At 67.1% G+C, this 133,074-nt stretch overlaps 6 protein-coding genes across 6 annotated transcripts; 5 read left to right on the top strand and 1 right to left on the bottom strand.

Moving 5' to 3' along the window:
* The first annotated feature begins 16,772 nt into the window (after positions 1-16,772).
* ZBTB7B (zinc finger and BTB domain containing 7B) lies at positions 16,773-19,245 on the top strand. The gene is made up of 2 exons (XM_065420540.1): positions 16,773-17,779; positions 18,810-19,245. Exons 1-2 carry the CDS (start codon positions 16,773-16,775, stop codon positions 19,243-19,245), a joined length of 1,443 nt encoding a protein of 480 aa, XP_065276612.1.
* A 2,765-nt stretch (positions 19,246-22,010) lies between these two features.
* Positions 22,011-33,501, bottom strand: DCST2 (DC-STAMP domain containing 2). Its single transcript, XM_065420383.1, has 17 exons — positions 33,474-33,501; positions 32,961-33,390; positions 32,053-32,345; positions 31,562-31,732; positions 31,279-31,380; positions 29,700-29,894; positions 29,218-29,283; positions 28,456-28,669; positions 27,007-27,164; positions 26,726-26,890; positions 26,130-26,297; positions 25,682-25,782; positions 25,116-25,246; positions 24,061-24,188; positions 23,792-23,885; positions 22,679-22,939; positions 22,011-22,140 (listed from the first exon to the last, which is right to left on the bottom strand). Exons 1-17 carry the CDS (start codon positions 33,499-33,501, stop codon positions 22,011-22,013), a joined length of 2,835 nt encoding a protein of 944 aa, XP_065276455.1.
* DCST1 (DC-STAMP domain containing 1) lies at positions 33,500-42,529 on the top strand. The gene is made up of 16 exons (XM_065420382.1): positions 33,500-33,536; positions 33,665-33,790; positions 34,183-34,257; positions 34,599-34,727; positions 36,187-36,326; positions 36,798-36,975; positions 37,146-37,289; positions 37,693-37,814; positions 38,224-38,381; positions 38,783-38,882; positions 39,096-39,191; positions 39,387-39,513; positions 40,610-40,726; positions 41,062-41,204; positions 41,585-41,698; positions 42,281-42,529. Exons 1-16 carry the CDS (start codon positions 33,500-33,502, stop codon positions 42,527-42,529), a joined length of 2,055 nt encoding a protein of 684 aa, XP_065276454.1.
* Positions 42,530-44,962: 2,433 nt separating this feature from the next.
* ADAM15 (ADAM metallopeptidase domain 15) lies at positions 44,963-63,568 on the top strand. The gene is made up of 25 exons (XM_065420040.1): positions 44,963-45,080; positions 47,385-47,488; positions 48,869-48,945; positions 49,590-49,668; positions 51,749-51,825; positions 52,101-52,272; positions 52,481-52,546; positions 53,105-53,173; positions 53,584-53,753; positions 53,859-53,943; positions 54,011-54,159; positions 54,248-54,425; positions 55,603-55,695; positions 56,391-56,586; positions 56,706-56,814; positions 57,962-58,121; positions 58,256-58,333; positions 58,427-58,538; positions 58,832-58,967; positions 59,117-59,176; positions 60,193-60,286; positions 62,118-62,195; positions 62,946-63,017; positions 63,277-63,407; positions 63,526-63,568. Exons 1-25 carry the CDS (start codon positions 44,963-44,965, stop codon positions 63,566-63,568), a joined length of 2,706 nt encoding a protein of 901 aa, XP_065276112.1.
* A 4,455-nt stretch (positions 63,569-68,023) lies between these two features.
* EFNA4 (ephrin A4) lies at positions 68,024-76,558 on the top strand. Its single transcript, XM_065420459.1, has 5 exons — positions 68,024-68,154; positions 72,813-73,105; positions 74,103-74,171; positions 74,682-74,741; positions 76,464-76,558. The coding sequence occupies exons 1-5, from the start codon at positions 68,024-68,026 to the stop codon at positions 76,556-76,558; spliced, it is 648 nt and encodes a 215-aa protein (XP_065276531.1).
* Positions 76,559-112,474: 35,916 nt separating this feature from the next.
* On the top strand, positions 112,475-131,682 carry EFNA3 (ephrin A3). Its single transcript, XM_065420440.1, has 5 exons — positions 112,475-112,590; positions 129,988-130,277; positions 130,800-130,865; positions 131,068-131,145; positions 131,561-131,682. Exons 1-5 carry the CDS (start codon positions 112,475-112,477, stop codon positions 131,680-131,682), a joined length of 672 nt encoding a protein of 223 aa, XP_065276512.1.
* The last annotated feature ends 1,392 nt before the right edge of the window (positions 131,683-133,074 follow it).

Here is a 133,074-nt window from a genome sequence, read left to right as displayed (position 1 = left end):
CATCCCATGGCTCAGCCCCGGTGCAACTCATGGAGCCTACGAGTCCCAGCATGCAATGGTGCCTGGAGCATCTGGCAGCTTTCTGGGGCCTGCAGTCCCTTGGAGGTGGGGTGGGTCAGGGCTGCTTATCTGGGTGGGAGTAGAGGGTCCTGCAGGGGAGCTGTTCTCCTGGGTGGGGAGGGGGGGTCAGGCTGGGGAGCTGTCCTGGGCGGGGGGGAGTAGGTTTGAGGATCCGTGCTGCCTTGCTTGTCTGCCTCTGGCAGGGACGATGGGGGGTGCCCAGCCCTAGCTGGCATCCTGGGCCCAATCCCTTGGTGAATAACAGGGATGGACCTGCCGTGACACCTCCTCCCTAGAGTTGGCTGGGCGAGCTCCCCCCAGCACCTGGGCTGGCCCTTGCCCCCTGGCCCCCTTCCTTGGGCTCTCGTAGGACCCTGGAGCTGGGCATGGAAGGACTGTCTAAGTGGAGGGGGGGACAAACCTGTCCTCCTAGGGCTTGCTCCTCAGGGTACTGGGAGCTGTGGGTGCCCAGGCCTGCTAGGCTGGCTGGGTCGGGGGCTCTGCTGACGTTGGCCTTGGGCATCCGTCCGCCATAGAGGAGCGGTCACCTGCCTTGGGTGGGGGATTCGGGGCAGATGGGGAGCTCGCACCCTGAGGCTGCCAGGCATGCTGGGCGCAGAGCCGTGGCGGGCGCTGAGGGTGCATGAGGGGCAGCTCTGGAGCGAGAATCCATCTGAGCCCCTTGCAGTCAGGGTCCGGGCTGAGGCTGGCACGGGGAGAAGGGGGATTTGGGGGTCTGGGCTGAGGCTGGCACGGGAAGAAGGGGGGGTTGGGGGTCCGGGCTGAGGCTGGCACGGGGAGAAGGGGGGGTTGGGGGTCCGGGCTGAGGCTGGCACGGGGAGAAGGGGGATTTGGGGGTCTGGGCTGAGGCTGGCACGGGGAGAAGGGGGGGTTGGGGGTCTGGGCTGAGGCTGGCACGGGAAGAAGGGGGGGTTGGGGGTCCGGGCTGAGGCTGGCACGGGGAGAAGGGGGGGTTGGGGGTCCGGGCTGAGGCTGGCACGGGGAGAAGGGGGATTTGGGGGTCTGGGCTGAGGCTGGCACGGGAAGAAGGGGGGGTTGGGGGTCTGGGCTGAGGCTGGCACGGGAAGAAGGGGGGGTTGGGGGTCCGGGCTGAGGCTGGCACGGGGAGAAGGGGGGGTTGGGGGTCCGGGCTGAGGCTGGCACGGGGAGAAGGGGGGGTTGGGGGTCCGGGCTGAGGCTGAAACGGGGAGAAGGGGGATTTGGGGGTCTGGGCTGAGGCTGGCACGGGAAGAAGGGGGGGTTGGGGGTCCGGGCTGAGGCTGGCACGGGGAGAAGGGGGGGTTGGGGGTCCGGGCTGAGGCTGGCATGGGGAGAAGGGGGATTTGGGGGTCTGGGCTGAGGCTGGCACGGGAAGAAGGGGGGGTTGGGGGTCTGGGCTGAGGCTGGCACGGGAAGAAGGGGGGGTTGGGGGTCCGGGCTGAGGCTGGCACGGGGAGAAGGGGGGGTTGGGGGTCCGGGCTGAGGCTGGCACGGGAAGAAGGGGGGGTTGGGGGTCCGGGCTGAGGCTGGCACGGGGAGAAGGGGGGGTTGGGGGTCCGGGCTGAGGCTGGCACGGGGAGAAGGGGGATTTGGGGGTCTGCGCTGAGGCTGGCACGGGAAGAAGGGGGGGTTGGGGGTCTGGGCTGAGGCTGGCACGGGAAGAAGGGGGGGTTGGGGGTCCGGGCTGAGGCTGGCACGGGGAGAAGGGGGGGTTGGGGGTCCGGGCTGAGGCTGGCACGGGGAGAAGGGGGATTTGGGGGTCTGGGCTGAGGCTGGCACGGGAAGAAGGGGGGGTTGGGGGTCTGGGCTGAGGCTGGCACGGGAAGAAGGGGGGGTTGGGGGTCCGGGCTGAGGCTGGCACGGGGAGAAGGGGGGGGTTGGGGGTCCGGGCTGAGGCTGGCACGGGGAGAAGGGGGATTTGGGGGTCTGGGCTGAGGCTGGCACGGGAAGAAGGGGGGGTTGGGGGTCTGGGCTGAGGCTGGCACGGGAAGAAGGGGGGGTTGGGGGTCCGGGCTGAGGCTGGCACGGGGAGAAGGGGGATTTGGGGGTCCGGGCTGAGGCTGGCACGGGGAGAAGGGGGATTTGGGGGTCTGGGCTGAGGCTGGCACGGGAAGAAGGGGGGGTTGGGGGTCCGGGCTGAGGCTGGCACGGGGAGAAGGGGGATTTGGGGGTCTGGGCTGAGACTGGCATGGGGTGAAGGGGGGTTCCGGCCTGAGGCTGGCATGGTGGGGGTAGGGGGACGGCAGCTCTCCCAGCAGCATCGCCTCCAAGGAGGCCCTTGGCCAGGCTCTGAGCTTGCAGCGGGGGCGCATGGTAGTTGGTTTGCTGGAGGCTTTGGCCGGGCTGGTGGGTGCCCCTGGCTCCCGGTGCCCCCCGCGAAGACCCGTCCCTGCCAGGGACAGGGAGCAGTTTGTGGTTTGCTCTGGTGACTGAAAGCAGGAGGTTGCAACACCCCTGGGGGGCGGGGGTGGGACGACCCGGTGACTCACTTGCCACCAGCAGGATCCTTCTGACTCAGGGCTGCGTGCGACTCCTGTGCCCGTGCCCCTCCCTGCCCGCCTCGCCCACCTTATCTCCTGCCCTTAGCACCTGGCGCACCTGGGCTGGGGGGGCTGGCTCCGCTGCAGCCGTTCCCCTCCTTTATGGGGGCAAAGGGCAGGCGGGGAGGGCTGGCAGGCAGGTGCCTCGCGCCCTTCCTCTCGGAGCTGTGCCCACCGGGGGCAGCCTCTGCTGGCCCAGACTGGCTGCTCTGCTCCGCTCCTGGCTGGCAGCTGGGGCCTGGCGCTCCCTGCAGTAGGGGCCTGGCCCCGCGGCTGCTCTGATGGAGCCTGCGGGGCCCCGGGTGGGGCCAGGGGTAGGGGGCTGCACTCTGCCCCAAGGTTGAGGGCTTGGTGCCAGGCTGGGCAAGGCTCCTGCCCTCTTGCCTGTGGGTGGCACCGGTGATGCTCTGGCTCCCACTGATCGGTTCTGCTCGGTGAGATGGCTGCAGCCGAAAGCCGGAACCCTGTGGTCTGGTGTGTGTGTGGGGGGTTCAGTCCTGGCACCCCCCAAATGCCTTAAGGGGGCCTGACACTCATTGACTCCAGCAGGGGCACAGCACCTCTGGGACCCTTCACAGAAGGAGACCCCAAATATTTCCTGGCTGCGTCCCACCGGGCTCGGCTTCAGCACCTGCCTGCTGGGGTGTGCCGGGGGGTCATGCGGTGGGGGGTTTGGTGCAGCATGGGAGGGGTCGGTGTGGCATGGGGGGCAGTGGGAGGGGTCGGTGCGGCATGGGGGGCACTGCCCTGGCCCCGGCTGCCTGCTCTGTTGCCGGGCAGAGCAGCTGTGCGATTGTTCTCTGGATTTGTGCTCAGCATGTTCCTGGCACTGCGTTTGTGAAGCGCTGGTGGGTAACGACTCACCGCCATGGAGGGGGTCTTGGTTGCGTCTCCGCCCCCTCCCTGGGGGGCTGGGTGCCATTGGGTGCCCTACGTTGCTGCTCCCTTCCCCCTTTTCTGGCTGCCAGGGGCCCCCACTGCTGCTGGGCAGGGGACCGAGCGTTCCTGGGGACTGGTGTGGTGTGAGCATGGACTCGGCGGGCAGGGTGGGAGACTCTGGGGGGCTGTGGGGTTGGGAAACCGGCACTGGCCCATGGCCCCGCTCACCACCCGTCCCCTCTGGCGTGGCCTGTCTCTCTGAGAGCCCCCGGTGCTGGAGCCGCTCGCTGACCGGGCTGGGGACTGCGGGTGCTGGGGCAGGAGGTCCCTGCTGCTGCTGCTCTCCTGGGTTCCCAGCACCAGTTGCATCGAGTGCCCAACCCTGCTCCTGCGACCTGCCATGGCCCCTAGGGGCACTGTGGCTGCCCCTGGGCCTGGCAGGGCAGTGGGCTGCAGGGCGAGGCCCAGCGAGCGCTGTGGGTGGGCTGCAGGCCGTGGCAGGTGTGTTGCGAGAAGCCGCAGCTCTGCCAGGGTCGCCAACCCTGCAGGATTGTCCTGGAGTCTCTGGGAACTAAAGATTGTGTCATGTGATGAAACCTCCAGGAATCTGTCCAAGCAAAGCTGGCACCGTAGGCTCTGCCCAGGGGCTTGGAGCACCCAGCGCACTGGCAGGGGCAGTGCCAACAGTGGGTGGGTACAGATCAGTGGGAGGGGGCTGGCCCCCACCGGCTCGGGGCGACACCCCTGGTGCGTAGGAGGAGGGAGGGGTGAAGCTGAGTAAAGGGGGGTCTGGCTCTGATGACTGGCTCCGACTCTGGCCCAGCTGCTCAGGGCAGGAACCGCGTGTGAGATACGACATGCGCACGGCACCTGCCCCATGCCCTGCCTGGGATCTCGTCCACTTGCTGGCTGCGCGGCTTGCCCAGCGCCGCCAGGAGCCTCTCTCGCTCCCCGCCCTACACGGCGGTGCTCTGCCCAGGTGCTGGCGGGAGCTCGCTGAGCACCCGGGGGTGCTGGTCATCCTGAATGCAGCCTCAAGGGGGGCATGCTGGAGCCCCCCATGGCCTAAACGCTCTCCAGCACCTTCCTGCCGTGCACACGGGAGCTGGTGGCCTGCAGGCAGACACAGGTTGTCTGCTCCCCCCTGCCCCCCGGGGCACTGGGGGCAGCCAAGCTGCCAGCCCATCTTTCTCCGGCATGCGGGGCCAGGCGTGTCGGGCCAGGTCTCTCTGGGGTGGCTCCTGGGGCCGGCTGGCCGGGCATGTCACGGCACGCAGCGCAGCGCAGCGCCTGGCTCTGGTGGTGATGCAGCCCTGCTCCCCGGGACGAGCCCAGGGTGGGAGCCGACAGAGCACAGCCAACAGCTGATGAGGCTCCCTGGGGGGCGGGCAGCGCACCCCACCCCCAGGGCTCCCAGGGGGCTGCGCTGGGCAGGGTGCCGGGGGTGCAGCTAAGCCAGCAAGCGGAGCCTTATCCCACAGGCAGCAGGGCCCCCACTAGGATGGCTGGGGCAGGGGACCTGGGGGGAACCCCACCCCCATGTCTGGGCTGGGGGCAGCCCTGAGCCCCCTTCCCCCATGCGATTGGCCTCTGCATCCCCTGTTCCCCTCCCCATAGGGGCTGGCGTGTGGGGAGGGGGTTCCCCCGGCTGTGCCTCACCCCGGGCGCTCTGACGCGTCGGCCTGGCGTGCTGGGAATTTCCTCTCTTTCGGGACGGGGGGGCCCCCGGCGCCGCGGCCAGCTACCAAAGGGTTAATGCTGTGTGTGTTCTGGGGAGCGGGGCTGGGAGGTGCGTGACCCGGGGTGTGGGCGTCGACTCCTTTTGAGGTGGGATGGGAGGTGAAGTGTAAGCGGGGAGCGGGGCCAGGTTCACACGGAGCCTAGCCGCCCTGCCGAGAGCCAGCCGCGCGGGCACGCAGCCGAAGGTGAGGGGCCGTGGGCCCGGGGCACGCGCTGGCACCTTTGGCGGGGAGTGGGCCTGTGTCACGGACTCGCAGATGGTGCCCACTCTTGGCCCTGTCACAGCCTGGCAGCCCTGGCAGGGGCGAGCGGAGCTGGGCGTCTGGCTGTGCCCACTCTGCAGGCACCAGGCGGTGCTGGGATTGTCTGGGGGGCGCTCTCCCCTGGGAACTCTGTGCCCCGGTGGCTGTGGGGCAGGGAGGCTCTGGGGGGCTGCATGTTCTGGGAAGAGGATGCAGACATCTTGGCCCCTTGCTGGCATGGCAGGTGCCCCTTGCCGGGGGGGACTGTGCCCTGGCTTCCTCCCGGCGGGTCTGAACCTCGCGATCCCGAACAGCCTCGGTCTGCGCCCACCTGACCGGAGGGAAGGGCCAGGGGGAGTCAAGGCCCCAAGAGAGGCAGGACTGGCTTGGGGTCCCAGCGAGAGGCCGTGGCGGGGCTGCGAACGGGAGCCAGGTGCCCCCAGGTCTCAGCCTGGTGGCCTAGTGTCAGGCTGTCCCTGCCCCCTCCGGCTGTCGTGCATGCTTTGCGGGGTGCTGGGTTCAGGTGGGCGACGATCTCCACCGGGGGCTGGGTGTGCTAGTGGCAATTGCCCCCGGCCGCCCAGCTGTCCCGGGGCTGCCAGCCCTAAGGGGTCCCCAAGGGCCGGAGTGGGACCGAGCCAGTGAGCTGGACCCATCTGCACAAGGTGGGGAGACCCTTAGTGCTTGGGACCCAGCTAAACTAGGCCTGCCCTGTGGGGGGAGAGGCCTGGGGGAGATGGGGTTGGGACAGCCCGGCCTGGGTGGGGGGAACGCAGGCCCAGGGGGTTGGGGATGCAGGCCCTGGGGGAGCTGGGGAGGGGGGCAGGCCGGCTCTGGATGTGTGTGTGGTTTGGGGGCTCTGGGGGAGCTGGAGACAGGTTGGCCCTGTGGGGGGATGTGTGCAGGCCCTGGGGGAGTCGGGGTTGGGCTGGGACGGGGGGGAGTTTGCAGGCCCTAGGGGAGCCGGGAGCAGGGCCACCTAGTCTCTCAGTTGGGCACCGTGGAGCAGAGCTGAGACCCCGGGTATTATGGTGGGGTTGGTGCTGGATCTGAGGGGGGTGGATGCCCCCCACTTGTGGAGCTGCCCCACATCTAGGGGCCTTCTCCTGACGCCCCGGCTCTGCCCGGGTGACGGGTGGCTGGAGGCACCGGGAGGGTGAGCGTCAGCCTGGTCTGCTCGCTGGCCCTGGCGCCCTTGGGTGCCTCTCGCCCCAGGCACTGCCTGAGCCCTGCATTTGGGGGTGGGCTGGGGTTTAAGATGCACTGGGGGCCTGGCTCCAGGGGGCCTTGCCACCCGGCCTCCCCTGCAGCCTGCTACACAGCAGGCATGGCCGTGGGGGGGACGGGGCTCCCCCTTCCTTGGTGCTGGGCCTGGGATGGGATTGCTCTGGCATCTGGCCCGGCCTGTGAGCAGTGGGGGTGGGGGTTGCCCTGGCTCCTTGGGGCAATGGCTGGGTGTCTGCAGGGAGCGTGCGTCCCACGCACCGCCCCGACCCACTAGAGGAGCAGGGAAAGGCGTGAGTTCTCCCCAGTAACACCGCTGCCCATGAGGGCTGGGGCTGGCCCCGTCGCTGTGTGTGTGTGTGGGGGGGTCCGTGGTCCCGTCGCTGTGCCCTGTGGGGTCCGTGGTCCCGTCGCTGTGCCCTGTGAGGGGGCAGGGTCCCGTCGCTGTGCCCTGTGGGGGGGGTCCGTGGTCCCGTCGCTGTGCCCTGTGTGTGTGTGTGGGGGGGTCCGTGGTCCCGTCGCTGTGCACTGTGTGTGTGTGTGTGGGGGGGTCCGTGGTCCCGTTGCTGTGCCCTGTGGGGTCCGTGGTCCCGTTGCTGTGCCCTGTGTGTGTGTGTGTTTGGGGGGGGGTTCGTGGTCCCATCGCTGTGCCCTGTGTGTGTGTGTGTGTGGGGGGGGTGTTCGTGGTCCCGTCGCTGTGCCCTGTGTGTGTGTGTGTGTGGGGGGGGTGTCCGTGGTCCCGTCGCTGTGCCCTGTGTGTGTGTGTGTGGGGGGGGGGTGTCCGTGGTCCCGTCGCTGTGCCCTGTGGGGTCCGTGGTCCCGTCGCTGTGCCCTGTGTGTGTGGGGGGGTCCGTGGTCCCGTCGCTGTGCCCTGTGGGGTCCGTGGTCCCGTCGCTGTGCCCTGTGTGTGTGTGTGTGTGTGGGGGGTGTCCGTGGTCCCGTCGCTGTGCCCTGTGTGTGTGTGTGTGTGGGGGGGGGTCCGTGGTCCCGTCGCTGTACCCTGTGTGTGTGTGAGGGGGGGGGGTCCGTGGTCCCGTCGCTGTGCCCTGTGTGTGTGTGTGTGGGGGGGGGTCCGTGGTCCCGTCGCTGTGCCCTGTGTGTGTGTGTGTGTGTGGGGGGGTCCATGGTCCCGTCGCTGTGCCCTGTGTGTGTGTGTGGGGGGGTGTCCGTGGTCCCGTCGCTGTGCCCTGTGGGGTCCGTGGTCCCGTCGCCGTGCCCTGTGTGTGTGTGTGTGGGGGGGGGGGGTCCGTGGTCCCGTCGCTGTGCCCTGTGTGTGTGTGTGGGGGGGGGTCCGTGGTCCCGTCACTGTGCCCTGTGGGGGGGGGTCCGTGGTCCCGTCGCTGTGCCCTGTGTGTGTGTGTGGGGGGGGTCCGTGGTCCCGTCGCTGTGCCCTGTGTGTGTTGGGGGGGGGGATCCGTGGTCCCGTCGCTGTGCCCTGTGGGGTCCGTGGTCCCGTCGCCGTGCCCTGTGTGTGTGTGTGGGGGGGGTCCGTGGTCCCGTCGCTGTGCCCTGTGTGTGTGTGTGTGGGGGGGTCCGTGGTCCCGTCGCTGTGCCCTGTGGGGTCCGTGGTCCCGTCGCTGTGCCCTGTGTGTGTGTGTGTGTGGGGGGGTCCGTGGTCCCGTCGCTGTGCCCTGTGGGGTCCGTGGTCCCGTCGCCGTGCCGTGTGTGTGTGTGTGGGGGGGTCCGTGGTCCCGTCGCCGTGCCGTGTGTGTGTGTGTGGGGGGGGTCCGTGGTCCCGTCGCTGAGTCCAGCTGCCGCCTGGCAGGGTGATGCTGTGATGGATGCAGTTGAGCTTGGAGGTTGACGCACAATTGGCTCCTGCCGGCAGCTTGACAGAGCGCTGCACAGAATGGGGGAGGGGGGGTCACACAACTCCCCTCCCCCCCACCATGGGGCTGCTCGCCCCCACCCCCTGCCATGGGGCGGGTGGGTTTTGTTTTCCTCCTTGTTTAAAACCATTTCCTTTCTTGTGTGTTGATTGTTTTTCATAGAGCGGCACCCGCTCAGCCCCCATCCCCCTGCCTGCGTGCACAACAGGGCCCCACTGCTGCCAGACACGGGCCTGGCAGCACCCCGGTCATGGGCAGGCTCGGGGGGCGGGGGGCTCTCTAATCTCAGCAGCGAGAAGCTGGCTCTTTCCCCCTTCTCTTGGCTGGAGCTCACCTGGGGGGGCTCTGTGTTAACTGGCTTTCCCCCTTAGATGCTCCCCTTCCCCCGGTGGGGCAGCCCCATGGGGCCGTGCTCAGGGGCCAGGTAGGGGTAGCAGAGCCCAGCAGTTGGGGCGATTGCCTGCTCTGTGCCTGGCTGTTCGTGGGTTCGGTTCCTGCTGTGTATTCGGACTTGCTCTGGGCCGTGAGGAGGGCAGCAGGGGGTGTGAGCCGCTCCAACTGGGCTCAAGGAAATGCTGCGGAGTGGCCTATTTTGTGGCTCTTCGAAGGCATCTCTGAGCCTTGGCGGGGGGGAGGCTGTTGGGGGTCCAGGGTGGGGCCACAAATCAACACCGCAGCTTCCTAGCCCACAGCAGGGTGTGCGAGAGACCCCCCCCTTCCCCCCACCCCAAATATGCTGGGATGGACCCTGCACTAAAGAGGAAATTGTCCTGCTAAGGAGAGAGTGGTGTCTCGGGGCTAGAGCAGGGGGGCTGGGAGCCAGGATTCCTGGGTTCTCTGCCCGGCTCTGGGAGGGGAGTGGGCTCTGGTGGGTTAGAGCAGTAGGGGCTGGGAGCCAGGACTCCTGGGTTCTCTCCCCACTCTGGGAGGGCAGTGGGGGCTGGTGGGTTAGGGCAGGGGGGGTTGGGATCCAGGACTCCTGGGTTCTCCCCCGGCTCTGGGAGGGCAGTGGGCTCTGGTGGTTTAGAGCAGCAGGGGCTGGGAGCCAGGAGTGGTGGGTTCTCTCCCTGGCTCTGGGGATGGGTGGGAGGGAAATACGTCCCAGTGGTTAGAGCTGCTCTCACCTCCCCTGTGACTCACATTTCCCAGTGCAGCTGTGAAGTCCCTCGACAGCGTCCCTCTCCTGGGGGCCTGGCTCTGGTGTAACTCAAACAGTTACGACTGCTGAGGCTGGGGGGCTGGGCCCCAGACGGGGTGCTCTCCAGTCCCTGCATGTTCCACTAGCAGCAGGGCATTTGGTTTCCCCCCGCCCAGGGGGTTCAATCACCATTGCCATGGGGCCCAGGGCAGCAGCCCAAACCCAGGCCTGCCCCCAGGGAGGAGGGAGTGGGGCTGGAAGGAAGGGCTCTGCGGGAAGCTGGTGCTGGGGTGGACGATAGTGAGGGGCAGCGCGTTCCTGGTGGGAGAGGCTCAGCGTTGTTCTCTGGATTGCCCCAGTGGCTGGAGCAGGGCCCCACCCAGCTGGGGGCTGGCCAGGGCTAGCCAGTACCTCAGGGGTTTGCCCCCCATGTGTCCCCGCGGGGGCAGCTGGCTGCTGGATGGGGTGGCTGCTGTTGCATCGGATGCGGGCTCTGAGGTGTGAATGTGCGGATGGCTGCTGCTGGTTCTGTGACGTGCCCAGCGATCCCTCGCCTGGTGCTGAGAGGCAGCTGCCTCTGGGGTGGGGTAGCTGTTTAGTAACGCACAGCAATGCTGCCTAGTTCTGGGCTGAATGAAGCGTCTCCAGCTGGAAGTGCAGCGGCTTGAGGCTGCCCCGCAGGGAGGGTGTCCCAGGCCCCTGGGTCCCGCCACAAAGGGCTGTGAGAGCAAGGAGGAGCCGAGCGGTTGGGCTGTGCCCTTGCCAGGTGGCACCCAGGCCCGCGCGATGCCAGGGGCAGGGCTCTGACCTGGGCTGCGGCTCGTTCCCTGGGAACCGGCTGGTTGCCAGGCGAAGCAGGGCAGGTAACTAATAAAGTTGCGCAAGGGCTGCTCCTGCGTTGCTGACACACGGGGCGGGGCGGGGCTGGCCTGTGCGCTGGGCCCAGCCTGCCGGGTGCACGGTGTCAGGCTGACCCGCTGGGGATCGCATTGTTCCCCAGCAGGGGCTGTGGCCCGGTTACCGGGGAGACGGCTGGGGCCTGTTGGGACCTGGGGAGCCGGGCCGCCCCCGCTTGGTGGGACGGCTGGGCCCTGGCGAGGCGCTGCTGCCCGCAGAGAGGAGCCGTGGGCGTGGGGAGCGGTGCTGCCTCGCCGCAGTGATTGGGAACAGGCCCCCTTACCGGCACTGGCTCTGCCTTCCGGTGCCAGAGCTGTGCTGGAAAGAGTGAAATCACCCTGGGCCCAGGCCTGGCCACGGGAGCTGACGCAGCTTCCAGACGCCCTGCCCTGCCCCGCTGCCGCTGTGCTGGGAGCAGGGGGACCCCCCGCCCCTGCTCCGTGGCTCGCCGGGGGGAGCGAGGGTGCTGCCTTGGCTTGCTTCGGGGCATCGTCGGCTCCTGCAGGCCCTGCGCGGTGCTGGGCGCTGCAGGCCTGAGTCATGGGTGGGCCCTGTCCCAAAGCGCCCAGCCCGGGCTGTGGATGATTCACGGCAGGGGAAGGGCCTGGGTGCTGTGGATGGGTCTGAGCTGGGGGCTGGGGGAGGGGGCACTGGGTATTGCAACACAAGTGGCTGGGAAAGCAGGGGGGTGGGACGTAGGCCCCCTGCTCCTCCCCATCTCTGGGATCCTAAGGAGCATCGCTGGGCTGAGCTGGTTTGCAGGATCCCTGCCCGTGCATGACCCGCCGTGCCCCCTTGCAAGCCAGGCTGCGCTCTGCCGCAAGGCGAGGGGGGGGGCGGGGTGCTGGAGTCCCACCTGCTCACAGCTCGGCCCAGCGGGGCTGGGGAGGTGCTGAGGCTCCTGGCCCAGAAGAATGGGGGTGGAGGAGTTGCTTGCTGTTTTCTCTCAGCCTCGCAGCTGCAGGGGGTGGCTCCCTGGGCTGAGCCCTGGTCCCATCCCGTCCCCCCCCCGGTCGAGCCCCCTGTGGGAGGGGTTGGGGAACCGTCTCCGAAGGGGCTGGCCGGGGGGTAGTGGGGTCAGAGCCCTGGGGCCTGGGTGCTCCACGGGGCGGGGGCTGCGCCGTGTGGCCGCTCTCCATTTCCGGGCTGCGCTCTGCACCCACACACCTGCACCCCGCGTCGCTTATCGCTCTCATCTGCCTCGATGGTAACTCCGGCTCTGCATGCAGTGCTGCTCCCGCGGGGAGGATGCATGGGGGGGGGGGGGCCGTAACAGGCAGTGGGTGTGACGGAAAGTCCCCCCCCCCTTCCCGCCTGCTAGCCGCTGGGACGGGCCTGCCCCTTGGCAGTGCCATCCGGCCTGTGTGCCGACCGCTGACCATCTGCCAGGCCGGGGGTAATGAGGCAGCTGACCCCCACTGCCCACTCAGCTGGGCCACGGCCCCCTGTTGCTGTCAGGTGCAGTGACCCCAGGGTAGGCCCCACACTGAGCTGTGGCATGGGGCACGCGGCTCCTCACCCCCTCCCCTCTGGGCCCAAGAGGTTGCAGGTTAATGGCTGGGGCAGGGGTTCTCACCGGTGATGTAGGGCCCCCCAACCGGCTGAGCTGGGGCATGCGGGGCAGTGGGAGCGCCCCTGAGGGCCGGTGCCCCCTGAGGAATTGCCCAAAGGGCTCTAGCGGGTCCCCCTGCCCCCCAGGGCTGGAGGAAGGGAGCACCGAGGTGCTGGCTGTGGGGCCTGGCAGGCCTGGCTGGGCGCAACAGCAGGGTGGGAAGCGCTGTTGGCGCGGGGGCCTCTCTCTCACACCCGCAGGGAGAACCACACCCGGGGGGGGGCAGGAGCTGTGAAACTGCGAGAGACACGGGGGGGCAGGGGTGGATCTGACTCCGGCAGGGGAATCGAGAGCGAAACGCTGGGGTTCTCAGTTAGCTCTCGCTGCACCAAGCCATCGGCCCTGTGGGGAGCGGGTCCGGGTTGGGGGCTCCAGGGGGCCATTGGTGTAAGGGGCCCAGAATGGGGAGCCCCAGGGGGCCAACCCACGTGGGTGCAAGGGGCCCCTATCCCCCTGCATGCGGCCTGGGCTGCTGTGGAATTTCCCAGCGGGGACCTGGGCCATTTGGGTGTTTTGGAGGGGGGGGAATGTGTGTCCCCCCCCCCCCCATTAGCTGCCAGGCAGTCTGGTACGGCATTGGAAACAGGAAGAGCTGTGCGAGCGTGAAGGGCCCAGCCGGGCGCCCCTCTCCCGTGCGTGGGTTTGGGCGGCTCCGGCTGGCCCCAGCTCCCTGGTGCTGCGGGACACTGGGAGCAAAACAATATGGGGGGGGTTTCCTGTGCTCCCTCCCCGCTCTGCCCAGAGCCCTCTGCTATCCCAGGCCTCCCCTCCCCCCCCCCCCCCGCCGGTGCCCCCCACTGCCAGCCCGGAGCCACCTCCTCTCCTGGGCATGCCCCCCCCCCAGTTCTGCCAGTGCCCCTCCCTCCTGCCAGTCTTTCTGCTTCCCCCCTCTGCCCTTGGGGATGCTCTGGTATCCCCAACTCAGCGCCGGCTGGGTCCCTGTCCATGCCCCCCTCTGTGCCAGTGCAGTGTGTCATGGCAGCCTGTTGTCCTGGGTGCTGGGGACACCGAGTCCTGCCTTGAGAGCCCCCCGGCCCTGGGACAGCCTGTGCCTCTGGCTGTGGGTGAGAGGCTCCCTGAGGATCTCCTAGCAATGTGGGGGGGTCCCCCAACTCCTCCAGTGCCCCCCACTCACTCGGGGCTGATCTGCTGTGTGTGAAATCTCCTGCCCGCTAATTCCCCCCAGCTAATCTCCCCTGCTAATCTGATTGGGGTTTTGTCACGGCTTGTCTGCGCCGAGGGGTGTGATGGGTTAATCCGTGCTAATCTGCTCCCTCTAATCCAGCCCCGCTTGCGCCCTCTGAGAAACGCCAGCCAGAGAGGCTGCTGGGAGAAGGCACGGCCAAGTGCTCAGTGCCCAGTGCTGGGAGCCAGGACTCCTGGGTTCTGTCCCCAGCTCTGGGAGGGGAGTGGGGTTTGGTGAGTTAGAGTGAGGGGGGCCCTGGCTTGCTGTGTGACCACGGACCAGTCCCTGTCCCCCTCCTCCCTCCCCAGATGCTGAACGGGGGTGAGCACCAGCTAGCAGGAGCCCTTACCTGGGGGCTCCTTGCTGTGGCCGGGGGGAGGGGGGGGGAGGACGGGACACTTAAGCCAAAGCGGAGCATCCCCAGAAATGGGAGAGGCGAAGTGCCCCGTGGCAGGCGGGCTGGGTGCTGCGGGGCAGCAGGGTCTGTGTAGCTGGCACGTCCCTTCTGTGGGCATCTGGGCAGGGGCTTGGACCAAACCCTGGAGATGGGGTTTCAGCCCTGCCATGCCCCGCTGGCCTCCTGACGCTGCCTGCGCCAGGTGGGTGGCAGAGGCCGGGGGCCGGCTTGACTTGGCTTCCGCTTGCCGGGGAGGCTGCTGCCTGCCCTGCCGGTGGATCCTGCTTGGCAGAGAGGGGAGGGGCAGCTTCGCTCAGCGCTGTTCCCACCTCCCTGCACCGGCAGGCAGCCCCAGCTGGCTGGTACCCAAGCACAGGGAGCGGCCGTGGGGGGCTGGGCCTGCTTGCCATGGGGCCGCCGTCCACACCTCCCCCAGCTGGGCAAGAGGGGGCATGTCCCCCGCCTTCCCGCACAGCTGGGGACAGGGAGGGGCCCCTCACTCACCCTCATTCCTTGCTACGCTCTGCCCCCAGCCCAGCCGCCCGCGGCCATGGCTCCTGCCCCACCCCAGCGCCGGGTGCTGATCCCGCTCCGCTTGGCCCCTCTCACCAGCTCGGAGTGGGGAGCGCTGGGGCAGGCTCCCCCGGCAGCAGCAGTCTCTGGTGGTGAGAGGCGGATGGTGGGTGCCAGGACTCCTGGGTTCTATCCCTGGCTCTGGCTGACCTTGGCTAAGTCCCAGCTGCCCCTGCACCATTTGGCTCCCTGGCGGGTCTGGGGCTCTCGGAGCTCGTGTCGGCGCTGGGCCCTGGAGCTCTTAGGGGCCACAACGTGGCTGGGGAAGGGGGTGCTGTGGGGTGAGGCTGGGCCTTGTGGGGGGGCTGGGGGGCTGGCAGTGCCCCTGGACAAAGCCCAGCCCTGTGTCCCAGCCAGGGAGGGGGTGCTGGGCCCAGGGAGCGGTCCCCATGGTACGTCTTGGGCCCATGTGGGAGGGGGGTTGTTCTCCATGGCCCTGCTGCCCTCAGCTTTGGGGGGGGAGGGGCCCGGTTGGTGCTGCTTATCTCAGGCTCCGTGGCTCCCTTCACACCTGTGCCCCCTGGAGCCCCCCCCCCCAGCATGCCTGGGGCACCAAGCTGGGGTACGGTGCCCCGGCTCTGCCCCTCGCCTGGCCCCAGGGAAGTGCTGGGGTGGCCGGAGCTGCCTGCGCTATCCTGCCCCCTCCCCTGCCCGGGCAAGAGGTCTGGGAATGACCTAGTCCTGTGTCCGGGGCCACTCCCTGTCCGGCTGGGGGAGGGGTGCTCCACCCAGAGCCTGTCCCAGGAGCCAGGCCCCCCAGCTGTGCAGCCCCCAGGCGTGGCGTGGTGGGGGAGGCTGGCCCTGGGGGACTGCATGGGGGGGAAGAGGAGGAAATCTCCCCCTGCCCAGACTCTGGCGGGCCAGGGCTGGGCCCAGCCTGTCCCCCCCTGGCCGGGCCGCCGTCAGTTTTGCAGTATAAATCCTGCCGGCCCTAGCTGGGGAAGGCCCTGCCCTTCCCCGCCGCACCCATGCTGGGCTGTGTGTGCTGGTGCCCCCCACCGCAGGGGCAGGACCCCGGGTTCGCGCGGATCCTCCTCTGCCAAGGGCAGGAAAGGCGGCCCGGTCCCTGGTCTGGTTCCCAGCCTGGCTGGGCTCCGTGGGGCTCCTGGCCTTGGCCGGGCCTCGTTCCCCAGCACGGGGGGCACAGGAAGAGCAGCGGTGACAGCCTGGGGAACCCTCGCTCGGCGCCAGCGCAGCCCGGGTAGCAGCTGGACACGCTCCCCTGCCCACCCCTGGTCCCCTCACTGTCTGGGGCAGAGAGAGGCCAGTCCGCTTGGCCTCTGCTGGGGCTGCCGGCACGGGTCCCATGTGTGCCCACGGGGATGGGGGCATCTGCCCCATTAGGGGCTAGGTGGCGAGGTTGGGGCCCTGGGCCCATGTCTCGTGCCCACGTGGGGAGCTGGTGCGTGCCAGGGGAGGTCTCGGGGTTGGGCGCTGGGGGGCTGTGAGTGGCGGCTCAGGAAGCTGCCTGCGCCGGTTGCCAATTCAAATGCGGCGTGCTGAGATTTCCCCCTTTGGTGTGGTCGTACCGAGGGGGGCGGCGAGCGGGTGCTGCGGCTGTGTCTGGGCTGCGGGGGAAGGCGAAGCCCCGGTTCCTGGCAGGGGGCCCTTGCCCAAGAGTGAATCGAAGCCCTGGGCGTAGGTGCGTCCCCTGCCCTGCTCCCTGGGACCATAGGCATCATGCCCCCCTCCCCAGCTCTGGCCTCCGTCTGCACAGACTTATCTCCCCCTCCCCGGCTCTGGTACCTGCTGGGGACAGGGAGCCCCTGGCAGCATCTGGCTTTAGTGCAGCTCAGTGGGTCCCCCAGAGAACCCTGGGGGGGGGGGGGTAGGGCTGCTGACACCCCTGAGATGGGGGGCAAGGAGCCGCTGAATTTCAGCACCTTCCCACCACCAGACGTTGCCCTCTGCTCGGGGGTCCTGCACATACTGCTCCCCCCACCCCCCCGGCCTGGCTGGCGTCAGTCAGCTCCTCGGGGCAGATTTTATCGGTGCCGTGGGAGCGTGGAGCCGGTGTTATCTCTTCTAGGAATCTGCTGTGCTGGGGGGCTGCACGCCCACTCCCCCTCTGCGCACCGGCATTGGCACCGCTCCGGGGCAGGGGGGGGGGTTTCCTCAATCGATGGCGGAGCTGGCGCACTTAACGCTTTCACCACAGAAGTTTCCTTTGAGTAGCTGCTCCCTCCCCCTTCCATCGCCACGCGGCCCCGTGGGCTGCTCCCCTCCCCCCAGGCCCTGTGGGGCTGAGGGCACTGGCTGCCCCCCGGAGCAGTGGAGGGGGTTATCCCTGGGGCTTGGGTGTTGAAGCTCTGGGGAGGGCCCCAGCCCCCTGCAGGGCCTGGCTAGTCCCAGTGTGGGAGCTGCCAAGACTGGCAGGAGCTGAGGCTGGCGCTGCAGGGAGCGTGGGGGGCGGAAGGCTCTGACCAGGCCGTGTCTCTGCCCACAGGTGAGGAGGATGGGGAGCCCCGAGGATGACCTGATCGGCATCCCCTTCCCGGAGCACAGCAGCGAGCTCTTGAGCAGCCTGAACGAGCAGCGGCAGCTCGGGGTGCTGTGCGACGTGACCATCCGGACGCAGGGGCTGGAGTACCGCACCCACCGGGCCGTGCTGGCCGGCTGCAGCCGCTACTTCAAGAAGCTGTTTGCGGGGCCGGGGCCGGGCACGGGGCAGGAGGTCTGCGAGCTGGACTTCGTGGGGCCCGAGGCGCTGGGCGCGCTGCTGGAGTTCGCCTACACGGCCACGCTCACCATCAGCAGCGCCAACATGGGCGAGGTGCTGCAGGCCGCCCAGCTGCTGGAGATCCCCTGTGTCATCGCCGCCTGCGTGGAGATCCTGCAGGGCAGCGGGCGGGAGGCGCCCGGGCCCGATGACGGGGACTGCGAGCGGGCGCGCCGCTATCTCGAGGCCTTCGCCACCCTGCCGGACGGGGCCGGGGCCCCCCTGCTCCCTGCCCGCCCGGCCCCCCGCCGCAGCAAGAAGACCCGCAAGTTCCTGCAGGCCCGATCCTCCCGGCTCAATCACCACGCCGAAGAGCCGGGCCCCGGCAGCCCCTTGCCCGAGCCTCGGGAGCCATCTCCCCTGCTGCCCCCGGCGCCCGAGGGTCTGGCCCAGCCCTACGAGGGCTACGAGGCGGCTGAGGAGGAGGAGCTGCCCCCACACCCCTACCCCTACCCGTATCCCTACCCCTACCAGCCAGCCCTGTCCCCCGAGGACGCTGGCTCCGATGAGGACCCCATTGACCCTGACCTCATGGCCTACCTGAGCTCCCTGCAGCAGGAGCCCCTGGCCCCCGGCCTGGACAGCCCCGACAAGCTGGTGCGCAAGCGTCGCTCCCAGATGCCCCAGGAGTGCCCCGTCTGCCACAAGATCATCCATGGCGCGGGCAAGCTGCCCCGGCACATGCGCACCCACACCGGCGAGAAGCCGTTCGCCTGTGAGGTGTGCGGCGTCCGCTTCACCCGGTGAGTGCCCCCTGCATCCCCCACTGAGTCCCCGTGTGCCCCCGCTTCACCTGGTGAGTCTCCCCCCGTGTGCCCCTGTGCCCCCCATGTGCCCCCGCTTCACCCGGTGAGTGCCCCCTGCATCCACGCTTCGTCCACTGAGTCGTGTCTGTCCCCCCCCACCCCCCCGCACTCCTGCTTCACCCGGTGAGTCCCCCTCCCGTGTGCCCCCGCTTCATCTGCTGAGTGCCTCATGCATGCCCCCTGCACCCCCTACTTCACCCAGTCAGTTCCCCTCCTGCCCCCTCCCCCCGCTTTGCCTGCTGATTTCCCCACGCGCACCCCTGCTTCTCGACTAAGGGCGGATATGCTAGAGGTCTATAAAATTATGACTGGTGAGGAGAAAGTAAACATGGAAGTGTTATTTACTCCTTTTCCTAACACACAAACTAGGGGTCACCAAATGAAATTACTAGGCAGCAGGTTTAAAACAAATAAAAGGAAGTAGTTCTTCACACAACGCACAGTCAACCTGTGGAACTCCTTGCCAGAGGATGTTGTGAAGGCCAAGACTATAACAGGGTTCCAAAAAGAACCAGATCAGTTCATGGAGGACAGGTCCATCAGAGCCCATTAGCCGGGATGGACAGAGATGGTGTCCCTAGCCTCTGTTTGCCAGAAGCTGGGCATGGGCGACAGGGGGTGGATCACTTGGTGATTCCCTGTTCTGTCCATTCCCTCTGAAGCACCTGGCATTGGCCACTGTCGGCAGACAGGACCCTGGGCTAGATGGACCTTTGGTCTGACCCCGTCTGGCCGTTCCTATGTTCCCATGCCAGGGGATGGATGATGGCGCCCAGCTGGGACAGTGGGTGTGGGCGGTGGGGGGGCATGGAGCAGCTCTCTGCCGGGGGCGTTGGGGCAGTTCTCGTGTGATCCTGGCCCTTGCTTAGGCTGAGCTTGGGCATCTCCTGGCCTCGCGCCCTCTGCCACTGACCGGCACCTCCCGCCCTCGCCCCCGCTCACGGTTCTCTTCCCCACCCCCCCACAGGAACGACAAGCTGAAGATCCACATGAGGAAGCACACGGGCGAGCGGCCCTACTCCTGCCAGCACTGCAGCGCCCGCTTCCTGCACAGCTACGACCTGAAGAACCACATGCACCTTCACACGGGCGCCCGGCCCTACGAGTGCTACCTCTGCCACAAGGCCTTCGCCAAGGACGACCACCTGCAGCGCCACCTCAAGGGCCAGAACTGCCTGGAGGTGCGGACGCGCCGGCGCCGCCGCGAAGAGCCGCCCCCGCCCCCCGCCGGCCCCCAGGGCCTCGACCTGTCCAACGGGCGCCTGGAGAGCCTGCGCCTCTCGCTGGCCCGCTTCTGGGACCCGGCCCGCGTCCCCCCGCCCAATGAGGACGAGGAAGAGGAGGAGGGGGAGGCAGAGGAGGGCCCGCAGCTGGACGGGGCCGTCCCCGTGGAGACCGCGTAGGGCCCTGCCCCAGGCGGGTGGCCAGAGGCACTATCCCCAGGACGGGCGCTGCCCTGGGGGGGGCTGCTGCGGGCACAGCCCCAGCAGCTCCCGCTCCGGGGTTGGGAGTGGGGTGAGCATGCGCTGGGCGGGGCGGAGGCCCAGCGCCCCCTGGAGATAGTGCATCACGGCACCCCCAGCTGGAGCACACAGACCCTGCCCCTGGCGGGAGCGGGCACAAGAAGCAATAAGGACTGTCTGGGGCTTTCGGGCATGTGGGTCTTGTGGGGGGGAGGCAGGCGGGGCTGCCTGAGGAGTATGTCCCAGCTCCCCTGGAGCAGGGGCTGTGGGCTGGGCCTCTTCCCCTTCTTGTGTCTCACGGCTCTTCCAAGAGCTGGCAGAGGACTGGGAAACAAGACTCCTGGGCTCTGGGAGGGGAGGGGGACTGGTGGGTTAGAATGGGGGGGGGCTGGGAGCCAGGACTCCTGGGTTCTCTCTCTGGCTCTAGGAGGGGAGTGGGGTCTAGTGGTTAGAGCGTGTGTGTATGTGGGGGGAGGGGTGGCTGGGAGCCAGGACTCCTGGGTTCTCTGTCCGGCTCTGGGAGGGGAGTGGGGGCTGGTGGTTAGAGCAGGGGGTGCTGGGAGCCAGGACTCCTGGGTTCTGTCCCCCAGGTCTGGGAGGGGAGTGGGGTCTAGTGGTTAGAGTGTGTGTGTGTGTGGAGGGTGGCTGGGAGCCGGGACTCCTGGTTCTATCCCTGGCTCTAGGAGGGGAGTGGGGGCTGGTGGGTTAGAATGGGGGCGCTGGGAGCCACGACTCCTGGGTTCTGTCCCCAGGTCTGGGGGGGGAGTAGGGTGGAGGCTGGGTGGGGTTAGAGATCGGGGGGGGGGGGGGGGCTGGGAGCCAGGACTCCTGGGTTCTCTCCCTGGCTCTGGGAGGGTGGTGGGTTAGAGCAGGGGGCCAGGACTCCTGGGTTCTGTTCCCAGGTTGGGGTTGGGGTGGGGCTGCAGCCTGACCCTGCTCCCTGGGCGGGAAGCCATTCCCCACACAAACTGTCTCTCACTTGACGACGCAAGTTTCTGTTCCTGTTTTTCCCGTCGCTGTTTGTTCTGAATTATGCAAAGGGGGAAACTCCCCCTGGCGGATTTGCACAATGAAATGCTGGGGGGGCCTCGCCCTGCCCCTCCCCATAGCCTGGGGGGCAGTGCCAGGTGCTGGCTGCTGTGCTGTGCTCACTGCCCAAGGGGGGGTGAGACGGGATCTCGCGGTTCTGCCAGCTCACAGCCCCTCCCTGCTGGCTGGTGCTCAGAGCTGGGGGGGGGGGGCAGCCTGTCCACACTGACCCAGCTGGCAGGGAGCCACCCGCCCTGCGGGTGGGACAGGCTGTACCTGGAGCCAGCTTGTACCAGGTGCCCCTTCCCTGTATGAATCAGGTGTGTTTAACCCTCCGTGTGCCAGGCCTGGCTGCGCCCCCAGCGCTGGGGTGTCGTGCCCTGACAGCTGGCCATGGGGCGCCACCTGGTGGCCTCCCTGGGGCATGTGGCCGGCCCTGCACCCCAGGGAGCTGGCTCTGCAGGGTGGGGACTTCACGCCCCCCCCCCCCCCCCTGTGGGTTTGGCTGGCAGGGCCCTGGGGGGTCACTTAGCGATGAGCTGGGAGGAGCTGTGCTGCCCCCCTCCCCCCTGCACATTTGCCAGCCCCTGGTTTTTAAAGCTGTATGTTTTTATTTCCCGGCTGGGCGCTGGGGGAGGAAAAGCGCTTAGTGCCCTGGGGCAGAGCTGGTGTCACCGAGCGCCCCCCTTCTTAGCCCCCCCCATTGTAAATAGCTTGTGGGCTAGAGCCCCCAGCTGTCCACTGCAGGGAAATGCAAATCTAGGGTGCCCTCTGCACCTCCATGCCTTAACTGAGGAGCCGCCCCCCCACCCCGACGGGCCTCACTTGCCCCTGCACTCCTTGCTGCTTTCTCCGGTTGCACTATGTGGGCAAGTTGGCCCAGGAAGGGGAGGGGGCCCAGACCCTCCTGCGGAGGCAGATGAGCCCCAGGGGCCACCCCAGAGCTGCGGCTTTCCTCCCCCGAGGGGCGTCTCTGCTGTTTGCACATTCCCGTCTGCCCTGGCAGCAGCGCCCCCCAGCCCCTGGAGCACCCGGGGAGTATTAGCCCCAAATCAGAGTTTATCTATATTTAAAGAGATGATGTAATATATTTCTCCCCCCTCCTAGCCCCCAGTACTGTCTGCTGTCATTGTCAGTCCTTTGCGGGGCAGGGGGCCTGGCCTGGCCTGGCTTTAAAGTGCCTTATGGTGAACTTGAAATCTCAGCTACTTGAACTTCTCTAGTGTAAAGAAACCAAACTACAACTAGAATCAGCGGGAGCTGGCCCAGGGTCGGGCCCCGCACGCGCTTTTCGGTTGCTGTTGTTATTTTTATTTTTTAAATGAAGGCTGCTTGATAATAAACGGAGAAGCAGGGACCCTGGGCGCTCCTGTCTGTGTGTGGCTGGCTGCCTGGGGGAGCAGGGCCTGGCCCCAGACCCCTGGCCCCTGCCTGTGCTGGGGATCCAGGGCTCCTGGCCTGCTCCTGGCCCTGGGGGTGGCCTGGGCTCTGCAGGGTCAAGAGCGCCCCCTGGTGGGGCAGGAGGTAAATGGGGGTTTCTAGGGTAACAGTAGCCCCTGGCCCCAGAGAGATGGGGGGATGCAGCCAGGCATTGGGGGGCAGGACCATCTGCCTGGTGCCCCCACCCGCACGGTGCATCTGTCTCCTTGGCACGGGCCCGGCTCCTGCTGCTTCCCTCACTGGCTGGGATCTGGGATCGTCTTCACTTCCTCCAGCTCCCCCGGCTCTGGGGGGCTGGGCCCCAGCAGGGCCCCTCCCTCCCCGTCACTGCCCTCGGGCTGGTCCTGGTAGCTGAAGTCCAGGTCGCTGCAGGGCAGAGAGAGGAGGCCCGTGAGATCAGTGCTGGCAGATGGGAGCCAGGTGCTGAAGGCCCTGCGCTCCCCTCCCATGCAATCCTGCTGGGCCCCGTGCACCTGCTCTCCCTCCTCCCCTCTCTGCTTCTTCCGGGGCTGGGAGCCCCCGCCCCACAGCCCTTCAGCCCCGCCCAGCGGCTGCCAACATTGTCTTTCGGAAATCCGGGCCGGGCCATGTGTGGGTGCCCGCAAGACCCCCTGCGTGAGGTCACAGGCCTCCCCAGCTCTGGCCCAGCTGCCCCCTAGGCGAAATCCCTCCTGACTTTCAGGCCGGGCTGTAGTGGCGGCGGGCGGGCGGGCAGGGGCCAGATTGCAGCGCCAGCCCCAGCGAGGCTGGAAACACGGGGGGAAAGGCAGCCTGGGCTGACGCAGTGTGGGGCAGGCAAGAGCCCTCCCCTAGAGCATAGGCCTCTTGGCTATCCCCTATGGGCCCTGGCACCTGGACCTGCCCCCCTTGGGCCTATGCCCCTGCCCCGTTCCCAGCCGCTCACCTGGAACTGTCGTCAGCCACTGCCATGGGGCTGGGCGTGCTGGCCCCAGTGCTGTCTCCACTCTCATCCTCCTCCAGCTGGGCCCAGACCCACGCAGCCAACTCCTGGGGCAGGCGCCGGCCGGAGCCCTGGCCCTGCACCGCCTGGCGGAGGCGCTGCCTCAGCAGCTGGCGCAGCCGGCGCCTCTGCTCCTGCTCCTGCCCCCGCAGCGCCCGCGTGGCATCCAGCCACAGCCCCACTGTCTCCTCGTCACTGGAGTCGCTGTGGGGACGAGGGCCAGGCTGAGGCAGGGGAGCCATCTCCTCCCGCTGGGCCCCTCGGCTCTCACCCGCCCACAGCCTGGACCCCCGCCCTGGGGGGAGCCAGCGATGCCAGCCTCCCTTTCCCATTCCCCAGCTGGCATGTTCCAAGCTGGAGCTCTAAACGACTGGCAGCAAACGGCCAGTGCCAGCCGTGGGGGGGGAGGGGGGCAGAAATAATGCACCAACCCCCCAATGCTACACGATTGGCCCCCACGCGCCGGAGAGCTGTAAATATAGAGGAGGTGGTGGGTTTTGGGGTGTTTTGATTTTTATTCCCTGCCCCGCCCCCGCGCTGTGTGGGACAATTAGTGTTTCCAGGGCTCTCGGATTCATTAAAGTGATTTTCCGCTTCCCCCCCATCAGTTCTGTACCCAGCCCCACCTCTGCTCCTCCTGTAGCTCCAGGGGCTCTTTACCCCCTTTCCCAGGCCTGGGGGGCTACACTGGGGTCCCCTCTCCCCATCCTAGGCTGGGCGTTGGGGAGGCAGAGGAGCCGGGGGGCTGGAGCAGAGCCAGCCTGAGATCCGATTTCTTCTGTCCCCCACCCCATGAGAAGGGAGGGGGCAAGAACACTGCCTGCCTCCTTCAGCAGCTGATTGGCTGCCCTGCCCAGGGAGGTGGGACGGTGGGGCAGGCAGCCAATGGGAGGGGAGATGTCATCCCTCCCCCGGGGCTTCTCGTGGCATTGCCACGCGAGCCGTGCCCATGATGCCCCTGCCCCCAGCTGATGCCAGCCCCCCTGCCGTGGGCTCTGTGCCCCATGGTGGGCACTGGGTGCTGGTGCCCCCAGGGCCCCTCCCACCCTCACTCACATCTCTTCATCCATGTCGCCCTGGTAGGCCAGGGGGGCCATGCAGATGGAGCAGACGTTGCTGAGCAGCTGGTAACATTCCCTGCAGTAGATCCCTGGGGAGGGGAGCAGGGCAGCGGGGGGGAGGGAGGAGCATCAGACTCAGCTCTGGCTGCCTGGGGGGGGGAGGTGTCACCCACCCACCCCTGTTCCCCCTCCAGCCCTGCCCTCTGCTGCCCCCTCAGTCCCAGGCTCCCCTCCCCTCGCTGTCACCTGCGCCCCGCTTCCTACCTCTGCAGCCGGGGGTGATGCAGGTGATGAAGTCCTGGCTGGCGGCCCCCCCGCTGATGCGCCCACAGCCCATGCAGTACTGCTGGTGGACGCCCATCCTCCGCGCCAACCAGGCGCACAGGGGCAACCTATGGGCACAGAGCCGGGGGGTCACTCACAGGAGGTGGGTCACTGGACATGCACAGTGGGGGGTTGCAGGGTGGGGTATAGGGGTTACCCGGGGGGGTCACTCACAGGAGGTGGGTCACTGGACATGCACAATAGGGAGTTGCACAGTGGGGGGTTGCAGGGTGGGGTATAGGGGTTACCCAGGGGGGTCACTCACAGGAGGTGGGTCACTGGACATGCACAATGGGGAGTTGCACAGTGGGGGGTTGCAGGGTGGGGTATAGGGGTTACCCGGGGGGGTCACTCACAGGAGGTGGGTCACTGGACATGCACAATGGGGAGTTGCACAGTGGGGGGTTGCAGGGTGGGGTATAGGGGTTACCCGGGGGGGGTCACTCACAGGAGGGGGGTTTACTGGGCATGCACAATGGGGAGTTGCACAGTGGGGGTTGCAGGGTGGGGTATGGGGGTGACCTGGGGGGTCACTCACAGGAGGGGGGTCACTGGGCTTGCACAGTGGGGGGTTGCAGGGTGGGGTATGGGGGTGACTCAACCTGCACCGGAGGGGAAATTGCACGGCAGGGCGATGGTGAGGGGGTCACGCAGTGTGCACAGAGGGGGTTACTCAGGGTGGGGGTCACATGACATGCACAGCGGCGGGGACAAGCCCTGGGATCTCAGAGGGGGTAACGCCACCCCTCGCACGAGTGGCTCAGGGGCGTGAGCTGCCCCATGGGCCCCCCCTCAGGTCTCCATATCTGCCAGTCAGGGGCCCTGGTGCTGCCCAGCCTCCTGGCTCCTTCCCCAGGGGTGAATGGGGCGAGCTGGCCGCCAGGGCCTGGGATGGGTCCCGTGAGCCCCACACATGGAAAGACCCAGGGGACGGTTCCACCCTGCCCAGGCACCTGGCTTGAGACCGGGGGGCTGGCCCGGGGGGGCTCCCTTACTTGGAGGCGAGGATGAGGAGCAGGTTGGTGTGGCCTTCGTCGGCCGCCCGCTGCCTCGTGGCCCGGAGCAGGGAGCTCGCCAGGCCCGTCCGCCGCGTCAGGATGGTGTTATAGAGGAAGCACGTCCGCTCCTAGGGCACAAAGGGGTGGACGCCGGGGGGGGTGGGGGGCTGGGGGTGAGCATTGGGGGGGCTGGGCCTGGGATAATCATAAGGGGGAGGGGCTGGGTGTGGGGCGGGGTGCTGGGTGTGGGGGGCATGTCAGCGGCACGGGGTGGGGCGGGGGTCTGGGTGTGGGGGCGTGTCAGCGGCATGGGGCGAGGGGCTGGGTGTGGGAGGGCATCAGCGGCACGGGGCTGGGTGTGGGGGGGCGTCAGAGGCACGGGGCAGGGGGCTGGGTGGGTGGGGCATGTCAGTGGCATGGGGCGGGGGGCTCAGTGGGGAGGGGGCAGGTCCATAGCAAGGGTCCATGTCCTGGCTGGGGGGGGAGGGATGGAGAGATTCCCATGCTGAGGGCCCAGGGAAGGGCCCGGGCCTACAGTCCCTCTGGTTAACGGGGGGTCTCACCTGCTCACGGGAGGGGTAATACGCGGCACAGATGACCCTGCGCAAGCGCCCCACGTAGCTGCCGAAGATAGCGATGAAGAAGCACACGCCGTACATGAGTCCTGTGAGCAGGAGGGGGCGCCAGTCACACGTAGGGGGCTGGGCACAGCGGGGGGGTGAGGGGCTGCTGGGGCACAGCAGGGGGGCACAATGTGGGGGCAAGGGGCTGCTGGGCGCAGTGGGGGGCATCTGCCAGCCACGCTGATGGAGGGGGGCTGAGGCTGACCCTGTGGGTGCAGCTCTCCCGTGCGGGCTGGTGAGCCGTAGGGCCGGGCACGCGGGGCCTTGCACACGCACTGACATGGGCACCCCCGGTACACACACGTGCACCTGGCTGTGCACCAGCCTGCTCAGACAGCGCGGGCAGTGACGGCTAGTGCCCGGGTGCCCCCCCGCCCCGGCAGGTCACCGATGAGCAGGTAGGTGCGGTAGTCCGGCTCAGCAGGGCGCAGGCGGCACCGGCGGGACAGGACGCTGACGTTGCCGCGCTGCAGGGAGTCGAACGCCGAGACCAGGTCACGGTAGATCTCGCCCGTGTAGCCCGTCCCATTCACACTGACGCTCATCACTACGGGGGCTGCGGGCAGATGGGCCAGGTTAGTGCAGGGCCGGGTGTGGGCAGGGAGTGGCTGCGGGCCCAGCGGCTGGTGGGGCCGGGTGTAGGTGGGGAGCGGCTGGGGGCCCGGTTTTTGGCAGGGCCGGGTGTGGGCGGGGAGCGGCTGGAGGCCCAGCGGCTGGCGGGGCCGGGTGTGGGCGGGGAGCGGCTGGGGGCCCGGTTTCTGGCAGGGCTGCGTGTGGGCGGGGAGCGGCTGGGGGCCCAGCGGCTGGCGGGGCCAGGTGTAGGTGGGTAGTGGCTGGGGGTCCGGTTTCTGGCAGGGCTGGGTTAGTGGCTGCGTGCCGCTCCCCAATGTGCCATCCCTGGGGCCAGCAGGGGCAGGTGGGCCTTGCTAAGGGGGCAGCCCCAAAGGGTAGCCGGGGGGGGCGGGGCTGGGCCGGGGGACTCACCCCTGGCGACGATCTCGCCATGCAGCTGGTAGCGGACCAGGTCGAGCAGCCAGAAGACCCCGTAGTCGAGGAGGATGAGGGCGAGGCCGAGGAGCACGTGGCGTAGGACGCCGGCCAGGGCCAGGCTGTAACCGAAGCGCTCCCGGCGCGACAGGAACGGGGAGCCTGGGCCAGGCAGGAGGGAGCCCCATTGAGAGCGGGTGGGAGCCGGGCGGGAGCAGCCCCCTCTGCCCAAGGCCCTGCCCCTCTGCTCCCCGCTCGGCCCTGCCGCAGCCCCTTACCTGGGCAGATGTACTTGGTGCTCTCCCGCGTGGAGAGGGGCAGCACCGTGGGCCTGCCCTGCCGCGCCCGCAGCACGTCCATGGCCAGGAAGCGCCCCGTGATGTAGATGTTGTCGAAGTCGTCGTCGTGCAGGTACCGTCTGCGATACAGCAGGGCCCTGCGGGGACACCAGGCTGAGGGGGGCACGGCACAGGGAGCGGTGGGGAACCAGGACTCGCTGGACGGGGAGTGGGGGCTGGTGGTTGGAGCAGGGGGCTGGGAGCCAGGACTCCTGGGTTCTCCCCCCAGCTCTGGGGGGCAGTGGGGTCTGGCGGTTGGAGCAGGGGGCTGGGAGCCAGGACTCCTGTGTTCTCCCCCCTGCTCTGGGGGGCAGTGGGGTCTGGCGGTTGGAGCAGGGGGCTGGGAGCCAGGACTCCTGTGTTCTCCCCCCTGCTCTGGGGGGCAGTGGGGTCTGGCGGTTGGAGCAGGGGGCTGGGAGCCAGGACTTCTGGGTTCTCCCCCCAGCTCTGGGGGGCAGTGGGGTCTGGCCGTTGGAGCAGGGGGCTGGGAGCCAGGACTCCTGTGTTCTCCCCCCTGCTCTGGGGGGCAGTGGGGTCTGGCGGTTGGAGCAGGGGGCTGGGAGCCAGGACTCCTGGGTTCTCCCCCCAACTCTGGGAGGGCAGTGGCGGCTGGTGGTTGGAGCAGGGGGCTGGGAGCCAGGACTCCTGGGTTCTACCCCCAGCTCTGGGAGGGCAGTGGCGGCTGGTGGTTGGAGCAGGGGGCTGGGAGCCAGGACTCCTGGGTTCTCCCCCCAGCTCTGGGGGGCAGTGGGGTCTGGCGGTTGGAGCAGGGGGCTGGGAGCCAGGACTCCTGGGTTCTCCCCCCAGCTCTGGGGGGCAGTGGGGTCTGGCGGTTGGAGCAGGGGGCTGGGAGCCAGGACTCCTGGGTTCTCCCCCCTGCTCTGGGGGGCAGTGGGGTCTGGCGGCTGGAGCAGGGGGCTGGGAGCCAGGACTCCTGGGTTCTCCCCCCAGCTCCGGGGGGCAGTGGGGTCTGGCGGTTGGAGCAGGGGGCTGGGAGCCAGGACTCCTGGGTTCTCCCCCCAGCTCTGGGAGGGCAGTGGCGGCTGGTGGTTGGAGCAGGGGGCTGGGAGCCAGGACTCCTGGGTTCTCCCCCCAGCTCTGGGAGGGCAGTGGCGGCTGGTGGTTGGAGCAGGGGGCTGGGAGCCAGGACTCCTGGGTTCTCCCCCCAGCTCTGGGAGGGCAGTGGCGGCTGGTGGTTGGAGCAGGGGGCTGGGAGCCAGGACTCCTGGGTTCTCCCCCCAGCTCTGGGGGGCAGTGGGGTCTGGCGGTTGGAGCAGGGGGCTGGGAGCCAGGACTCCTGGGTTCTCCCCCCTGCTCTGGGGGGCAGTGGGGTCTGGCGGTTGGAGCAGGGGGCTGGGAGCCCGGAGTCGGGCTCAGGGATGCACTCACTGCAGGTACAGGTAGAGGAGGATGCAGGTGGAGACGTGTGCGAAGAGGCCCAGCACCTCGCGGGCTGGCTGCAGCCGCAGGCCAACGGCCTCCATGATGTCCAGGGCCACTTGGGCCAGGCTCTTGGTGGAGTTGAGGCTGACGTCAAACTGGTGCACCGCCGAGATGTTGAACTCAAACTCCCTGCGCACGCGGCTCAGCACCTTCAGGACAGCTGGGGGGTCAGAGCCACGGGGGGGGGGTGAGAACTGGCGGTGGGCAGAGCCACGGGGGGGGGGTGAGAACTGGCAGTGGGCAGAGCCACGAGGGGGGGTGAAAACTGGGGGGTCAGAGCCACGGGGGGGGGGTGAAAACTGGGGGGGATCAGAGCCACGGGGGGGTGAAAACTGGGGGGGATCAGAGCCATGTGGGGTGAGTACTGGGGGGATCAGAGACAAGGGGGGTGAAAACTGGGGGGGCAGAGACACGGGGGGGGTGAGAGGTGGGGGGGGGTAAAGCCACAGGAGGGGTGAGGCCTGCGGGGCAGAGTGACTGCAGGTGGGGGAGACCCCAGTGGGCTGGAGGAGGGGGGAGACCTGGGGGAAGAGCAGGGGGGCTGAGGCCCGGGGCAAAAGGATGCTGGGCACTGCAGTGCTGCTGAGCACATGGCGGGGGGGGGGGGTTGCCCCTTCCCAGGGCTACACGGCAGTGCCTCCCCCAGCACATGGAGGGCTGCGTCCTGGGGACATGCCCCCCCACCCCGCTGCGGCCCCCGGCACTCACGGGCCACGACTCTCCTGCGCAGGAAGGGCTGCACGTACTGGGGGATGACGCAGAAGACCAGGAGCGCTGTGGGGAAAGTGGGAGGCTGCATGGGGGGAGCTGTGCCCAGGTGAGCTGGGGGGCTCCGTAGCCAGCCCCACACTCTGCGGTCTAGGGTCACCGGGTCCTGCCTCGGTGCCCGGGGCTGCACCCTCACGGTCCCTTCTAGCCCCACGTTGCTGGGATTCTATGATTGAGCATGGCCCCGCCCCCTGGAGATGTTGGTCCCGCCCCCTGGAGGGTACTCACTGTTGGCTCCGCCCCCTGGAGACACTCATACACCATTGTCCCCACCACAGTGTACTTACACACCATTGTCCCCGCCCAGGGAACTCACGCTTGGCCCCGCCCAAGGAACTCACGCTTGGCCCTGCCCCCAGGGAACTCTCCATTGGCCCTGCCCCCAGGGAACTCACCCTTGGCCCTGCCCCCAGGGAACTCACCATTGGCCAGGCCGCAGAGCGGCTTGAAGAGGAGGAGGATGTAGCAGAGGAAGAAGAGGGCGGGGATGACGCGCTCACACTCATCCTTGGCCGTGTCGAAGAGCCGCAGGCACTTGGTGTAGGGGGCGCCCAGGTCCTGGTTGCACACCTCGCCCACGTGCACCAGCCAGTACCACACGTTCCGCAGGGCCCGGGCTGTGGGGACGGCATGGCAGGGCACCCTGGGGCGGCAGGGCACCCTGGGGCAGCAGGGCAGGAGCCCGAGGGTGGGCGAGGTGGCCTAGGGACGATGGCCGTGAGTAAGGGGTCGCAAGACAGGGTACGAAGGCGGAATCCTGGGGCACAGGGGAGGGGGCATGACGACAGGGCTGTGGGGGGGATTGGGGCGTGAGGGCAGCGCCGTGGGGCACCATGTGGAGCACAGGAGATGGGCTTTGCTCCAAGCCACGGCTGGTGCCTACGTCCCCCGGCCCTAGGGAGCACACAGAACGGAAGCAGGGTGGGGCTGGCTGAAGGGTTGGCTGGAGGGGTGCGGGGACAGGTCAGGGGACTGGGGTTGGGGGCTGGCTGGGGGTAGTGAATGGGGTCCCAGACTGGAGGCTGGCATGGAGGAACAAGTTGAGGGTCACAGTTTGGGGGCTCGCTAGGGTGAGGGGTCAGATAGGCCGGAGGCTGGCAGAGGGGGTGGATCGGGGTTTTCGGTGGTGTGACGAAGTGGGACTGTTCTTAATGTTTCCTCTGAATACTGTGTGGGTGCCTCAGTTTCCCCTATGCATTTCTTAAGTCTCCAGTGTGCATAAATGGCTGACACTCTGTCTCCTAGCAACAAATGGCCAGGGCCTTTCCCCGCTTTGTTTTACTGCTCCCCAGTCACTTACTGCAAGAAGCGCCATTCACGGGGTGCAGTACATCCCACCTCTCCCACCAGTTGTCACGGAATCCCCGGGAACAGGGTCTAAAACAGAGCTTGTAGATCCCTCCGCCGGGTCCATTCTGGGGCCCAGCGAGCCAGACACCCCCGTCTGCCCTCACTCCCCGTCCCCAGGCACCTCCAAACTGAAACCCCCTCCAGCCCCTCCTTCTCTGGGCTTTGTCTCTTTCCCGGGCCAGGAAGTCACCTGATCTCTTTGTTCACCTTTAGCTATTTCCTTGCAAGGGGGAAGGACCCTGGCCATTTGTTGCCAGGATACAGAGTGTCGGCCATTTATGCGCACTGGAGACTTAAGCAATGCAGGGGGGAAACTGAGGCACCCACACAGTATTCAGAGGAAACATTAAGAACAGTCCCACTTCATCACAGGTGGCTGAGGGGGTGGGGTCAGATGGGGCAGGGTGGGACAGGTGGGGGGTTATGGCTGGGGGAAGGGGGCAGGACGCATGCTGAGTTGACCTGGGTGGGGCTGGCTGGGGGCAGGTGGAGCAGGTGGGGGGCTGGCCAGGGGGCAGGTGGAGCAGGTGGGGGGCTGGCCAGGGGGCGGGTGGAGCAGGCCGCAGGCTGAGCTGACCCAGGCTGTGGGGGGCCAGCAGGAGGCGGTCGCTGTCGGTGCCGTGTCCCGGCTGCCCCCCCCCCTCCACTCACCAACGTGCCGCACGGAGTCCATGACGGAGCGGAAGAACTTGCGGACGCGGTCGCCCACCACCTTGGCCTTCTGGGCGATGGCCTTGATCCTGGTCAGTGCGCCTGGGGGCGGGACACGGTGAGCACCCAGGAAACAGCCCCCCCACAAGGGCTCCCCCCGCTGCTCCCCACATGGGGCGCCCCCCAGCACCCTCCACGGGATACCCCAATACCCTGAAACACCTAGCCCTCCCCCCAGCTTCCACAATGGATCCCTCCCTGCCCCCCTTGCCCCCCCTCTCACTGAGCAGCGGCTCCCTGGCTCTCTGCAGCAGCTCGGCCGTCTGGTTGAGGGTGAGCTCGGCTCCACAGGACACGGACTGGGCCGCCCGGGCGAAGTTCCGCAGGATGTTGGTGCAGGGCCCCTGCATGGCCATGCCCAGCGCCACCAGCAGCAGCATGTGCTTCCCCTGCTCTGCAGGGGGCGGCAGTCACCCCACGGCGTCAGTAGGGCAGGCAGGGCAGGGTCTGGGGGGGATGCAGGGTGCCACGGGGGGCAGACTGGGAGCTGGGCGCTGGGGGAGGGTGTGGGGCGAGTGGCACCAGGACAGCTGTCCCCACTTCTGCCCACTCCCTGTGGCCGCTCGCGGTGTGCCAGGCAGGGGCACGGCTGGTATATTGGGCTGGGGCCAGGGGACCCCAGGGGGCATGAGGGTGACGCCGGGTGATCCCAGCACTGGGTTTCGGCCCAGTGGGATCGGGGGGGGGGGGGCGGGGCTGGCGGGGGGCACTTACTGGAGAAGACGTGGGGCAGCATGAGCAGGACGGTAACGCGCACCTTGCTGGAGAAGGCCATGCCCAGCCCCAGGCCGGCGCCCAGGCTGGCGGTGGACACCAGGCAGTACCAGACGTTGTAACTCTCCGCGAAGAGCACCAGGGCACCGTAGAGGCTGGCCAGGGTCATGCCCAGGGCGAAGCCGCCTGCGCTGCGCACCACGCCCCGCACGGGGCTCTCCCCCGCCAGCCTTGGCCCCCCACTGCCCTTCCTGCTCCTGGGCCGCGGGCCCTGCTTTGACGTGCCCAGGGCCCTGCGGAGAGCTGAGACAAGCCCCATGGAGCTGGCGCTGGTGGGGGGGGACCCCCCAATCCTCCACTTCGCCCCACGGAATGGGGCCCGGGGCTGCGGAGAGACGAGGCATCACTGGGACCCAGACACCTCCAGACCCGGCCCCTCTCCCCACCCCTCCTCAGCCTCCTCCCCGCCCCACCCCCAGCCTGCTTGGCTCTCTCCTGCTCCAGGTGCCCGCTACGTGCCCGGCTCTCAGCACGCCTGGGTGGGCATGGGTCTGGCTCCTGCCTGCTCAGCCTGTGGGGGGCGTTGAGCTCGGCTGGTCCGGGGGGGCTGTGTGATGCACAGATCAACTGGGCCCCGCTGCGGACGAGGCTGGGGCCGGCCCATGCGGATCTGGGGTGGTAGAACCCAGCTGGCCCTGGCCCCCACCAGCTAGTGGGGGACCTTGTTTCTCCTTCTTACCAGCCCAGTCTGTGGGGCTCTGCGTTCGAGTCTGGCCTGGGGCAGGTGGCACACGCCAAGGGGCCACGGCAGCGGGGTGTGTGGGGATGGGGGCAGCTGTGCAGTGGTGCGGGGACCCGGTGTCCCACTCCTGGAGAGTCACAGGCACCGGGGCCCGGTCAGGTCTCACTCGGGCAGGATTCCATGGCGGGCGTCGCTGCCCGTTGCCGGGATACGGGGCACTGGCGGGCGCAGGGAGCCCCAGGCGTCGCTGCCCGTTGCCGGGATACGGGGCACTGGCGGGCGCAGGGAGCCCCAGGCGTCGCTGCCCGTTGCCGGGATACGGGGCACTGGCGGGCGCAGGGAGCCCCAGGCGTCGCTGCCCGTTGCCGGGATACGGGGCACTGGCGGGCGCAGGGAGCCCCAGGCGTCGCTGCCCGTTGCCGGGATACGGGGCACTGGAGGGCGCAGGGAGCCCCAGGCGTCGCTGCCCGTTGCCGGGATACGGGGCACTGGCGGGCGCAGGGAGCCCCAGGCGTCGCTGCCCGTTGCCGGGATACGGGGCACTGGCGGGCGCAGGGAGCCCCAGGCGTCGCTGCCCGTTGCCGGGATACGGGGCACTGGCGGGCGCAGGGAGCCCCAGGCGTTGCTGCCCGTTGCCGGGATACGGGGCACTGGCGGGCGCAGGGAGCCCTGGAGCCACAGCGGAGGGAGGAGAGCACAGGTGGCATGGGGAGACCAAGGCGGCAGAAACCGCCGAATACGAGTGAGACCCACCCTCAGGGATCCTGGCCTGGGCCCCAGCCCCTTGAATCCCAGCGCCCTGTTACTGGCGGGGCAGCCCCCCATGGCGCCCTGGGGAAACCCGGCATTAACCCCTGTCTCTCCCCACAGCCCTGAAGCGAGCCGTGCTCGGCCTGCTGCCCGCCTGCTGTGCCCGCTTCCTCTGGAGCCAGCCCGACCAGTTCTGCCTCAGCAAGTTCTTCCTGGGCGCAGGCGTTGGAGGCTTCCTGGCCCTGGGTGAGTCCAGCCGGGACTTGTAGGCGGGTTGGGGAGGCCTTTGGGGTCCCTGCTGTGGGGGGGGGGGTAAAACGGAGGGGCTGCTTGGGAGCCTGTGATGGGGGCCAGTAATGCCAGGGCATTGGTGACAACAGGGATGTTGGGGTGTCTGGGGGCACTGGGGTATCGGGGGGATATTGGGGTGGGGGGTCACCCCAGTTTAGCTACATCAGCCTCCAACCCCATTTTGTTAAAGCGGTGCCATTGCCTTGCGCTGCCCAGGCTGCGGCCTTCCTGGGCATGGCACAGCTGGGGGGCGGGGCGTGTGTGGGGCCGGAGGGAGGGATGTGTGGGCAGGGAAGGGCCCGAGGGGCTCAGGGTGGCTCCCACATTCCAGCTTCTTGGCTGTCCAGGCCTCTCCCAGCTCCTCATCTTCCCCATGAGCCTCGACGAGGGTCACAAGATTGAGCTGATGTACGGGCTGGCAGGTGGGTGCCCAGGGGGTCGGTGCCCACTGGTGGGTAGGTGCCCATGGTGGGGGGGCAGTGCCCCATGGTGGGTGGGTGCCCAGGGGGTCAGTGCCCCATGGTGGGTCGGTGCCCAGGGGGTCAGTGCCCCATGGTGGGTGGTGCCCCATGGTAGGGGGGGCAGTGCCCCATGGTGGGGAGGTGCCCATGGTGGGTGGGTGCCCCATGGTGGGGAGGTGCCCAGGGCAGGGCTGTTTGTGTTTCCTGTGGTGGGGGGGTGCCTTGTGGGCCTGACTGGTGCCCAGCTGGGCCGCAGGCTGTGGGGAGAAGCCACCAGCTCTCTCAGCCCCTCTCCCCTGCAGGTGTCAGTGCCCTGGGCTGGGGCATCTCCCCGCACTTCCGCTGCGCCAGCCTCCTGGTCGCCCCCAAGTTCCTGGGCAAGGAGGGGCGGCTCTACCTGCTCACCTATGTCCTGGCTGCCGTCTATGACGGTAAGGAGACAGGCCAAGGCTGGAGATAGGTGGGCGCGGGGCCCCCTCACTGGGCACCTGGTGTGACCCCCCCCCCACTGGGTACCAGGTGTGACCCCTCCCTCCCCACTGCGCCCTCACTGGGCACCTGGGGGTGACCTCCCCCCCCGACTATAACGATGCTGCCTCTGGCAGGACACAACTGAGTGTATCAATTCAGGACAAATTGCTTAGAGCAGGGCAGTCACAGCCCAAAGCTGAGGTCCTTTACACACCAAACCAGCCAGACAAAGAGGACTTCGGTCTCACCCCACTGGCGAACCAGACGTCACACAAGCAAATCCCTCAGACACTCCAGTTTCCCAGTATCCCCACCAGCGCCACTCGTTACGGGGATGAATGATTATGAAAACCAACACCCCAGTAAAAGAAAAAAGGTTCCCCCGATCCCAAAGGACCAAGCCCCAGACCCAGGTCAATATACAAATCAGCTCTTACCCACAAATCACGCGGTTGCCAATCCTTTACAATCTCAAATCTAAAGGTTTATTCATAAAAAGAAAGAATTATAGATGAGAGCTAGAATTGGTTACATGGAATCAATTCCATACAGTAATGGCCAAGTTCTTGGTTCAGGCTTGTAGCCGGGATGGGATAAGCTGCAGGTTCAAATCAAGTCTCTGGAACATCCCCAGCTGGGATGGGTCCTTCAGTCCTTAGTTCAGAGCTTCAGTGTAGCAAAGTCCCTCCAGAGGCAAGAAGCAGGATTGAAGACAAGATGGAGGAGCTGCAGCAGCTTTTTATAGTCTCTTGCCATGTGACTTCTCTTACTTTGTTCAAAAGACAAGCTGCCCAGCACATGGCCTGGAAAACCTCCGAGTTCTGTCCATGGGCAGGTCCCTGCATGTCTTGCTGAGTCACCAGGTGTATCTGCTTCTCTCAGTGGGTCGGTTGTGTGTGTAGCTGACGGTCCGTAATGGGCCATCGAGCAGGCTAGGCAAAGCTGACACCAACTTGTCTGGGGTGTCACCCAGAAGCACAGCACGGAGTTGGAAATACAGACAGTCTAGAGCCGATACTTATAACTTTAAATACAAAAAGATCCATGCACCCAGATAGCATCATCATACCCAGCAAACCAGAACCTTGTCTTAGACACTTTACTTGATCTCCTTTGTACAAGATTTGGTGCCACTACAGGACCTTGGTTGCAACCATGATCTATATGGTCCCAGTTTGTGTCAATAATATCACCCCCCTCCTCACTGCGCCCTCACCAGGTACCTGGTGTGACACCCCCACCCCCAGCCACTGCACCCTCACTCGGGGTATGGCAAGGGGGGGGGTTGAGTTTTTCACCCCATTTCAGCAGGGGGCTGCCAGGTGGTTCTGGCGCAGGGTGGGGGCTGCCAGGTGGTTCTGGCCCCAGGCCTTCCCCTGGCGCCGGGGGCTGTGACCTGGCCGCATGGCCCATCCCCAGGCCCCATCGCCAACATGCGGCACAACCTGGACGAGGTGATCCGCTCCATGGGCTGCACCGTGGAGCTGCAGATCAACCACAGCCGGCAGATCTGGAGGGTGTCCACGGCCCCCCTGCGCGCCGTGCTGCGCGACATGGTGGTGAGGAGCAGGGAGCCTGGGCAGGAGACCGGCTGGGATGGGCAATGAGGAGCTCGGGCCAGGGCGGGCACAGTGTGTGTGGTGGAGGGAGCATGGGGGATTGAGGGGGGAGGCCTGGAGCACTGGGGAGCCTGGTTGGGAGGGGGGCAAAGACACCAGGATGGCGGGGAGCCCAGCTGGGGGGGCGCACGGACACCGAGGAGCCTGGCGGGGGGGCGCAGGGACACCGGGGAGCCTGGTGGGGGGCGCACGGACACCGGGGAGCCTGGCGGGGGGGGGGGGCGGCACAGGGATACCAGGGAGCCCGGCTGGGGCGGGCAGATGAGCTGGGCAGTTGAGGACAGGCACTGGGGTAAGGGCAGTGGGGCAGGAGCTGCACTGGGTGGTGGTTCCTGGGGGTCCCCCACTCAGCCCAGGGTGGGGTCCCCCCCATCGGCAGACCCCCCCCGTGAGCACCTTTTCCCCCAGCAGAAGGGCGGGCAGACCCTCAATGCGGAGACCCGGAACGTCTCGCAGGCGTTCGCGGGGCTGAACGAGCAGGTGGCCAGCGAGGCGGGGTACGGCGTGAGGCGCCCGCGCCAGGCACAGGGGCACCGCGCCCCCAGCACACAGCAGCTGTACGAGCAGAAAACCAAACTGCGCTGCAAATGTGAGTGTGCCCAGGCTGCGCGGGAGTGGGGGGCACAGTGCCAGGCGGGCTGTGGGGGGCCGGGGGCCGAGGCAGGGCTGCGGCTCCGCTCGCTCTGTGGGGCCGAGCCGGGGGCTGCGCTGGGCTGTGGCGAGAGGCTCCAGTGACCTGCTTTCCCCCCCCGCCCCCAGACGTGATTGATGAGGCGATCGGGCGTTGCCAGGCCTGGTTCGACGCCAAGCACAAGGCCTGTCTGCGGCGCGTTGCGGTGCCCCTCATCAGCCACCTGCTCTGCCTGCCCATGAAGTTCAAGTTCCTCTGCCACATGGTGCAGGGTGAGTCTTTGGGGAGACCCTGGGCTGGGGGCAGCGGTGGGGGAGGGGAAGGGGCCAGAGGGTGACCCCACGGTGGAGGAGCTGGGAGCCCCGGGCTGGGGGGAGCAGGGCTGCTGCGTGTCCAGGTCCAGGGACGTGGGCGGTGGGAAGGACTAGGCCTGCTGCAGAGGGTGAGAGACCCTCGTTCCATCGCCCCCCCCCCCTCACGCTGGGACCCTCTCCCATCTGGGGCCCCGGTGCTGCCAGACCCCGGCAGAGCATCCAGCTCTGAGCCCAGAAGAGCCAGGAAGCCCGCCCACACCTTTAGCGGCCCTGAGGGACAGGTGGGGCTGTGCCCACGACGGGGGACAGGTGGGGGGCTCCCCACTCCATGCAGCTCACTTCACCCCCCCCCCCCCCCCAGTGATGCACGCCTGGTGCAGGGACAAGATCCCCGTGGAGGGCAACTTCGGCCAAACCTACGACAAGGTGAACGGCTCCGTGGCCGGTATCAGCCAGGACTTCAGCGCCCAGCTGGTCGTCAAGGTGTGAACGCCCTGCCCCCGAAGTAACGTCCGCCCTTCCCCCTGCCCCTGATGTAACGCCCACCCTTCCCCCATCCCTAGGGTGTGACGCCCGCCCTTCCCCCTGCCCCCGATGTAACGCCTGCCCTTCCCCCTGCCCCTGATGTAACGCCCGCCCTTCCCCCATCCCTAGGGTGTGACACCCACCCCTCCCCCCAAGATGTGACACCCACCACCTCCCACATCACTCTAGGGCAGAACGAGTGCCCCCCCCGGGGTGTGAGCCTGACCTTTCCCCCCGGCCAGGCCCCAATGGTGCAGAAAGCCCCCCCTGTACAAAGTGCCCCCGGAGGTGAGATGCCCAGCGCCCACGCCTGCTGGGGCCCTGGGGAGGGCTGCACGCCCCCGCTGACTGGCTCTCTGCCCCCCAGCACGAGGCCCAGGACACGCTGGTGGGCGTGAACGTGTCCCGGGAGCGGCTCACCGAGGAGGTGACCTCGCACGTGCGTCAGCAGAGCGTGCGGCTGGGCCAGGCCATCTCCGTGCTGCGCCTGCTGCTCTCCTGCACCTTCCTCTTCGTCTTCATCTCGTGAGCTCGGCCGCCGGCCCGCGGGGGGCAGGGGACGGGCTCCATTCCCTTGCACGGGATGGCACCGAGCCCCCACTCCCACATGCCCTGGGGGGATGTTATGGGACGCAGCACGGCCTAGGGGGTAGAGCACAGCCTGGGGCTCTGGAGACTGGGTGGCCTGGGGCAAGTCCTGTTACAACTCCATGCCTCAGTTTCCCCATGTGTAAAACGGAGACCGGGATCCTGACTTTGTAAAGCCCGTTGCGACCTGTGGACGAGCTGTGTGCAGACTGGGATGAGGCCTCCCCTGGCAGCAAGGGGTGGGGCCCTGTGCCCCATGTGCCTGTCTGGCAGTGCCCAGCATGGGGGGGGTTGGCCCAGCGGGGCCCCAGGTCTCAGCTCCCTCACTCGTCTCCCAGCGCTTTCTCCTACACGAACCACTACAACCACGACATCCGCTTCGACAACCTCTACGTCACCACCTACTTCCGCCAGCTCGACGCCCGGCGCTGGAAGCAGGTGAGGGCACCTGGCCTGGCTCGGGGAGGGCATGGGGAGCCGCGGGCTGGGGATCGGAGGGCTCGGGGATGGGGTCTAAGGCAGACAGTCCACAAATTGCCCTGCCCCCTGTTGCCATTCCAGGCGAGTGCCCCGGCCGGGAGGTGGGGTGAGGGCCCTCGGGAGGGGCAGGCCCTGGGTGCCAGCCCGTGGTGCTCTGCTTTGTCTCTCCAGAAGAAGCGTACGTTGCTGCCCCTGCGCCGGGCCGAGGTCTCCGGCGTGATCTTCCCCTGCAGGCCAGCCGTGCAGCCGCCCGAGCTGAAGAGCCTGGTGAGTGGGGGCCGGGGGCCACCCTGGCACAGGCTGTTCCTGGCTGCCTGGCGGCGTCACCCCTGTGGGAGCCCTGGCGGCTGGCGCTGACCGAGCATCGCACAGTGTGCTTTGGGGGAGCACTGGGCTGGGAGCAGGGGATGTTTGCTTGGCCGAGGGGCCCGGGGGAGGCTGTAACGCTCTCCTCCCCCTCAGACGCTGGAGCTGCTGGAGTGCATCCCCCCGCTGCTCTTCCTGCTGCTGGCCTGGGGCCTCGACCATGTGCTCTACACCATGTTCAGCGTTATCCGGCACCACTCCTTTGTGCAGTACTCCTTCCGCAGTGAGTGCCTGGCACGGGCAGCCGCCCCCCCCCCCCCCCCCCATGGCACCGTCCCCAGGGACAGACACAGCTCCCCCGCCCCATGGAACCATCCCCAGAGGGGGCAGCCGCCCCCCCCCCATGGCACCGTCCCCAGGGACAGACACAGCTCCCCCGCCCCATGGGACCATCCCCAGAGGGGGCAGTGCCCCCAGCCCCATGGCACCGTCCCCAGGGACAGACACAGCTCCCCCGCCCCATGGAACCATCCCCAGAGGGGGCAGTGCCCCCAGCCCCATGGCACCGTCCCCAGGGACAGGCTGTCACCGAGTGTGGGGGAGTCCGGGCCCTGCACCCCCACTTCCTGCAATTCACCGTGACTCTCAGCCAGCCAGTAAAGCAGCAGGTTTATTTAGATGACAGGAACACAGTCCCAAGCAGAGCTTGTAGGTACAACCAGGACCCCTCAGCCAGGTCCCAGTCTGGGGGGCAGGGAGCTTAGATCCCATCCTTGGGGTTCCCTTCGTTTTCCCAGACCGCTCCAAACGAACCCCCCTCCAGCCGTCTCCCCCAGCCTTCCCTCGGCTCCTCCAGCCTTTGTCCAGTTTCCCAGGCAAAGGTGTCACCTGGTCCCATCCCCCTCCCAGCTCAGGTTACAGGCTCAGGTATCGTCCCTCAAGTGAAGTCACCCCTGCTCTCCCATCCCCCATGCAGACAGTCCCAGTAAAACTCCCCTGCGACATCCCCAGGTCAGTCCGCCCCGCTCCCTGCTCCGTCACACAGGCAAAGCTCCCCAGCCCCACGGCACCGTTCCAAGAGGGGGCAGTGCCCCCAGCCCCACGGCACCGTCCTCAGGGACAGGCACAGCTCCCCAGCTCCACGGCACCGTCCCCAGAGGGGGCAGTGCCCCCAGCCCCATGGCACCATCTCTGGATGATGGCCTCCCTCCAGCAGCAGCAAGTGCCTTTCACGTCTGGTAGGGGGCACCGGCACTCCAGCCCCACAGGCAGGGCTCGCCAACTCCCCTCCCTGCCTTCCCTAGGCCTCTACAACCCCCCACCTGTGCGTGTGTCCCAGGGTCCCCCTCCCCATGACCCTGACTCTCTGCCCACTGCAGGCAGCCACCACCTGGAGGTGCGGGTCGGGGGCCGCTCCCTGCTGGCCCGGCTGCTCCGAAGCACCATCGGCGCCTTGAACACGTCCTCCGAGATGGCGCTGGAATCGACTAACCTGGGTGAGGGTGGGGGAGATGGACACCCCTCCCCCACATGGAGGGTGCCCACCCCCCAGGCATAGGGATCCTGAGGGCGCAGGCTCCCGTGGCCTGGCCCATCTCTGCCCATCCGGGGGGCTGCTGCCCAGGCCAAGCCCAGCCGCTCTCCAGACCCTTGGGCCCTGCTCACTCCCTGTAGATATTCCCCCTTCCCTCTGGAAATTCACTGGGGTCAGCCCGAGCGAGACCCCAGGGCAGCGCCCTCTCCCCTTCTCGGAGCTCCGGCTGCTTGGGGCGGGTTGACGAGGGGAACACGGAGCCGAGGCCTCACCCTGTCTGTCTGTCCGGCCCCGCAGCCTGCCTGCCGCAGCCCCAAGCCATGACGCAGAGCGACTACCTGGCCAGCTGTCTGCCTCTGGGGGCCCTGGTGCTGCTGTGTCTGGGGCAGGTGTATGCCCACCGCCTGCGCCGCGTCATTGCTGCCTTCTATTTCCCCAAGGTGAGCCCCCCACCCCCCACTGACCCCTAATCCTGCCCCTGAGACCCCAGTGACCCCTCCCCCACCCCCGAGTCCCCCCCACTGACCTGAGACCCCCCCGTGACTCCTCCCTCCCCTCTATCCCCAACAACTCCCTGACCCTCCAACGCTTCCCCTCTTCCTCCATCTCCCCTCTGGTCCCTCCACACGCCCTCCCTCCTGTCTCTGTTAATGGGGCCCAGGTAGATTCCAGCCAGGGCCCCCTGCCTGGGCTGGGGGCTGACCCTGCTCTCCCCACACTCCTGGGGGTGGGGTCACCCCCAGATCCCAGGGGAGTGGAGCTGGGGGAGGGGCTCTGCCTCCTTGCCCCCACGGCCCCTCAGGCTCTCCCCTCCGGCCAGCGGGAGAAGAAGCGGGTTCTCTTCCTGTACAACGAGCTGCTACGCAAGCGCCAGGCCTTCGTCCGGCTGCAGAGGAGACGCATCGCCCGGCATGCCCGGCGGCACCAGGCCTTCGTGAGTGCAGGCGTCGGGCTGGGCTGGGCGGGGCACGGGGATGGCGAGGGGCAGGGGAGGGCCCTGCAGCCCCCACGTACGTACACACCTCTGCACGCCCAGGGCAACACGCGCCTCTGGGCACCTGTGGAGACAGCAGCCACACTCACGCCAGATGGTGCGAGCCATCGCACACCCCTTTGCACAATTGTGCACATGCTCACACATGCATGGGGGAGCCATTGTACACACCCTCTGCACACCTGTGCACACACTCGCCCATCTGTGGGAGATGTTCCACGCCCGTTGCCACAGGTGGACGGCCACCCCTCCCCGCACAGCCCTCCCCAGCTTGTGTTATTCTGCTCCTCCCCCACTCTGTCTGCTGTCCCAAATTCCAGGGCAGGGCTTCCCCTGCTCTGTCCAAGTCCCATCACGGGCTCTGGCTCCCACTCTGACCCCACAGCCAGGACAAGACCCCGGCCTGGGCTGCGGGGGAGGATGCCAAGCAAAAGCCCCAGGGAAACGGCCTTTCCCAGTCCCTGGGGAGAAGGACCCACTGCCCATGCCCGCCTAGAACCCCTGGTCTTGTCCCTGCTGCAGGAGAAGCCCCTGCTGGAGCGTTTCTACCTCTGGTGCCCACTTCTGCGCCGCTGCCTGCGCCGGTACTGCGTGCTGTGCGGCTCGCCCGAGAGCCGCACCTCCCAGCCGTGCCCGACGCCCACCTGCGGCACCATCTACTGCCGGCCCTGCTGGAGGGACATGGGGCAGGTCTGCTTCGCCTGCAGCCCCGGCCACGCGCCCCTGTCTGGAGACAGCAGCAGCGAGGAGCAGATGCCCTACGCGGACTGAGGCGTGGGGGGCCAGCGGGAGGTTCCTCCCCAGGATGGGGCTCCTGGCTCATTAAACAGACGCTGCTCTTGGCCTTGGTGGCTGTCTCCTGTCCCCCTCTAGCAGCTGGGGCACAGTCAGGATAACAGCCTGCTGCTCCTGCTGGCAGCCTGTGGTCGGGGCAGTCCCGGGGAGCTGGTGTTTGCAGAGCAGGGGCTGATCCTCAACTCTCCCCTCCCATCTTTGGTCCCCCCCATTTCCCCAGGCCCCCCCGCCAATGCCTGTGACCCAGCGAGAGCAGCTGGGAGCCAGCACCACTAAGGCCAGAAAAAAGAACAGGAGGACTTGTGGCACCTTAGAGACTAACAAATTTATTTGAGCATAAGCTTTCGTGGGCTACAGCCCACTTCATCGGCTGCATAGAATGGAACATATAGTGAGGAGATACTGTATATATACATACAGAGAAGATGTCATACCAGCTCTAAGAGGCTAATTAATTAAGATGACCTATATCAGCAGGAAAAAACCTTTTGTAGTGATGATCAAGATGGTCAGTTACAGACAGTTGACAAGAGGTGTAAGGATAGTCATAAGGAAATAGATTCAAGTATCAGGGGTAGCCGTGTTAGTCTGAATCTGTAAAAAGCAACAGAGGGTCCTGTGGCACCTTTAAGACTAACAGAAGTATTGGGAGCATAAGCTTTCGTGGGTAAGAACCTCACTTCTTCAGATGCAAGTAATGGAAATCTCCAGAGGCAGGTAGATTCAAGTAGTGTAATGACTCAGCCATTCCCAGTCTATTCAAGCCAGAGTTAATGGCCAGAGTTTTGTATGACTCAGCTCCAGCCCCAGATGTGTGGAGCCAACTCCCCATTCAAAGGTGGTCCCCCCGCCATCTCCAAGCGGCCCCCGGCCCATCTGGGTCGTCCTGAAGCCTTGCAGCAGTAGAAGCTTCTCCTGTTAGCCCCGTCCTCCTGCCCCATGATCAGCACTGCGGGGCTGGGGGGGGACAAAAGGGACAGAGAGTGGGGGCTTGGGGGAGATTTGGGGACACAGGGGGTGGGACTGGAGAGTGAGCAGGGCAGAGGGATCAGAGGGGGTGGGGGACAGAGCAGGGGGTGAGCAGGGCAGAGGGTGTTTGGGGGGAGGGGGTGGGGAGCGGGGCGGCGGGGACAGAGCCCATTCAGGGGGCGGGGGGGTGAACAGGGCAGTTGGGGGGCAGAGGAATCAGGGGGTGTTGGGGACAGGGGGAGGGGAACAGGGCAGTTGGGGGGCAGAGGGATCGGGGTGTTTGGGGGCAGGGGAACAGGGCAGTTGGGGGGCAGAGAGATCGGGGTCTTTGGGGCAGCATGGGGGAATGGGGCAGTTGGGGGGCAGAGGGATCAGGGGGAGTTTGGGGGAAGGGGGTGGGGAGCGAGGTAGTTGGGGGGCAGAGGGATATGGGGCTGTTTGGGGGCAGAGGGGGGCTGAGCAGGGCAGTTGAGGGGCAGGGGGCTCGGGGGCAGGCAGTGGGGAGCGGGGCAGTTGGGCAGAGGGGTCAGGGTCTGGGGGGCAGGCCGAGGGGATCGGGGGCTGTTTGGGGGCAGAGGGGGGCTGAGCAGAGCAGTTGGGGGGCAGAGGGATCGGGGTGTGGAGGGCAGGCGGAGGTGAGCGGGGCAGTTGGGGGCACAGGGGTCGGGGTGTGGGGGCAGTAGGGGGGCAGAAGGGTCGGGGTGTGGGGGGCAGGCAGAGGGGAGCGGGGCAGTTGGGGGGCAGGGGTCTGGGGGGCAGGCGGAGGGGAGCGGGGCAGTTGGGGGGCAGAGGGGTCAGGGTGTGGGGGGCAGGTAGAGGGGAGCGGGGCACTTGGGGGGCAGGGGTCTGGGGGGCAGGCAGAGGGGAGCGGGGCAGTTGGGGGGCAGGCAGAGGGGAGTGGGGCAGTTGGGGGGCAGGCAGAGGGGTAAGGCTGTGGGGGGCAGAGGGATCGGGGTGTGGGGGGCAGGCGGAGGGGAGCGGGGCAGATGGGGGGCAGGGGTCTGGGGGGCAGGCGGAGGGGAGCACGGCAGTTGGGGGGCAGAGGGCTCGGAGCCTGGGGGCAGGCGGGTCGGAGCCTGGGGGCAGGTGGAGGGGAGCAGGGCAGTTGGGGGGCAGGGGTCTGGGGGGCAGAGGGGCCGAGGGCAGGCAGACGGATCGGGCTGTGGGGGGCAGGCGGAGGGGAGCGGCCGGCGGACCATGCCGAGCTCCCCGGGGGCCGGCGGGCGGGTGGAGGCGGAGCTCGCTGGGCGGACCCGAGCCCTGGCAGGGCCGGCCGGGGAGGGGAACTTCCCGGCCGAGCGGGCGCTGCCAGGCCCGGCCCCGCTCCGTGGAGCCGGGAGGGCGGGGGCGGCCCGGCCGGACCGGGGCTGGGATAAACCCGCAGCCGCCGCGCCCCGCATGCCAGGAACCAGGAGCCAGGGCCGGCGGCTGAGCCCCGCCATGGGGCTGCGGCTGCTCGTCGGGCTGCTCTGGGCCCTGGGCGGCAGCGGCTCGGGGCTCCCCGGGCCCCGCCACGAGTCCGGGCCCCACGGAGCCGGCTGGGGCGCCCGGCGCGCAGGTGAGCGGCCGGCGGGGGAGACCCCGGGACTGCCGTGGGTTCGGGGGGCGCTGGGGCCGGGAGAGCGGGGGGGGGGCACGGAGACCGCGCGAGTCACTGGTGTCGGGGGGTTAGAGCGGGGGGGCTGGGAGCCAGGACTCCTGTGTCCTTTCCCCGGCTCGGGGGCGGGGAGCGGGGTCCAGTGGGTTGGGGGGGCGGGGAGTGGGCACCTGTCTGCGGCTGGGACGAGCCCCGCGCTGCCTTTCCCAGCACCTGGCGACCCTGCAGGGAGAGGCCGCGACAGGTGCGAACCGGTGCTGATGTGACTCCTGGAGACTTTGGGCCCAGCCCCCCCCCGGCTGCGCAGGTGCCCGTCGGGGCTGGCTGAGCTGTGGGGCCAGGTGCCATGAGGATGACGTGGGAGGCCGGGGGTTCCTGTCTGACACGGGTGGGGGAGCTGGGCCCACTTTGCTTTTCCTTGCCTGCCGTGCCCAGAGCACCCCTCTGGGTGAGGGTGGTGGGGGCACCAGAGCAGTGGGGCTTGGAGCTAATGCCCCAGTGAGAGGCAGAGAGCAGCTTCCCTCTTGGGGCAATTGGCTCAGGCTCTCTGCAGACTCAGGCAGGTTTCGCTGCGTCAGTTGTACTCAAGACAGCTCCCTCCCATCACGCAACTGACTCTGCCTGTGTTTGCAGAGAGCCTGAGACAATCAGTTGGGGGGCAGGCTGCATTGGCACAGGGCCTGGCATTGCTGGGGTGGGGGCGGGCTGCATCTACGAGCCGTAGGGAGAGCCGTATGGAGCCAGGGGGCTGCAGGTCATGGAGGCTGCCAGGGGGCTGGGAAGGCAGGGCCATGGTGTCTCTGCACCAGTGGGGGTGGAAGAGGTGGTCAGGGGATATGGGGGGGGGGCGGGTTGAGCCCCCTTCCCAGGGTAAGCTTTGCCATCACAGGCCCTGGGGGTGGGAGCGGATGCAGAGTGGCTGGGGAGGAGATGGGTGAGAGGGTTGAGCTCTTCACCTGACATCCCCCCAATCCTTGGCCGTGCCTGGGGGGCAGGTGTCTAGGCTGGCCCCGGGGCCCAGGGGATGAATGTCTCCCCCCCCCCTCCCCCCCCCCGGTGCTATCTGCTGCCCAGCCCCCGGCTGGTATCTCAGCAGAGCTGAATGGACTGTGAAGCCTGAACTCCTGTTGGGGGGGGGGGCGGACGGAGGGAGCTGGGGTTACCTACCCCCCCGGGGAGACCCAGCATTACAATGATTGGGGGGGGGTGTCTCCTAGCAGGGCGGGAAGGTCTGTGCTGGCATCTTACCCCGACCTGCTCCTCCAGCTCCACCCGGGGGCTTGGCATGTGGCCAGGGGCTGGGAGGAAGGACGGGGGCGGCTGATTGCCCCGCCCTGATCCCGCCGGGTCGCCTGGCTTCAGGTGCAGCTTTGGAGGGATGGGCCCTGCCGTAGGTGAAGGGCCTTCTCTGCGCGGCCCCAGCGGCTGGAGCCCTGTGGGGCTGGGGGCTGCCCGTGCCTGCTGGGCCTTGGCCGGGCCATCTCAGAGTGGGACCCTTGGCAGTTCTTCCCCAATGCACACGTGGGTCTCTCAGCGCCGCCTGCTCAGTTCAGGCAGGAGACAGCCCCATGCTGGGAGCCCCCCAAGTCACCCTGATTCCCCCCACTTACGCCCTCAGTTCCGTAGGCTTTGTCTACACCAGCACACCTCCCCTCCCGACAAACACGCCGGTGTGTTAGCGCTAAGTCAGCCCGGGAGACGCTCTCTTACCGCCGCTCGTTAGGGGTGGTTTGATTAGCCGTGGGAGAGCTGTCCCCTGGCATGGAGCGGGCCCTGGCAGTGGTACAGCTGTGCCGTAGTGTAGACATGGCCTACGTATCCCGAAAGCGCCGCCGTCTCTCCGCGGGGCAGGGGACACGCGCAAGTGAACGGCGGGAACAGGGTGTGGGCCCTGCTCTGAGCGCTTGCCGAGAGGGGGCGCGTGCCCCACCTGTGGTGTGGGGGTGGAGAGCCAGAGACACTCGCCAGGCCACACAGGGTGCCAGGCTTAGAGCTGGGAATGGGACCCAGGAGTCCTGGCTCCCAGCCTGCCCCTGATTCTTCCCGGGGCACCGAGTCAGATGTGGAATAGGGCAGGGGTCTGGATCCCAGGGCACGCTCTGTGCACCTGCCCGGCCTGGAGCCCCAGGGGGGTCTGGGGCCCCATGTGCCCGTCTAGGGGAGGGGTGCCGTGCTCTAGGAGCGCATGGATCCGTGCTGCGCGGGGTGAGGCCTGGGTGAACAGGGGCCCCCCGGAGTGATGGCTTTGTTCTCGGCCCCGTGCAGGCGGCAGCTCCAGACGGCAGCGTGAGGACCTGGGACATTATTGGCACGTGACGCCCCGGATCCTGCAGGGCAACCGGACACTCAGCATGGCTGAGACAGAGCTGGTAAGGACTCTGCCCTCCCCCACAGCAGCCACTGGCTGCATTCCCTGGCACCCCTGCTCCCCCCAACTGATGCGCCCCCCCGGCTCATCCCTCAGCGGGGGCCTCTCCCTGGGCTGGGCGGGACCCAATCCAGTTGGCAGGGAGGGGGCAGTGCCCACACAGCCTGGCCCCCTGCTTTGGGGGGGCACTCGGGGAGCCCTAGCGCTTCCCTCCCAGCCCCATGTGTGCTACTCTCACATCGCTCCCCCCACCCCCACTGGATTCCCCGGCTCCCTTTCCAGGCACAGGAAACCCAGCCCCTGTCCCGGCTCTGGCCTCCGGGTTCCCAGCGCCTGCCCGGTCCCCAGGGTCCCGGCAGGGAGCAAATACCTGCAGCCTCTGGGGGGACGGGAGCATGGGGAGACCCCCAGCCCTGCAAGGATGGGGGAGAAGGGACCTGCTGCATTCCAGCTCCCCCCATCCCTGTGTGGGAGTCCCCGGCCCCAGCAGGCCCCGTGGCCTTGAGTGGCTTCCTCAGGGGCATCTGGGACTTGGGGATGCCTGGAGAAGGTCCCCTCAGACCCACGCTGGGGGAGGGGCAGGGAAGGACACGCTGTCCCTGTGGACTCCCCCGTCCCCCCCAGCCAGGCCGGCTGTGTGAGCTCATTCCCGCCCGCCCCCCCGCCGGAAGGGCCTGGCCCGGCCACAGCCAGGGATCCTCTGTGGCATTTCCTCTTTGCTCCGTGCTGGGCAGGAAGCGCAGGGTGTGTGTGTGGGGGGGCGGGACACCTCCTGCGACACCCCACCCCCAGGACAATGAGCTAATGAGGGAGGGGCGCTTCCTGGTGAGCTCTGGGAGGGGACCTCCATCCTGACCTCTGCCTGACCCCCGGCACTCTAGGGCCTAACCGAGACCACATGAGTGGTGGGGGCTGCCCCGTACCCCGCTCCCTCCGTCCCCCCGTCACCTGCCGGCACAGCTTGGGCCCCGTCAGCGATGCTGGCTGGGGAGGGTCTGAGCTGGGCGGCCCCAGTCCCAGGCTGGGCTGAGCTGCGATGCCAGGTCGGGGTGAGCCGGGGCATGGTCTGCCAGGGGGCATTGGCGGGTGCCGCCCCCCACGCTTCCTCCTCCCAAACACCCTCCATGTGGCCATTTCCTAGCAGGATTCCCCCGCCCAGCCTACTGCACGGCGGGGGCTCAGCCCTGGGGCAGGGGCAGAGGGGCTGGCTTCACCCCTCTCCCAGTCCTGGAGACTCCATCCCACCCCCCCTGGGGCCGGATCGGGGCGCCCCCTGGTGGGGACCAGCCCTAAATTACATCCTGGGTGGGTGATGGGGGTGACTCCCGGGCTGGGGGTCGCTGGCTGCTGGGCCTGTAACCCGCTCCTTGGTCTCCCCCAGGACGGCTTCCCAGCCCGGCTGCAGGTGGCCCTGGACCTGGAGGGGGTGCAGCTTGTGCTGGAGTTAGAGCAAAACCGGTGAGTTGGGGGGGGGGGGGGGCTGGGCGTGTTCCCTGTACCCCCTTCCTCCCCTCCCCGCCAGCTGCCTGTGACCACGCGGGGGGGGGGGGGGAGGGAGCATCTGAGCTGCACAGGGCCTGCTCTGCTGGGCCCTGGGGGGGGGAGCTGGGGGGCTGCAGTGGGTGGCCGGGGCACCCGTGTGTTGTTCTAGGGAGCCCTGGGGGTCAGGGAGCTGCGGGGGGGCTGGGAGGCCCTGGGGGTCAGGGAGCTGCGGGGGGGGGGGCTGGGAGGCCCTGGGGGGCAGGGAGCTGGGGAGCTGCAGGGGGTGGCCGGGGTGCCCATGCGTTGTCCTGGCGGGACCCTGGGGGGTGGGAGCTGGGGGGTGGCCGGGGTGCCCATGTATTGCTCTAGGGGAGCCCAGGGGGCCCCCGGCCCCGCCTGCCCCTCCCCAGGCCCCGTGGAGGGGGAACACCCTCCGTCTCTGTTCTTGGGGAGCAAGGTCGTGTCCCTCTGGCCTATGGGGATGCTCCCATTGTAGCACTGGGGGCTGTGCTCCCATTGGGCAGTGCAGCCCCCGGCACCCCAGAGGCGTTGGCAGCCCGCGGCTGGGGGGGGGAAGCCCGTCCCTGGGCTCCCTCTCACTGTCTGTCTCTCTCCGGCAGGGAGGTGGCTCCGGGCGCCCGGGCGCTGCTCTATTACCTGCCCAACGGCACGCGGGTAACGCAGGCCACTGGCTCGCAGGTAGGTTTGTGGCTGGCCACGCAGGTGTCACGGATCCACGGGATCAGTCTCTGGCAGACCCCTGCAGCGTGGCAGACCCCCAGGGGTCCCACTCCTCCCCCAGGGCAGGCCATGTGGCTTCACCACCCCCTTAGACCAAACCGCTGGGGCACCTGCCCTCCTGCTTCACCCAGCAGGTGACTTTGATGGCAGTGCCCTGGCCGTGGCAGGCGGGACTCGGGGTGGTGGTGGTGCTGCGAGCTTCCCCAGGGCAGTGCCCTGTCATTGGCACTGTTGTATTTGTACTGGTACCAGTGTCCCCTCTCCTTGTTGCTCGCCAAGGTGTTATGCTCATACAAAGCACACGGGATCTTTTATAGAGGAAGGCAAATACGCAGCATTTATTGAAAATACAACAGTTAGCATATGCTTCTCTCTCTCTCTTCCACCCCCCCCCCCCCCCCCGGAGTGATGTTTATAGTTACCAGTCTGTTGTAGATCGAGTCAATCTAATGGCCAGTTAGACTGAGCACGAGTGTGGAGCTGGGCTCTTGTCAGAGTAGCAGCCGTGTTAGTCTGTATCCGCAAAAAGAACAGGAGGACTTGTGGCTCCTTAGAGACTAACAGATTTATTTGAGCATAAGCTTTCGTGGGCTACAGCCCGAAGAAGTGGGTTGTAGCCCACAAAAGCTTATGCTCAAATAAATTTGTTAGTCTCTAAGGTGCCACAAGTCCTCCTGTTCTTTGAGCTGGGCTCTGTCGGTCGCGATCCGATGCTCTGAGGCTCTGCGGGACTGAACCCAGAGTTCCACGGCAACACCCCAGCTTGATAGTTGTAAATTCCCATTGGAGTCCATGCATTTTGCAATGTCGTCCTGTCATCATTAGTCCTTAAGTGGTGTTAATCTTGGGGTTTTCTGCTGTTATCATTTGATGGTTATTGTCGGGCTTCCCATCGTTATCTCCTATTTGTTGTCTTGCCTTCGGGGGTCCCTGCCTCACCTCTGAGGCCCTCAATGCTGCTAACATGTTTAGCATCGCATACAATGGATGTTTTCTGATTGTCTCCTGGTCTTTCCAAGTCTCTCACTTTTTCTTGCCCATCTGGACATTTGTGATGGCTTTCACACCTCATCTTTTCCTGATGCAGGCATTCCTCATTCACACAAACAATCTCTGACAGAAACCTTCAAAGGTATCCAGACAGCAGTATTGCATATTCAGCAGAATACATTGTAAATCAAGCCTTGCTAAATCTTATAACTAAAACAATTCACATTGGGGCTTCAGGCCCTCAACATTCCTCTAATCTTCTTAACATAGATACAATACAAGATCCTATCTCTTACTTACTGTGACGAACTGGGACTGTTCTTAATGTGGTCTTTGAATGCTGAGTGGGGAGTGTTGGCTGGGAAGGCAGGGGAGTGTGGCTAGGATGGTCTGCCTGGGGGGATGGGAGACTGGCCGAGGGAAGATACCTGAGCATGTAACATGAGAACCCAGGAAGGGATTAGAAGCCAGGTGACACCTTTGCCCGGGAAACTGAACAAAGGGTGGGGGGAGAGTTTCAGAGCTGGCTGGTGATATGGCTGGGAGGCAGACGGGGCTCTGACCTCCCAAGGGGGCTGTGGTGCCCTGGGACTCCAAGATGGACCTAACTGAGGGGGTCCTGTTGTCTGTGCCTGCAATACGTGTCTTGGACTGTATTACTGTCGTCTAAATAAACCTTCTGCTTTACTGTCTGGCTGAGAGTCATGGTGAATCGCAGGAAGCCGGGGGTGCAGGGCCCTGAGTCCCCCCACACTCCATGACACTTACTAAAACCTTAAAACAAAGAAATGTATATTTAACTAGAGTGCCTAATTTGTAATACATATCGGAAACCATAGTAGACATTATAACTTCTCCTAAAACAAAAGGGTGACCATAATCAGTCATAAGGCTTGTTCTGGTCTCATTCCTTTCTGCTATTCAGAAAGGGGCTGACAGGATGAAATCAAATCCTATATTAATTCTCATGGGACATTAGAAAATCCTGCTCCTACAAGCGCTGCTCTGCAGGGGAGAGGTCCCTAAACTTGGCTTCTCTCTGCTGCAGGGAAACTGCTGCTACCGGGGCCATGTCCGGGAGTATCCAGGCTCCTGGGCCAGCGTCTGCGCCTGCTCCGGACTCAGGTGGGGGAGAGCTCTGCAGCTCCAGGCTGGGGGCTGAAATCGGGGATGATGGGGGGGAGGGGCAGCGGGTGGGGGGCGCCCTGGCCAATGGAGAGAGGCGGGGGGGGGGCATCTCTGTGGGTTTTAAAGAGGAGCCGTTCTGGGTGCCCCTCAGTCCCGACCTGCAGCCCCAGTGATCTGCGGTTTGGCTGAGCCCCTGACCCCTGCCTCTCTTGTGACCTGCCCTGCCCGTCCCTGCCGCCCAGCTAACGCCCCGTCTCCCCCTCCTCTCCTAGCGGCGTCCTCGTGGCCTCGGAGAACAGGAGCTACGGCCTGGAGCCGGACCCCCAGGGGCCCCGCGGGAGGCACCTGGCCTACAGGCCCCGGGATGTGCGGCTGGGACAGAGGGAGTGTGGGCTGGGCCCCCCCAACCACACGCAGCCGCTGCTGGACCCGGAGCCGCGCAGGGTAGGTGGGGGAGGGGAATTGGGGGTGTCTGGGGCCACAGCCCTTCCCCCCCCCCCCCAGTCTCATTCGTCTCTGGGATGGGGGCAGCTGTTGCCTGGGCCGCTGCTGCCTGCCCTCCCTGGCCCATGGGACCCCCGGTCCTGGCTCTCGTGTCCATGTGTTCGCTGAGTGCCCTGCTCCCCACTCACTGGCTTGCTCTTCTCCCCAGGGGAAGCGGGATGCAGCCCCAGAGCAGCCCTTCGTGGAGCTGGTGATGGTGGTGGACCATGCAGAGGTGAGTGACTCCTGGCCATGGGGGGGGGGGGGGGGGAGGAAATCTGCCTCACTCTCCTGGGCCCCATGGAGGCTCCTCCCCCCCCATGTGACATGACGTGATGTGATGTGGGCTGTGACAGAGCAGGGAGCGGGCGGATTTGACCTGGGAACGGTGCAGGGGAGTTACATTGGGGATGGGAAGGAAGCTACCTGAGCTGTAACCTGAGCCAGGAGGGGGTTGGGAGAAGTGACACCTTCTGCCCAGGGAGACCGAACAAAGGAGAGGAGGAGCAGAGGGGAGGGGGGAGAGAGCTGCTGGAGGGTTTTTTAGTTTCAGTTTGGGCTGGGTGGTGCAACGCAGGGAACCCCAAGCTGGGGTCTAAGCTCCCTAAACCCCCCAGAAGGATTTGATTGAGGGGTTCTGGTTGTACCTACGCATCCTGCTTGGGACTGTGTTCCTGTCATCTAATAAACCTTCTTGGTTACTGGCTGGCTGAGAGTCACGGTGAATCTCAGGAGAGGGGTGCAGGGCCCTGACTCCCCCACACTCCGTGACAACCTCCTCCCCCCCCTGCAGTTCCAGAATTACCCCAACATGGAACGGATCCAGACCCGGATGCTGGAGATCGCCAACCAGGTGGACACGGTGGGTCCCTAATGGCCCCTGGGATGCCCTCTCCCCCCCAGCTCTGCCAGTGCCCCTCACTCCCGCCCCACAGCCCCGGTTATCCCAGCCTGGGCCTCTCCCTCCCCCCAGCTCTGCCAGTGCCCCTCACTCCCGCCCCACAGCCCCGGTTATCCCAGCCTGGGCCTCTCCCTCCCCCCAGCTCTGCCAGTGCCCCTCGCTCCTGCCCCACAGCCCCAGTTATCCCAGGTCTGTGTCATTCCCTCCCCGCCCCCAGCTCCACTCCCCCCTCACTCCCATCCCGCAGCCCCTGCTGTCCCAGCCCTGACTCCCGGTGTGGACTGCCCTGGTGCGGGCAGTGGTGCCATCAGTGACTCTGGTCTGGCCCCCACTGCCCGGCCAGCATGTCTAACCCCAGCTTCCCCCCCCAGTTCTATCGGCCCCTGGGCGTCCGCGTGGCGCTGCTGGCGGTGGAAGTGTGGAACCAGGGGGACCCCATCACCGTGGGGCCCAGCGCCCGGGCCACACTGGAGCGCTTCCTGCAGTGGAGGCAGAAGGAGCTGCTGCCCCGGCTCCCGCATGACAACGCCCAGCTGCTCACGTGAGTGCGGGGGCTGGGGGGGGCCAGGCTGGAATCTGTCCGACGCCAGGCGCACGTGGCCAGGATCTGGGCTTCGGCCCCCCTAACGCTCGCTCTCTCTTGCAGGGGGGCCCCGCTGGAGGGGGTGGCGGTGGGGATGGCGTCCCAGGCCTCCATGTGCTCGGCCGCGCGATCAGGCGGGGTCAGCGTGGTGAGTACCTCCCCTCCCCCAGACCCACCCCCACCCCCGCCCGCTCTGATCCAGCCTCTCTGCGCAGGATCACTCGGTCAGCGTCCTGGTCGTGGCCTCCACCGTGGCTCACCAGCTGGGCCACAACCTGGGCATGACCCACGACGGTGCCGGGCGCCACTGTGACTGTCTCGGCCCCTACCAGGAGCGGAGCTGCATCATGGCACCGCCCACGGGGTGAGTCTGGGGGTGCCTCAGCATGGGGGAACAGGGGGGTCCCCTGGCCCTGGCCCTGCCCCCCCCACTCATGGGCTCCCCTCCACAGGCTGATGCCCGGTCTGAGCTTCAGCAGCTGCAGCCGGCAGGACGTGGAGCGGAGCCTGCGCCGGGGCCAGGGCTGGTGCCTCTTCAACGTGCCCGAGCCCAAGAGCTTGGTCGTGCGCCCGCACTGCGGGAACTGGCTGGTGGAGAAGGACGAGACGTGCGACTGCGGCCTCCGGGAGGTAAGAGAGGGGAGGGGCGCATGCATGAGGAGATGTCTGCTCCCCCCCCTCCGCCCCCAGGGCCCCGCTGTCACGGACTCACAGATTGTGCCCACTCTTGGCCCCGTGTGGTCCGTGGGGGGTGCCCCTTTCAGTGCGACAGCCCTTCTCGGGGGTCCACTCTCCCTCGGGGTCAGGCCCTTTCACCTCCTGGAGCCGCACCTCCCTGAGCCTTAGCACGTCTGTCTCTGCCGTGGGCCCCCTCAGGGAGTCCACTCGCTCTGGACCCCCGGGCCTCCACCCAGGGCCGGCTCCAGGGTTTTTGCCACCCCAAGCAGGGGGGGGGAAAAAAAAAGGAGGTGCGATCGCGATCAGCTCTACCGCTGCTGCTTCAGTCTTCGGCGGCAATTCGGCGGCTGGTCCTTCGCTCCGAGAGGGACCGAGGGACCCGCCGCCGAAGAGCCGGACGTGCCGCCCCTCTCCGTTGGCCGCCCCAAGCACCTGCTTGCTGGGCTGGTGCCCGGAGCCTGCCCTGCCTCCACCCCCCTGAAGGGGACGAAGCAACCCTGTTCTCTAGCCCGGAGCGACTCTCAGTCAGCGTAAAACAGGAGGGTTTATTGAGCGTTGAACACAGCACAGGAAACTCTCTGACCCTCAGGCCTGGCCTCCCTCAGCCCAGCACATCCCAGTCTCTCTGCATCCAGGTGGGCTCTGCCTGCTCCCCCTCTCCAGCCCCGAGCCCCACTGCTTCCCAGCTGGGCATCTGAGATCCCCGGCCCCGCCTCTGTCCATTATCTTCTCTCCAGGTAAACCGGGTCGCCTGGGCCTCCTCTCCCCTCTTCTGTCCTCTGGTCCCTCTGGCTGGAACCAGCTGGTTAGGTCACCAGGGTCCCCTCTCCTCGCAGCCCATTGTCCTCCCACTGGCCAGAACCGGCTGCGACTCCTGAGCTGGGTCTCCGGGTCGTCAGGTCACCAGTCACTGGGGTCTCCATCCTCCAGGCCATCGGCTGGGGTCCCAAGTTCCCTCTCCAGTCCTGTGTCCCAACAAACTCCCTCTCCCCTCACCTCGTTAAACCAGTAACACCCAGGGAAACTGAGTCACACCCCCATCTGCATGCAAACCACTGGAAAACCACGGAAAAAACAAGAAAATCCCCCACTTTGTCACAGGCCCTCACCCCGCCCCTCTGCCCCACAGGAGTGCACTGACCCCTGCTGCAACGCCAGCAGCTGCCAGCTGGCCCCTGGAGCTGAGTGCGCCAAGGGGGATACCTGCTGCCAGGACTGCAAGGTGAGTGGGAAGGGCCCTGCTAGTGCCCCTCACTCCCGACCTGCAGCCCCCTGCCGGCCCAGCCCTGGGCTCCCCCTCGTCACACGACCAAATGGCAGCACGATGAATATTAACAGAGGGGGAAGGAACGGGTTATACCTGGGCTACGGTCACTGGAGTCCAGTGGCGGGGCTGCTGCCGGAACTAGCTGAAGCAATCACAGACCCACTGGTGTTTCTCGTCGAGAGCCCCCGGAGGGCGGAGAGAGGCAAACGTAGGGCCCAGGGCGTTACCGACTCATCGGCCTGACCTCGCTGGCTGGCAAGAGCCTGGAGCAAACTGTTCAACACCTCGGAGCCCCTGGAGCAGGCGCTAAGGAGCGGCCGGCGTGGACTGGTCACGGACATGCCCAGCCAGCCTCTGGCGGGGGCAGCGGGGAGCGTGGGAGGTGTTGGGTTTAGTCAGGCTTTGGGCACCGTCCCACACGACAGCTGGTTTTACTGCAAGGGGGGGTCACGGCTCTGTGCCCCCAGCTTGGGCCCTTCGATGTGCCAGACCCCCCATGGGTCCCCCTCATCCCTCAGGGCAGGCCATGCAGCCTCCTGAACATGGGGGCTCTGGCCTCCTGCTTCACCCCGGGAGCACTACCCAGCAAGTCCCCCTGAGCCAGAGGCCAGGCCAGGGACCCCCCCGTTCTGACTCTCTCTGATCCCCAGCTGCGAGGGGCCGGCTCCACGTGCCGGGAGCCCCGTGGTGAATGCGACCTCCCCGAGTTCTGCGACGGGCTCTCCCCACGCTGCCCTCCCAACACGTACCTGCAGGACGGGCAACCCTGCGCCGGGGGCCGGGCCTCCTGCTACGGGGGGGCCTGCACCACCTACCAGGGCCAGTGCCAGGAGCTGTGGGGCCCAGGTAAGGGGCAGGGGGCTGGGGGGGGGAGGGCGGGATGCCGTGGAGCTGAGTGGGGGAGGTGCAGAGCTGGGGGGGTGCCGAGGCCCCTGGCGATGCTCACGGCTCTCTGTCCCATGCAGGTTCGGGCCCTGTCTCTGACGTCTGCATGGCCTCCCTGAATGCCAGGGGGGATGAGCATGGGCACTGCGGGCAGCGCCCCAACGGCACCTACATCCCCTGTGCCCAGTGGTGAGTGACCCCTGTACACACCACCCATCTGTCTCCCCCCCCCCCCCGTCCGGTTATACCAATAAAAACTAGCAGGATCTTATTAAAGGGGACAAGATAAAGATGCCACATTTATTATTATTACAATTTGATTTATGACCAATAACTAATATCTTAATCCTTATACACACACATAATACCTATACACACACACACACACACACCCATCCATCCATCCATCCATCAGATGTTCTGCAGCTGCTGCATAGTTACCAGTCCGGCTTGAGTCTGTGGCTTGAGTTTGCAGCTTGGGTTCGTAGCTTGTGGCGGCTAACTGGCCAGGAAAGCCGGGCACAAGGACGAGCTGGGTCTCTGTTGGGCATGCACCAATGCCCTTCCATGTTGGCAGCAGAATGTTACCCTCCTCCAAAGTTTTCCATCTCACCCATCCTTTTTGTAGGCTTTAGTTTGAATCCAGAGTCTATAGGTCTTGCTGTGTCACACTGCCTCCGGGTTTGGTGATTGATCACCCGTCAATTGCAGACATGACTTTCAGCCTTGGACCGGGCTTTGATCTTCCTTCTATTGTACCTTTTCTTTTTAGGGTGGATTCTTCTTACTTTGTTAGGGCTCTTGTCTGCATCTTCAGCCCTTGGTGTTTGAACTCTATTTAATCAGGACAGGCTGGGGCTGGAGGTTGATTCCATCATCCATACATACCTCCTTCACACATCTAAATTAAACTAATAAGATTACAGCAGGGTTTGCAAAAATGAAGGTTGCAGCAAGCCCTTACAAAATGGAGTAAGCGTTGTAAAATGGGGTTTGAATTACAATATGGCAAACAGTGAACAGAAGTTACACTGTAGGCAAGTGTAATAAATGGTGAACAGAAGTTACAATACTGAAACAGTGCAAGTCTCAGTGATTTAAGCAGGAATTGGATTGATAGTGAAACTCACAAAGGCAGCTGACTGAACAGCTATGGCTATTAACAAGCATCTTAATTGTTAATTAGCCAGTTATTGGGGTAACCGGTTTTATGAATGAATATTGTTTCATTCATAAAACTTTACTTATGAAGTTACATTAATAAAGTAAACAATTAAAAACAATTTCATTCATGAGTCCTATAGTCCATCCTCCTGACCCCTGTCTGCCTGTGTAGGGACGCTGGCTGTGGGAGGCTGCAGTGCCAGGGGGGCAGTGCCCAGGGCACCCTGGAGGATGGGGTGGCACCTGGCTGCCGTGGGACCCCCCTGCCCCTGGGCGAGGATGTGAGTGACCTGGCCATGGTGCTGCCGGGCACGGCCTGTGGCCCCGGGAAGGTGAGCTGGGGGGACACTCCGGGGCACAGGGGAGGAGCAGGTGCAGCAGCCAAGTGGGAAGGGGGTCGCTGGCCCCCCCCATGCTGGGCCAGGGCCCCCCCATCTCTCTCGTGACTCCCTCTCTCTCCGGGCAGGTGTGTATCAGAGGCCAGTGCCGGGACATCTCCGAGCTGGGAGTGCAGGAGTGTGGGAGCCAATGCCACGGGCACGGGGTGAGCGGGGCAGCAGGTCCGGGGGGCGGGGGGGGCTGTGCCGTCCCTTCGCAGAGAGCCCGTCCGTGAGGAGGCTCCGTCTGTCCCCCCCAGGTCTGCAACAACAACGGGCACTGCCACTGTGAGGCGGGCTGGGCCGCCCCCGCCTGCAACAACCCGGGGTCCGGGGGCAGCGTGGACAGCGGCCCCGGGGGCCTGGAGCAAGGTGAGGGGGCTGGGGGAGGGCAGGGCATGGGGGCGGGGCTTATCGCACTGTTTCTGACACTTGACGAGGCTGGGACCCAGGCGTCCGGCAGGGCGGGGCGGGGACTCAGACCCAGCTCCCCTTGGGGTGGGGCTGGTGGAACCTGAGGGCCAAGCTGGGCATGCGCGGCGCATGCAGGGCCCCCCCCAGCTGCGTGGGGCGTGAGAAGAATGGGGCTTTGTGTGCCGGTGCCAGGCGGGCACGGGGGGAGGGACTTTGCTGCCAGGGACACTAACGGGCTGTTCTCCTGCCAGGGGGCAGCGCGCTCCCCACCACCCTGATCCCGGCCACGGTGATCCTGGTCCTCGCTCTGGGGCTTTGCTACGCCAAGCGCGCCAGCCTGCACCAGCACCTCTGCCAGCTCGGCAAGGGCACCAGCTGCCAGTACAGGTAACGCCACGCGCCCCGCCCCCCCCCCCCCCCCATGTGTCCCCAGCACAGGAACCGCCTCTGCTCCCTGCCTCTGGGGAGAGCCTCCACCCTGGGTCCTGTGACACGTTCTGGGCCCGGGTGCGACCCTGACTCTGTTCTCCCTGCAGCGCCAAGCCAGGGCCCCAGGTGCAATTGCTCAGCGCAGGAGTCTCGGCCGAGCCGAACGGGTAACTCGCTGGGGGGGTTGGGGGGGGGGGGCTGCACAGTGGGCTCATTGTGAGCTTCCCCACGGCAGTGCCGTGTCCATGGGCCCCGGTGGATAGATGGGGGAGCGTCACGGGTTCCCCTGACCATATTCCCAAATTCCCCCCCCGAGTGGGGGGCTCAGAGTCACTTGCCCGGAGGGTTCCCCCCCCCCAAAGCAGGAAGCCCTGTCCTCCAGGCTCTGAACGGGGACTCTCTGCTGGTGACTGGTCGCTGAGCGCTGTCCAGTCCCTCACCCCCAGCTATGCGGGGCCTGGCAGTTTGGGGCGGGGAAGCTGGCCAGGGGCTGGGGATCGGCCTCCCCAGGAGGTTAGGGGGTGTGGCCGCAGCAGCAGCACAGGCGGTGGAGTGGCTGGTCGCCATGGGCCTGCCATGCTGGGGGCAGCTGGCCCCGGCAAGATGCCGCCCTGATCTCCTATGGGGGGGCTCCTGCCTGCCCCCCGGCTGGGGAATTAAAAAAAAAAAAATTAATGGAGATATCCTATCTCCTAGAACTGGAAGGGACCTTGAAAGGTCATCGAGTCCAGCCCCCTGCCTTCACTAGCAGGACCAAGTACCAATTTTGCCCCAGATGGCCCCCTCAAGGATTGAACTCACAACCCTGGGTTTAGCAGGCCAATGCTCAAACCACTGAGCTATCCCTCCCCCCTGGGGACACAATTGCCGGGCGCTCCTGGGGGCAGTGCCGGCCTGGGGCCTTGCAACCTGGTCCCCGCCGGCTCCCAGCCCCACCCCGCCCAGGGGGGGTCAGGACCACAGCTGGGAGCTGAACCCAGGAGTCCTGACCCCCACCCCCCCCTTGCCAATCCCCTGACCACCCCTGTGTGTGCAGCCTTGCCTCCCCCCCCCCCCCCATGGCTCCCTGGCCTGCAGTTTCCTGGCAGGGGATTGGCCGCAGAAGGGTTAACCCTGAGGGTTGGGGATGTGTGAAGTGGGGGGACCCTGCCCTGCGGGCGCCTGAGACATGTTTCCTCCCCAGGATCTCTCAGCTGGAGCCGCGAGGCTCCACCGAGCCCCACCCCAGGCGCCCGCGGCCCCTGCCTGCAGAGCTGCAGATGATGCCCATCAGTAAGGTGAGTCCAGCACTTCCCGCCCCACCCGGGGGCCCCTCCCGCCCTGCCTGGGGCCCCACAGGCTTTGGCTCGTTGCTGGGGTGACTGGGGCTAGGCTGGGGGGGCAGGGTCCTGTTCCCATGGGCCATATGTTCCGGAGATGGGCTCTGAGCTGCTGCAGCTGCCAAGACGGCCCCCGTGGCGGACGGCAAGTGCTCAACTCGGGGGCACAATCCCCAGTCAGTGCTGGCCCCAGGGGCACTGGGGGTTCTGCGCTCCAGGGCGGGGGGCTCCATAGGGGGCTCTCCCCCTGGCCGTGCTGGACCAGTGTCCTGGGGAACTAGGGGGCACTTGTGAGAGTCGGGCTCCCGACACGCCAGGGGGAGAACGGGAGGTTTAAACCCCCCCGGAATGAGTAGTTGAGTTACCGAGTGGTGGAGTCCTACGTTCGCTCGCCGCCCGAGTGTCTCAGGTGAGTGCTCTCCAGCCAGCGAGTCGCCCCCACGCGTGCCGGGCGTGAGGGCTGCGGCTGGGAACGGGTGTGCATGGGTGTGCACGTGGGTGTGTGCGCGGGTGTGGAACTGTGATTGGAACAGCGGTGCCACTTCAGCTTCCCCTCGCGCCAGCGCGGCGAGGCAAGTCACAACCCTGTGCCACGGGGGCAGCAGGGGGCGCTCTCCACCCTCCCCTGGCCCCAGGGCGGTGATGGGGGGCCGTGCCGCAGGGAGTGTTACGGGGGGCTGCAGGGGGTGCTCTCCCCTGGCAGTCGGGGCTGGCCCTGTGGGATGCTAGGGGGCGCTGGGGGTGCTCTCCCCTGGCAGTCGGGGCGGGGCGCTAGGGGGCGCTGTGGGGCAGGGAGCGTTACGGGGGCTCAGCAGGGGGCGCTCTCCCCCGGCAGGCAGGGCTGGTGCCGTAGGGGGCGCTGGGGGCGCTCTCCCCTGGCAGTCGGGGCTGGCCCCGTGGGGCGCTAGGGGGCGCTGTGGGGCAGGGAGCATTACGGGGGCTCAGCAGGGGGCGCTCTCCCCCGGCAGGCAGGGCTGGTGCCGTAGGGGGCGCTGGGGGCGCTCTCCACTGGCAGTCGGGGCTGGCCCCGTGGGGCGCTAGGGGGCGCTGTGGGGCAGGAGGTGCTCTCCCCCGGCAGGCAGGGCTGGCCCCAGGGTGGTGATGGGGGGTGGGGCTGTGCCGCAGGGAGCGTTATGGGGGGCAGCAGGGGGTGCTGGTCCCTGCCCCCACATAGGGCTGCTGTGCTGCTGGAGGTGCTGTCTGTGGCTTGGGGTACAGCCGAGGATTTCACTCGCTGACCATCCCTGGCCCGGCCACGAGGCTTGGGGTGCTGATCCCGGCACTATGCCCCCTCCCTCCCTGGCAGCGTCGGGGGTGGGCAGTGGATGCCGCTGGGCGAGGGGCTCTGGGGTGGGAGGGTCCAATTGCCCTGGGTCAGCCCCAGTGTGAGGGGAGGGGATCGGCCCCTAGGGAGCGAGGAGCCTCCCGCCCGGGGAGCAACCTGGCACGGGGCTGTGCCTCAACCCAGGGCCCCCTGACGCTGGCATGGGGGCTCCCATCCATGGGCTGCGACCTCTTGGGATCCTGGGGGGTCCTTGCGAGTGGAGCCTGCGCGGGGGCAGGGGGAGGCAATCTGCTCTGCCCTGGGGGGACGTGGGCAGGCGTCTCTGTCCTGCGAGTTGACTCCGCATGCTGCATGGCGACTGACTGACCGACTGACCGCTGCCTGCATGGTCCCCCGGCCCGTCTCTTAACCCCCCTCCTGGTCTCACTGACACCCCCCCGCCTGTCTCACTGACTTCCCCCCCCCCCCCCCCGCTGCCGCTTTCTCCTCCTCTTCTTTCTGCAGCCCATTCCCCACGGCTGGGCCCGGCCCGACCCGCCTTCCAAGCCGCTCCCGCCTGACCCGTTTCCTAAGGAATCCCAGGTAACGTCCTTGGGCCCTGCTGGGCGCGGATGGGGGCCCAGGGCAGCGGCTGCTCTAACCCCCCGCTGAGGCCCCTGCATGCCTGTCACTGCATGGACTCACCGGGGGCACTGAGCTCTGCCCGGCTGACACGGGCTCTGCCCCCACGGGGCTGGACTCCAGGGCTTGGTTCGGCCTCCCATCCCGTGTGCTGGGGGGTGATGGGGTCAGAGCAGCAGTGAGGGCAGGGCCTGAGTGTGAAACTGGCCCCCGCAGGGTCACCCGTAAGTCTCTCTTCCCCAGCCCCGATGTGGGGGCAGGGTGTAGCCCCATGGGCCATGCACCCCTGTGCTGGGCTGTGGGGTCCTGGGTGCAGCCATGGGATGGAGCAAGCGCCCAACATGTGGCTTTGGCCCCAAGCTCTCCCCCAAGCCTGACACGCACACCTCAGCCCAGGGGCCCAGCACGCCTTGCCCAGGGTCTCACGCCTGGCCACTGGAAGTGCACTGGGCCGGCAGCTCCTCACAGGCCCCCTGGCATTTGCACCCGGGCTGGGAGATTTTAGCCCCATCCCATTGGCATTGGGCTCCCCGCGGGGCAGCCCTGGCCCCGCTCTGTCCCTGGAGCCCCCAGCCCGGTGCTGGGCTCTCATCTCCCCCTGGCTGAGGCAGGCAGGACCTGCCTCTTCCCCAGGGGTCTGTGTGGACCCCCAGCAGCTGCCAGCGTGGGGCGCTGTGTCGCTGTTTCATTGTCCCTGCTCTCTCTGCCCAGGCCTTGCTGCGGGACAGGCCGCCCCCCCCCACGCGCCCACTGCCTGCAGACCCTGTGCTGAAAGGCGCTCAGGTAACCGCGCCACGCGGGGTGATGGTGACGGTGGCGCGGATCTGTGCGTGGGGAGGGATGTCTGGCTGTGGGGCCCAGCAGGGGCCAGGCCGCCTGTGTGGGGTCGGGGGATCGACCTCGTCTCCCCCCAAGGGATGTGCAGGGCACAGCTGGCGGGGGGGGGGGGGGGGGCAGTGGGTGCTGCGTGAGCTCCCTCGCCCTGTGCGAGACCCCGGGACATGAGCCCTCCTCAGTAACTCGCCCTGACGTTTCTCCGCAGCCGCCAGGCCCTGCCAAGCTGCCCCTGCCCAGGAGGCTGCTGCCCTCGGATCCCACCGGGCCCCTCGTCTCCGGGCCTGAGCTGTCCTCGGTGCACTCCTACGGCCCCCACGTCATGGTGCTGCCCTCCAGGTGAGCGCTGGCTGCAGACACGGCTCGGGGGGCGTCTCGCTGGCTGGCACTGGGGGGTGGGCTAAGGCAGACCCCTGTCCCCATTACTTACCTGTTTCACATTTCCTCTCTCCCCCAGGCCAGCTCCCCCGCCCCCCGCTGGGCATCTCCAGTACACCTAGCGTGAGATGGATACTGCTGCGGGCTCTGGAACCTCCCCTCCCTCGCTGCCTGTTGGACTCGGGGTTACTGGCCCCCCCGTTGCTGGCATGGCCCCCCCATGCCCCCTCTGTTGCTGACTCTGGAAGTTCCCCAGCGCTGGGATCTCTCTCTGGGCTCCTCCCCCATAGAGACGCCCGCCCGCCAGCTCAGGGACGCTGCGGAGCCGGATCGGAACTAGCCTTGGGCTGCAGGAGTCTTGCCTGTTACACTCTGCTGCGGACGCTGTTCCTGGGTATTTGCCCAAAGCCCCTCTCCTGCCCACACCCTGCCAGGGCGCCATCCCCTCGGCTGGACCTGCCAATCCCCTGCCCTGGGAACTGGGCCCTGAGAGGCCTTGGGTGCTGGGGGCTCCGAACACTGGGTGTGGCTGGGCGCACCTTAGGGGAGCGGCTGCGTCTGGGCAGGGAGCACGGGTGAGAGTGGGTGCGTGCCGGAGCTTGTCCTGGGAGATTCGGCACCACCAGAGCCATTCGCTGGGACGCTGCCTGGCTGGGGTGGGAGGGACTCCCTGGTGTGGGGCTCCCCCTTTCTCTGGGGCGCTGGCTGCTTCTGAACCCGCTTTAGATCATCTGCAAACTGTCTAATAAAGGGGCTGGGAGCTGCCTGAGTTAACTCCTTCCACTCCAACGTGAATTCTCTGTGCCCCTGGGAGTGGCATGTAGTGCTGGCCACACCCTGGGCAGTGCCCCGAACTCTGCCCATCCTGGGGCCGGCTCTCCCTCGGGGGGCATGCGGCGCTCTCGTGACGGCAGGAGCCCTCCAGGGGGCTCAGATCCCTTCTCCATGTGGCCTAATGGAGGCTTCAGGGGGGATCCCCTCAGCCTTGGGGCGCTGCAGGGCAGCAGCGTTGAAGGGCCAGGCCAGGACCCCAGTCCAGGGCCTCACGCTCCCATCCCCACCCTGGAGAACTGCCCCGCCGCCAGGGCCCAGCAGGGAGCAAAGCCCAGGTATGATCCGCTCCCAGGGCCAGAACCCAGGAGTCCTGACTCCCAGCCTCCCCCGTGCATGCTCTGCTGGGGGTCTCCAGGAGGGGGTTGGGTTGCCAGGGGGAGAGGAGGTTCTGTGCCCCCCCAGCATGGCACGGGAGGGGAGCCGGATGGGGCGTTGGGCGCAGCGGGAAGGGCCAGGCCTAGGACAAATTCTATTGCCTCCTCCTGTGGGGGGAGGGCAGCGGGGGGAGCCCTCTGAGCTGGTGCCATTGACCTGCCTGGGGGGCTGGGGGTGGGCCCTGCTGCTTGCTGGAGCCACGACCCTGAAATTCCCCCGGTGGTTACCCCGATGCTCCACTAGGTGGCGCGGCAGCTCAAACTCCAGCCGGGCACAGAGCCAGGCAGCCTGGGAGTGGCGAGTTCGGGGATCCCCGGGGGTGGGGTGGGGGTGTCTCTATTCCTAAGGGGGAACCCTTCCCCCTCGGTGGCAGGCATGGGGGGCCCCCTCTGCCTCTGGGTACCTTCCCCTTGGGGGTAGACTCTCCATCCCCCCATAAGCTCGCCCATCCCTGTTCCCCCAGCGCCCTGCAGGGGGGTGGTCCCCATAGGTAAGAGCTATGGATGCCCCCCAGGGGCGCTGCTGGGGTGTGCTGGCATCACTCCCCCCCCCCCCCGGCAGTTCCCATCCCCCCCAACGCTGTGCAGCCAGGACCAGCCCCGGAGCATGGCTCCGGGATCTCGCCCCCAGCTCAGCCCGGTGCGGTCGCTGCTGGTCCGTGCTGCCAGGCGGCGCTCGATGGGCAGGGCCGCGCCAAGGGGATGGGGGCCGGTGGTAGTATGTCCTGTGGCTCTGTGCCAGGCTCCGTCCCAGGGCGCTGGCCCTAGGGCCTGAGTCCCGGCTTCTCCCCCGCGCCAGCACAAAGGCTGCTCTCCCTTGCACTGTGCGCGCCAGAACCATTCAGCGCCGGCACCGCCCCCCCAAACACGGAACAAAGTTTCTCTTGTGCTGCCTGGCCGCATGGATCCACTTACCTTTTGTTGCCACAGGGGCTGTGGCATTGGCCTGGCTATGTGACTAGACCCAGCCGGGGGAGGCGCTGCTGGAAGTGCAGCGTAACCAGGCTGGGGCGGGCGCTGCTTAGAGCAGGGGGTACTCGCAGCGGCTCTGGCCCTTGCACCAGGACTCCAGGGGGCTCTGGGGAGTGGGAGGGAGGTGTGACGCCTGTCAGCATGGGGGCAGGGGGAGGCCTTGGGTCTGGGATGCAGCCCCAAGGAGAGGGGGGTGCCAGGGCCTGTGCCCCTGGGGCAGGGACCACGGCCTGACCCTGCCATGGGGAGCTGAGGCTGCATTGCTGGGGATGTTTCCTGCTCATCTGGCAGAATGCTGCTGGGGGGGCTGCATGGCCAGGAGCTGGGCAGACTGGGCCCGGCGGGGGGGGTCCCAGGGCTGTGAGGTGAGTGCACCTGGACAGCTCAGCGAGGAGATGGGGGGGGGGGGAGAGCTCAGGGAGGACAGGTCCATCTGGGGCCTCCCTGGCTGTGCTGCCGAGGGCGGGGGGCTACCGGGCCGTACGATGGGGACTGTGGACCGGGCTGGCTTTAGCAGACTGAGGCTCCTTGCCAAGCCCGGCTGGGGCTTTGGAAAAGTGCCCGAGCTGCCTCTGAAGGGACCCCGCCAAGCGCAGCGGTTAGGACCGGCTATGCCCTTCCCCTCCCCCCAGCAGCCCAACTGGGAGCCGACCCCACTGATCTTAGGGGAGGCCCCAAGACAGGTCCCCTTTGGTGAGATCTCGAAATGATTTGCTTCCTGAGATAAGGGGAAGGTTTGACTAGGTGGGGGCCACGAAGTCAGGCTGCCTGGGCTCTCGTTCCAGCATGGGGAGGGGAGAGAGGTCTAGTGGGGTCCTTGATGCAGGCCCAGGGTGGCTGGGGTCGGCGTAGGGAGGTGATTTTACCTCCCCACTGGGCACTGCTGGAAGCCAGGGGCCCACAATCTAAGGATGCTGATGAGCTGGCGAGGGGGCAGAGCGGAGCCCCCAGCCTGGTAAAGGGTTAGAATAGGGGTCCGATCCGGCCGGGCTCCAGGGGTCACCCTGGTTAGCTTATGAGAGGGAAGGCCCGGCCTGGGGGGACAAACGGGATCACCGAGAGCTCTGACGGCTGGAAGTAGAAACCAGCCAAATTCAGACTAGACCTAAGCTGCCAGACCATAACCACTGGGCCAGGCACCATACATCGGGCTGGGGGGATTTCCATCCCTGGCAGGTTGTTCCCAGGGCTCTGCTCTGGTTCACACAGGACTGGAGGCGGGGATGGGGAAAGCCCGGGGGTGGCTCTGGCCTAGGTGACCCCAGGGCTCTGCTCTGGTTCACACAGGACTGGAGGCGGGGATGGGGAAAGCCCGGGGGTGGCTCTGGCCTAGGTGACCCCAGGGCTCTGCTCTGGTTCACACAGGACTGGAGGCGGGGATGGGGAAAGCCCGGGGGTGGCTCTGGCCTAGGTGACCCCAGGGCTCCGCTCTGGCCTTGTCCTGAATGCAGCGTTTCTCAAACGGGGGGGCCTGAGCCAAAAGGGTGTCACAAGACTATTGTAGGGGCAGGGGCGGCTCCAGGCACCAGCGCAGCAAGTGTGTGCCTGGGGCGGCAAGTCGGGGGTGGGGGTCGCTGTGAGGGGGGCAGTCAGGCAGCCTGCGGCGGCATGCCTGCGGGAGGTCCGCCGGTCCCCCGGCTTTGGCGGCAATGCGGCGGTGGCTACGCCGAAGGCACGGGACTGGCAGCTCACCGGCAGAAACGCTACCGAATCCCCGGGACCAGCGGACCGCCCGCAGGCATGCCACTGAAGGCCGCCTGACTGCTGTGCTTGGGGCGGCAAAAAACATAGAGCCGCCCTGGTCGGGGGGGTTGCGAGAGCGGCGGCTGCTGGCCGGGCACCCAGCTCTGAAGGCAGCGCCACCGCCAGCAGCAGCGCAGAAGTGAGGGTGGCAGGAGAAAGGGAGGGGGGTCGTCACAGCCTGAAATATTTTCAAAGGGGGTCACAGCAAAAAAAGTTTGAGCCCAGCCCAGCAGCTGCCCTGCAGGCGTCCCTAGGGTTGCTCCACGCGGGGGGGGGGGGGCGGAAAGGGCCGTTCCCCCCCACCCCCCCCCCGCGGAAATGGGGACACTTCGTCCAGAACCGCGGCCGGGAAACCAAAACTTGGGCCGAAATATTTGGGGTTTTCCCCCCAGTGCCCGGCTCCGCTGAGCTGTTAACGGGGGGCGCTGGCGGGGGGGGGCAGGTGCGCTCGGCCCCCAAAGGGTTAAGCTGGGACTTGGGGAACTTTGCTCGGGGTGGCTGCGCTCCAGCCGCTGATTGGCCCGAAGTTGGAGCTGGGGGCGGGGCCTGCCCTGCCCTGCCCCCCGCCCGGCCCCTTCGCCGCCCGTCCGCCCGCCCGCCGGTCAGTCCCCCCGCCCGGCAGTCCCGCGCCCGCCGCCCGACCTGGCCGGAGCGATGCGCCCGGCGCTGCTGCTGCGGCTCCTGCTCTGGGGGCCGCTGCTGTGGGGGCGGCTCCGGCCGGAGCGCGGGCTCTGGCCGAAGCGCGTCCCTCGGTACATCATCTACTGGAACTCGAGCAACCCCAGGTATGGCCCGGCCCGGCCCGGTTCGGCCCGGAGCCGCCGCGCCCGGGGGCCGTAGGGAGCGGGGGTGCTCGGGGCGCCTGCCCGGCCCGGCGCGCTCGGGGGGCTCGGTGGCTGGGGGTCCTCGGCCGGCCCCGGCTGCGCGCCCGGCGGCTCCTTTGTCTGCACTGCCCGCGCCCCCTGCCCGGCCCCAGCCCGGCGCCGATGGGGGCCCGGCTGCGCCCTGCAGCTCGCCGCTCCGGGCTAGTCCCAGGCCGGGCTCCCCGGCCCCAGCAGCGACTGGCCGGTAAAATGCCCCGGGGGGCGCTGCGGGCGGTGCGAGGGCTGGACCAGCCCCTCACCAGCTGGGGCCGGGCGGCGCTGCTAGGCGGCGGGGCAGGGAGCGGGCGTTGCGCTGGGCAGGTCCTGCCAGCCTCACCTGTGCCAGGCCGGCGTTCCTGAGCGGCGCCGCCCGGCCAGGGGGCGAGTCGGGGCGAGTCTGGGGCGACTCGCTCCCCGGGAAACGTCCCGCCTCCTGCAGCGCCCGGCGTGGGAACGGCCCGGCAGCGCCTGGCGCCCTGCAAAGGGGCAGGAGGCTGTGGGCCTGCTGCTGCCTGAACCAGGTGGAAAGTGCTGGCCCCATAGGCCCTCCCCAGTGATCGCAGCTGGCCCTGCATCCAACGTGGGCGTGGCCGGGCCCAGCGCTGCTCCTGGCTGTGCCCAGGGGATGTGCCTGCCCCCCCGCCCCATCAGCCTCATCTGTAGCCTTGACCTGGGAACTCTCCTGTCTGCCGGGGCGTGAGCCGCTGGCACCGAGTCCCAGGGCTGAGCTGGCAGGTGGGTTCTGGGGCTGGAGCGTCAGGAAGCCGCTTTGGGGCCTGCCTCTGCTGTTTCTGTCCCCCCCGAGTGTGGCAGCCGCTCCTGCCCCCTCTGCAGGCAGCATGAGGGTGCCACCCCCCCTCTCCAATGGCGAGGGCACCTGGGCTGTGCCCGAAGGCTTCTCCGGCTGCTGGAGTCGGGCTCCCCCAGCGTGGGGCAGAACAGGCCGTGCCCCGTGACACGGGGGGAGGGGAGGGTGGCAATGGGGGAGCTGCAGGGCCCTCCCTCTACAAAGCTGAACTGTGTTTGAGACTTGACTAAACCAGACTGTGCCCGGGGCGGGGGGCTGAGGGGACTGGCAGTCTAGGGCATGTGGGTCCCTGACCTTTCCCTGCTATTCCAGGCAGGAGGGTCCTGGCTCGTCCCCGTGGTGCTGGGCACAGGCTGCGCCAGGCTGCCCTGGAGGGTCTTGCACAGCTGCACTTGGGGATGAGTCCATCTCCCCTCCCCCTGCCCCAGCCGCCTCATTTTCAGAGCTCTGTCGAGCAGATGCCAGCCCGCTCCCAGGGCTCCGGCCTGCTAGGGGGGCAGGGGGAGAGCTGGCTCCCAATGCGGCAGCATTGGGGGCGATTTGGAGCAAACCCCACCCTGAGCTCCTGACTTCTGCCGCAGGACGCGCTTGGAGCCGCAGCTCTTCTGGGGCGATAACGCTGAGAGTCCTGCCCCCCAAATCACTCCGTCCAAGTGCTGTTAGCCCCTTACCCCTCAGCTTCGGGGCACAGAGCACATGTAGGCCCCTTGCCTGTGCCGAGACCCACTCCACCCCCAGCTCCTGTGGGCTTGGCCCCCTGGCAGGGATTGAGGTTGCTGATGCTCTGAGTGGGGTGGGAGGGATGGGGCTCGGCCTATGCCTGACACACAGCGGTTCCTGTGCCGGCCCGTCACACCGGAGCCTGGGCCCTGCTGAAGGGAAGGGGCTTCCCCAGGACCTGAGCACAAGTTGGGGGAAAGGGGGCAGGCCTGGGAGCCGTAACCTGGGCAGGGCTCGGGTACAAGGAGGAAGTGGTGGTAGAGGAGTCCAGCATCTGGGGCAGGGGGGTGCCCAGGGCCAGGCCTGTGGGGGGCTCTGGGCCTCCAGGGAAGCCCCTGGGGAGGCTGTGAGGGGGTCCAAATTCCCCTCTTACTCGTGGGTGAGGCTCTGTGTCCAGGTGAGATAGGAGGGCTCCCTCCCCTGTGGTGCTGGCGTCTGGGCCAGCCAGGGGCGAATGGCTGAATGGGGGGGCACTCCATGACCTGCCCCCTTTTGCGTCTTTGTCCCATGGCTTGGGGCCGGGTTTGCTGGCGGGAGCTGGCAGAGCAGGGTGTAGGTGGGGCCGGCTGGCCGCCCGCTCCCCCCCACGGCAGCGTGGCTAATAGCTGCGGCCCAGCTGCCCGAGTCAGGACCGAGGTGCTGGCTGATCCAGCATCAGCCTTTGCCGAGGCCGGTGCAGGGACTAGCCGGGCTGTGCTCACTGCGCACTGCCGACCCTGCTACCCGGGGACCTGCCTTGGACAGCCCCGCTGTAGGGCCCCAGCTCCCTGGGGTCCTGCAGCAGACAGGCTGGAGTGTGGGCTGGGGGAGAGGCTCAGCAGGGCGTGCACCCCTAGTGCTGGGCATTCCCATCAGAGCTGGCCCCACGGGGCGTGGAGGTGGCACGTGGGCCAGGGGGCACCTGGACCTCGGTCTGTGGCTGGGAGGCCAGGTCAGAACTAGGTCGTAGTTTTCACTGTGCCCCCCTAGGCAGCCCGTCCCCAGCCCTGTGTGTGCCCGCGCCAAGGGAGCGACGCATCAGGGCCGTGAGTAGCAGGATGCCCCTGGTAGCCGGGCCCCGCTGTCCTCCTTGGCTATGCCAGGCAGGTTCCCAACTGCCTAGCCCAGGAGATGGCGTGGGGCAGAGGGGAGGGGGGCAGCGGGGCTTGGCCTGCAGCCCTGTTTACATCCCGGGCTGTTGCCCAGTGAACACAGACGCCGCCTGCCCTGCCCTGCCCGGGGGAGGCGGATCGGCCAGGTGTCTGCGTTTGACTGGTGGGTGGGGCAGGGCAGTGTGAGCTCTTACCTGCCCAGCCCTCGTTAAACGGGCACTGATGTCCCAGCCCACTGCCTGCCAGGGCAGGGCACTGCCTGGCGCTCCCTGCCTCCTGGGCACAGCCGCCAAGCTGCCCTGGCAGAGCAGGGGGTGCAGCTGGATTGGGGCTGCTCTCAGCTGCCCTTGGTGGGTCTGTCTCATGCTGAGGGTGGATTGACAGCGGGCACAGCCCAGTCCCCTGCATCTCCTGGTCCCATTCCTGCGCTGTAACCACTAGACCGTTCTCCCTCCCATTGCCAGCGCTGCCCAGTCCAGCCTCAATCCTCCACTGCAGCCACTGGGAATCTGGATCCTGTTGGAGCTGCCCCCGGCCTGGCCATGCGTGGGTCTGTGCACAGGCGTGTGAGCTCCCCTGGGCCTGGCCGTGCACTGTGTGTGTGTGCACAGGCGTGTGAGCTCCCCTGGGCCTGGCCGTGCCCTGTGTGTGTGCACAGGCGTGTGAGCTCCCCTGGGCCTGGCCGTGCACTGTGTGTGTGCGTGCACAGGCGTGTGAGCTCCCTGGACCGGGCCATGCACTGTGCACACCAGACTTTGCACAGGGGCCCGTGCTGGCCCCAGCAGCCCGGTGTGTGAGCAGCGTCCCTTCCCCCCAGTGGTATGTCACAGCCGATCAGCGCAGCGGGGCACTGAGGCCTGCGCCTGGGGCAGGGGGTTTGTGCGCGCTCAGCTCGCGGCCCGGCGTGGCTGGGCTCTGAGCCGCGGCCCCGGCTCCCCAGCCGCCCCGCCGAGCGCATTCAGTTCCAGCAGGCTGAGCCTAATCGGAGCTGATGCCTTTTTGTTCAGCGAGGCCGGCTGCCCGGAGCTGTTTCAACAACAGGCTGGAGCCGAGCGCTGCGTGGGAGCCAGCGGCTGACACGTCCACTCCAGGTGTTGGGGCCTGGGCCTGCCAGCACCTGGCCTGACCACCGGGGGAGAGGGCCTGGGGCTGTCCCCCTCGCACGGCCCCCAAAGCTGGCGTGTGCAGTGGGGTGAGTCGGGGGCCAAGCGCAGCTGTCAGTCCCTTGACCCCGTTGGCTCTGCCTGTCTGGCCTGTGCTCCCCTGGGAGCTGGCACCTGCTGGGTCCATCCCTCTGTCTGAAGTGCCCAGGAGGGGCGAGCAGGAATCTCGTCACCCTGTCCCAGCGCCCTCCCCCTGCAGGCAGTGCCAAGGTCTCCAGCACAGGAAATGGGCACAAAGGAGTCTGTAAAGCCAATGCAAGCCACCCCCGAGTTCCCAGTTCCTTCCCTGGCGTTAGCTGGTGCCCTGTAACCAGCCAACATGAACCGACCCTGGGGACACGCACGGACTCTGGGAGAAGCCAGGGGCAGGGGAGGAGGGTGCAGCTCTCAGCATGTGGGGCCTGGCTGGGACCGTTGGGTGTCATGGCCCGGGCAGCTCTGCCCCAGCTGCTGCTAAGTGTCCGGCTGCAGGAACCTCACCCCTCTGCCCAGGCAGCCGGCTCTGAGCCCACAGGCAGCACGGGCACTTGTCAGCCCCGGGCCAGACCTTCTCTGGCTGCTGGGTACAGTGGGCAGATGGTGGGTGTGGCTGAACTCTGGCTCCCCTTCCCCCACAGCCGCTCCGGCCAGGGTTTGGTGGGTGCGGAGGGGGTGCTGCTGTCCCCAACCTTCCCAGCTCCCTGCCCCTCCTGGCACCATGGCTGCTCCCCCACCAGCTCCCTGCCCCCTTGCTGGCCCCCCTTAGCCCTCCTGGCACCATGGCTCTGGGCCCACTCCCTGGCCCCTTCTCTCGCCCAGTTTCCTGCATGACGACTATGCTGTCCAGGTCTCCATCAATGACTACCTGGACATCTACTGCCCGCACTACGAGCACCCAGTGCCCGCGGGCCGGGCCGAGACCTTCAGCCTGCACATGGTGGACACCGAGGGCTACCGGGGCTGCTACGAGACACCCGGTGCCCTCAAGCTCTGGGAATGCAACCGGCCCCATGCGCCCTTCGGGCCCGTCCTCTTCTCCGAGAAGATCCGGCGCTTCACGCCCTTCGCGCTGGGCATCGAGTACCAGTCGGGGGAGACCTACTACATCATCTGTGAGTGTCCCCCGGGCCCGCTTGTGCCCCCAGGGACCCCCCCAGGCCCTGTCAAGCGGGGCTGGCTCCAGGCGGAGCTGTGGGCTGGGTGCATGTGGGAGCAGCTGGGAGGCAGTGCCCTGGCAGGGGTTCTGTCCCCGTTTCCCCAGCCCACTGCAGTGTGCCAGGTGGCCAGGAGGGGGCGCCCCTTGCCCAGATCTTGGCTGCTGCCTGAGTTGGGCCCTGGCTGGGTACCCCTGCTCCAGCCAGCCAATGCCAGCTGCCCCCAAGAGTTCGCTGGCCCGGGCTGCCAGGGCCTGGGCTCTGAGAGGGGTGGGGAGTGGCTCCCCGGGGTCTCTCCCCCCCACACCACAGGCCATCCAAACAACCTGCTGCTGTGCCTCCATGCTGGGTGGGGAGGTGGCGCTGGCGCAGCACCCCACAGTGGCCGGCCTGGGGGAGCGTTGGTCTACTCAGGGTGCGAGTGAGGAGTGGGCTGTTAGGGGCAGGGCTCCCCCGGGGTCGTAGCCTCACTGCTCTCCCCAGCAGCGCTGGCCGAGGGGTGCGCAGAGATCCCCAGTGCCCGGGGGCGTGGCGGGCACTGCCCTGTGAGTGGACGGGCCGGTGCCTGCAGGCGAGCCAGGGAGTAGCTGGGTCTGTTGGCGTCCCCCTGACAGTGACCCCGGCTGACCCTGCTTTTCCCCCGCCCCGAGGGAGGGGCTGGACTGATGTTTCCCAGCTGGGCGGGGGGCGACTCTCTTCTGCTGGGCACAGGTGCTTCCTGCTGCACTAAGACCCCCGCCACGGAGCCGCCCGCCAGGCGCTTGGGAGCTGCTCATAAATCCCCCTCAATGGCCCCTGGAGGGGAGGGGTCCGAGCGGGCTGGGGGCTCCTGCGGAGTGGGGACTGGAGGGGGAGGGCCCTGGCCTTGCTGCCCGGATGCCTGGGTTCGGGGCAGGCCTGGCTCCCGGCTGTGCCCGTGTGGGCAGTGCCCTGATGTCCCTGTCTCTGCCCCCAGCTGTCCCCACCCCAGAGAGTGCCGGGCGGTGCCTGAGGCTACGAGTGGCCGTCTGCTGCAAGGCAACAAGTGAGTCTGTCTGGCCGGGCGACGGGGCGGGGGGGTGGATGGGGGGGCTGAGCGGGGCCCCCCCCTACACGGCAGGAGCTTGCTAATGGGACCCAGACGTGGGGTGGGCATGAGCCCTGGGGAGGGGGAGCCCGTTCTCCATCTAGACTCTTCCCAGAATCCCTTGCGGCAGGAGGAGGGCGGCTCTGTCTGGGGGACTCCAGGTGTCTGGCTGGTTCCACCCTGGCGTGGGGGCTGTGCTGCTGGCACTGCGGGGAGGGGACCCCCGGTTCTCTCTGGCTCCCGTGGGGGGGAGGGAGCCTGCTGATTTCGGAAGGAAATGCCATGGACACCCCCACACCCTGTGAGTAGGGGGCAGACGCACATTGGTGCAAGGAGGCTGGCCAGGGCCAGTTCCCAGGATCGGCGGGGGGGGGGGGGGGGGGCAGCACAAGGGCAGTGCTGGGGATTGGGGGGGCTTCCTGTTGGAGACAGAGTCACTGACGGATTCTGGGTTTGATTTGTTTCCAGCAACAAAGCCTGTGACAGAAGTTCACAAATCTCAGCCCCGTGGGAGAGGGGGGTCGGAGGGTGAGTATGTGTGTGTGGGGTGCTACGTGCCCCAGGGAGATGGGGGGGGAAGGGCAGGAGGGGGGTCGGAGGGTGAGTATGTGTGTGTGGGTGCTACATGCCCCACGGAGGTGCGGGGCATGGGCAGGAGGGGGTCAGGGGGTAAGTATGTGTGTGTGGGGGGGGTGCTATGTGCCCCACGGAGGTGGGGGGGAAGGGCAGGAGGGGCCAGGAGGTGAGTGTATGTGTGTGTGTGTGTGCTACGTGCCCCACGGAGGTGGGGGGCATGGGCAGGAGGGGGTCAGGGGGTGAGTATGTGTGTGGGGGGTGCTATGTGTCCCAGGGAGGTGGGGGGAAGGGCAGGAGCGGGTCAGGAGGTGAGTATGTGTGTGTGCGGGAGGTGCTACGTGCCCCACGGAGGTGGGGGGCATGGGCAGGAGGGGGCCAGGGGGTGAGTATGTGTGTGGGGGTGCTACGTGCCCCACGGAGGTGGGGGGCATGGGCAGGAGGCGGTCAGGGGGTGAGTATGTGTGTGGGGGGGTGCTACGTGCCCCACGGGGGTGGGGGGCATGGGCAGGAGGGGGTCAGGGGGTGAGTATGTGTGTGTGGGGGGGTGCTACGTGCCCCACGGAGGTGGGGTGGAAGGGCAGGAGGGGGTCAGGGGGTGAGTATGTGTGTGTGGGGGTGCTACGTGCCCCACGGAGGTGGGGGGCATGGGCAGCAGGGGGGGTCGGGGGGTGAGTATGTGTGTGGGGGGGTGCTGTGGGGGGGAAGGGCAGGAGGGGGTCAGGAGGTGAGTATGTGGGGGGGTGCTACATGCCTTGGGCAGGGGGGCATGGGCAGCGGGGGGGGTCAGGGGGTGAGTATGTGTGTGGGGGGGCTACATGCCTTGGGCGGGGGGGCATGGGAGCAGGGGGGGTCGGGGTGAGTATGTGGGGGGGTGCTACGTGCCCCAGGGAGGTGGGGGGCATGGGCAGGAGGGAGGTTGGGGGTGAGTATGTGTGTGTGGGGGGGTGCTACGTGCCCCATGGAGGTGGGGGGAAGGGCAGGAGGGGGGTCAGGGGGTGAGTATGTGTGGGGGGGTGCTACATGCCTTGGGCGGGGGGGTATGGGCAGCGGGGGGGGTCGGGGGGTGAGTATGTGTGTGGGGGGGCTACATGCCTTGGGCGGGGGGGCATGGGAGCAGGGGGGGTCGGGGTGAGTATGTGGGGGGGTGCTACGTGCCCCACGGAGGTGTGGGGGAAGGGCAGGAGGGGCCAGGAGGTGAGTGTATGTGTGTGGGTGGGTGCTACGTGCCCCACGGAGGTGGGGGGCATGGGCAGGAGGGGGCCAGGGGTGAGTATGTGTGTGGGGGGGTGCTACGTGCCCCACGGGGGTGGGGGGCATGGGCAGGAGGGGGTCAGGGGGTGAGTATGTGTGTGGGGGGTGCTACGTGCCCCACGGGGGTGGGGGGCATGGGCAGGAGGGGGTCAGGGGGTGAGTATGTGTGTGGGGGGGCTACATGCCTTGGGTGGGGGGGCATGGGAGCAGGGGGAGTCGGGGTGAGTATGTGGGGGGGTGCTACGTGCCCCAGGGAGGTGGGGGGCATGGGCAGGAGGGAGGTTAGGGGTGAGTATGTGTGTGTGGGGGGGTGCTACGTGCCCCACGGAGGTGGGGGACATGGGCAGCGAGGGGTTCGGGGGAGCTCACCATGACCAGCTCCCCCCAGCTGCCTGGGCCCTTTCGCTCTTGTTCTCTCTTCAGACACCGAGTCGCCGGGTCACAGCACCGCGCTGGCCACGCTCCGGCCCCACGGCCCCTGCCTCAGCCTCGCCCTCATCCCCCTCCTGTGGCTCTGACCCCCCCCCCCCGCACTCTGGGGGGGGGTCTCCTTGCTGCAAAGTTGGGGATTTTTGGACTTTGTCCCCCCCAAACCCTCCAAGCAGCCGACCCCACGGCGTGGGTTGTGGGGCGGGCGCCTTCACCCCAGCTCAGTCCCCCGGCTCAGCTGCTCCACCTGCCGGTCCCCAGAGCGCCCAGGCCGAGGTGCCGGAGCCCAGGATGTGCCGGTCCCAGAGGCGCCCCGTGCTGGCGTTCAGCTGGAGGAAGAGAGGCTGGCTGGGCGGTAAGAAGGGGTGCCCTGGTGGAGGGCAGGTACCAGGGATGTTAGCAAGGCCAGGGTGCCTGGGACCGGCCGGCAGCTGGGGTGCAGTGTCTCCAGGGGGTGCAGGGAGGAGCTGGGGGGCTCACGGTGGGAGGTTGGGGGGGCCTGGTGCTGGTATGCTGTGGGGATGAAGGGAGCTCTGGATAGACCTGCCCCCCGTCTGCTCCATCTTCGGGAGAGGTGATTTGCCAGGGGGGGATCCCAGGCAGGCTCCCCCTTGGTGCTGATTTCTGGGCCCGGGTTCCTAGCTCAGCGCTCAGTCCCTGGGCACCGTGCCCACCCCTCCTGCTCCAGCCCGGAGTGCTCCCCTGATGGGCTCTCTCCCTCCCCAGGGCCCTTCTCCGTCGCCCCCGCTGCTGCCGGTCAGATGCCTGCCTCCATCCTGGCCTCATTGGCACCTCCTGGTGGTCAGGGCTCTGTGCACCCGTGAAATGGGCCTTTGCTTATGGACGACTCCCAGAGACTCCAGCAGGAGGGACCCTGCCGGGGGGGCTGTCGCTGGGGGGGGGGCTCCTCTCCGCCTGGCACGTTCCCAAAGGCCCCATGGGGAGTCGGAGGATCCTGTTGGCTCTGGCCTTGCAGGGTACGGCCCTGGACAGCACCCAGGAGTTGGCCCCCCCCTCCACTGGCAGGGCTGGACGCTGTCCCCCGGAGCCCCTCACACCTCGGGCCCTGGTGCTGGGCGCCCTCGTGGTAAAGCCCCTCGCTCTGGCGACGCTGATCTGTCTTCCGTGAAGACGCCCCTCTGGGCCGTGTACAGTTTGTATTTTTGTATCTGTGTTAGCGACTGAGCCAACCAATAAAGCGTTTGCAAGATGCCGGCGGCTCCGCTGGCCCCGATGCCCGATACCGCCAGCCCCTGAGGCTGCAACCGGGCCACATGCCGGGCGCTGCCCCCCTCGCTGTAGGGTGGCTCTCAGAGGAGCTGGTGCTGCTCCGTACCGCGCCCAGCCGTCTGCCGCCCTGGCCCCTGCTCTCCCCCCAGGCCCTGCCCAGCGGCTCACAGGGGTTGGGCCCCATGTGGCTGGCTCGGGGTGACTCTGCCCCGATCTCAGGGGGCACATCCCCCCCACGTGCATCGCCCGTGCGCTGTGCCTCAGCCTGCCTGGCAGCAGGTCCCTGGGCGAGGCCTGTGGGTCTGGAGTGAGGGGTGGGGGGAGCCCCGTGTGGGATCGTGGGGGGCCCTCCCCTGGCCTTGGCGTTGCTCCCACAATCCCAGCCGACGCGGAGCTTCCTCCGGGCCACAAGAGGCCATGCAGGGGGCTCCCCCTCTGCCTGTTGCCTCGGCGCAGCAGCTGGGCTGGGGGCCCAGCACCCTGGGGGGGCCCCAGAGCCCTGGGGGGACCCCAGAGCCCTGGGAAAGGGAGGGAGTGTTGTGCTCATTGGAACCCCCCCCCCTCCAGGTCTTATGGAGCCTGTCGCAGGCCCTTGTGCGCTGGAGGGGGTTGGGGGGGATGGTCAGATGGAGGGGGGCTGGCAGGGGAGGGGCGTGTGGTGGGTTGGCTCATGGTCCCCGTTCCCACTGGGGGTTGAATTGCTGTGAGTGGGATCGGGGAGCCGGGGCCCCGCTCGCTGCTGCACCTCCCCAGCAGGGGGTGCCACGGCGCTGGGGGGCCCTCCAGCAGGGGGCTGGCGGGGGCCGTGTGGGGAGGCCGAGGCCGACCTGCCCTGATTGATGGCAGGAGCACCCTGCGGCTCGGCCAGGCTGGGTTTCCGTGGGGATGGGGGAGCAGGGAATTGATAACCCGCTCAGCGCGGCAGAGCCAGCGTGGGCACCGCTGGGCATGGCCCGCGCAGCTCTCCCGGAGATGGTCCTGGGGGGTGCCTGGGGGCACCGGGAGACGGCTCCCTGCTGTCTCGGCCGTAGAGGAGACTAATGCAGCAGTCAGGGGGTTAACTGGTTTCACTCAGCAGCTGGGCTGGGGTCACTGGGCTCCGTGGGGTGGCAACGGGCAGGGGGTGCCCCACTCAGTCACCCGCCTGGTACCTGGGAGCCGGTCTCTGCTCTCCGGGGCGTCTCGGGGGCCTGCGGGGAGCCCGGCGGGCAGGGGGCCCCGTCCCTAGGCCCAGGGCTGGTGCTGCAGGCAAGGGTAACCCGCGCAGGAGCCGGCGGCTGCTCGCTCGCTCCCCGGCGGGGCTGAGGCTGGCGCCCGGCCAGCGATCGATGGGGCATGTTGCGCTGATTAGCCGAGCGCGCTGCTGCAGCGCCGGGAGATGTTAACAGCGAGACTCCGCCGGAGACACACGGCGGGGAGGATCCGGGTGGGGGGAGGGGCAGGCCTGCATGGCGTCGGGGGGCAGCGTGGGGGTGAGCGGAGAGTTGGGGCCCACGGTGCTGTGCTCAGCTGGGGGCACCGAGACACAAGTGGGCTGCAGCCCTGGCCCAGGGCTGGGGTGTCCTTCCCTGCAGCCCCCGGCCAGCACCCAGCCCCCCGTCTCCCCTTCCTGCCCCCAAAGCCTCTTGGGAAGAGAATAAACTGCAGTGGGTTGCAGAGGGCGGCCCCCCACCCTGGGCAGTCAGTGCCCTTCCCCACCCCCTGCGCCCCCAGCAGCAGGTGCATGGGGCCCAGCTGGTGGCTGGCATGTGGGGCGGGCACCTCGCTGCCAGGGAGATGTTAATTTCCAGGCCTGTCATTGCTGCGTGTCGCTGGCAACGGGACAACAAGGAGGCGGCAGCAGCATCAGCGCTCAGATCAACAACTGTGAGTGACTCCTGCAATGCAGAGCTCCTCTGCCACTGCCCAGCCAGGGCCCCCGGCACTGCCCAGCTGGGGCCCCTGCCACTGCCAGCTCCCCTGCACCAGTGCCCGGCCAGGGCTGCTGCCAGCTCCCCTGCCACTGCCCAGCTGGGACCCCCGGCGCTGCCAGCTCCCCTGCACCAGTGCCCAGCCGGGGCCACCGCCAGCTCCCCTGCACCAGTGCCCAGCCAGGGCCCCCGGCACTGCTCAGCTGGGGCCCCTGCCGCTGCCAGCTCCTCTGCACCAGTGCCCAGCTGGGGCCACCGCCAACTCCCCTGCACCAGTGCCCAGCCGGGGCCCCCGCCGCTGCCAGCTCCCCTGCACCAGTGCCCAGCCGGGGCCCCCACCACTGCCAGCTCCCCTGCACCAGTGCCCAGCCGGGGCCGCTGCCAGCTCCCCTACACCAGTGCCCAGCTGGGGCCACCGCCAACTCCCCTGCACCAGTGCCCAGCCGGGGCCCCCGCCACTGCCAGCTCCCCTGCACCAGTGCCCAGCTGGGGCCCCCGCCACTGCCAGCTCCCCTACCACTGTCCAGCTGGGGCCCTCGGCGCTGCCAGCTCCCCTGCACCAGTGCCCAGCTGGGGCCACCGCCAACTCCCCTGCACCAGTGCCCAGCTGGGGCCCCTGCCAGCTCCCCTGCACCGGTGCCCAGTCAGGGCCCCCGGCGCTGCCAGCTCCCCTGCACCAGTGCCCAGACGGGGCCCCCGCCGCTGCCAGCTCCCCTGCGCCACTGCCCAGTTGGGGCCCCCAGCGCTGCCAGCTCCCCTGGGTGCCCAGCCAGGGCTCCTGTGCTGCGAGCTTTCCTGTGGCGGTGCCCAAAGTGCCACGTCTCTGCCCACCCTCTGCTCTTCAGCAGCACCTGGGCATGAGCTGCAATTGTACGTTCCCAATGAAAACAGCTGTAAAAAGCCCATCCCATGGATTTATTCCCTGGAGCTGGCGCCCCCGCCCCGTCTAACTCTGCCCCCCGCCCACGCCTAAACGAGGCAATTAGAATACGCAGCGCAGATAGGTGCTAGAGGAGAATTAGTGCCAGCCATAAAGCAGTGTGACTAGCCTGGTTATGAGCCCATCCATCCTCCGGCAGCGCCCACAAATCTGCCAGCCCTGTGCAGCGGTGTCTGCAGGGAGACAGCCCCACCCCCAGCTGTGCTCAGCAGAGCCTGTCCCTGCGGCTGTGTAGGCCTCCCGCTGCCCGGCAAGGGCTGGGCACTGGCCACGGGGCTTCCCTGCCAGGGGCACCAGCTCTGGGTAGGGCCTGCCCGTGGCTGGGTGGGATCCACCCTTCGAGGCTGGCTCAGTGGGGACTGCGCTGGGCCCTGCTCCCCAAGCCTGGCTGCCCCATGCCAGCGCTAGGACAGGGGGCCTCCAGAGCTGAACACACAGACCCTGCCCCACCCCCGTGGGGCCAGCTGCCCTGATGGCTGGTGGCCCCCAAGGCCACGGCTCCCCAGTGCGGTCACCAGGCTTGGCCTGGCTGGGGGATCTGCTCCTGCCTCTGGTGCCTGCAGAGACATGCTGGGAATGGAGTCCCCGTTGCCCCCACCAATGGGGACGGCAGAGCCGGGCTGGGTTGGAGAGACAGAGGTGGTCAGGGCAGGGGGGTTGGGAGCCAGGACTCCTGGGTTCTGCCCCTGGCTGTTCCATGGGAGTTGTTGTGAGGATCTGGACGTGTCCCTGCCCCTCTCTGTGACTCAGTTTTCCCTGTGCCTAGGGACTAACCACCAGCTCAGTGGGTTGGGCTGTGGGGCGAAGAGCCCAGGGCAGTGCTGGAGGATGCTCCTGGCCATGCCCCACGTCCTCTCCAGCCCTTCAGGGTCCTTTCCCTGCCCCCCAGCCCTGTCAGTCCCTTGGCTCCAGGAGCAGAGCCAGCCTGTGCCGGAGGGAGCAGCTGGGCGGCTAATGTGCGGCTCCACGGGCGGCTGTCGCAGCCAGCGCCACAGTGTGTCAATTTCACGGCCCCTTATGTGGAACATGCAGCTTGATCCGTCGGATCCAGCTCCAAGCAGCCTGCGCCACCCACCTCTGGGTCCTGCCGCCTCTGCCATGGGGGGGAGCATTAGCAGGGGTCCCCCGTAACCTGCTGCTGAGCAGGGTTCCCCACCAGGGCATTGCCCCCCATGCTGCTGGCAGAGCTCCTCTGGGCTGCCAGGTAGCACCATGCCCCAGTGGACTGGTGCCCTGCGTCCGTGCTGGCCCCATGCCGAGACACTGCACGGCTCTAGACGTCCCAGAGAGAGAGGAAGCCAGTGGCAGCTGCGTCCCCCTGGGCTGCGCTGATGTGGCAGAGCCCCAGGGTTGGCGCTATGCCCCTGGCTTTGGCACAGGCTCTCAGGGGACCCCTTTAATGTGTCAGACCCCAGGGGTCCCCCTCAGGGCAGGTCACGCGCTCAGTGTGGGGCTCCATTCCTCCTGCTTCGCCCCAGCAGCGCTGCCCAGCAAGTCCTCCTGAGCCAGATGCTGGGCAGAGGCCTGGCGCTCTGCGGGGACTAGGCCCCTCACCCAGCATTTGCAGTGACCCCGAGCAGCGCTGTCAGAACAGTGGCGTTTATTAGCCAAGGGGCCCCCGGCACTGTAGGGCCATAGGTCAGCGCAGAGCAGGGAAGGATCGAAACACAGGCCGTTCTGCGCAGCCCAGAGCTAGTCCCCAGCCACGCTGTTGGGAGCTCTGTTGTCAGGGTGTCTCTGGCTTCCCCCTGTAGTTCCCAGGTGAGCGAGCTCCACCCGCCACCCCTGGGTTCTCCAGCTGGGGGTCTCTGCTCTGCTTCCGCAGTGTGCGTCCAGCCGTGGGGCTCGCGCTGACTCGGGCCCTCTTGTTGACCTGGGTCAGTTTCAGCCAGTTCTGCCCTGCATGGAAACTTCATCCTGTCTTTGCCTTGGGAGCAATGCAAAGGGCAGGGGAAACGCCGTGCCTGTGGTTTCTCATTGCCTTGAGATCTGCACCCTCTGGGGCTCCCTGGCAGTGTCAGCGGACAATTAGCAGGGATGGGGGGAGCCAGGACTCCTGGGTTCTATTCCCTGCTAAGCTGCTGACTCCCTGTGTGGCCTCGGGCAAGTCATTTGACCTCTCTGCCTCGGTTTCCCCATCACCTGGGGATGGAGTCACCCTCACTGTGTCTGGAGGCCTCAGACAAATACAAATTCTTCCTATTTTATTCTTCACTGGGGGAAGTTGGGCAGCGAAACCCATCTGGGCCCCGCAGGCTTCGCTGCTGGGCACGGCGCATGTGGGGTGAGGGGCACACCCAGGGCTCCTGCGGGCACGCGCGCTGCTCCCGCGCTCCAGGCGCTTTTATTGCCTGCTGCAGTGGCGCCGTCACGGCAGATGGGTTTTACGGCGCCTTTGGAGAGATTGTTCAACGAGCGGCTGAGAAAAGCCTTCGCCTTGTCCCCTCCCCCACAGCTCCACCATCTGTCTGGAGCACCCCACACCCTGGTCCCCCACCCGCTGGGGTGTCCCTGGCTCCATCGACAAGACCCCCCAGCCTGGCACCCCTGACCTCTCCCCACCCCATAGCAGGGCTCTTGCTGGCTGCTCCTCCAGGAGTGAGGGGGGGCTGATTCTCTGCCCCGCTGGCTACTGCCCTCCCTTTGACCCACTGATGGCACCCCCAGCAGCACCTCAGGACCCTGCCCCAGTGCCCACCCCCACCTCAGCAGCCCCATTCACCACCCAAGGAACATGGGCTGCAGCCTCTGGCACCAAGCCCAGCCCCCCACCCTCTGGGCAGGCCCTCACCCAGGGCAAGGCTTGGGGGGTGGCCCCCTCAGGGATCCCACCAGCTTGCCGCCACCCTCCCCTCAAAATGGCTGCTGGTTATTACCTTGCCTGGGGAGCAGCATGGCCGGTCCAGCCGCCCGCGGGGCTCAGGGGAGCCCTGCCCAGACACAGAGCATTATCCTGCTGGCCGGTCCCACAGGCCCCGGCCTGGTGCTCGGGATCCCTGCCCGGACACAGAGCATCCTGCTAGCCGGTCCCACGGGCCCCGGCCCGGCGCTCAGGGGGTGGGTGTCCCCCAGGGGCTGACCGAGAGCCCGGTGCCGGGATTCTCCCAGTTGAGAAGCGGCGTGTTTACGCCTAGTGCAGGGCCCCAGGGAAGGCAGAAGAGGCGTGACCCCCCCCCCAGGCAGAGCTGGGCCCCGTGTCCTTGAGCTAGGGGCACTTGGTATTCTGTAGCCAGCCACGGCTTCCAATCCCATTGACTGCCAGTGAGGAATGGCATCAATAAAAGCTAATTGATGGCGTGGTCGTTCCAAATCAAATTCCCCGGCCCCCGAATCGAATTGATGGCTCCGCGCCCCGCAGCCAGCGGCGGCAGAAATTGAATCTATTAAAGGACTCTGCGCTATCATCCCTTCCCCTCCCTCGCTCCCTTTCGCTCTGCCTCAGACTCCCCCGGAGCCAGCTTCAGTCCGGCCCCCTCTCGGGCTGCAGAGCCAGCCAGCCGGGCCGGGCGTTGCCCGCCGAGGGCACGGCTGGGCAATGGGATAGGGAGGGGGGCATCAGGATTCCTGGGTTCTGTCCTCAGCTCTGGGGGGATCTAGTGGGTCAGAGCGGGGGGCTCATAGCCAGAACACCTGGGTTCCATTCTGCTCCGGGGGCCCTCAGGCAAGTTCCCATCCAGTCCCTAAGACCCAGGCTCAGGGCGGCGGGGGGGACTTGAGTCACCGGCTGCCGCTGCTGCATGGGGCACTTAGCCCCACCCTTCCCCAAGCTGGAAGCCGCACCCCGTGGGCAGGGCCGCATGCCCACCAAGGGGACTGGCAGCCGCAGCGGGGCTGGAGCTCCCCACGGCACAGGGCAGCCAGGCTGGTGCACCCAGATCCTAGCACCGTGGGGCTGGGTGTGGTACTGGGGCCGAGGCCGTTTGCTCTGGCTGCGCCCAGGCCAGCCCCCATGGAAGCTGCCCAGAACCCCCTCTGCCAGCAAGTGCAAAGGGGGGCAGGGTGAGGAGCAGGGGGTGTGGGGGCAGGACTTGGGGTAGGGGGAGGAGTGGGACAGGGGGAGCAGGGCAGGGGGTGGGGGAAGGAGCCCTCTGATTGGCTGTCTGCCCCACTTGCCCACCTCCTGGCATAGAACAACCTATCAGAGCTGCTGTGGGCAGAGCCTTCCCCCCCCCAACCCCGCACAACACAGAGCTGCTCCTGGGGTGGGGGGCAAAGAGCCACCCCAGCGCCCGGGCAGGGTGGGGTGGGGGGGGCTGAGGATGGTGCATGTGGAATGGGGGGGCTGGGGGGTGGGGCATTGTGGGGGTCAGGGGTTCTTGGGGAATGGGATGGGGCGGGGTGGGGTTTGGAGGGTGCATGTGGAATGGGGGGTGGGGCATTGTGGGGTCGGGGGTTCTTGGGGGATGGGGCAGGGCGGAGTGGGGTTGGGTGCATGGGGATGGTGTAGTGTGGAATGGGGGGGCTTGGAGTGGGGCAGTGTGGGATTGGCAGCACAGTGTAGGGCGGGGCGGTGCGGGGAGGTTGTGTGGGGTGGGTCTGGTAGGGCGGTGTTGGGGTAGCACTGTGGGGGTCATGCTGTGGGGTGCAGTGGGCTTGAGCAGCTCATTGCGGGGCTGGGGGGCAGTGTTGTGGGGTGGGGTGAGCTGTGCCCAGCAGGACAAACTCTGGGCCCGGGCTGGGGGTGGCACCGGAGCTGTTTGGAGCTGGGCTGGGGGGTCCCTGTCTCTCCCTGTGACTCTGGCCCCGCCGTGCGGCTCAGGAAGCCGTGTTCACTCGGGGTGCCCCCTATCTGCGGGGTAGGGCTTCCCAGCTGCCCGTGCCCTATTGCTCTGCTCGGGGCTGTGGCCAGACAGGGATAAGGAGGCGCCCCTGGCCCACGGCCCAGATTAGCGGTGGGGGGGTGGGAAGTGCCTGGGGCAGGGGTTGCTGCCCCTTCCTCACGTTCTGGGATTTGTGGAGTTGCCTGAGGAGGGGGCTGCTCTGCCCTGACTCTGTGCTGGGGGGTGAGGCCCAGTGGGACAGAGGGGTCAGGCAGGGCCGGGTCTGGGCCCCGAGGGATGTGTGGCCTCAAAGCCGGGGGGAAAGTGGGCGGCCAGGAGCCAGGTCTGCGTCTCACCCTGTGCCATGAAGGCCCCACCTGGGGCTGGTGGGGCCCTGGACCGTGGTTACCACATGGATGCATGAGGCCTTGTGGCTTCAAGCCCCTGGTGCCGGAGCCAGCTCCTTTTTCATGACTAGGCCCTACCAAATTCACGGCCATGAAAACGCTTCACAGACCATGAAATCTGCTCTGTTGTGTGCTTGTACCCTGTACTAGGCAAATTTCTCAAACGGGGGGTCCTGACCTGAAAGGGGGCTGCAGGGGGGTCGCCAGGTTATTTTAAGGGGGTCGCAGTATTGCCACCCTTACTTCTGCACTGACTTTGGAGCTGGGCGGCCAGAGAGTGGTGGGTGTTGGCCGGGCGCCCAGCTCTGAAGGCAGCCGCTGCCAGCAGCAGCACAGAAGTCAGGGTGGCAGTCCCACAACCCCCCCTACCATAACCTTGCAACGCCCCCCACAACTCCTGTTTGGGTCAGGACCCTACAATTACAACCCCGAGACATTTCAGATTGAAAGAGTTGAAATCATGAAAGTTACGATTTTTTTAATTCTATGCCCGTGAAATTGACCACAATGGCCTGTGAATTTGGTAGGGCCTATTCATGACGCTTCAGTTACTGTGCAGCAGAACCAAGCAGCTAATAGAGACCAACCCCCGCCTGCCCCTTGCCCCATCCTGCCTCCAGAGACTGGGGCTGGGACCCCCAGCAGCTGATCCCGGTGAGGTCACCATGCCCAGCCACGGTGCCCACCCTCCTGCCCGGGCTATAGGGGAGAGTGTGGGCATGTAATGGAGCAGCTGCAGGGCGGAGAGCAAGTCACCACAGTGGGTATGGGGCAGGGCAGAGGCCTCCCAGCTTAGGGGGCTCAGGGACAAGCGCCCCCCAGTGTAGCTGCCCTCTCTCTGGGCCCCTGGTGGCCAATCTGCACGCCCAGGCACCACACGGTCGTGATCCCCTCTGCCTGAGGATCTCCCCTGCTCCAGCAGCCGGGCTCCCGGCCCAGCACCACTCCCCGGGGATGGCTGAGGGGAGGTTTTTTCCCTGTGACTGACCTTGGGAAGGCCAAAGTTCCACTCCGGGCTGGGCCGAGCTGAGCCGGACCTGATCTTTGCCAACGGTGCCGGCCGCACGAGGGTTAACGCCGCACCAGTGTGCAGGTAACAATTTATGGCCGGGCACAGAAACGAATGCGAACCAGGACTGCGCAGCCCGGAGAGAAATACATGGCGGGGAGCGAGGCGACAGCCAGGAAATACAGCACTGCCACCGGCGCCAGGGAGAGATTGATGGGCACCCACGTGTGCATGGCCAGGGATGTGCTGCCACACCGCTAATTACCAGCAGCCTGAGTTACGGCCGCCCGGGGCCCGTCACAGCCCCGTTCATTGGGCATCGACTGCCCGGGAGCAGCACGCGCGGCGTCTCCAGGGCAGAGTGTAGGCGCCAGGGGCCAGGAGGTGCAGGGCCAGGCCTGATGCCCTGGGGCCAGTGTGGCCTGGGCACCACCCTGACCGGGAAGGGCTGGTGCCGCTGGGGAGCCCTGCAGATGGGGGAGCACCCGGCTGTGCCCCTGTGAGGGGCCCTTGGCGCTGACACATGCTGAGTGTCCCCATCACATGGCGAGCACAGAGCCCGGATGGGCCCAGGCCCGTCTGGACGGCCCAGCCGGGATGACACACCGGCCGTGGGAGGCAGCACAGCCAGTGCCAGCAGCTATGAACCAGGCTGTGGGTGACTCACCTGCTCTGGGGTGACCCCAGGAGCCTGCCCCCCACCTGCTGACCTTGGCCTGACACGCCCTCCTGGCTGGGTTACCAGGCCCTGTGCAGGGAGGCCATTAGCAGCTGGGAGCAGCTCCCAGGCCAGGGGGCTCCAGGAGCCACAGGCAGGGCAGATGGGGTTCTGGGGCCATGCGGGCAGCACAGACCTTTCCTCGCTGTCTGCCGTGGCTCTGGCTTGGGCCAGGACTGCTTGGCACCGGCTCTGCCCCTTGGCCCAGCCTGGCCCTGGCCTCCAACTCTCTCCTCCCCCTTCCAGGTGTGCCCCTCCCCCAGCCCGGGCGCTGGCTGGAGCTGGGAGCCTTCGGCTGGTGCCAGCCCCTCCCCGCTCGCCAGGCTGACCTACAAAGAACAGCTCTGCACAGCCTCAGCTGGCTTTGTGCTGGTTCAGCATGTTCCCGTGGAGCAGCCCGGGAAGGGCACGTGTGTGCGTCTGGCGGGGGCAGGGCGGGAGCGTGTCTGGGGGGGCTGCAGGACACCCCCCTCCCAGCAGTTCTAGCCTCCTGGGCCCAGCTGGCCATGGGGCCGATTGGCTCCCTCCCCAGCAGCCCTCCAGCCATTCCCAGGGCTCTCCCCAGCTGAATTTTCCATGTCCCAGCATGGAGCTTCCCTGGGCCCTCAGCAACCCCCCGGCTCTCTGCGACCCCTCACCCACCAGCCCTGTCTGAGTCTGCCCTGCCCCATCTCGTTCACCTCCCAGGCAGAATCCCCGCAGGGCCTCAGAGCTGGGGTCCCAGAGCTCTGCCGCATGCCTGGGGGGTGATGCTGCAGCCAGCAGTGGTCGGGGTGTCCCGCTCGCCTGCCTCCCCTCCATGTCCAGGGTTCACGCCCGGGGCCATAGCTGGGTTCTCGGGCGGGGGCTGTCTCCTCTTGGCTCAGCACGGGCAGCCAACGGGATTAACCAGCCCCGCTACGGGGACAGGGAACTGCCCCACAACCCCTCTTGGAGTCTCACCTGCTGCTGCCCACTCAGCGAGCGCTGGGGAGCGTGAGCCCCATCCCGCCCTGGGCGGCAGCACCCTGGCACGAGGCTCGGGGGACGAGCAGCGACAGCTGGGGGGAGCAGAGCCGAGGGTAAAGGGGGGGTGGCAGCTAAGACCCATTGGGGCTGGGCTGCGGGGGGCGTGTGGGGCTGAGCCCAGACCCAGACAGTGAAGGCGCTGGGGCCGGGCCGGTGCTTGGAGTGGGCTCAGCGCTGGGAGCCAGGCCCCGGGCTCTGGGCCAATCGTCGGGTTTGGGGCAGTGGCCGTGGCCCAGTTCAGAGCCAGTCGCTGGTTGCTGGAGTGTGGGCGAGACCCACATCCAACCCCCCACCCATGTGGGCCCACGCCCAGGACGCAGGGCTGGGCAGGGCTGTGCTGACCAGGTCCCGGAGCTGCCTGGCTATGGCATGGCTGCGGGGGAGGCACCTGCTGGTGATTCTCCCTGGGGCTGGTGCCAGTGGAAGGGGCCTGCGCCCGCCAGCACTGGGGCATGCAGCGCCCGGGGTGGGGGGTGCAGAGCCTCCTGGGGACCTAGACCCAAAACACCAGCTAGGAGCTGAACCCCCCAGAGCCCGGGCGTGGCTCCTGCTGCCTGCTCCAGATGCTCCCTTGAACCCCCCAGGAGCTTTTGGGATGAGACCAAAGCCTCGCTCTGCACTGCCCCCATGCCCACCTGTCCACACGCACACGGTGCCCCATGCCCAGCCGCCTCCTGCTCGCGCTCCATGGATGACGCCAGCCCTTGGCCCGTTACCGTGCTGTGCCAACGACGCGCGACAGCTAATTGCATGCGGGCGGCGTGGAGGGAACTGACTCGCTGGCTCCAATCAGATTTTCAACTCAACCCACACGGATGCAGCCGCTCCCAGACGCTGAAGCTGAGCCTGCGACGGCTGCTCGTGCGTAAGCGACCAATCCCCATCGCGCCTGCAAGGAGCCTGGGCCGCAGACGGGTGCTGCCAGTGGGCACCCTCCAGGGTGAATACAAGACACCCCTCAGGGGTCTGCATGGATCACAGCCCCTGCCAGGACCCTGCAAACCGCTTCTCCCCCCCTCCGGCCTGGCTGCCGCGCCCACCTGCCCGGCACGCCACAGCCGGGTCCTGCTGCGACCCCCCTCCCCCCGCCCCGGGGCCCATGTGCTGGCTGCAGCGCGGACACAAAGGGCAGGAACCGCTGGCCCGGCCAAGCGTGGTGCCCTTTGTGGCGGCCTGGGCGGTGCGGTGATGTCAGGCCACGGCTGTCAGGGTGCGTTTTCCACCCCGACCCTGAGCCCCTTTGCCTGTGAGGCCGGAACACGCGTCTTTGTCTGGGAATTAATGCTACTTGTCGGGGCCTTTTCTCTCGCTGCTTCCGTGTGAGATGGGAATTGGCAGGTCAACAAGAGGCGCTGGCCTCTCCAGCGCAGCTGTCATGCTGCGGGGCACTGCGGGCCGGCAGCCTGACCTCCCTGACGGACAGGCAGCAGGACAGCTGGACAAGGGAGCTCAGCCACTCGAGGGGGTCCCTGACAGCGCCGTGCTGGCACGGCCAGGGCTCCCAGCCACTCCGCTGGCACCCACAAAGAGCTCAAAGGCCTGGGATTCAATAGGCAAAGAATAGCCCCTCGCTTGGAGACAGGCCGCCGGGGGCCAAGGGGCAGAGCCGACTACAGCCGCTCCAGGGAGTCCTGGAGCAGAGTCTGGGGTGGGGGTGGGAAAGGACTTGGGATGGGGCAGGGGGCACTTGGGAGATGGGGCCCAGGGGGAGCAGAGATGGGGGAGGGGGAGCCTGCCCCCCCGTGAAGCAGCCCCACGTGGTGCTTGTCACTCCCCGCCTCAGCAGGGTCTGTAACCGTCCCCTGGGGACCAGCAGCCCCAGGGTTGGAGGGCAGCTGTCACCGCCGTGGGGCAGAACCCTCCCTGGCACTAACCGGCCCCTTGCTGCCCCCAGCCCCGAGCCAGGAGCACGTGGGCCATGGCCAAGGGCTGCCCTCTGCCCCCCAGGCATCGCTGGGCAGGGCGAGGTGCCGGGTGGAGGCTGGGGTGCAGCACCCCGTGCAAATGCCCGGGATGGGGGGAAGGGGGGCCATGTCACTGCCTGCGTCTGCCAGGAGATGGGGAAATGGCTCCGTGTCACTATGGAAACTGGAAACTGACTCCGTCACCCACCGAGGGGAACTGAGGAGTGTGACGAGTCCCCAGGGGGGATCATGATGAACGCAGCCCCCCGCCCGCCACGCCCCCCCCAGGTCCACAGGGCAGCCCCCAGTGCCCAGCGTGCAGCCCCTCCAATGGACGAGCAGTGACCCCCAGTGATCCCCCTCAGCCCGGGCCCACCGGAACATGGACGGAGCTATCTCCCCCTCCCCACACTGGGCTCGGCCCCGCGGGCTCCCAGCCCGGCCCTCGCCCCATATCGCCGGCCCGGCCGCATCGCTGCTGTGGGGCGATGCCGAGCCCCGAGCCTGCCAGAACCTTCAGCCGTGACTTAGTGGCGCATCCAGACTCAGGGGTGCTGCTGGCACCGCAACGGCTGAGGGGGGCCTCCTGTGGGCACGGCAGCCCTTGCCCGAGCCCCTCTCTGTGCCAGGGCTGGGCAGTGCCAGCTGGACATGCTGTGTCCTGTGGGTGCTCCGTGTGTGAGCTACAGGCAGGACGGGGTGCTGGGTACCACTCGCCATAGCCCTGCACTCTGATGCCCAGGAGCCTGTGTCGCCTTGTGGGGTCTCTGCCAGAATCGGGCTCTGGCTCTGGGGGGCACAAACCTACCCCTCCCCCAGGACTGGACTCGGCCCTGACCCAGTCCCTAACCAGCTCCTCATGCTAGCCCCGACTTTGACCTTTGACCTGGACTGCAGAGTTGGGCTGGGGGGAGGCATGCCCCTAGTGATGCGTTCCTAGTGTATCAGTTGGCCCCGCCTGCGCCTGGTGTGCACATCTGGATGTGAGAGTGTGCACAAGTGTTGGTGGGTGTGAAGGTGGCGCTGCGTGCCCCTGTTCCTGAGGTCTGAGTGTGCACGTGCAAGCAGGGGTGAACGAGCATGCGCACAACTGTGTGCGTGTGTTTGTGAGTGTCTCTGTAGAAGCATGTGTGTATCTGTAGTGGGTGTGCACACACGGGCGTGTCTGTGGTCATGCGTGTGTGTCTGTGGCCATGAGAGTCTGTGTACACGTGTGTCTGTGTGTCCCCCTGTCTGTGCGCATGCCCAGGTGCTGGGGCTGCTCTCAGCTCCCTCCTCTCCCTGCTCTAGGCCTGACGGACAGTGACCCTGCCCTGCCGGAGCCGGACGCGCATGAACTGCCCTTGGTGGCTGCAGCCCTGGTCAGCCCTGCTGGTGCTGCTGCATGCCCAGGGCCCCGGCGGGACTGCTCCGCAGGGACGTTGCACCAGAGCAGCGTGGAGGAGCCGGGGCTGAGTTTCCGGGGCGGGGGAGTCACCCCACGCTACACCACTGGCCCTGTGTGGAACTACAGGTGGGGCCATGCCCCTCATGGAGCGCCGAGCACAGACGAAGATAACCAGTGAGTCAGGGTCAGCTGAGATAGAACCCAGGAGTCCTGGCTCCCAGAGCCCCCCCTCACTATAACCCACTAGACCCCCCTCCCAGATCCCGCCTTCAGAGGCCAGCTGGTGCAACGTCTCTCTCCTCTCCAGCCCCTGCTCTTGTTCTGGAGTGGGGGGAGACCCTCCAGAGAACATGGGGGGGCAGTTACTCCGGAGGGGGGAGAGCCCCACGGGAGTGGGGGAACGGGCTGTGGGGGCTGCTGGCTCCTGGCTCCAGGGCGGGCGGATAAATGGGCTCTGCCCAGCGGGTGTGAAACAGCAAATGGGTTGTGCAAACGCCAGGTTCCCTGCAAGTGCAAACGGCCCCGTCTGGCTGGAGTTGGCACGGGGGTGGGGCAGAGTGCCCTGACCCCCAGCTCCCCTCAGTGCTGGGGGGCCTGACCGGACCCCCAGCTCCCCTTGGTTGAGGGGAGCAGGAGAGCAGGAGCTGGTGCGCAGGCCAGCTGTGGGGCCTGGCCAGGCAGCGGGGTGGGCACATGCCCTGCTGCGGTCAGCAATGGGGGGTGCAATGCAGCCCCCTGCCCCGGAGAGGGTGGGGACTGGGGAGCCAGGCCAGGGCAGGGGGGAGGGGCCTTCCCCCCCAGTGGTCCATTAGAGGCATTTGTGGTTAATTATTGCCACCTGCTTCCTCTGGCAGCGGCACCTCCCCCCTCCCAGGGCTGGGACCCAGGGCAGCTAATTGGTTCCCAGTCCTGGGCCGGGGGAGTCGGGCTGTGGTCTGCAGAAAGGCCAGAGCGACAGTGAGTGAGAGTACCAGGGAGGCATGAGCCGCCTGGCCCAGCCCAGGGTGAGTTTTGCAGGGGGCTGCTGGGGGGAGCTGGAGCTGGGGGGAGGGGAGTGGCAGGGGCTGGGGCAGCAGCGGGGGGCACACTGGTGGGGGCTGTGGCCATGGCTGGGGGGGCAGCGGCAGGGGGCCATGGCTGGGGGGGCGCCAGCGGGGTGCTGTGTTTAGGGGGAGGATGCCAGTGGGGGGGGCACCAGTGGGGGGCTGTGGCCATGGCTGGGGGGGGACACTGGCAGGGGGCTGTGGCTGGGGGGGGCACCGGCAGGGGGGGCGGCTGGCGGGAGCACCGGCGGGGGACTGTGCCTGCATCTTGCTGTGTTAGTTTACTGCCAGGCTGGGGTGGTGCCCTGAGCTGGGCTGGCGGGCACTGCCGGTTGGGGTTGAGGGGCACCGGCAGAGCTGATGGTGCTGGGCAGGGAGCGCTGGATCTCTGCTGGGGCCGGGGGGCAGAGTCAGGGGCTGCCCAGGATACCAGCCCAGCTGATGCCCATGACCCCTGGCTCTGGCAGGGCTGTGTGGCACCAAGATGGATCTCACGGGGGCTGCAGCCTGGATGACGCCTGCCCCGAGGCCTGGCTGCTCTGAGGACAGCCGCTGAGGTGCCTCCGGGCGGGTCTAGGCCTGAAGGCTGGGCCCCTCTTTTTGGTGGTGGGGACCGTGAGGCCAGAGACGCGCCAGGCCTCGGGCACTGCTGGGCAGAGGGGGTTGGAAACGACGGACCCCTGGCAAAGCCAGTGCTCTGGGATCGTGGGGCATCAATCCCCACTCTTTGGGAGGCAGGGCTGGGGCTGGCTCCCCAGGTAGGGGCTGCTCAGACAGGTCCAGGGTGCACCCCGCATCATAGGCAGGTGGGACCTGCCCCAGCCTGGCCTTCGGCACGGAGTGGCCCCCCAGCTAGTGGGAGGGAGCAGCAGGCTGGGACTGGCTCTGCCCTGGGCCCTGTTGGGGGGAGGCAGGTCACTGATCTTTCCTGGTGGCCAAGGACGGAAGCCAGATGCTCCCGGCCGTGCCCTGTTCCCCATGGCTCAGGCTGTGCCCAGCCCCCAGGTCAGCGTGTGGGTACCTGAGTGTAGGGCACCGTGTGCGTCAGTCAGTCACTGCATGTTCTCTGTGTGTGTGTCCCGACTCGCTGCGTGTCTGGCCACACAACCGGTGCCAGTGCACGTGTGAGCGCCCCACGGCTGTTCCATGTATGTCTGGGAGCGCCGTGTGTATATGCTTGCATGGGTACTTGTGTGTCTGTGCGCGGTGCACGGGAAGGCCCGTCCCCAGCCCGTGTTTGCTGGAGCCAGGCTCCGTCCTGCTTCCTGATGGGCACCGTGGCAGGCACTCGCCAGGCTGGAGGATCCCGGCTTTCAGTAGCAGCACCCGCGGCCGTGCCAAGGGCTGGTGCTGCGTCTCTCCGAGCCGGTTCTCTGCGTTCACTGATCTGGCTGCTGGGTCTGTTTGATCTTCCCCAGGCGCAGGAGCTGCTAACGAGCCTCCTTAGCCAACGGCAGCCACCCGCTGCCTGCCTCACCCAGCGCCCCACCGCCTGCTGGGGCCACGCCAGCTCCAGGCTCCCTGGCCCCCAGCGAGAGCCGGGCTCCGGGACCCCTCAGCCTCTGGCAGCAGCGGGTGCTGCCTCTGGGCCGAGCTGGGATTGCACCGCAGCCATCCATGGGCGGCAGCCAGCAGCAGGAGGAGGAGAGGCAATGTGTGTGCATAGGAGACCTGGCCCCGGGCTGGATCCACTGCCTGCCGCAGCAGCCCCCAGGCCTTGCAGGCGAGAGCCGTGACCCGGCCGGCCTGTGGCTGCCAGCACATCAATGCGCTGAATTATTTAGCGTGGGCGTGGTGACAGCAGCTCCATCCAGAGTGCCGGAGCTGGTCGCGGGCAGGGCCGGGCGGAGCCGGTCGCATGCACAGGGTCACTCTCACCAGACCGACTCTCTGTGAGACAGAGGGTGCGTGCCATGACTGCTGGCTGGGGAGCACATGCGTGTTCGGACTGTCACGTGTGCTGCTGGGGAGGACACGGTGGCCCCTCTCTTTGGGAGGCAGGGCTGGGGCTGGCTCCCCAGGTAGGGGCTGCTCAGACAGGTCCAGGGTGCACCCCGCATCATAACACGGCAACAGGGGGTGCCTTCTCTCAGCACCTCGCCCCCCCAGGGACCCTCTGCAGGCCGGACCAGCCCTGGCATTAGCCTAACTGGCCACCAGAGGGCCAAGTGGCCCCTGCCAAGCCTTTGCCCCACAACCACTCAAAGGGCATCACCACTGTATGGGGCAGCCCTGTGCCCCCTTCCTCCCCACCCCCGCTTGGTGGGGCTGGGTGCCTGGGCTGGAGGCAGAGGAAGCGGCCTGGAGCTGCCTCCACCTCAGGCGGAGAATGGCCCCGTCCTGGCGCCCCGGGGCAGGGCAGCCCTCAGCCCCTGGAGCTCTCCAAGGCACCATGCGTGGGGAGGGGGCTGCCCTTGAAGGGCCTGGGAGCCGCTGTAGCCCGGGTGGGCACAGCCTCTGCAGAGTGGCTCGGGCTCGGTGCGGCTGTGGAGCGAAGGGGCCATTTGTTTTCGTTTGGGCCCCCGCTGGGCCGGCGCCTTGCTCAGGCGAGCGCTGATCTATGGCTGCCGTCCCCCCGCGCGCAGCAGGGCTCTCTAAAAAGCCTCTTATAAGCGCTGCATTATTAAAAATCCCCCGCGCCATCACTCACAGCCCGGCTCCGAGTGGGGCGCAGGCGCTGGAGCACAGCGATTAATATTTCAGGGCCTGAAAGCGCCTCCCGGCTTTATTTGTTATTTCCCAGTCGCTCTCAGCCACGTAACCCCCGGTATTTATTGCCTCGTTTGCCTCTCGGTGACGCTGGCGGGGCCACGCCCAGCCCATGAACGCCTGGGCCCCTTGGCCTGGCCCCAGGACGGCTGCTCAGCTGGGCTGGATCCCAGAAACTCCTGGCCCTGCAGCCGCAGGGTGCCAGAAAAGGCTGGGGCCTCGGGGCCTATGGAGGTGACACCAGCTAAAGGGCCTGGCTGGGCAGCTCCAGGGGGGCTGGGCAGAGCCCCCCCAGCAGGTGCTGCATCCTTCTTGCCCTGGCTGGGGAAATATCACCCCCCCAGGGGAGGGGTGTGCTCAGAGCACATGGCAGGGAGGCCCAGAGGACACCTGGGTTCCAGGTCTTGTGCTGGTCACATGACCTCCTGGGTGCCTCAGTTTCCTCTCTGCGCTGTCTCCGCCCGTGGGGTGTGGTGCTTGTGGATTAACCTGGCGCTGGTGCTGCTCTTCGGAGGTGAACAGAGCCCTGTAACCGCAGCGGGTCATCGTCACAATGCAGCGCTCCCGGCACTGGCACCCCACCCACCTCCGCGTGCCCCCCCACCACCAAAGCCTCCGTCACTTGGGGAGGGCTCTGCACCGAGCCCCAATTCCCCCCCAGTCTGCCTGACAGAACCCCAGAGCCTTGGCCCCATGTGGGAAGTGTGTGTGTGTGTGGGGGGGGGGTGCATGGGAGGCAGAGCTCCCAGACAAAGGCCTTAGGCAGCGGGGGGCCTCTACTGAGGATGGGGGGTAATCGACCAGGGACAGGGCCCCGCACCGGGGGGGCTGTGAGATGGGGCGGGCTTAGCAGCAGGGTCAGGGGCCCCAGCGCTGGGACTGGGCAGAACCCCAGGCCGTAGCCTGTGTGGGTCGGTCCTGCCCCAGCCTCTGGGCATTGCCGGGCTGTGGCGCCCCCAGGCTCAACTGGCGCTGGGTGAGGAGGCCTGTCCCTCTGCCGTGTCCCAGGCCCTGGCACGGGGCCCACGCTGCCACCTCCCCACCTGCCATGTGCTCTCGTCTAACCACCCCTTGTCTGTCTGGAGCCCTGCAGGCGTCTGGTCCTCGGGGGAGATCTCCTGGCTACTGTAGGGGGGCACTGTGGGGGGGGCAGGAGCCCCGGCTGTGGGAGCACTTCCAGCTCCTGGCCCCTCCCAGCTGTGCAGCACAGGATGAGAACAGCCCCGGGCTGGGAATGGAGACGGGGCAGAGCCGACTGGCGCAGTCCCTGCTGGAGGTTCTCACGCCCACACAGCCGCTCACAGCCGGGCGTCCCTGATACCCTCAGCCCAGGCTGTGCCAGGCGGGGCGGCAGAGCGGTGCCAGCGGAGTCCTCGGCGCTCCCTTCTCTGGGATGCCCCCAGCACGCGGGATCAATGGTCGATGTCCTACAGGGCCGGTCGGCGTCCCCAGCCCCACCTCCGCTCGGGGCCCCACAGACGCTGATTGCGGCCTGGTCTGTGCGTGGCTGGAGCAGGATATTGATGCTGCCTGTCACCCGCTGTCGGATTAAACGTCACTTAGGCGCCGGCGCCGGGCAGCTCCTGGAGCTGCAGTCTGGTACGGAGCGGGGCTAGTGGCACAGCTGGGGCTCCAACTCCGCAGGGCTCGCTGGGGGGGCAGGGGCCAGTGTCTGGCCCCCCTTGGAGGTGGGGTGGGGGGCTGGTCTGCAGACCCATGCTGCGGTGATGTGCTCATAGCTGTGTCCACACAAGGGCCTGGAGCATGTTCCCAGAGTCCCCAGCTCTGCTGTCACTCTGAGTCCCCCGCCCGCATTGGCCCGAGTGCTAGCAGGGGCTTGGTGGTTTGTGGAAAACTGTTAAAATTACAGGCGATTTCCCTTAAATTGTAAGGGGATTCCTGGTCCCGCTTGCAGGCTAGGGTGCTCGTGGGGAAGCCCTGGGTTGGGGCAGTCTGCAGAGGGCCAGCCTGGAGCGAGCTGGGAGCAGCCTGCTTTGTCTCTCTCTGGTGGTGGTGTGAATTCTCGGTCTGGATAAAGACAGATTCTGTTGCCACCTTCCCGCAGAGCATGTGGGGATTTTTTTCTAATTGCTGTTTGTACACGGGGCACAAAACAGGCTTGAGATCAGGAGTCCATCGGCTCTTCTTGTCCTCTGCATTAGATCTACCCTCAATCCTGACCTGCTGCCCCCCACTACGCTACCCCAGCCCTGCCATTGCCTCTCAGTCCTGCCCGCAGCCCCCTGCTGCCCACTATAGGGGCTGCCCCTGATTGCTAGTCCAGAGACGCCCGGCTGTCTCAGGCCCTCCCTTGCTGGGCTCTGCAGGGGGATGGTGATAGTCTGGGAGCCGGTTACGTGTCAGAGAGGGAGGGCAGCTCTCGCAGCACCTGCCAGGCAGCTCCGGACTCTTTCCCTCTCTCTTCTTGGCAAGCCCAGCCGAGTCCCTGCGGCTTCTCCAGGGCGGGGGCTGAGGGAAGCTCCGGCTGCAGCTCCATCACTCTTCACACCTTGCCTGGCATTTTCTTGGAAGTGCTCACAGCTGTGCCCGCCCGGCACCTGGCCCTGCCCCCACCCCTGGATGCCTGGTTCAGCTTCGGTCTCGTGCTCTGCCCTGGGGGGACGGTACCCACCCAGAGACCGTGCGGGGGCGTCTGAGCCCAGGCCAGCGTGCTGGCCCCAGGGGACACCAGGCTCTGATCTCCTGGCTGGAGCAGGGGAAGGACCTGTCACAGACTCACAGATCGTGCCCACTCTTGGGCCCCGTGCGGTCCGTGGGGGGTGCCCCTTTCAGTGCGACAGCCCTTCTCGGGGGTCCACTCTCTCTCAGGGTCAGGCCCCTCCACCTCCTGGAGCCGCACCTCTCTGAGCCTTAGCACGTCTGTCTCTGCCGTGGGCCCCCTCAGGGAGTCCACTCGCTCTGGACCCCCCGGGCCTCCACCCCCCCCAAAGGGGTTGATGCAACCCTGTTCTCTAGCCCAGAGCGACTCTCAGCCAGCGTAAAACAGGAGGGTTTATTGAGCGTTGAACCCAGCACAAGAAACTCTCTGACCCTCAGGCCTGGCCTCCCTCAGCCCAGCACATCCCAGTCTCTCTGCATCCAGGTGGGCTCTGCCTGCTCCTCCTCTCCAGCCCCGAGCCCCCCTGCTCCCCAGCTGGACATCTGAGATCCCAGGCCCCGCCTCTGTCCATTGTCTTCTCTCCAGGGAAACTGGGTCGCCTGGGCCTCCTCTCCTCTCCGCCCTCCTCTGGCTGGAACCGGCTGGTTAGGACACCGGGGTCCTCTCCCTGCAGCCCATTGTCCGCCCACTGGCCAGAACCGGCTGCGACTCCTGAGCTGGGTCTCCGGGTCGTCAGGTCACCAGTTGCTGGGGTGTCCCTCCTCCAGGCCATCGGCTGGGGTCCCAAGTTCCCTCGCCAGTCCTGTGTGTCTGTCTCGCCCGTGTTCACCCCCTAGCTGACATGCCTTTCCCATCGCACGCACCTCCTGCTGCCTTGGGCCCTGCTCCCATGCCCGTGCTGGGGGCCGGTGCCCAGTGGCCATGCTGGGGGGGGGGGGGAGTGCCCTGTGGCTGTGGCCATGCTGGGAGGGGCAGTGCCCTGTGGCCGTGGTGTGCCCGTGGGGGGGGCAGTGCCCTGTGGCCGTGGTGTGCCCGTGGGGGGGCAGTGCCCTGTGGCCGTGGCGTGCCCGCACTGGGGGGGCAGTGCCCCCTGCACAGCTGTGTGGCGGGGGCGACACGCTCCCAGCCAGCGGCGCGGCTGATAATCATCTCACGCGCGCTCCCTTCCCGGGCCTATAATTTAGGGCTGTTGTCAAAAATCAAATTAGCAGCAGCAGCTGCTCATGTTGCGGGGACAGGCCGTAGCCGGGCGCCGTGTTCTGTGATTAGCTGCTCTGACAAGGCCCCGCACCCCGCCTCATCCATCACCCGCCTCCCCCCGCCCTGCGCTGCTGAAAGGGGCAGCGCTGCCCTGCGCACCCCCACGCGGCACGTGGGGAGCCTGGCTCGTATGGCAGGGAGAGCCCCCGGGCGATGCGGACACAGTGCGGGGGAGGCTGCGTGGCGGGTGGTGATGGGGGGCCGACCGAAGGGGGATGGAAGGGATAATGGAGTTAGCAGGGGGAAGTGAACTCTGCAACCCCCGTCCCACTCATCCCCTGCCCTGCTGGAGCTGGGCCGGTTCATGTCCCTTTCTCTGCTCCTCGCCAGCCGTGCATGGCACTGCCAGAGGGACTGGGTGGGCGGAGACGGGCTGGGCGAGCATGGTGTAGCAGGAGTGGCTGTGTGGAGCCAGGCAGGGCTGGGGGTCAGCGGGGATGGGGCTGCCAGTGGATGAGAGTGAGGCTGGGCCGGAAGAAGCAGCTGCTGCCAGCGTGTGCCAGGTGGGCCGAGCTGGGTGAGTCATGGGCGTGCCTGGCAAGTGGCTTTGCACAGGCCTGTGGGCTGCCAGGGAGGAGGGACTCGCTGAGAGAGGGCCGGGCACTATGCCTGCAGAGCCAGCCATCCACAGGCCTCCGTGCCTGCATGGCGAGCCCTAGCCAGTCCTGGGCCCCTGCACTTTGCAATCCCAGCCTCACTCCCCTCTCCTCCCCCCCCCCCCCCCCGGGCATAGCCAGGAACATGCTGCCAGGCAGCTGACAGGTGTATTGGGTTTTTCTTGCCCCCAGCTGGGGTCCACCATGGACAGCCCCTGCCCCAAGGCACTTGCAGTGCCAGTAGGAGGGGAGAGGGACACGTGCCTGGGATTGGTCCTGGAGCATGATAACCTGTGACTGGCTCTGCCCAAGGGCCGGGTGGCCTGTGATTGGCTAGTCCTGGGGGCGTGGTGGCCTGCGATTGGTTATAACTACAGCGATTGTGGGGTCGATGGTGCTGGCTTGGGGGCTCCTGCCCCTGTGACATGGGCACAGGCCCCTGACATGCAGAGGCTCCTCCCAGCCCTCCCCAGGTGCCTGTCCCCAAAGCATTGGTGTGAGCAGTCAGTGGGAGCTGGCTGAGTGGGGTGGGTTGGGACGGAAGCCCCTGAGCAGGCCGCCCGGGGTTCTGGGGGGCTGTTACTTTGGGTGAGATGGTGCTGAGGGGCCACTGGAGCCAGGTTGCCCCCAGCCATGATCCAAGGCTGGGGACGGGGCTCTTAGTGCATGGGGCATGTGCACTAGTGAAAGGATCCCCGTGTACAAGTGGCACACGCTGCCCTGGCCTCCCAGCTGCAGCGCCTCTCCCCCCTGAGGAAGCAGAAGTGGCTAGGTCCTGGTGAAGAACCTCCCAGCTCTGCAGCGATTCTGGAGTCAGGAAAATATGCATGATTGACTCCCAGAGCCTTGGTGCAGGCTGATCTCCTCTGACAGGCCGGCGCGCCGTCTGCGCTGCTGCCCGACAAAGGCAGCGTTCGCACGGTGGGTGCAAAACTGTCAGGGCTGCTGGTAGCTGTTTTGCATCGTTAATTAACCCTCCTCTGTGATTCTGCACCATTAAACTCCCCATCAATTAAGTCAAATCAGCGAGATGCTAATTAAGAAATCAACCCGGCTTTTTCTCCAGGAGCAAAGCTCACCTACAGCCCGAACCACACACCCAGCCTCGCCAGGCAAAGCCAGCTTCTCCCTCTGCTCAGCAGAGCCGGCCTGCACATGGCAGAGCTGGGGGGCAGGCTCCGGCCTGCAGCCCCAGTGGGGAAAAGAGCCGTTTACCATGCACTGCTGGGTCAGTTGGACCTGGCCCCGAGTCCATAGGGACACATACCCAGAGCTGGGTGATGCTCGGTGACACTGGGATGGGGCCTATGTGAACCCCCCTCCTGCTGGCCCGTCCTGCAGAGCGGGTCTCGAATTCGGTGCAAGGGGCGTTAGTGGCCTGACGAGGCAGGCCAGCACGGCCAAGGTGCAATGGCCCCAAATCCTTTGCGCTGGGCCTGGGCCAGTGGGCCTGGTACCTTGAGGGCAGCCCCCATCCCTCAGCCGGTGGTGGGGCCCTCTCCTGTCGCCTCCCAGCCCTGGCGGTACCTAGGGCTTCTCCTGACGCCTGGGGATCGGCGAGGCCCCTGTGGACAGACAGACGTACGCCTCTGCCGAGTCCCCGCGCCTCCCGCTCGCTCTCCAGAACAGAGTCGCTGCCCTATTGAGTCTGCAGGCAGCTCCCGAGGTGCGAGCGGCTCCAGCCAGCTCTCCGGAGCGTTACACTGCACAGGTAAACCCAGAAATACCCCCCAGCCCCTCGCCAGGGTCCCTGCACCTGTGCTGTGCCAGTGCCCCCCCCCCCACGCTGCTCCCCCTGGCCCAGCCCTTCACCCGGGTCCCTGTGCTGTGCCAGTGCCCCCCCACGCTGCTCCCCCCGGCCCAGCCCCTCGCCCGGGTCCCTGTGCTGTGCCAGTGCCCCCCCACGCTGCTCCCCCCGGCCCAGCCCCTCGCCCGGGTCCCTGCACCTGTGCTGTGCCAGTGCCCCCCCCCCCCACGCTGCTCCCCCCGGCCCAGCCCTTCACCCGGGTCCCTGTGCTGTGCCAGTGCCCCCCCACGCTGCTCCCCCCGGCCCAGCCCCTCGCCCGGGTCCCTGCACCTGTGCTGTGCCAGTGCCCCCCCCACGCTGCTCCCCCCGGCCCAGCCCCTCGCCCGGGTCCCTGCACCTGTGCTGTGCCAGTGCCCCCCCCACGCTGCTCCCTCCGGCCCAGCCCTTCGCCTGGGTCCCTGTGCTGTGCCAGTGCCCCCCCCCCATGCTGCTCCCCCCGGCCCAGCCCTTCACCCGGGTCCCTGTGCTGTGCCAGTGCCCCCCCACGCTGCTCCCCCTGGCCCATCCCCTCGCCCGGGTCCCTGCACCTGTGATGTGCGAGTGCCCCCCCCACGCTGCTCCCCCCCGGCCCAGCCCTTCGCCTGGGTCCCTGTGCTGTGCCAGTGCCCCCCCACGCTGCTCCCCCTGGCCCAGCCCCTCGCCCGGGTCCCTGCACCTGTGCTGTGCCAGTGCCCCCCCACGCTGCTCCCCCCGGCCCAGCCCCTCGCCCGGGTCCCTGCACCTGTGCTGTGCCAGTGCCCCCCCCCCACGCTGCTCCCCCTAGCCCAGCCCCTCGCCCGGGTCCCTGCACCTGTGCTGTGCCAGTGCCCCCCCCCACGCTGCTCCCCCCGTCCCAGCCCCTCGCCCAGGTTCCCAGCCCCACACAGTCCTGCTTCCCCTACACGCTGGCCGCAGCTGCTGGGGCCTTCCCCGCCCCTCCAGTTTGCGTTTGGTGTCTGTCAGGAGGTGGCTCTGCTGCCCGGCCCCTGCACGCCGTGCTGGGCGCGGGGCTAATGGAGCGTTCTGGATGGAGCTGACGTGCTCAGAGATTTCAGATGCTTCCTGATTTGCATTCTCGCTAAATCGCGCTGCAAAAACATCCCTGCCTGGTGCAGGTGGCGCCTGCGGCGGGAGAGGGGGCAGCAGGGCTGGACTTTGGGGGCCCAGGTCAGAGCTGCCGATGCCATGTGGTCACCTGGGGAGTCTCCGTGCAGCCCCATGCGCCCGGCCGCCTCGTCCCCCCTCAGCCCCACACAGCCTGAGCCCCCCCATCTCTCCTTCAGCCTGGCATGGCCCCACCCCTGTCCAGACCAGCCCCAAGAGGCCAGCTGGGCCGGCACGAATGCCCTGGTGCCCTGGGTTTGGGGGGGTTCCTGCCTCGTGCGCTGGGCCCCACTGGTTGGGTTGTGAAATGGCAGAGCTCCAGGCTCCTCTTGTCAGCTCCAGAGCTCCCGCCCCTCCGGGGGCAGCTGCATAGCTGCAGAGGGTGTGTGCACGGAGGAGTCGGCACCGGCTCGAGGTGCAGCCAGGACGGGGCAGCGCTAGGCTCCGAGTGGATCTGCGCTGCCCTGGGCCCAGCCACCAAGGTCCCACGCGGAGCGCTCGCCCCAGTACTCGCATGCAGCCACCTCTGGGATGCAGCATGGGATCTTACAAGGTGCTGAGATGCAGCCATGTCTGGGGTGTAGCATGGGGCTGGACCTGGGGTTCATGAGGGACCGGCTTTGCTCCAGAGTCCCAAGCTCTGTGCTGGCATTAGTGGCTGGGTCACTTGTGGCTGGTCAGAGGGCTGGGAATTGCCCTGGGGGGCTCCTGGATAAGGGGTCCACCCCCCAGGGGATCCCAGGGCAGAGTCTGCGATGGGCTTACGGGTAGGAGGGCTCGTGCAGCCCAGGACGACCTGTACAGGCCTGAGCTCGTTAGTAATGGGACAGGCGGCTCGGCTCTAGAAGCCTGCATATCCCTTGTGAACCTTGCACAACTGCCTCTCACATGCTCCCCTTGCACATCCGTGCCAGGTGTTTCTGTCTCTGGTCGGACCTGTGCTGGGGAGGCTGAAAGGCACCTGGGGGGCTGGGCTCAGGGTGTCCAGCCCTGGCCGTGCACAGGAGCAGGGACCCTGTGGCCTTGGGGCCCTTGTGAGATGCCTGCCTGGGGAAGTGACCAGGAGGTTCCTTTGCCCCGCGCTGCCTAACTCGTGAAGGCTCTGAATTGAGCTCAGCACTTTGTCTGCTCTCTGGGGGCTATCGATTGCGCCCCTGCCAGCGGCTGCAGCTCAGGGCTTGGCTCGGCTCGGCGCCGGTGGCGTCTGCATATAAATGCTCCCCTCCGGCTGACTCAGTTCTGTCCTCACAGCCACGGGCTGGATGGCAGATAACGTCCCAGGCCTGTGCGGGGGGCCCCGGGGAATGAGCCGCGCTCTCCCCAGCCCCTCTGCTTCTGCCCACGCACTCCAGTGTCCCTCGCTCCAAATCGTCCTGCCCGAGCTTCCCCGCTCCCAGCCTTGTGCTCTCCCTCGCCAAGCCTGCCACGGTACTGCCTGGGGAGCCACCTCGCCCAGGAACTTCTCAAATGGGGGCTGGCGCCAGCTGCTTTGGAAGGAGGTGCCAGAAAGGCGGGGATGGGGTATCCTCCCCTGATGAAAGTTCCCACCCGTCAGTGGCTGGCTCCGGCCCCTTCCAATAGCCCTGGGTCATTTTCACCTTTCCCGTTGTTCCCCTTTCCCAGAGAAAGGTTTGAGCCTTGTTTTGAGTCCTCCTGAGCTCGTGGACTCCATAAACCCTGTGGCCATGAGTTCCACAGGTCAATTGTGGGCCAAGTGATGAAATCTTCCCTTTCGCTGCGCTGTGCTGGGTGTTTCTCCAGGCTGCTCCCCACCCCCATGGGAACATTCCCGCTGCTGCTCCTTGTACCAGCGTCCACCACCCGCTTGGGTTTTCACTGGGGGGGCTGGGCCAGCCCCAGGGTTTGACCTTGCATTAATGGTACCGTCTGTGGAAGCTCCTTGCAGAGAATGCTACTGACCCTGCCCTGCTCCCCGCAGCACAGCGCCCCCTAGTGCTGCACTGGGGTCGGCACTGACTGCCAGGGGAGAGCGCCCCCTGCTGACCCTGTGCTGTTCTTTGCAGCACTGTAGCTGCTCTTGCAGATCTGTGGGGGAAGCAGCAGGGTCCAGAGACCCTCTTTAGCCCCACCCCACGAGGGGTCTGCCTCTGCCCATCTCACCCCCGGAGCCCCTAGTTCCGGGCTGTGCCCCCCCCCCCCCCCCCGCGAACGTTGGTGGGTCGGTGTGCTCTCGGGAGGGGCCAGGGGTGAGGCGGGCGCTGGGCGGGAGCGGGCTGCGATGCGATTAGCTCTGGGGAGGAGCGGTGCCCGTGTGGCTCTGTTCAGCTTGCCAGGCCGGGCGCGCCTGGCGCTGAGGAGCGATGTGTGGCGTTATGTGTGCACCGCGCTCCCTCTCTAATCACTAACCCCATTGAGATGCAGATTCCCTGGCCGCGCTCTCAAAGCTTCGGCTATTGAAAGAGAACAGAGGGGCTGGGGCGCCCCGACGGCCCCTGGGACATAATCCCCGACCCCTGCGCTGCTTTCCATAATCCCCTTTGATTGCTGGGCTCGGGCGGGGTGGCGCTCAGCTCCGCTCTCTCAGGACGGCCGGGCTGCGGGGTCACGGGGAGCGAGCCCAGCTGGGCAGGGTGCGCGGGACTGCGGACTCCCCGTCCCATGCCCGTGCCGCGGGCTGTGCGCTCCCACGCTCTCAGCTGGCCTGGTGCAGAGATGCCTGGCTCCTCCCAGACCCAGCAGTGACAGGGACATGGTTGTGGTCAGGACTCCTGGGTTCTATCCCCGGCTGTGGGGGGAGGGAGTATTGGTTAGCACGGAGGGGTAGGGGGGAGACCGGGGATGGAGTTGCAGTCCCCAGCTGGGGAAGGGAGTCTCAGGGCATTCCCAGGCCTGTGTCCCCGGTGGCCGGGATCCATTCCCCTTTGCCAGGTGTTGGAGAGGGCCAAGTCCCCAATGCTCTGGCTGCATGACCAGCCGTGAGGCCTTCATTCAAGTGTACAGACCGGCACATCGAGAAAAAAGGACCCGGGAAGAGTGGAGGCCGCAGAGCCCAGAGCGCCGGGTTCAAAGGGGACTGCAGGCCAGCTGGGGTGCGGGGAGGACGGGGGCGGTGGGGGTCAGGTCCCACTGTGATGGCTGGGTTCCCTGGTCCTGCTGTCACTGCGCCAGTGCAGTTGGAAAAGGCTTCTGGGTCCCAGTCTGACAGCATGGTGGGGGGGGGGTCTCACCCCCCAAGAGGGGGACGTGGGGTCTGACACACCCAGGGTAGCTCCTTGCAGCCTCTAGGCCGGTGCTGCTTTCATGTCGGTTGATGGGCCGTGTGTCTGAGCATGTCAGCCAGCATGCGTGCCCTTCTGTGGGATGGCAGCGTGCACGGATGTTGGGGCATGCCTGCATGCGTGTGTTTTCATGTCGCTGGTGTGACAGCACATTTGCACACACAAGTCTTGCTCCTCAGTGTCTGCGTGTGTTGTGTCTACTTGCATGCGAGTGGCCAGGCCTGTCTTGACATGTCTGCACATGTTATTTACGTGATGCTCTTGTGTCAGTGTGTGACTCCCTGTCCAAGCCTGCATGGAGCGCCCTCCTCCCTGGTGTGTAACTAGCATGTTTCCCCGTGTCCTGCTCGACACGCCCTGGCAGGCTGGAAAGGCCGAGCTCAGCATGTTCTGGGATTTGTGGGCGTGGCTGGTGAATATTTCATGCCCTCATTTACTGAGCCCGGTCTTGGTTACACTCCTACCTTCTCCTCTCGCATTTGCTCCATGTTTATTTATTTAATGAATTATTTATCCCCTCTTGCTCCGCTGATCGCTGCACAGCCAGCTCCGCTGTCAGCCCCCAGCTCCTCGGGAGGGACCAGCGCGATGATTTATTGAACGCTGTCTCTGCTTTGCGGTTGCAACATTCTGTCACCGGAAGCTGTGGTTAAATATTAACCAGGGCAGGAGAAGGCAGCTCCCTCCCCCGGCCCCGTATGGCAGCATCTCCCAGGTGTGAGGGGGGATCCCAGCATGGAGGTGCCACGGCTCCGGCCCCACTGTGGTAATGCCACGCTGCCTTCTGGCAGGGGACTCGCCTCCCACCCCACGACGCCCAGAGCTGAGAATCTACCAGGCGGGGGGCCCATGGGGCCCTGCGGATGACAGGGGACTGCTGAGCCGGGCCCAGGGCTGCTGGCCCCTCTGCTCCCACCTGGGACTCACCCTGGCCACGACGGGTCTCACACAGGCCCTGCTCGTTCCTGGCCTTGCCTGACACGGACGATGGTGCGAGCCAGGCCTGGCGCAGGCAGGAGCGGGGCCCCGTGCGGCATGGGGAGGGCAGGGCAGGGCCTCGTGGCCATGCTGCAGGCTCCAGCGAGCCAAGAAGCCCCACAGGTTGTTGGGTCGCCCGGCAACCCAGCTCCCCATGGGGCCAATTTGGGAGCGAACACCACAGAGAAACAGCCTCTAATGAGGGGCTGGGGGGAGCAGCTGGCGGGGGCCCCTGGGATCCCGGCCTGGCCCCGGGACCAGGCTGCCCCAGGCGGGAGTGAAACCCAGCCAGAAAATAACAGGGAGGCCTAGGGAGTGCAGGAGCCATCAGGATGGAGCGGGCTGGGCCGTCCCGGGCGCCCCCACAGCCTCGCGGAGGGAGGGCCCTGCTGCCGGGGAATCCTCAGGTCACGGGTTTGGATCCTGGGTCCAGACATGACCCAGCGGCCATGTCTGTGGCGCTTGGCCACGCTGCCCTCTCCACGAGACACGCTCTGGGCCAGGATCCAGGCGAGGGGCCCCTCCCGGGAGCAGCCAGTTCTCACCAAGGGGTCTGGGTCCAATCGGGACCTAATTCCCCCCTGGGCCCGGCCCTTGGTCCCCCCGTGGCCAGCCCGCGGAGGCCCAGTTCTCTCCCCGCTCAGCCTCGTAGGGGCCAGATTCCATCCCCATTCCCAGACCCCAATTGCCCCATTGGCTGCTGAGTAGGAAGCCGTGGGGCCAGCTGCTCTTCCCCCGCCCCCAGGGGCTGAGGCCCACTCTAAGGACCCTGGCCCAGGGCTCTGTCCCCTGGGAGATGTGGCCTCCTGGGGCGGGCGGCAGGATCTCGGCTCCAGGCCGCAGGCGGGAGGGGAAGCCCCAGGTCGCAGCAGCCCCAGCACAGGGTCTCGCCCAGCCCCACCCCGAGTGCCGTCTGCCCTGCCCTGTGTGCGGGCGGGGGGTGCCCAGTGACGAAGGGCAGCACTGCCACGGGAGTGGGGAGAGGTTCGCTCACATCACTGACTGGCAGAGGGGGGAGGACAGAGAGCCGCATTCCAATCAGGGAGGGCGGGGGAGAGGGGCATCCAAGGTCACCATCCAGCGGGGATGGGGAAGCCCTGTGGCTCATATGGTGAAACCCCCAACCCCACGGGGCCCTGGCAGCAGCCCCTTCCCTCTGCCCCAGCTCCTCCCCAGGGCTGGCCAACCCAGGGGCTGCAGGGCCCAAGGGCATGGCCAGCCAGGGGCTGGCGCTGGGAGCTCTCCCGCAGTGACAGGCCCAGGAGAGGGAGCCAGGGACAGCGCCTGGAAACCCTCCCTGCACGTGGGAACGGGAGCCGCCTGCCACAGACGTGGGGAAGTGACTCAGCGCCGAGTGACAAACAGCCTCCCCCTCTCGCTGCGGCCAGACACATGGGCACTCGGGCGGGCTCCCTCCCCACTAGATGCTGGCCGCTCCGCCCCGACCTGCACGGACCCACCCAAGCAGTGCCCAGCTCCATCTGCAGCCTGCCGGGGGGAGATGGGGGGGGGGGGTACTGGGCAGCGGGCAGGGGGCAGGGCAGGCCCTGCTGCCGGCGGGTGTATGTGTGGTTGGCCAGGCCTAGGGGTGCGCGTGTTGTGGTGTGCGGTTGGTTTGTGTGTTGCTCTGTGGGGAGGGTGCAAGCTTGTGTGTGTGTGTGTGTTTCTGGGTGTAGGTGTGCTTTTGCTGGCTGCCTCTCTGTGTAGGTGTGAGCGCGTCTGTGTGTGTGTGAGCCGGGAGAGTGAGAGATTTCTGTGCGGACGGGCGTGTTTGTGTGTCTCCGTGCAGAGGCACGTGCGGTGCAGTGTGGGGGCGTTTCCATGTGTGTCGCCATGCAGGAGGTTCCAGGGGGGAGCGTGTGTTGCTCGGTGTTTGTGGCGTTTCCTTGGGGAAGCATGTACGTCGCCATACGTGTGGGGTGTTTCTACATGGAAACACCGCACGCAACAGTTCCCAGCCCCTGACTGCCAGAGCTGGGACTGGACGACAGGGGATGGATCACTCGATAACAACCCTGTTCTGTTCATTCCCTCTGCAGCCTCTGGCACTGGCCACTGCCGGAGACAGGGCACTGGGCTAGCTGGACCGTGGCTGTGACCCGGGGTGGCTGTTATGTTCTTAAGCATGTGAGTTGCCTTGTCGGGGCTGCATGTTGCTGCGTTTCCATCTATCCTGGAGCAATCAGCACAGCTCCCACTGAGTCTGCTTTGCGGCTGGGTGGCAGAAGGGCCTGGGGTGGTGGTTCTGAGCCCCAATAACTCCGCTGCAGAGACCCCTGGATGGAGAGTTCCTGGAGCCAGCCCCGGTCCCGCTGTCAGCCCAAGCGTCTCCGGGTACGGCTGCTATGCAGCGTAAGCCCAGGGTTAGTAGAACTCAAGTTAGCAGCCCCTGGGTTTGTTAACTAAGGGGATGTCTCCAATGCGTGTCCTGGCCGCTGCCTTGGGCTCACGGGGCGCATGTGGCATCAACCTTTGGGCTCGGGTGGCTGTCCTGGGACCCTCCCGCTGCATCTACGCGCATTTGTAACCCAGGTTAGGAGTCGTTGAACCCTGGGTTCCAACCCGGGGCCCCAGCATCTGCATTGTGTTATGCGGGACTGAATCCAGCCCCCCATCGCCCCGACTTCCTAGCGCCCTCCCAAAATGTGTCTGCTCCAGCCCCTTGTGAGAAAACTCGACTGTCCAGAGGACAAAGAAAGTTGCCTGTGGCATTGTGGGATACTTTGGGGGGACTCTTGCAGCAGGAATGTAGTGGGGCTGCGTCTTCATGGCAAAGCAAGAGGGCTTGAACCCTGGGTTCCAGCTTGACTCTGGCTCAGACCTTCCTCCCCGGGGCCCTGGGACCCTGCGTCTAGCCCTGGGTTAGCATGATCTGTGTGTAGACGGAAGGGGTCAGGCTTGAGCCTGAGTGCGACCCTGGGGCTTACTTTGCCGTGTAGACGTACTCTCAGCATTCCAGTTCCGTGTGCGCGTGCAGGGGGAGGGCCCCTCCATCCCGATCCTCCTGGTACCCCCTGGAGAGAGGTGGCATTGGGAGCTTCCCACTGTCACACTGCTCTCAACGAAGCACCAGCCCGGCCTCCTGCCCCCCCCTCCCCCAGCCAGCCAGCAGCCCCACCCTCCAGGCAGACTGGAGCCAGGTCCCCCCGACCCCCGCTGGGAAAGGTGCCATGTCCCCAGCCAGTCCCCCTGCCCTGGGGCCAGATGGGAGCCGGCCCCCCCTACAGGGGGCCTTGCAGCTGTTCCTCCCCTGACCCAGGCCCTGTGGTGGTAGGTGGCGCTCCTGGGCTGGGCACCGTCCCTCACCGCCCAGCGTGAGCAGGAATGGTCCAGCACCCCTGGGGGCCTGGCCCAGCTGGGGCAGCCCAGACAGCCTCACCCCTTCCCTCCTCTCTGCGCCCTCTCCCTGCCCCATGCTCCCCACTCCCATCCCTTTGCCTTCCTCCTGCCCCCTCCCCCCACGGCCATTGGGAGCCTCTTGCACGTGGTCTATTTTCTTCACTTCACTTCTTCAGATGAATAATTAATAGAGGCTTTTTTGGTCTTTCTTGTTGTTTCACCAGCTGCCTCCCCCCTCCTGGTGGGGGCTCCTGCCAGCACCTCCCCCCCCCCACGCCAGAGGTGGCATCGTCCTGCTCTGCTCACGGGCTGGGGGCTCCGAGGGCTGGGGGCAGAGCCGTGACTCGCAGCTTCTGGAGGAAGAGGTGGCCATGGCTCTGAACTGCTGGCCATGGCACCAGCAGGAGGGTACGTCTCTCCCAGCGCAGCCTCCCGGCCACCCGCGGCACAGAGCGGGAAATTGAGGCTGGGAGAAAGGCAGGGACTCACAGGGTGGCGGAGCTGGGAACTGGGTCCGAGAGGCCTGGCAGGTGCATTCGGAAGGAAGAGCGTCGCAGATTAACTGTGTCCGATGCTGCGGAGTCAGCCACCCCACTCCCTCGCTTGCCTGCGGCCCCATTAGACTGGGGGAGGGGGATGCAGCATCTGCTCAGCCTGGTTTTCAGGGCTCTGAGCCCCTGCCGTGCCCCGGACTCGGGCATCCAGCGCGGCACAAAACCAGGCCCCTTTGCAGTGTCTCGGGCTGGGCAGCCCAGGCCAGGGAACTGTGGGAGCAATGTGGGGCAGCCCCCCCCCCCCCCCGAACAGGCCCAGCACGCTCTGGGGTGCTGGGAAATCACATTGGCCTCCTCAGCTGCCAACCACTCCCCAGGGTTGTGCCATGTCAGTTGCCAATCCAGCGCTGGCCCGGGTCCAGGAAGCCTTCCTGTTGTAAGGAGGTGTCGTAACCGGGCAGCGGAGGAGTAAAGTGCTGAAGTTTACTTCTCCCAGTTCCGGTGCCCGGCATTCCAGGGAGCCACCCTGGGGCTTGCCGGCCGGAGCTGGGCTTAGGTCCTTCAGCAGCAAAGGGGTTTATTCCCTTGGTTTTAGTTTTTGAAGCCGGGATTTGCAGCCTGTGACAAGGGAGCGGGGGAAAGAGGCGGCCTGAGCCAGTGGACAGGGAACTGGTCTGGGACTCAGGACACCTGGGTTCTGGTTCTGCCACTGATCTGCTGGGTGACCATTTCCCCCTCTGGGCCGCTACCCCGCAGTCTGTCTGTCCAGGTGGAGGGTTAGCTCCTAGGGACAGTGGCTGGCTCCCCTCTGCCTGCAGCGCCCAGCACGCCGGAGCCTCGGAGGTGCCGCACGACAGACGATTAATAATAAAGTGTCGCAAACGAAGCAGTTGTGGAATCGGGCCCAAACCCGGCCAGGAGGGAAATGTGTGAAGACAAACAAATGCCTCTCTCCTGGCCCACAGGGGAAAGCGCCTGTGGGAGCCGCAGTGGGATGTGGGGAAAGCAGTATATAAGAATAGAACCCAGAGCATCCTTGTGACCTGCTGCAGAACAGAGAGCATCCCTGTTTTACAGATGGAGAAACTGAGGCACGAGTCACCCGTGGCACAGCAGGGAAGCGGGGCCCTGGCTCCCAGGCTTGTGCTCAGGCCATCAGCTGCTCTCCGCCACGGCCCAGAGCGGGGGGGCTCAGAGAGAGCCTGGGGTGTGGGGCCAGGAGGGCGCTGTCAGCATGCCCAGCAGCTGGCCCCATAGGCAGCCCGGCTCGGGTCATGGCCCCCTGGCACAGAGGGGAAGCTGAGCCAGGCCCTCAGGGCTGGGGGGAGGGTAGAATTGCGTGAACAAGGCGCCCCGCGCTGGGCCCGGAGCAGCGCGCGCGCGCCCCCCGGCCTGTGAACGCGCCGCGGGAGCGCGCAGGGAAGGGAAGGGGCGGGCCCGGGAGCGCGCAGGGGCGGAGCTTGGCGCTGGGCTCGCGAGCTGGCGGCTCCGGCTCGGTTCCATTCACTGGGTCGCGCTGGGCTCGGCGGAGGACGCGGGGATTTAGCGCCGCTGCAGGGGCAGGATGGCTGCTCGGCTGCCCGCGCTCCTGCCGCTGCTCCCGCTGCTCCTCCTCAGCCAGGGGCCGGCGGGGACCGTCTGCAACCGGACCGCGGTGCACTGGAACAGCTCCAACGCGCAGTGAGTCCGGGGCCGGGCCGGGGGCGCATGGGGGGGCCGGGATCCACACACTGCGGAGGGGGGCGCACGCATCTGGGGAGCGGCGCTTGGGCGCGCCAGGGGGGCTCCAGGACCCCCCCCGTGGAGCTGGTAGCAGGCTGTGTGTAGTGGGGGGGACCCGTCGGGCTGGGAGGAAGCGGCTCCTCCGTGCGGGTCGGGGGGTCCCGGGCCGCCCCCTGTCCCTGGCTGGCCCCTGCCCCGCCTCCCCTCCCCGCGTTGCTCTTAATGCTGCCCCCCCCCCCATGGAGGGGCCGGAGCCCGGGGTGGTGAGGGCGGGGGCCGGGGGCTGTGCGCGGAGAGGCAGGGGGCGGCCCCGCAGCGCCGGGCACGGTGCACAAGGGCCCCCCCGAGGCTATGGCGCGTGTCCCCCCCCCGGCCCGCGGCGTTCTGCCCATTGCAGGGGCTGGACTCTCCGGGCAGGGCCGTGGGGGGAGCCGGGGCTGTTCTGGGGCGCCCCCCGCGGGCGGGTGGAGGGGCCCCGTTGGCGCCCGTGGGTTTAGGCGTTGCGCGAGCGGGGCGGGGCGGGGGGTGTTTATTGTAAGCGGAAGGTGCCTGGGGAGCTGGTGCCAGGGGGCCCGGAGCATCCGCAGGGTCTGTTGCCTGGGCGGTGTCTGGGTCGGGGCGGGCGGTCACCAAACGGTCTCGCTTCCCAGGGGTGAGCTGGGGCTGGACTCGCTGGCTCCGGCCCTGTTGGGTGGACCTGTCCCGAGCCGTTCCACTGGGCGGGGGGGGGGGGGGCGCTGGGAGAGAGCCCAGGGCGGGGGGGTCCACTGGGCTGGCGGGGGGGGGGCTGGGAGAGAGCCCAGAGCGCGGGGGTCCCCTAGGCGGCCGGGGGGGGGTGCTGGGAGAGAGCCCAGGGCGTGGGGGTCCCCTGGGCGGCCGGGGGTGTGTGTGCTGGGAGAGACCCCAGGGCGCGGGGGTCCACTGGACTGGCGGGGGGGGGGGCTGGGAGAGAGCCCAGGGCGGGGGGGTCCACTGGGCTGGCGGGGGGGGGGCTGGGAGAGAGCCCAGAGCGCGGGGGTCCCCTAGGCGGCCGGGGGGGGGGGTGCTGGGAGAGAGCCCAGGGCGCGGGGGTCCCCTGGGCGGCCGGGAGGGGTGCTGGGAGAGAGCCCAGGGCGCGGGGGTCCCCTGGGCGGCCGGGGGGGGACGCTGGGAGAGAGCCCAGGGCGCAGGGGTCCCCTGGGTGGCCGGGGGGGGGTGGTGCTGGGAGAGAGCCCAGGGCGCGGGGGTCCCCTGGGCGGCCGGGGGGGGGTGCTGGGAGAGAGCCCAGGGCGCGGGGGTCCCCTGGGCTGGCCTGTCACTGAGCCCCACGTAGTGTGGATGGCCCTGTCTGAACATGCCCCGGGAGGCTGGGCTGCATGGATTCCGCAGGAGCCGGGTGAGTCAAAGCCATGCGCCAGCCCATGCCTGCCTGGGGGGGGCAACTGCGCCCGTGTGTCCGTCCGTCTGCCCCCCGGTGCGCACAGACAGACAGCGTCTCGCTCCCTGACTGTCTGGGGCGGGCGCGGGGGGCGACACCCACTGGCTGCAGGCGGCATGGGAGGCTGGCAGGGGAAGGGGCTGCGGTGCCCACTGGCTGTTTGCCCTGCAGGCCGGGCAGGGCACTGGAGGGCTCCTGGCCCCCACGGGGCTGCTGGCGTGGCCCCCCGGCAGCATAGGCGAGGCAATGCGGGCAAGACCCTGGGAGCGAGCTGTCTGCAGATATGGGCTGATAGAATGGGGCCTGGGCAGGCTGGGGGGCCACCCCCACTCTCAGCTGCTGCCTCCCTCTGCCCTGCACAGGTCACTTTAGGCTCTGGACTCCTGGAGCCCAGCTGCCCTGTCCTGCGGCTCTGTGGGGCAGGGCGCAGGCGGCCCGGTTGGCTGGAGGGGTCACAAAGCCAGCGCTTCAGACCAGTCAATAGGATTTGTAAGTGAAGATCTGACGATTGCTGGCGTGTTCGGAGCCGCTGTGAGCAGAGCTGCAGGGAGCCCAGCCGATCGATGGCTGGGAGCGAAGCAACCCCCCCTGCGTTGTTCACTCCGTCGCTCTGGGCTGGCGGGTTGCAACCAGGAAAGCCCAGGTCACCGCACTGCCATGGCAGAGCCAGTGGCTAGTCCAGGCCCCAGTGGTGCAGGGATGGGCAGCGCAGCGCCGCATGGGCTTTGACGGAAGCGTGAAATGGGCACAGGCTGGCTGGGCGTATGGGGGTGTCCCACCGGCCTGGCCTGGGGAAGGGAGGGTTTGCACAAACACAGCCCACTTGCTCTGCACTGGGGGGACACTGTCGCTTAGCAAAACGCAGCCTCCACCTCCCCGGTTCCGTTTGCAGGGGGACTCGACAATGAACGGGGGAGGGCTCCGGGTCCAGCCGGAGCATCTCTGTGCTGTGCCGGTTCTGGGGGGGTGCCCCCCCCCCGTCTGTCTGGCACTCCCCTGCTCTCCGTGTCTCTTTGTCCGAGGAGGGAGCGTTCCCCGGGTAGCGCCTTCCCTTCCCATTTAGATTGTGTCGTGAGGCGGAAGCGCAGGCCCCATAAATTGCGCGTGTGTGTGAGACGTGCGGAGCCGAGGAGCAGCACAATGGCGAAGTGGCTGGCTCACCCCGGCACGGGCGCCTTTCACAGGGACCTTCCCGCTCGCCCCTCCCTTAGCCAGGCCCCGGTGACCCAGCCCCAGGGCTCCTAGCTCTGCCCGTCCGGTGTCCCTGGAAGTTCCCTTGTCACGCCCTTGTCAGCGCTGGTGTGACAGGCTCTGCCTGGTGCATCCTCGCTGGGGCTGTGCCCGTGGGGTTCTCCCCACCCGTGAGCCGCCCGGGCTGGAGGGATCTGGGCTGTCCACCTCGGTGATAAAATGCCTGCCAGGAGAGACCGCGCTGGCCCTTCCGCCCCTCCGAGCCCCAGGGGAGAGGGGAGGGAGGAACCCCAAGGTGAGCCTGCACCCCATAGGGCCCAGCGTGGGGCGCGACGGGAGCCGGCTCCCAGCAGGGGTGGCTGCGGCAGTCCCGTTCCTGGGCGCGCTGAAGCGCTGATATTTATGGCCAGGCAGTGCGGCAGGTCGGACTCGCTCACAACCGTGCGGCAAAGCATCAGGATTAGAGAGAAATGACGGGGGGCGTTCGGCTCCCTGGGCTGCGGGGCACGAATCCTGGCACCCCCAGTGGGATCAGCTCCTGGGGGGGCCTGCGAGCTCCTCCTTCCGGGGGAGAGTGCCAGCTGCAGCTGGTGCCCTGCTAATCCTTCCAGCCCCTTGGTCCTGGTGCGCCAGGGCTGCTGCGGCTCCTGCGTCCCGGATTGCCGAGGGGGTGAGCTGGGGGTGTGACTCCCCGAATCCAGCACTCGCCCCATCCTGAGGCTCCTGGCGCTCCAGGCTAGCAGCAGCTGTGTTTGTGTGTCCCCTTGGGGGGGGGTGTTACTCCCTCTGCTCCTCCCCCTGCCCCCCAGGCTGGTGTCTCTCCCTCCACAGGGGCATGAGGGGGTTATCCGCTCCAGCATCCAGTGCCCTGCCCTGGCCCCATCCCCACCAGCATCACAGGCCCCCGGGGCATCAGCCGCTCCCTTCGGGCCCTGACCACGCCCACTCGGAGCAGAACGGATTGCCCTTGCACCGGCTGGGCGCCTGCTGCTCCAGGCCCAGGAGTGACCACTCCAGGATCCAGCTGCTCCCGGGCAGGGCGCTCTCTGCTCTGCCCGGTCCCATCTCAAGGACCCACCCCTCAGAGCCCCCAAGAGGGAGGGGGTAACTCCTCACTGCACCTCCCCCCAACCGCCCCAGACCCTTAACGAACAATGCTGGGGACCCCACGACAGGGGCTGAGGGGCGCTGGGATGGCAGACCCCAGCCTCTGCCACCTGTGCCCAGGAATTGGGGGAGGGGGGCGCAGCACGTTCCGTCACGTGCTCTGCTTGGGGTGGGGGGGTTCTCTGCTTGCATCTCACCCCTGGCCCAACTGGGCCGGGCGTTTGGTCTCTCCGCCTGCGTTGCCCCAGCTGGTGCTTGGATTTGCTGCCTGTCATCTCCCTGCCTGGGCAGGTGGGTTTGGCTTGTCTGTCCCCCACCCTCCCCAGGCAGAGGCCTGTGCGTGGCTGGCGCAGTGCTGGGCAGGCGTGGCTGTGACTGCAGCGCAGAACGAGCCTGGAAGCTTTGGGGCCGCTTGTGTGGAGGGGCGGCCTCGCGGGGGGGGGGAGAATATGGGCTGCACCCCCACCCTCCGGCCATCATGCCAGCCCGGGCCTCGCAGACGCAGGTTCCTGCCCTGTTGACTCTGCTGGGGGTTGAACCCCTCATGGGGGGTGGAGTTGGCTCCTGGGGGCTCCTCCTTTTGCAGCGTTTCTGGGGTCCCTGGTGCGGACAATGGGGGAAGAGCTGCGCGTCGTGGAGTGGCTGGGTCGGACCCAGCTCTGCCTGGGTGCGGTGTACGTGGGGAGAGGGGTGCGGCTGTCTGGGGGCTCCGTCTCTGGCCGAGGCAGGTGTATGCTCCCAGGGGCAGTGGCCAGGGCCAGGCGGGGGATAAACGCAGCTGAACCCTGCGAGCGGCCTGACCGTGGGGGGCTCGATCCCAGTGCAGGGAGCAGACCCCCTCCCCAGGCCCTGGGTGGGCGACTGGCACCAGATGGAGCTGGATGAACTGGAGAGCGCAGCGGCAGCCCCTGGGGGCTAAAGGAGCCGAGCCCCAGCCAGCCGAGGGGGGTAGCCCATGCTAGACACAAATATTGGGGTGGGGGGATTCCAGCCACTGGGGGGCTGGGCCAGGGGAGGCATCTCTCAGGGGACAGGAACCCCAGCGCCGTGGGCGGGGGCTGAGATGGGGGAGTGGGTTCCCAGGGGTTGGGATGGGGGGGATGCCGGGCTCTGGCACATAAGGGTGTGGCCATCGAGTGTGGCCCCCGGTGCTGAGCAGGGCCACGGAAACCTGGAGCATCCCTGGCAGGGCTTTGTCTGGGGGGGGGTGGTGGTGGTCCCCCAGCCTCCCTGCTCCAGAGTGTAATTCGCCTTCGCGCCGGATGCCTGCCCTGCATCTCCCCAGCTGCGGGTCAGCACCTCCCTGGTGTGTCCTAGCTCCTCGTTGTAACAGCCCTTCCCAGATCTGCAGGCTGCTCTCACTCCCCACCCTCCCGGCCGAACGTGCCCCGTTTTCTTGTCGAGGGCCCCAGGCCACTGGGCCCGTCTGTCGGCCTCCCCCTCCCTGCCGCAGGTCTGTCGTGTACAGGTGTGTGGGAGCTGGGTGTGGTGCTGTCATAGGCAGGGCGAGGGGGCAAAGGTGGCCGTTGGGGGCGGGCCTGTGGGGTTCCGGGAAGGGGACAAGCCGTGCTGCCAGGAGAAGGGGGAGGGGGCACTGCCCCAGCGGGCTGGGGGGCTGCCCTAGCTAGGAGTACATGGCACGTCCTGAGCCAAGCGGCTTCCCCCGGCCCCACGGGTGCGTCTGGGTCAGCCGAGTCGCTGTCTCTCTCACGTCCCCTGGCTCCTGCCCCAGCAGCCATTGGGACATGCCCCTCCCCTCTCCTCCCCTGGCTGCAGCCCCTGCCTGTCCCATGCTTGCTTGGGGGGGTTTGCTGTGGGGCTCTGCCAGCCCCGCCCCTGCCCTGCCGTGGGGGCACAGGCAGCCTGCGGCCAAGGCAGTGCCCTGGAGCGGGTGCTGTGCAGGGCTGGGGGCCCCTTTGCTCCAGGGTGCTGGTGCTCCTGAGAGCTGTTCTTTGGGCTCCCCTCTTCTCATCTGGGCTGCCAGACGTGGCTGCATCCGCCCCACAGGCAGGGCTCGGGGTGTCATTGGGCAGCCCGTCTGCACCCCCAATATTTCCATCATTTCACCCCCTGTCGGGGGGGGAGGGGAACCAAGCTCACCCCGAACGGCCACCCGAGGGAGGCCTGGTGCAGCCAGGGACTGTCCCATCTCCCTGTGCAGCGGGGTCCCTGGAGCTTCCCCCCCCACCAGCTGCGTGGAGCCCCTCCTGCCCCTGTCTGTCAGTCTGGGCCGTCCGTAGCCCTGCAGCGACCCCTCCCCTCCCACGTCTGCATGGTGCTCTGGGCAGACACCCTGGGTGCCGGGGGCGCGTGGGGGGAGGCCGGCAGGTCGCCCTGTGTGGTGAGTGTCGATCCCACCATCCCGTGGCCCAGCCTGAGAACGGGGGGGTGGGGATCTAGCTGCGCTGTGCCGAGGGGCGGGACAAGGACAGGTGCAGGGCTTGGGGGGCAGACACGGGGAGGGGGGTGGGGGGAGCCCAGTGACCCTGGGCATCCAAGTGTCTGGTGGCTTGAGCTGAGCGGGGGGCTGGTCGTGGAGCCCCCCAGGGTGGGGGGGGCTTGGGCCTCGTGTGCAGCCCCCCAGCAGCTGTTCAAGGCAGCTCGTCTCTGGCTGGTTCTGCGCTGAAGGCAGCGGGAGCGAACGAGGGAGACCCAGAGAGAGCCCTTGAGAGCAGCAGCCTCTCTGTGCGCTGGGGGTGGCAGGGGGCTGCTCTCTCCGCTAGCCCCCTGGCAGCGCTGTGCCCACTGGGGGGGGCAGGGGGGCTCCTCTAATTGGAAGTGGAGCTCGTGGGTCAGACCAGTGACTCAGGAGCCAGGACTCCTGGGTTCTATCCCCAGCTTGGAGAGGGGCGTGGGATCCGGGGTCCAAGGAAGGTGCAAAGCATCCTCCGGGCAGAGGCTCTGGTGCGAGCCCCCAGCAGACAGCCTGGAGACTGTCCAGCGGTGGAGGGCTGGCTCTCGAGCCGGGGAAGGGCCAACAAGCGGATCCCTTCCCAGTGGAGGGGCGTGGGCAGGCAGCCAGGGTTACCGGCACAGTGGCTGGCCGTGTGCCCTGCATCACAGTGACCCCTGGGGTCCTAGGGGGGAACTAGGGGTGCCAGGGGGCTGCCGCACCCCCTGGCTGGAGTGAGAGACCCTCTGCCCCTTCCTGGGCACCGGTCTGCCCTGTACTCCAGGCCCAGCCCCACAGATCACTGCCCTGTGCAGCACCGAGGCGGGTGGGGACAGCTGTGGGGGGAGCTCCTGGCTACTCCAGGGTTGGCCTTTCCCAGTGGGGGGCACTGTGGGGAGTTGGGTGGGGGTGCTGGCTGTGGGGGGAGCTGTGAGGAGAGGGTCTGCTGGGGAGCAGTCTCTTGGCTCTGGGGTGGGTGTTCCCAGCAGCAGGTCCTGTGGGGGGTGCTCCAGCGGGGGAGGGGAGGCTGTGGGGCACTAGCTGTGGGGCACGCTCCAGCAGGGCAGGGGGGCTGTGGGGCACGCTCCAGCGAGGCAGGGGAGGGCTATGGGGCACGCTCCAGCGGAGGGGGAGGGGGGGCACTGGCTGTGGGGTGCGCTCCAGCGGGGCAGGGGAGGGCTATGGGGCACGCTCCAGCGGGGGGGGTGGGGGGCTGTGGGGCGCTGCTGTGCAGCCCCAGGCAGGGGAGGGTGATGTTTTCCACGTTACAGCCTGTAATTACCTCGCCCGGCCTGGCTGCGCGGCCCATCCCTGGGATCCCACGCACGGTGGGTGTGGCTCGGTCCTTGACTCAGGGCAACTCCAACATGGAGCCAGGCTCCTTTCCCTCCCCGGGCTCCCGCCGCTCGGAGGGGACTGAACGGTGCTTGGCCAGGTGGGCAGCTCTGAGCCACTGTACGCTGACATCCCTGTGGGGCACAGATCCCTTCCTGTGGCAGCCTGAGTGCTCCCTCCCGTGGCCGGCTCCAGGGGCCCTGGTGCCCTGGCTGCTCCAGCAGCGCCTGGCCTGGCGGGCGGGAGTGGGGTGTGCTGGGTGCCAGGCTGCGGGAGGAGCTGGTGCCCGTGGGGTTCAGGGTGTTCACCGAAAGTGCCCAGTGAGTCACGGCATGTTTGCAGGGCTTGGTGTGGGGAGGAGGGTGCTGCTGCATGGCAGGGGGTGGGGTCCGAGACCAGGCCAGGCTGCAGGCTGAGGACCCCTGGGGTTGGGGGCAGCCTATGCTTGGGGCTGGTGGGGAGGGGACTGGCGTGGGATGTCCTTGCCCCGTGTGAGCAGTGGCAGGGTGCAGTGGGCATGGGGCAGGCTGTGAGGGGGTGCACAGTGCCAGGGTGCCATAAGCATGGGGCACATGGTGCCAGGGTGCCATGGGGGCAGATTGCAAAGGGGGTACATGGTGCAGGAGCCCATGGGCATGGGGCAGGTTGCTAGGGGGCCTGCGGTGCCAGGGTGCTGTAGGCACGGGGTGGGTTGCAAAGGGGCCATGTGGTGGCAGGGGCATGTGAGGGGGCACAGGGTGCCATGGACAAGGGGCGGGTTACGAGGGGACGTGTGGTGCCAGGGTGCCGGGGGCATGGGGCAGGTTACAAGGGGACGTGCAGTTCCAGGGTGCCATGGACAAGGGGTGGGTTGCAAGGGGGTGTGCGGGGCCGGGGTGAATCCGCTTGCTCCTGTCCGGGCCAGTAATTGAGTCGCTGCTTGTGGATTGATCGTTTAATTAAAACCCAATTAAAAAGCTCATTGATCTTGTTAGCAAAGCTGGGAAGGTTTGGGCTTTACCAGAGATTAAAAGGATTGTGGGGCCGCGGGGATGAAGGCACAGGGAGCTGGGGGAGCCGGTGGGCTCTGGGGAGCTGGGCCCAGGCACTGTGGGTGGGTGGCACTGCTCTCTTCACCCTCAGCCTTGACCCTCCAGCCCCAGCCCCTCGGCCAAGTGTCAGGGAAGCCTGGGATGTGGGGGGAGAGGGTGTGGCCGTTCACGGGGTGCATGTGCGGTGCGTGTTGGTGCTGCACGCTGTGTGTGACTTGCAGATGGGCCAGGAGCGTGTCCGTGTGCTTGCGGGGGGGCTCGGCGTGTGCACGGCTCTGCGGTGACAACGCGTGTTGCATGCACACCGTGTCTGAAGCACTGTGTGCGCGTGTGTGGCTGGAGGGGTGTCTGGGGGGCTGCTGGCGACCGTCTGGGCTGTACTCCCCGGTGCTCGGTGTCTGTCTGGCAGCGGGTCTGTGCTGCCGGCTTCACCTGACCCCGCCGGTCAATGCGGCTTTGCCTCTGGCTGCCGCAGGACATGGCTGAAAGGGGCACGTAAATCAGTGGCGCTTTTTTGTTCCCCGGCCAATCGATGAGCCCTGGCTGCACCGACAGGGCCCAGCTTCCGGAGCCAGACAAAGGGGCTGCCTGGCTGGGGAGGGGTCGCCCGGGGTCTCCAAGGGGCCTGATCTGGACCTTGCAGGAGGGGGGTGCCGGGGTGTCCTGGCCCCAGGGAAATGAGCGCTCCCTGCGCCACCCAGGCCCCCTCCTGGCTGTGCCACTGCTCCTTGGCTTCAGAGAGTAGCTGTCCCCTGGGTGACATGCCAGGACCAGCCGGGTGCGTGGTGCTGGCCCGGTCGGGGTGGCCCGGCTGCTGGGAGCGCTGCACTGCACCATGCGTTCGCCAGCGTGTAGCCGTCCGCCCGCGTTTATTGCACAGATGGGAGCAGAGCAGCCGCCAGGCTGTGGCTTGCCAGGTAGCCAGTGTGCTGTCGGCGCCGGGCCCAGGCTGTGCTCAGGAAGGGTCCACCGGGGGAATCCATCTGCCCGGCTCCGACAGGAGGCCGGAAGGTGCCACTGCCTTGCAATGCTCTGTTCCAGAAACGCAGCCGTGCAGAAGTGATGCAGCCCATTCCGCTCCTGCGCTTAACCCTTCGGGAGCCACGCGCTGCCTGCAGCCGGGGTGTCCTGGAGACTGTCGGCCAAGGTCGATCATGGCCTGGGGGGCAGGCCCTGGAACGGCAGCCGCGGTTTGTGCAGCGTTTGGGACTGCCTGCCCCCAGGGTGGGGGGTCCTGTGTGGGAAGGGGCCGGGGCACCCCTTCCCCGCCAGGAGCTGGAGCAGGACGGGGCTGAAAGCGGAGCCTGTGGATGTTGCCTTCTCGGATTGGGGCACCCCGGGCCCGTGTGCCCTTGGGTGCCAGGGCTGGGCCGGGCTCTTGCTGAGTGTATCTGTCCCAGGCGCTCCCTGGTCGTGCTGTGGGTGCAAAGCCGGGAGGGCAAATAGGGAGCCGGGACTCAGTGCAGCGTGAGCCGTGGTGGGAAGTGGCCTGTTCATTCCGGATTCCTGCCCACTCGCCTCTGGGGCTCAGGGCGTGGGGAGATGGACCTGTGCAGGAGGGAGGGGGGAGAGTCCCCCGGTGGGTCCAGGGACGTGGGGCTGTGGAGTCGGCTGCTGGGTGCGGAGCCCTGCTGGGGCTGCCAGGTTAATGGGGGCAGACGGTGGCTGGGGAGCCACAGCAGCTTCTTCTCAGCATCTGTGCAACGTGCCCAGGATGCATCACTGAATTTGGGCCGCTGGTCGGCTCATGAGCTTGCCTGGGCCGGGTGCTGGCGGGAGCGTGACGTGAGCCCTGGCCCAGGCCCCCAGCAGCAGCAGCAGCAGCAGCTTAGTGTGAGCCTCTCAGGGCCAAAACACTGACCTAGAACATGGGGCAGGAACCCTGGCTGCAGGGGGAGATCCCGGCTATGCCAGCCCCTCCCAGCAGGGGGCACTGTGGGCAACGGGGGGGGGGTGCTGGCTGCAGGGGGAGATCCGGCTACCCCAGCCCCACCCAGCAGGGGGCGCTGTGGGGGGAGTGGGAGTGGTAGCTGCAGGGGGAGATCCCGGCTATGCCAGCCCCTCCCAGCAGGGGGCACTGTGGGCAATGGGGGGGGGGGTGCTGGCTGCAGGGGGAGATCCGGCTACCCCAGCCCCACCCAGCAGGGGGCGCTGTGGGGAGCGAGCGGGGGGAGTGCTGGCTGCAGGGGGAGATCCCGGCTATGCCAGCCCCTCCCAGCAGGGGTCGCTGTGGGGGGAGGGGGGAGTGCTGGCTGCAGGGGGAGATCCCGGCTATGCCAGCCCCTCCCAGCAGGGGTCGCTGTGGGGAGCGGGGGGGGAGTGCTGGCTGCAGGGGGAGATCCGCCTACCCCAGCCCCTCCCAGCAGGGGGCGCTGTGGGGGGGGGAGTGCTGGCTGCAGGGGGAGATCCGCTTACCCCAGCCCCTCCCAGCAGGGGGCGCTGTGGGGAGCGGGGGGGAGTGGTAGCTGCAGGGGGAGATCCCGGCTACCCCAGCCCCTCCCAGCAGGGGGTGCTGTGTGGAACGGGGGGGGGTGCTGGCTGCAGGGGGAGATCCGCTGACCCCAGCCACTCCCAGCAGGGGGTGCTGTGTGGAACGGGGGGGGTGTGCTGGCTGCAGGGGGAGATCCGCCGACCCCAGCCACTCCCAGCAGGGGGCGCTGTGGGGGGAGGGGGGAGTGCTGGCTGCAGGGGGAGATCCCGGCTATCCCAGCCCCTCCCAGCAGGGGGTGCTGTGGGAGCTCCCAGTGCCTCCATCGGGTACAGGCGCTCTCACCCTTGCTGCCCCATTGAACGCCTGCGGACTCCCCCAGCTCTGCGAGGGGCTTGCCCCCGGGGAGGGGCCCTTGGAAGCCACCCGGCCTCGCCCCTGGTGCACCACAGCACGGTGCCAGTGGCACACCAGCCCCACCACCCCGGCAGCCGGTGCTGGAGGCAGATGGCAGCTGGGAAATGCCCCCTCCCCCTCCAGGGACCATGGCCTCCCTGCAGGGCTGGCGTGGGGGCTCCTTAACGAGGCTGTTTATCAGGAGCTGGCTCTAATGGGCCCCTGTGGGAGGGGTGCTCTCCTGGGGGTCGGGGCCAGCTCTAGGGCAGAGCGGGGAGAGGCCGGGCAGCCCGAGCAGGGCCTGGAGCAGATGGAGGCTGTTCTCTTGCCCCCGGTGGCTCCGTCCTGGGCTGTGGGGCCCTGGGGGCTTGTTCCACGGCTGGGCCCGGGTAGGGGCCCTGGGGGCCACCAGCCAAGACATGCAGTGAAGCCTGCAGGGGAGATGGTGGGGGAGCGGGGCTCCGGGTGGTGTCAGCCCAGGGGCCTGGTCCAGCAGGACCCCCGGCTGGTCAGTTGGGCTGGCGCGCTCCTGCCTGCCACCCCGGGTCCCACGCGGAGTTAATTACACGGTTCTCTCAGGGCTGTTTCTTTAATAACGAGCCTTTTTCTCGTTTCACACTACATCAAAGGCAGCACATGAAAGGTCTCTGGCTCCACGCTGGGGCGTCACCTCGCTGGCGCTGTGGGAGGAATTACCCATCAGCGCCAGGCCTGGCTTTGGGCCCTTGCTCGGTGGGGACTGGCGGGGCTGTGGGATCTTTGCACCGTGTGGCATTCACCAGGCCAGGCCCTGCTCCTGCTGCCCAGCCGCCCCCTGGTCCCTATTGCTTCACTAGGGACTCCCCTGCCACTGGGCCAGATGGGGTCGCACAGGGTGAGCCAAAGCCCCACCGGTCCCCCCAGCGCCTGCAGGCCCCCTCCCCGATAACTGCTGCCTGCCTCTGTGCCCTCATCTGCTGGGAGGGGGTCTGCCTGAGCCCCGGAGGGGAGCACCCAGGGTAACCAGGCGCTGCCATGGGCGCTAGGAGAGACGGGTGATCGATGATTGGGGGGCAGTTGCTTGGGAAGTTGGAGGGGGGGGAAACTGGGTCACTGTGTCTCCCCGGAGCTCCGGTATGTCTGGGGCAGGGCACCCGTCCAGCAATGTTGGCATGAATCTGGCTTCCACGGGCCATGGCTTGCTGCTGAGCACACACAACTCCTGGGTTCTCCTAACGCCTCCTGTGCTGGGGGAGTGTCCACCATCCGCCCCCTTGCATCAGTAGTGGCTTGGGGCCCACATGAGATCCAGGGTGGGGGAGGGGATCCAGCCTGGTGCCTGTCTGGGAGTGTCGTATCCCAGTCCCCAGCTAGGCCACTCCATAGCATCCAGCGCGCTGCATTCGGGGAGGCAGAGACGGGCAGGGAGTACAGGGGACGGACCCATCCGTTTGGCACTTGGCATTGCTGCTCAGAGAGACTCTCTTCACGGGCTCAGGGAGGTAAGAACGGCCATCTTGGGTCCAGCTAACCCTGACAGCAGCCGGTGCCAGATGGTTCCCAGGGAATGAACAGAACAGGGCGTTATCCAGTGATCCATCCCCTGTCGTCCAGTCCCAAGTTGAGGGACACCCAGAGCATGGGGGTGCATCCTTGACCGTCCTGGCTAACAACCATTGATGGACCAACCTATCCTCCAGGAACTTGTCCAGTCTTTTCTGAACCCAATTGTACTTTTGGCCTGAACAACATCCCCTGGCAATGAGTTCCACAGGTGCATTGTGTGAAGTACTTCCTTGTGTGTTTTAAACCTGCTGCCTGTTAATTTCATTGGCTGACCCCTGTTTCTTGTGTTATGTGAAGGGGTAAATAACACTTCCCTCTTCGCTTTCCCCACACCAGTCGTGATTTACAGCCCTCTGTCATATCCCCCTTAGTCGGCTCTTTTCCAACCTGAACCAGTTCCAGATTTTATCTCTGCTCGTAGAGAAGCTGTTCCATCCCCTGATGGTTGTTGGGGCCCTTCTCGGCACCTTTTCCAATCCTAATGCATCGTTCTGTGATGGGACAGGCCTTCTGGGCACGGAGAAGGGCTGCAGGTGGGCTTGGCCTGGGTGCCCCTGGGAGGGGGTGAGCCGGTGGTTCGAGGTGGGGACCTGCCCTGACATCCATTGCAGAGCGCCAGACCCTGGCTCTGTGGTACGGGGCCAGCAAGTGCCGGAGAGGGCAGCAGGGCGGGTTACTGGGAGAAACAGGGCAGCTTGGCTCCATTCGCCCTGGGGATCAAGGGGGTCAGGGCGGTTCTGCTGGGGGAGGGCAGAGAGGAAAGAGCACAAGAGGTGTTTGGGAGCCGCTGCCCCGTGCCAGCTGGGCATGGGGTATGGAGGTTCGGCCTCCTTTGTTTGAGCTGCCAGGGCGTGTATCCAGGTCTCTGTCGCTGGCTGAGCTGTGTGGAAGGTTCTCCCCATCCCCCAGTGGGGCGCAGGGGCTGGTACAAGCATGGAAACCCTGGGTGCCGCTGGGCTCGGTGCCCTGCCTGCAGCCAGCCTGTGCCTGCAGATGGCAGGCCTGGGCCGCCCACGGGAGGAGGGTGAAGCGAGAACGGCTGGACGTCTGCTGCTCTGGCCGCCCAGGCTGAGCAAAGCCCTGCACCCCCGTCCCCCGGGCAGGGCAAGGCGGAGCTGGAGGTTGGGGAATGGGGAGCCCTGGCCCTCCACGGCTCCGCGGGGGATGCACTACAGCTCCCGGGACGAAGCAGGAGGGTGGAGGGGGAGGCTTGCAGGGAGCCAAGCACAGACAGATTGACAGCTCTGGTGTCCCACTCTTCTCTGCTCAGTGCACCCGGGGAGCAGCGGGAGCAGGGAATGGAGGGGGGACGCAGTGGGTGAACCCAGGGTAGGGCTTGGACCTGCCCCTCCTGCACCCCACCTGGCAGCACCCCCAGGAAAAGCTAGCCTGGCCCCCTGTTCGCATGTGCAGAGCAGGGACACGGCCAGACGCCGGCCAGCCAGACACCCTGGCTTGGGCCCAGCACTGCCCAGAATATTCCTGTTCTTTTCCGGCCACCTCGCTAGCAGGACGACGGAGACAGAGTGGGAGGCACTGTGATACGAGCCGGGGCTGGAGGGATCCCGCGCGAGGGAGGTGAAGAACGCAGGAGCTGCGCTGAGCTAGACACCGGCTTGGGCCGATGGTCAGAGTCCCCACGAGCTAGGAGGGGGCTGGGGCCGGGTGGGATAAGACACAATTCTGGCGGTACCAGGGGGCATGGCCAGGGCGGGACGCGAAGGAGAGTGCGTGGGGGTTGTGCCAGCATCTCCTAGCCTGGCCAGGAAGCCTCGCCAGCGATCCAAGCCCTGGAGCAGGGCTTTGTGGACTCAGTCCCCTCTAACCTTCTTGCCCCATTTCCGGCAGGCCCTATTCAGCTGGGCCGGGTGGTGCCCAGGCATGCGCCAGCCTGGAGGAGCAGATTGCCGTGTGTTGGGGGGTCAGTGCCTGTCATAGAGATGTGGGGCCAGGACGGGTGGGTTTGAAATTCCATTGCACGGCCCGGCTCTGTTTGGGACTTGGACGCAGCTGGGACAGAGTGGGATGGGATTGATCGGGTGGGGGCTGGGACAGGGGGAGGCCAGCAGCAAACATTCCGGTGTCCCCAGATGGGCCCCAGGACGGTCAGGGCCATGGTGTAGGCCCATTGGCTGAGTTCCCAGGCTCCTGCCCGGACTCCGGGGTTCCACCTGTCTGGTCCCAGCGCTGGGAGCAGGGAGCCTAGAGCCGCGGCTCTGGTCCGTGTGTGGAGCTGGCACCTCGCGTTGCCTGTTCCCAGCGGAGCGCAGGAGCGGCGGGTCAGCGTGTCGGCTGGGAGGATTATCCAGGCCGGGGTTTCAGTCGGGCCCGGATTAGAAGCGCCGGAGTCTCTCCTGAGTGGATCTGAGGGGATTGCTGCCGTAATCGATGTAAATGAGGCTCCCGCAGGGCCACCCTTTACGGGATTAACGCAGTAACGGGATTAGCTGGAACAGGGTGAAAAATCCTTTCTCTGAGCCTTGGCGTGTGGCAGGGCCGGGAACCCCCCCTCCTCCGTGCCGCGCTGCACTCCAGAGTGGGGGCTGGCAGCCGGGGCCCCCTCCACTCCTCGCCAGCTCCCTGGGGTTGGGCAGGAGAGCTCTGGGGTGTAGCCCGTTGGGCTAACATCCCTTTGTGTCCCCTGCTTTGCATTCTGTTCAGTTTGATTCTGTTCAGCAGCGATGCAATGCCCCTCCAGGCTTGTCTCCTGGCTACAGCACCAGGCACCAGGCCTGTATGGTCCCATGGACACCCCAATACTGGGGAGCTGGGAACAGAGTCAGCCATAGCCTGGGCTCCGGGGTAAATGGAGGGGGCAGCGGGACCTGCTGGGGGTCATTGGGGGATGCTGTGAGCTGGGGCTGGATGGGCCAGTGGCTTGGGGGGGGCTCCCGTCTCACCCCCTCTATCAGCTCATAGTTCGAAGGTGCCATCGCTCCCCCCAGCCTGCCCCGTTGCCTCTCCTGAACCCCTGGGGTGCCAGGACTCCCTCCTCGGCCATGCCGCCCGGGGGGGTGGGGGGGTTCGGCCCTGTGCGGTGAGTGCAGTGGGGGGGTTGCTGTGACCCGGGGGGCTGCAGGTGGCAGCCTGTGTCTGAGAAACACAAGGGACCCGGGCGAGGGGGGGTGGATGCTCAGTGGGGGGCGCTATTGAGGAAGGAGCTGTGGGGGGGAGGGGAGCTGCTCCTGCGGGGTGTGGGGCTGTGAGCCCCGTGGGGGGGGGGGGAGAGCTCTGTGCAGCCATGGGGTTGGCAGGAGTGGCCCATCGCTCTGCCCTGTGGCAAACGCCCACCCACGGCCCTCGTTTGCGGCTGGGTCGCTGCTGGTGCTCAGGGCAGCCCACTGCCAGCGTCTTCCCGCCCCTGCTGCGTGTTTTCCCCCCCCCCACCCCAGGCCCTGGTGTGTCTCTCATGAGCCTCTGACCAGGGCAGGCTGCACGGGGCTGTTGCCAGCTCTGGGCCCTGCAGGCCACCGGCCCTGCCCCACACACAGCGAGAGCTTGGGGGGATCCGGCCCACACCAGACTTTGGGGTGGCCGTGTTGATGGCAGAGGCCAGGTGTGGACTGGACTGGAGCTCCCATCCCGTCCCCACACCAGCGCCTCCTTCTGGGAGAGGCTGGTTCCCTCGTTAGACGTGTCGGGGGGGGGGGTCGGTAAATAGAGCCTTGGCTGGTGGAGGCGGGCGCTGGGAGGTCACGGCATTGGGGAGGGGGTCAGTTCTGGGACACCGGTGCCCAGCGTCGCTCCGTGACCCTGGAACGTGGTGCTGGGCCACGTTAATCTCTGCTCCGCGGCAACCTCCCACCAAGACCCATTAGCCGCAGCGCGGGCACCACGGAGGCAGCCCCCGTAGGTCTGGTCTGGGGGGGCATGGAGGGGCTGTGTGTGGATTCACCTGGGGGAGCTGCCTGGCAGCTGCTTTAGTGCAGGGGGAGCCTTACCGAGACCTTGGTCTTGGGCTGTCAGAGCCCATGCAGGGGGGCAGGGAGGTGCCCCTCGATTCCGACCCCCAGGCCCCTGCTCCCCCCGACAGCTCTGCCGGCGCCCCTCACTCCCGACCCGCAGCCCCTCTCCTGAGTTGCTGCTCAGACGGATCATGGTGGTTTTGATGCTGGTTGTGATTCAGTGCCTGGTGTCTGCAGGGGCAGGCAGGTGCCTGAGGGCCCCCCCCCCCCCGCTGCTGTGGGGGGGGGGTTCCCAACTCCATGAATGTGAGGATCGGTGCTGCCTCTAGTGGCAGCTGGGAAAATATTCCCCGTCAGGCCCCCCCTTCTCCACCCTGCCCTGTGCCCAGGCCCTGACAGCTGGGTCCCTGCCCCCTGTCTGAGGTCTGTCCGTGCGGAGGTGGTTTGTACAGGCTGGGGGGGGCGGGGTGTTGAGCACAGGGATATGGGTGTGAGTCCCTTCCCTGCAGGTGTGGGGCTGGGCCAGGGGCCCTGGGTGGGGGGTTGCATGGCAGGGTGGGGGCCCTGGGTGGGTCCTGCCTGCCCCCTGACACTTGCTCTCCCCCCAGCCTGCACCGGGAGGGCTACACGGTGCAGGTGAACGTCAACGACTACCTGGACATCTACTGCCCGCACTACAACGACTCGGTGCCCGCGCACAGGATGGAGCAGTACGTGCTCTACATGGTGAACGCCGAGGGCTACCGCACCTGCAACACGAGCCAGGGCTTCAAGCGCTGGGAATGCAACCGGCCCCATGCGCCCCACAGCCCCATCAAGTTCTCGGAGAAGTTCCAGCGGTACAGCGCCTTCTCGCTGGGCTACGAGTTCCACGCCGGCCACGAGTACTACTACATCTGTATGTGGGAGTCTGGGGGGCCAGTGGGGCCAAGGGGGGCTAGCAGGCGGTGCTGGGGGGCCAGTGGAGCCAAGAGGGGTCTGATGGGGGGGGGGGGGGGGTCCTGCACCACCCCAGGAGGCGGTGCAGGGAGCAGCCTGGGGCGTTGCACGGGGAAGGGGGGTTGGCTGGGAAGCCCCATCCCCTGGGCAGAAATGCCCCTTGCTCAGCTCTGCCAGGCTTGTGCACCGAGCCCGGGGCAGCTGCAAGACCGGAGCCGCCTCTGCAAAGCAACGGGTTCTGCATTTTATTCAGCGCTCCCTCCCCAGCCTCGGCCTGCAGCCCCAGGGCACCAGGGGGTGGGCGACGGGGCAGGGCCCTGGGGGGGGGGGAGCGAATCTGCAGCTGCGGTGTGGCCCCATGGTGCCCCAGCAGCCTCCCTAAAGTCATGCCAGGCTCCCCCTAGGGGCAGCAGCCCCCTGCCCTGGCTGGGGAGGGCCCTGGGGGCAGGTGTGATCTCAGGGCTCCCTCATTCTCTTGCAGCAACCCCGAAGCACAATCACCGCCGGGCCTGTCTAAAGTTGAAGGTGTTCGTGTGCTGCGCCTCCAGTGAGTACAGCCTTGCACATGCGTGTGCAAATGCCCGGGGGGTGGGGGCAGGTGAAGGGGCAGCGTGTCCGTGTCCAGCGGGGGCTCTTGGGAGGGGGTATCGGGCGTGGGGGCAGCCCCAGGGGCAGCGGCTCCCCTGGCTCATGAGTGCAGGGCACTGGGGGTTGGCCCCTAGGCTGTGACTCTTCTCTCCTGCCTGCAGCCTCGCACTCCGGGGAGAAGTCGGTGCCCACCCTCCCGCAGTTCACCATGGGGCCCGAGGTGAAGATTGAGGACTTGGGTGAGTGTAGGGCACCAGCGCAGCAGTACAGCGTGGGGCACTGCCCCCCACAGCCAGCACTCCCGCCCCACCCCCACAGCGCCCCCTGCTGGGAGAGGCCTGGGTCGGACTAGCCAGGAACTCTTTCTCCCCCCCCCCCCCGCTCCATCTTGCATCCCACAGCGCCCCCTGCTGGGAGAGGCCGGGGTTGGAATGGCCAAAAGACACCCCCCTCCCCCCTCCCCCACCACTCTGATCAGCACAAATGCCCCTGAACTCCCGTGTAGGGTCCCGGCCCGGTGGGAACCCGTCCATGCTGTGGAGCTCGGCTCTGCATCCTGCCAGCCCCGGGGGGGGGGGGGGGGACGGACGACACTCTGCCCCATCCCGCGTGGCCCCTGCCACCCCCGCTCACACTCTCTCTCTCTCTCTCCAGATAACTTTAACCCCGAGAACCCCAAACTGGAGAAGAGCATCAGCGGCACCAGCCCCAAGCGGGAACACTTGCCACTGGCCGTGGCCGCCGCGTTTTTCCTAATGTCGCTCTTGGCCTCCTAGCCTGGCGTCGGCCGGCCGGGGGGGGCCTGGGCCTGGCTCTGGCTCCACACAGCAGCTGCCCCCGCCCCCGGCGCTGGGACTCTGTCAGCGGCTGTTTGGAAAAGACAGAAGGGGGCAAGCCGGGGGGAAGCCGGGCCCCCCACCGCCCTGACATGGAACCGCGAGGCCCTGCTCTCTGCGCTGCTGCAGCCAGAGACCCACTTGAGCCCCCCCACCATGGGGGGGTGCGGCAGCAGACGCCAGCCTGGGCACCGGAGGATGTAGCCTGCCCTGGGAGCTGCTGCGTGAGGACAAGGAGGGAGTTTGCCCCCCTTACTCACCTGAGCACGGGATCTGCCCCCGGACTCCAGCGACTGGCTCCTGTGGGGACTCAGCTCAGCCCTTCTGGGAGTGGCGCATCCTGCGTGGAGAGCCTCTGTGTCACAGCCCCCACCGCGTCCTGGCTGCCTCCTGCCCCCATGGCAAATGCATGGGGCGTCGGTGCCCACAGCCCCTCTGAGCCGTCCCATCGCCCGGTGGCTCCCCGTGGCTGGGCCGGGGGCTCTGTGGTGCCAGCCGGCCCTGGCCGTGGTTCGGGATACCCAGGCTGCGGGCTCCCTCCAGACGCTTGGCCGGGTCCATGTACCCTGCAATGGATGAGCAGCGCCAGCCCCAGTGCGCGGGCTGTGGGGGGCAGGGCTCCCCAGGCCTGGGGGCTGTACATACCTATATAGAGAGCTATACATCCTGTACAGAGAGCGGCTATCGAGAGAGATCTGTCTATAAGGCCCGTAGGCAACAGCGCGGGCCCCGGACCGGCCTGTACATAGTCAGAAAGTGTTGGATTCTCCTCGTCTTCTGTGAAGACCCAACCTATGCAAACGCACAGACACTTTTTGGGGGACAAAAAAGCAACTCGCCCTTTTTTTCAAGTGCTTTGGCTGGTGATTTTCATATTCTGCTCTTAGTCTATAAAAAATAAAAGGATTAAAAAAAAACAACCCCTGGGCTGCTTGGATTGGGGCCACCGGGTCAGGTGCCCTCGGGCGCAGCTGGCAGAGGCCTTTGACAAGCACTGCCAACTTCCTGGTCCCAAGGCAGGCCCGCCCCCCCCTTCCCGGCTGGGCCCTCCCACCTTTACAGCTCCCCTGGCGCACTTGTGCATGACAGCCCTGTGCACATGCCATCCCAGTGCCTCTGCCAGGCTGGCGGGCTCAGCGCTAGGTCTGGCCCCTGGCACCCCAGGGTCTGGATGGGTCCAGGAGGTGCTATCGCGCCCCCCCCCCCCCCGGCTCTCTGGGGGCTCTTGCTGGCTGCGTTCCCTGGCCCCTGCCAGGGGGAGCGGGTTCAGTCCAGGGCAGGGCCCTCCCTGTGCAAACAGCAGCTCAAAGGGCTGCCCGCCTGCTTTGTCTG

This window comes from Emys orbicularis, chromosome 20 (assembly GCF_028017835.1).
Source record: "Emys orbicularis isolate rEmyOrb1 chromosome 20, rEmyOrb1.hap1, whole genome shotgun sequence".
In the NCBI taxonomy this organism is placed as follows: Eukaryota; Metazoa; Chordata; order Testudines; family Emydidae; genus Emys; species Emys orbicularis.
Note: the sequence above shows the minus strand (reverse complement) of the source record. Positions and strands in the feature narration are given on the sequence as shown.

What these genes read in the sequence shown, in the direction of transcription:
- ZBTB7B (XM_065420540.1), top strand. Translation starts at nt 16,773, where the DNA reads ATGGGGAGCCCCGAGGATGACCTGATCGGCATCCCCTTCCCGGAGCAC. An exon ending in TGCGGCGTCCGCTTCACCCG is followed by an intron (nt 17,780 to 18,809) that starts GTGAGTGCCCCC and finishes ACCCCCCCACAG; the next exon opens with GAACGACAAGCTGAAGATCC.
- DCST1 (XM_065420382.1), top strand. Translation starts at nt 33,500, where the DNA reads ATGGGGAGACCAAGGCGGCAGAAACCGCCGAATACGA. An exon ending in CCGTGCTGCGCGACATGGTG is followed by an intron (nt 36,327 to 36,797) that starts GTGAGGAGCAGG and finishes TTCCCCCAGCAG; the next exon opens with AAGGGCGGGCAGACCCTCAA. An exon ending in ACGCCCGGCGCTGGAAGCAG is followed by an intron (nt 38,883 to 39,095) that starts GTGAGGGCACCT and finishes TTGTCTCTCCAG; the next exon opens with AAGAAGCGTACGTTGCTGCC.
- EFNA3 (XM_065420440.1), top strand. Translation starts at nt 112,475, where the DNA reads ATGGCTGCTCGGCTGCCCGCGCTCCTGCCGCTGCTCCCGCTGCTCCTC. An exon ending in CCACGAGTACTACTACATCT is followed by an intron (nt 130,278 to 130,799) that starts GTATGTGGGAGT and finishes ATTCTCTTGCAG; the next exon opens with CAACCCCGAAGCACAATCAC. An exon ending in GTTCGTGTGCTGCGCCTCCA is followed by an intron (nt 130,866 to 131,067) that starts GTGAGTACAGCC and finishes TCCTGCCTGCAG; the next exon opens with CCTCGCACTCCGGGGAGAAG.
- DCST2 (XM_065420383.1), bottom strand. Translation starts at nt 33,501, where the DNA reads ATGCCACCTGTGCTCTCCTCCCTCCGCT. An exon ending in CGCCATGGAATCCTGCCCGA is followed by an intron (nt 32,346 to 32,960) that starts GTGAGACCTGAC and finishes AGCTCTCCGCAG; the next exon opens with GGCCCTGGGCACGTCAAAGC. An exon ending in TGGCGAGATCGTCGCCAGGG is followed by an intron (nt 26,298 to 26,725) that starts GTGAGTCCCCCG and finishes ATCTGCCCGCAG; the next exon opens with CCCCCGTAGTGATGAGCGTC.
- EFNA4 (XM_065420459.1), top strand. Translation starts at nt 68,024, where the DNA reads ATGCGCCCGGCGCTGCTGCTGCGGCTCCTGCTCTGGGGGCCGCTGCTG. An exon ending in GGAGACCTACTACATCATCT is followed by an intron (nt 73,106 to 74,102) that starts GTGAGTGTCCCC and finishes CTCTGCCCCCAG; the next exon opens with CTGTCCCCACCCCAGAGAGT. An exon ending in TGGGAGAGGGGGGTCGGAGG is followed by an intron (nt 74,742 to 76,463) that starts GTGAGTATGTGT and finishes TTCTCTCTTCAG; the next exon opens with ACACCGAGTCGCCGGGTCAC.
- ADAM15 (XM_065420040.1), top strand. Translation starts at nt 44,963, where the DNA reads ATGGGGCTGCGGCTGCTCGTCGGGCTGCTCTGGGCCCTGGGCGGCAGC. An exon ending in GATCAGGCGGGGTCAGCGTG is followed by an intron (nt 53,944 to 54,010) that starts GTGAGTACCTCC and finishes CTCTCTGCGCAG; the next exon opens with GATCACTCGGTCAGCGTCCT. An exon ending in TACATCCCCTGTGCCCAGTG is followed by an intron (nt 56,815 to 57,961) that starts GTGAGTGACCCC and finishes CTGCCTGTGTAG; the next exon opens with GGACGCTGGCTGTGGGAGGC.